Source organism: Vicugna pacos, unplaced genomic scaffold, assembly GCF_048564905.1.
Source record: "Vicugna pacos unplaced genomic scaffold, VicPac4 scaffold_19, whole genome shotgun sequence".
In the NCBI taxonomy this organism is placed as follows: domain Eukaryota; kingdom Metazoa; phylum Chordata; class Mammalia; order Artiodactyla; family Camelidae; genus Vicugna; species Vicugna pacos.
The window spans coordinates 23,728,495-23,872,131 of NW_027328740.1; positions in this window are offsets into that span (position 1 = coordinate 23,728,495).

Below are 143,637 nucleotides of genomic sequence, written 5' to 3' on the forward strand. Positions count from 1 at the left end.
TTTGGTTGCCTGATACGGAGTGCTGGAGAAAGGGTGGGTTGGGCTCTAAATCCAAGTTTTAGCGAGTGCTTCTCCATGGGATTTGGAGGTTATTATCCAAAACCCCACAACATGGGAATACCTGTGCTCCTTGAAAAAAGCATGGAATCTCTATCCCCACCACAAGAACACACATGAAGAAGTTTTCTGCTATTCCTGTGTGGGGGATAGCAATTTCAGGTGATAGAAGCGGCTGGGTTCTAATAGAATCCCTTAGCTTGTAATCCCTGAGTGTTTCCCTAGGACTGACTCTGAGAGAAACCTGGGGGTTGGGCTTTGAGGCCAAATAGTAGCGAGTGTCCCCGATGGACTGAGGAAGTATTTAGATGAATTCTCCATAAAGGGAAACACCTGAGCACCCATTCATCTGCGTGGAGTGGGGCTTCAAATCTCCCCACCACACAAGGTTGGGTTCCAGTATCCTGAGGGTTGGGTAGTTCCTCCAACTGACATCAGCGTCTTGGTTTTAATAGAATCCCTTTGCTTGTCTTCACTGATGGTTTGCCTAGGCCAGTGTGTGGTTGAAAGTGGGATTTGGGATTTAAAACTAAGTATTAGCGTGTGCCTCTCCATCGGTAGTGGAGATGTTTAAATTACAACCCACAACTTGGGAATTACTGTGACCCCTGAAAAATGCGTGTGGTTTTTCCCCACGTCCAGCACACACAGGAAGAAGTGTTCTGGGGTTCTGAGTGTGGGGAGGTTCCTCCAACAGACAGCAGCACCTGGGTTTTAATAAAATCCCTTTGCTTGACTTCCCTAATTGTTTTCCTAGGCCTAGCAGTAAGCGGTGGTGGGGGATGGGCTCTAAAGCCAAGTATTAGCGAGTGCATCTCTGTGGGTAGTGGAGGGTTTTAAACAACTTCCCCAACCTTGGAACACCTGTCCCCCATAAAGATGCGTGGAATCTGATTCCCCACCTCCAGAACACACACGGAGACGTGCTCAGGTATCCTGAGTGTGGGGAGACTCCTCCAACTGACAGCAGCGCCTGGGATCTAATATAATCCCTATGTTTCCCATGCTTCAGTGTTTTCCTAGGCCGGGCTCTGAGCCTAGGTGGGGGTTGGGCTCTAAAGCCAAGTATTAGCGTGTGCCTCTCTATGTTCAGTGGAGGTGTTTAAACTACATCCATACCTGGGAACTCCTGTGTCCTCATGAAGATGCGTGGACACTCTTTCACCACCTCCAGCACACACACGATAGTGTGTTCAGGTATCCTGAGATTTTGGATGATCTTCCAAATGACAGCAGTGCCTGGGTTCCAATAAAACCCCTTAGCTTGTATTTCCTGTGTGTTTCCCTACGCCGGACTGCGAGGGAAAGTTGGGGGTTGGGATTGGAGGCCAAGTAGCATCGAGTGTCTCCAATGGACTGAGGAAATATTTTGAGGAATTCTCCCTAACGTGGAACACCTGTGCCCCCATTCTTCTGCGTGGGGTGGGTCTCCACACATCCCCCACACTAAAGGCTGGATTCTGGATCCTGAGTGTGGGGAAGATTCTCCAGCTGACAACACCGACTGGGTTCTAATACAATCCCTAAGTTTGCCTTCCCTTATTACTTGTCTATGCCAGAGTGCGGGGGAATGTGGGGTTCAGCCTCGACAAACAAGTACAATCGAGTGCCTCTCCACGGGATGTGGAGGTCTTTAAACTGCAATCCAACCTGTGAATACCTGTGCCCCTTGCAAGATGTGTAGATTTGTTTCCCCAACTCCAGCACACACACGAAAAACTATTCGACTATCCTAAATTTGGGGAGGCTCCTCAAACTGATGGCAGCAACTGGGATCTTATACTATCTCTTGGATTGATATCCCTGATTGTTTCCTTTGGCCGCGATGTGAGTTAAGGTGGTGTTGGACACTAAACCAAAGTAATAGCGAGTGCCTCTCTATGAGCAGTGGAAGTGTTTACCTACATCCCCAACCTGGGAACACCTGTGATCCAATAAATAAACGTGGACTTTGTTTCCCCACCTCCAGGACACACATGAAGAAATTTTCAGGTATCCTGAGTGTGGGGAGGCTCCTCCAACTGACAGCAGCACCTGAGATCTAATAGAATCACTTGGCTTGACTTCCCTGAGTGTTTCCATAGGCCGGGCTGTGAGCGAAAGTGTGGTTGGACACTAAACCAAAGTAATAACGAGTGCCTATCTATGAGCAGTGGAAGTGTTTAACTACATCCCCAACCTGGGAACACCTGTGCCCCCAGAAAGATGCGTGGACTCTGCTTCCCTCCTCCAGCACACAGAGGGCATTGGGTTCAGTTGTCTTGAGTGTGGGGAGGTTCTTCCCGCTAACAGCAGCGCCAGGGTTCTAATACAATACCTTAACTTGTCTTCCATGATTGATTGAAAAGGCCGGTGTGCGGGGGAAAGTTGGGATTTGGCTCTAAACCAAGTATTAGCGAGAGCCTATCCATGGGATGTGGGTGTTTGACCTACAACCCACAACCATGGAATGACTGTGCCCCCTGAAAAATGCGTGTGCTATGTTTCCCCACGTCCAGCACACACAGGAAGAAGTGTTCTGGGGTTCTGAGTGTGGGGAGGTTCCTCCAACAGACAGCAGTACCTGGGTTTTAATAGAATCCCTTAGCTTGACTTCTCTAAGTGTTTTCCTAGGCCTAGCAGTAAGCGATGGTGGGGGATGGGCTCTAAAGCCAAGTATTAGCGAGTGCATCTCTGTGGGTAGTGGAGGGTTTTAAACTACTTCCCCAACCTTGGAACACCTGTGCCCCATAAAGATGCGTGGAATCTGTTTCCCCACCTCCAGCACACACACGGAGACGTGCTCAGGTATCCTGATTGTGGGGAGGCTCCTCCAAATGACAGCAGCGCCTGGGTGCTAATAGAATCCCTTAGCTTGTCTTCCCTGATGGCATGCCTAGGCTGGAGAGTGGGGGAAAGTGGGGGTTGGGCTCTAAACCAAGTATTAGCGAGAGCCTATCCATGGGATGTGGGTTTTTAACCTACAACCCACAACCATGGAATAAATGTGCCCCCTGAAAGATGCTTTGACTGTTTCCCTACATCCAGCACACAAGCGAAGTAGTGTTCTGGTATTCTGAGTGTGGGGAGGTTCCTCAAACTGACAGCAGCACCTGGGTTCTATTAGTATCCCTTAGCTTCTGTTCCCTGAGTGTTCCTTTAGGCCAGGCCATGAGGGAAAGCTGGGAGTTGGGCTTGGAGGCCACGTAGCAGTGAGTGCCACCTGATCCACTGAGGAAGTACTTAGAGGACTTCTCCCTAACGGAACATCTTTTCCTCCATTCATCTGGGTGCAGTGGGGCTGCACAACTCTCCCACACCTAAGAATGTGTTCTGGAATTCTGAGTGCAGGGAAGTTCCTCCAACTGACAGCAGCGCCTGGGTTCTAATTGAATCCCTTTGCTTGTCTTCCCTGATGGAAAGACTAGGCGGGAGTGGGAGGGACCGTGTGGTTTGGGCTCCGAAACCAAGTATTTGCGATGACCTCTCTATGGTTTGTGGAGGTGTTTAAACTACATCCCTAACCTGGGAACAGCTGTGCCCCCATAAAGATCCGTGGAGTCTGTTTCCACACCTCCAGCACACACACGAACACTTGCACAGTTATCCTGAGAGTGGGCAGCCTCCTCCAACTGAGAGCAGGGCCTTGGTTCTTATAAAATCGCTTAACTTGTCTACCCTGTTTGGTTGCCTGATACGGAGTGCTGGGGAAAGGGTGGGTTGGTCTCTAAATCCAAGTATTAGCGAGTGCTTCTCCATGGGATTTGGAGGTTATTAACCAAAACCCCACAACATGGGAATACCTGTGCTCCTTGTAAAAAGCGTGGACTCTGTATCCGCACCAACAGAACACACATGAAGAAGTTTTCTGCTATCCTGAGTGTGGGCTGGCAATTTCAGGTGACAGAAGCGGCTGGGTTCTAATAGAATCCCTTAGCTTGTAATCCCTGAGTGTTTCCCTAGGACTGACTCTGAGAGAAACCTGGGGGTTGGGCTTTGAGGCCAAATAGTAGCGAGTGTCCCCGATGGACTGAGGAAGTATTTAGATGAATTCTCCATAAAGGGAAACACCTGAGCACCCATTCATCTGCGTGGAGTGGGGCTTCAAATCTCCCCACCACACAAGGTTGGGTTCCAGTATCCTGAGGGTGGGGTAGTTCCTCCAACTGACATCAGCGTCTTGGTTTTAATAGAATCCCTTTGCTTGTCTTCACTGATGGTTTGTCTAGGCCAGTGTGTGGTTGAAAGTGGGATTTGGGATTTAAAACTAAGTATTAGCGTGTGCCTCTCCATCGGTAGTGGAGATGTTTAAATTACAACCCACAACTTGGGAATTACTGTGACCCCTGAAAAATGCGTGTGGTTTTTCCCCACGTCCAGCACACACAGGAAGAAGTGTTCTGGGGTTCTGAGTGTGGGGAGGTTCCTCCAACAGACAGCAGCACCTGGGTTTTAATAAAATCCCTTTGCTTGACTTCCCTAATTGTTTTCCTAGGCCTAGCAGTAAGCGGTGGTGGGGGATGGGCTCTAAAGCCAAGTATTAGCGAGTGCATCTCTGTGGGTAGTGGAGGGTTTTAAACAACTTCCCCAACCTTGGAACACCTGTGCCCCATAAAGATGCGTGGAATATTTTTCCCCACCTCCAGCACACACACGGAGACGTGCTCAGGTATCCTGAGTGTGGGGAGACTCCTCCAACTGACAGCAGCGCCTGGGATCTAATATAATCCCTATGTTTCCCATGCTTCAGTGTTTTCCTAGGCCGGGCTCTGAGCCTAGGTGGGGGTTGGGCTCTAAAGCCAAGTATTAGCGTGTGCCTCTCTATGTTCAGTGGAGGTGTTTAAACTACATCCATACCTGGGAACTCCTGTGTCCTCATGACGATGCGTGGACACTCTTTCACCACCTCCAGCACACACACGAAAGTGTGTTCAGGTATCCTGAGATTTTGGATGATCTTCCAAATGACAGCATTGCCTGGGTTCCAATAAAACCCCTTAGCTTGTATTTCCTGTGTGTTTCCCTACGCCGGACTGCGAGGGAAAGTTGGGGGTTGGGATTGGAGGCCAAGTAGCATCGAGTGTCTCCAATGGACTGAGGAAATATTTTGAGGAATTCTCCCTAACGTGGAACACCTGTGCCCCCATTCTTCTGCGTGGGGTGGGTCTCCACACATCCCCCACACTAAAGGCTGGATTCTGGATCCTGAGTGTGGGGAAGATTCTCCAGCTGACAACACCGACTGGGTTCTAATACAATCCCTAAGTTTGCCTTCCCTTATTACTTGTCTATGCCAGAGTGCGGGGGAATGTGGGGTTCAGCCACGACAAACAAGTACAATCGAGTGCCTCTCCACGGGATGTGGAGGTCTTTAAACTGCATTCCAACCTGTGAATACCTGTGCCCCTTGCAAGATTTGTAGATCTGTTTCCCCAACTCCAGCACACACACAAAAACTATTCGACTATCCTAAATTTGGGGAGGCTCCTCAAACTGATGGCAGCAACTGGGATCTAATAGAATCTCTTGGATTCATATCCCTGATTGTTTCCTTTGGCCGCGATGTGAGTTAAGGTGGTGTTGGACACTAAACCAAAGTAATAGCGAGTGCCTCTCTATGAGCAGTGGAAGTGTTTACCTACATCCCCAACCTGGGAACACCTGTGATCCAATAAATAAACGTGGACTTTGTTTCCCCACCTCCAGGACACACATGAAGAAATTTTCTGGTATCCTGAGTGTGGGGAGGCTCCTCCAACTGACAGCAGCACCTGAGATCTAATAGAATCACTTGGCTTGACTTCCCTGAGTGTTTCCATAGGCCGGGCTGTGAGCGAAAGTGTGGTTGGACACTAAACCAAAGTAATAACGAGTGCCTATCTATGAGCAGTGGAAGTGTTTAACTACATCCCCAACCTGGGAACACCTGTGCCCCCAGAAAGATGCGTGGACTCTGCTTCCCTCCTCCAGCACACACACGGCATTGGGTTCAGTTGTCTTGAGTGTGGGGAGGTTCTTCCCGCTAACAGCAGCGCCTGGGTTCTAATACAATACCTTAACTTGTCTTCCATGATTGATTGAAAAGGCCGGTGTGCGGGGGAAAGTTGGGATTTGGCTCTAAACCAAGTATTAGCGAGAGCCTATCCATGGGATGTGGGTGTTTGACCTACAACCCACAACCATGGAATGACTGTGCCCCCTGAAAAATGCGTGTGCTATGTTTCCCCACGTCCAGCACACACAGGAAGAAGTGTTCTGGGGTTCTGAGTGTGGGGAGGTTCCTCCAACAGACAGCAGCACCTGGGTTGTAATAGAATCCCTTAGCTTGACTTCTCTAAGTGTTTTCCTAGGCCTAGCAGTAAGCGATGGTGGGGGATGGGCTCTAAAGCCAAGTATTAGCGAGTGCATCTCTGTGGGTAGTGGAGGGTTTTAAACTACTTCCCCAACCTTGGAACACCTGTGCCCCATAAAGATGCGTGGAATCTGTTTCCCCACCTCCAGCACACACACGGAGACGTGCTCAGGTATCCTGATTGTGGGGAGGCTCCTCCAAATGACAGCAGCGCCTGGGTTCTAATAGAATCCCTTAGCTTGTCTTCCCTGATGGCATGCCTAGGCTGGAGAGTGGGGGAAAGTGGGGGTTGGGCTCTAAACCAAGTATTAGCGAGAGCCTATCCATGGGATGTGGGTTTTTAACCTACAACCCACAACCATGGAATAAATGTGCCCCCTGAAAGATGCTTTGATTGTTTCCCTACATCCAGCACACACGCGAAGAAGTGTTCTGGTATTCTGAGTGTGGGGAGGTTCCTCAAACTGACAGCAGCACCTGGGTTCTATTAGTATCCCTTAGCTTCTGTTCCCTGAGTGTTCCTTTAGGCCAGGCCATGAGGGAAAGCTGGGAGTTGGGCTTGGAGGCCACGTAGCAGTGAGTGCCACCTGATCCACTGAGGAAGTACTTAGAGGACTTCTCCCTAACGGAACACCTTTTCCTCCATTCATCTGGGTGCAGTGGGGCTGCACAACTCTCCCACACCTAAGAATGTGTTCTGGAATTCTGAGTGCAGGGAAGTTCCTCCAACTGACAGCAGCGCCTGGGTTCTAATTGAATCCCTTTGCTTGTACTCCCTCATGGAAAGGCTAGGCGGGAGTGCGGGGGAAAGTGTGGTTTGGGCTCCGAATCCAAGTATTTGCGATGACCTCTCTATGGTTTGTGGAGGTGTTTAAAATACATCCCTAACCTGGGAACACCTGTGCCCCCATAAAGATCCGTGGAGTCTGTTTCCACACCTCCAGCACACACACGAACACTTGCACAGTTATCCTGAGAGTGGGCAGCCTCCTCCAACTGAGAGCAGGGCCTTGGTTCTTATAAAATCGCTTAACTTGTCTACCCTGTTTGGTTGCCTGATACGGAGTGCTGGAGAAAGGGTGGGTTGGGCTCTAAATCCAAGTATTAGCGAGTGCTTCTCCATGGGAATCGGAGGTTATTAACCAAAAGCCCACAACATGGGAATACCTGTGCTCCTTGAAAAAAGCATGGACTCTGTATCCCCACCACCAGAACACACATGAAGAAGTTTTCTGCTATCCTGAGTGTGGGCTGGCAATTTCAGGTGACAGAAGCAGCTGGGTTCTAATAGAATCCCTTAGCTTGTAATCCCTGAGTGTTTCCCTAAGACTGACTCTGAGAGAAACCTGGGGGTTGGGCTTTGAGGCCAAATAGTAGCGAGTGTCAACGATGGACTGAGGAAGTATTTAGATGAATTCTCCATAAAGGGAAACACCTGAGCACCCATTCATCTGCGTGGAGTGGGGCTTCAAACCTCTCCACCACACAAGGTTGTGTTCCAGTGTCCTGAGGGTGGGGTAGTTCCTTCAACTGACATCAGCCTCTTGGTTTTAATAGAATCCTTTTGCTTGTCTTCCCTGATGGTTTGCCTAGGCCAGTGTGTGGTTGAAAGTGGGATTTGGGCTCTAAAACTAAGAATCAGCGTGTGCCTCTCTATGGGTAGTGGAGATGTTTAAACTACAACCCACAACTTGGGAATTACTGTGACCCCTGAAAAATGTGTGTTCTTTTTTTCCCCACCTCTAGCACACACACGAAGTTTTCTGGTATCCTGAGTGTGGGGAGGCTCCTGCAACTGACAATAGCAGCTGGGATCTAATTGGATCCATTAGATTGAGTTCCCTGAGTATTTTCCTTGGCCTGATTTTGAGCGAAGTTATGGGTTGTGCTCTAAAACCAAGTATTAGCGAGTTCCTATATTTTGGCAGTGGAGGTGGTTAAAGTATATCCCCAAGCTGGGAACACCTGTGCCCCCATAAAGATGTGTGGACTCATTTTCCCTCCTCCAGCACACACACGATATCAGGCTCAGATATTTTGAGTGTGGGGAGGTTCCTCCAACTAAGAGCAGCGCCTGTGTTCTAATACAATACATTTACTTGTCTTCAATGATGGCTTGCCAAGGGCGGTGTGTGGGGGAAATTGGGGGTTGGGCTGTAAATCCAGGTATTAGTGAGTGCTTCTCCATGGGAAGAGGAAATTATTCACCAAAATCCCACAACCTGGGAATACCTGTGCTCCTTGAAATATGCGTGGACTCTGTTTCCCCACCTCCAGCACACACATGAAGAATTGTTCTTGTATCCTGAGTGTGGGGAGGCAACTCCCACTGACAGCAGCATCTGGGATCTAATAGGATCCCTTAGGTTATCTTCCCTGAGTGATTTCCAAGGACGTGATGGGAGCGAAGGTGGGGGTTGGGCTGTAAAGCCAAGTAATAGCGAGTGCCTCTCTATGGGCAGTGGAGGTGTTTAAAGTACATTCCCTCCCTGGGAACAACTGTGCCCCCATAAAGTTGCGTGGACTATGTATCTCCAACAACAGCACACACACAAAGACTTGTTCAGGTATCCTGAGTGTGGGGAGTCTCCTCTAACTGACAGCAGCGCCTGGGTTCTAATAGAATCCCTTAGCTTGTCTTACCTGATGGCATGCCTAGGCTGGAGAGTGGGGGAAAGTGGGGGTTGGGTTTGAAGTCCAAGTAGCAACGAGTGCCCCCCAATTTACTGAGGAAGTACTTAGAGGATTTCACGCTAATGTGGAACACCTGTGCCCCCATTCAACTGTGTGGACTGGGTATCCACACCTCCCCCCCACACAAGGCTTGGATTAGGAATCCTGAGTGTGTGGAAGATCCTCCAACTGACAGCAGCGCCTGCGTTCTAATACAATAACTCAGCTTGACTTTCCTAAGTTTTTTCCTAGACCTAGCAGTGAGCAATGGTGGGGAATGGGCTCAAAAGCGAAGAATAAGCGAGTGCATCACTGTGGGCAGTGGAGGATTTGAAACTTCTTCCCCAACCTTGGAACACCTGTGCCCCCATAAAGATGCGTGGACTCTGATTCCCCATCTCCAGCACACACACGGAGACGTGCTCAGGTATCCTGATTGTGGGGAGGCTCCTCCAAATGACAGCAGCGCCTGGGTTCTAATAGAATCCCTTAGCTTGTATTCCTTGAGTGTTTCCCTATGCCGGGCTGAGAGGGAAATCTGGGAGTTTGGCTTGGAGGCCAAGTAGCAGCAACTGCCCCCCGATGGAATATGGAATTATTTAGAGGATTTCTCCCTAATGGGAAACAAGTGTGACCCCATTCATCTACTTGGATTGTGGCTCCACATCTCCCCGCCACATAAGGTTTGCTTCCGGAATTCTGAGATTTGGAAAGTTCCGCCAACTGAGAGCAGTGCCAGTGATCTAGTAGAATCCTTAAGCTTCTCTTCCCTGATGGATTGCATAAGCTATAGTGCGGTTCAAAGTGGGATTTGGGCTCTACATCCAAGTATTAGTGAGTGCCTCTCCATGGGAAGTTGAGGTGTTTAACCAACAACCCCCAACAAGGGAATACCTTTGCCCCCTGGAATATGCGTGGACAGTGTTTCTCCACCAACAGCACACACACGAAGAAGTTTTCTGGAATCCTGAGCATGGGGAGGCTACTCCAAATGACAGCAGCACCTGGGTTCTATTAGAATCCCTTAGCTTGTGTTCCCTGAGTGTTTACATAGGCCAGGCTTTGATCTAATGTGGGGTTTGGTCTCTATATCTAGGTTTTAGCGAGTGCCTCTCTATGGGCATGGAGGTTTTTAAAACTACATCCCTAACCTTTAAACACCTGCCCCCCATATAAATGCGTGGTCTCTCTTTCCCCACCTCCAGCACACCCACGAAGAATAGTTCTGGTATACTGAGTGTGGGTAGGCACCTCCAAATGACAGCAGCAACTGGGAACTTATAATATCATTTGGCTTGCTTTCCCTGAGTGTTTCCATTGGCCAGGCTGTGAGCGAAATTGGGTGTTGGGCACTAAAGACTAGTAATAGCGAGTGCCTCTCTATGGGCAGTGGAGGTGTTTAAAATACATCCCCAAACTTGGAACAACTGTGCCCCCCATAAAATGCGTCAAATCTGTTTCCCCAACTCCAGCACACACACGAAGACGGGTTGAGGTTTCCTGAGTGTGGGGAGACACCTACAACTGACAGCAGGGCCTGGGTTCTAATGCAATCCATTAACTTGTCTTCACTGATGGCTAGCCTAGGCGGGAGTGTGGGGGAATGTGAGGGTTGGGCTCAAAAACCAAGTATTATTGAGTGCCTCTCCACGGGATTTGAAGTGGTTTAACCTACAACCAAATATTTGGGAATACCTGTGCCCCCTGAAAGTTGCAAGGACTCTGTTTCCCCACCTTCAGCACACACACGATGTGGTGTTCTGGTATCCTGAGTGTGGGGAGACTCCTCCAACTGACAGCAGCACCTGGGATCTAATATAATCCCTATGTTTGACAAGCTTCAGTGTTTTCCTAGGCCGGGCTCTGAGCCTAGGTGGGGGTTGGGCTCTAAAGCCATGTATTAGCGTGTGCCTCTCTATGTTCAGTGGAGGTGTTTAAACTACATCCAAACCTGGGAACACCTGTGCCCTCATGAAGATGCGTGGACACTCTTTCACCACCTCCAGCACACACACGAAAATGTGTTCAGGTATCTTGAGAGTGGGGAAGATCTTCCAAATGACAGCAGTGCCTGGGTTCCAATAAAACCCCTTAGCTTGTATTTCCTGGGTGTTTCCCTACGCCGGACTGCGAGGGAAAGCTGGGGGTTGGGATTGGAGGCCAAGTAGCATCGAGTGCCTCCAATGGACTGAGGAAATATTTTGAGGAATTCTCCCTAACGTGGAACACCTGTGCCCCCATTCTTCTGCATGGGGTGGGTCTCCACACATCCCCCACACTAAAGGCTGGATTCCGGATTCTGAGTGTGGGGAAGATTCTCCAACTGACAACAGCGACTGGGTTCTAATACAATCCCTAAGTTTGCCTTCCCTGATGACTTGTCTATGCCAGAGTGCGGGGGAATGTGGGGTTCAGCCTCGACAAACAAGTACAATCGAGTGCCTCTCCACGGGATGTGGAGGTCTTTAAACTGCAATCCAACCTGTGAATACCTGTGCCCCTCGCAAGATGTGTAGATCTGTTTCCCCAACTCCAGTACACACACGAAGAACTCTTCGGCTATCCTAAAGGTGGGGAGGCTCCTCCAACTGACGGCAGCACCTGGGATCTAATAGAATCTCTTGGACTGACATCCCTGATTGTTTCCTTTGGCCGCGATGTGAGTTAAGGTGGGGTTGGGCCCAAAACCAAAGTAATAGCGAGTGCCTCTCTATGAGCAGTGGAAGTGTTTACCTACATCCCCAAGCTGGGAACACCTGTGATCCAATAAATAAACGTGGACTTGGTTCCCCACCTTCAGGACACACATTAAGAACTTTTCTGGTCTCCTGAGTGTGGGGTGGCTCCTCCAACTGACAGCAGCACCTGGGATCTAATAGAATCTCTTGGCTTGACTTCCCTGAGTGTTTCCATAGGCCGAGCTGTGAGCGAAGGTGTGGTTGGACACTAAACCATAGTAATAGCGAGTGCCTCTCTATGAGCAGTGGAAGTGTTTAACTACATCCCCAACCTGGGAATACCTGTGCCCCCAGAAATATGCGTGGACTCTGTTTCCCTCCTCCAGCACACACACGGCATTGGGTTCAGATGTCTTGAGTGTGGGGAGGTTCTTCCCGCTAACACCAGCGCCTGGGATCTAATACAATATATTATCTGTCTTCCATGATGGATTGAAAAGGCCGGTGTGCGGGGGAATGTTGGGATTTGGCTCTAAGCCAAGAATTAGCGAGAGCCTATCCATGGGATGTGGGTGTTTGACCTACAACCCACAACGATGGAATAACTGTGCCCCCTGTAAAATGCGTGTGCTATGTTTCCCCACGTTCAGCACACACAGGAAGAAGTTTTCAGGGGTTCTGAGTGTGGGGAGGTTCCTCCAACAGACAGCAGCACCTGGGTTTTAATAGAATCCCTTAGCTTGACTTCCCTAAGTGTTTTCCTAGGCCTAGCAGTAAGCGATGTTGGGGGATAGGCTCTAAAGCCAAGTATTAGCGAGTGCATCTCTGTGGGCAGTGGAGGGTTTTAAACTACTTCCCCAACCTTGGAACACCTGTGCCCCATAAAGATGCGTGGAATCTGTTTCCCCACCTCCAGCACACACACGGAGACGTGCTCAGGTATCCTGATTGTGGGGAGGCTCCTCCAAATGACAGCAGCGCCTGGGTTCTAATAGAATCCCTTAGCTTGTCTTCCCTCATGGCATGCCTAGGGTGGAGAGTGGGGGAATGTGGGGGTTGGGCTCTAAACCAAGTATTAGCGAGAGCCTATCCATGAGATGTGGGTTTTTAACCTACAACCCACAACCATGGAATAAATGTGCCCCATGAAAGATGCTTTAAATGTTTCCCTACATCCAACACCCACGCGAAGAATTGTTCTGGTATTCTAAGTATGGGGAGGTTCCTCAAACTGACAGCAGAACCTGGGTTCTATTAGTATCCCTTAGCTTCTCTTCCCTGAGTGTTGTTTTAGGCCAGGCCATGAGGGAAAGCTGGGGGTTGGGCTTGGAGGCCAAGTAGCAGTGAGTGCACCCTGATCCACTGAGGAAGTACTTAGAGGACTTCTCCCTAAACCGAACACATTTTCCTCCATTCATCTGGGTGCAGTGGGGCTGCACATCTCTCCCACACCTAAGAATGTGTTCTGGAATTCTGAGTGCAGGGAAGTTCCTCCAACTGACAGCATTGCCTGGGTTCTAATTGAATCCGTTTGCTTGTCTTCCCTGATGAAAAGCCTAAGCGGGAGTGCGGGGGAAATTGTGGCTTGGGCTCCGAAGCCAAGTATTTGCGATGACCACTCTATGGTTTGTGGAGGTATTTAAACTACATCTCTAAACTGGGAACACCTGTGCCCCCATAAAGTACCGTGGAGTCTGTTTCCACACCTCCAGCACACACACGAACACTTGCACAGTTATCCTGAGAGTGGGCAGCTTCCTCTCACAGAGAGCAGGGCCTTGGTTCTTATAAAATCACTTAACATGTGTGCACTGTTTGGTTGCCTGATACGGAGTGCTGGAGAAAGGGTGGGTTGGGCTCTAAATCCACGTATTAGCGAGTGCTTCTCCATGGGATTTGGAGGTTATTAACCAAAATCCCACAATATGGGAATACTTGTGCTCCTTGAAGGAAGCGTGGACAATGTATCCCCACCACCAGAACACACATGAAGAAGTTTTCAGCTAACCGGAGTGTGGGCTGGCAATTTCAGTTGACAGAAGCGGCTGGGTTCTAATAGAATCCCTCAGCTTGTAATCCCTGAGTGTTTCTCTATGACTGACTGTGAGAGAAACCTGGGGGTTGGGCTTTGAGGCCAAATAGTAGCGAGTGTCCCCGATGGACTGAGGAAGTATTTAGATGAATTCTCCATATATGGAAACACGTGAGCACCCATTCTTCTGCGTGGAGTGGGGCTTCAAATCTCCCCACCACACAAGGTTGTGTTCCAGTATCCTGAGGGTGTGGTAGTTCCTCCAACTGACATCAGCGTCTTGGTTTTAATAGAATCCGTTTGCTTGTATTCCCTGATGGTTTGCCTAGGCTAGTGTGTGGTTGAAAGTGGGATTTGGGCTCTAAAACTAAGTATTAGCGTGTGCCTCTCCATGGGTAGTGTAGATGTTTAAACTACAACCCACAACTTGGGAATTACTGTGACCCCTGAAAAATGCGTGTGCTCTTTCCCCACGACCAGCACACACAGGAAGAAGTGTTCTGGGGTTCTGAGTGTGGGGAGGTTCCTCCAACAGACAGCAGCACCTGGGATTTAATAGAATCCCTTAGCTTGACTTCCCTAAGTGTATTCCTACGCCTAGCAGTAAGCGATGGTGGGGGATGGGCTCTAAAGCCAAGTATTAGCGACTGCATGTCTGTGGGTAGTGGAGGGTTTTAAACTACTTCCCCAACCTAGGAACACCTGTGCCCCATAAAGATGCGTGGAATCTCTTTCCTCACATTCAGCACACACACGGAGATGTGCTCAGGTATCCTGATTGTGGGGAGGCTCCTGCAAATGACAGCAGCGCCTGGGTTCTAATAGAATTCCTTAGCTTGCCTTCCCTGATGGCATGCCTAGGCTGGAGAGTGGGGGAAAGTGGGGGTTGGGCTCTAAACCAAGTATAAGCGAGAGCCTATCAATGGAATGTGGGTTTTTAACCTAAAACTCACAACCATGGAATAAATGTGCCCCCTGAAAGATGCTTTGATTGTTTCCCTACATCCAGCACAAACGCGAAGAATTGTTCTTGTATTCTGAGTGTGGGGAGGTTCCTCAAACTGACAGCAGCAACTGGGTTCTATTAGTATCCCTTAGCTTCTGTTCCCTGAGTGTTCCTTTAGGCCAGGCCATGAGGGAAATCTGGGGGTTGGGCTTGGAGTCCAAGTAGCAGTGAGTGCCCCTGATCCACTGAGGAAATACTTAGAGGACTTCTCCCTAAACGGAACACCTTTTCCTCCATTCATCTGGGTGGAGTGGGGCTGCACAACTCTCCCACACCTAAGAATATGTTCTGGAATTCTGAGTGCAGGGAAGTTCCTCCAACTGAGAGCAGCGCCTGGGTTCTAATTGAATCCCTTTGCTTGACTTCCATAATGGGAATCCTAGGCGGGAGTGCAGGGGAAAGTGTGGTTTGGGCTCCGAAACCAAGTATTTGCGATGACCTCTCTATGGTTTGTGGAGGTGTTTAAACTACATCCCTATCCTGGGAACACCTGTGCCCCAATAAAGAACCGTGAAGTCTGTTTCCACACCTCCAGCACACACACGAACACTTGCACAGTTATCCTGAGAGTGGGCAGCCTCCTCCAACTGAGAGCAGGGCCTTGGTTCTTATAAAATCGCTTCACTTGTCTACACTGTTTTGTTGCCTGTTACGGAGTGCTGGAGAAAGGGTGGGTTGGGCTCTAAATCCAAGTATTAGCGAGTGCTTCTCCATGGGATTTGGAGGTTATTAACCAAAAGCCCACAACATGGGAATACCTGTGCTCCTTAAAAAAAGCATGGACTCTGTATGCCAACAACCAGAACACACATGAAGAAGTTTCATGCTATCCTGAGTGTGGGCTGGCAATTTCAGGTGACAGAAGCGGCTGGGTTCTAATAGAATTCCTTAGCTTGTAATCCCTGTGTGTTTCCCTAGGACTGACTCTGAGAGAAACCTGGGGGTTGGGCTTTGAGGCCAAATAGTAGCGAGTGTCCCCAATTTACTGAGGAAGTATTTAGATGAATTCTCCATAAAGGGAAACACCTGAGCACCCATTCATCTGCGTGGAGTGGGGCTTCAAATCTCCCCACCACACAAGGTTGGGTTCCAGTATCCTGAGGGTGGGGTAGTTCCTCCAACTGACATCAGCGTCTTGGTTTTAATAGATTCCCATGGCTTGTCTTCCCTGATGGTTTGCCTAGGCCAGTGTGTGGTTGAAAGTGGGATTTGGGATCTAAAACTAAGTATTAGCGTGTGCCTCTCCATGGGTAGTGGAGATGTTTAAACTACAACCCACAACTTGGGAATTACTGTGACCCCTGAAAAATGCGTGTGCTATGTTTCCCCATGTCCAGCAAACACAGGAAGAAGTTTTCTGGGGTTCTGAGTGTGGGGAGGTTTTTCCAACAGACAGCAGCACCTGGGTTGTAATAGAATCCCTTAGTTTGACTTCCCTAAGTGTTTTCCTAGGCCTAGCAGTAAGCGATGGTGGGGGATGGGCTCTAAAGCCAAGTATTAGCGAGTGCATCTCTGTGGGTAGTGGAGGGTTTTAAACTACTTCCCCAACCTTGGAACACCTGTGCCCCATAAAGATGCGTGGAATCTCTTTCCCCACCTCCAGCACACACACAGAGACGTGCTCAGGTATCCTGATTGTGGGGAGGCTCCTCCAAATGACAGCAGCCCCTGGGTTCTAAAAGAATCCCTTAGCTTGTCTTCCCTGATGGCATGCCTAGGCTGGAGAGTGGGGGAAAGTTGGGGTTGGGCTCTTAACCAATATAAGCGAGAGCCTATCCATGGGATGTGGGTTTTTAACCTTCAACCCACAACCATGGAATAAATGTGCCCCCTGATAGTTGCTTTGACTGTTTCCCTACATCCAGCACACACACGAAAAAGTGTTCTGGTATTCTGAGTGTGGGGAGATTCCTCAAACTGACAGCAGCACCTGGGTTCTATTAGTATCCCTTAGCTTCTGTTCCATGAGTGCTCCTTTAGGCCAGGCCATGAGGGAAAGCTGGGGGTTGGGCTTGGAGGCCAAGTAGCAGTGAGTGCCCCCTGATCCACTGAGGAAGTACTTAGAGGACTTCTCCCTAAACGGAACACCTTTTCCTCCATTCATCTGGGTGCAGTGAGTCTGCACATCTCTCCCACACCTAAGAATGTGTTCTGGAATTCTGAGTGCAGGGAAGTTCCTCCAACTGACAGCAGCGCCTGGGTCCTAATTGAATCCCTTTGTTGTCTTCCATGATGGAAAGCCTAGGCGGGAGTGCGGGGGACAGTGTGGTTTGGGCTCTGAAACCAAGTATTTGCGATGACCTCTCTATGGTTTGTGGAGGTGTTTAAACTACATCCCTAACCTGGGAACACCTGTGCCCCCATAAAGATCCGTGGAGTCTGTTTCCACAACTCCAGCACACACACGAACACTTGCACAGTTATCCTGAGTGTGGGCAACCTACTCCAACTGAGAGCAGGGCCTTGGTTCTTATACAATCGCTTAACTTGTCTACCCTGTTTGGTTGCCTGATACGGAGTGCTGGGGAAAGGGTGGGTTGGGCTCTAAATCCAAGTATTAGCGAGTGCTTCTCCATGGGATTTGGAGGTTATTAACCAAAAGCCCACAACATGGGAATACCTGTGCTCCTTGAAAAAAGCGTGGCCTCTGTATCCCCACCACCAGAACACACATGAAGAAGTTTTCTGCTATCCTGACTGTGGGCTGGCATTTTCAGGTGACAGAAGCGGCTGGGTTCTAATAGAATCCCTTAGCTTGTAATCCCTGAGTGTTTCCCTAGGACTGACTCTGAGAGAAACCTGGGGGTTGGGCTTTGAGGCCAAATAATAGCGAGTGTCCCCGATGGACTGAGGAAGTATTTAGATGAATTCTCCATAAAGGGAAACACCTGAGCACCCATTCATCTGCGTGGAGTGGGGCTTCAAATCTCCCCACCACACAAGGTTGGGTTCCAGTATCCTGAGCGTGGGGTAGTTCCTCCGACTGACATCAGCGTCCTGGTTTTAATAGAATCCCTTTGCTTGTCTTCCCTGATGGATTGCCTAGGCCAGTGTGTGGTTGAAAGTGGGATTTGGGATCTAAAACTAAGTATTAGCGTGTGCCTCTCCATGGGTAGTGGAGATGTTTAAACTACAACCCACAACTTGGGAATTACTGTGACCCCTGAAAAATGCGTGTGCTATGTATCCCCACGTCCAGCACACACAGGAAGAAGTGTTCTGGGGTTCTGAGTGTGGGGAGGTTCCTCCAACAGACAGCAGCACCTGGGTTGTAATAGAATCCCTTAGCTTGACTTCCCTAAGTGTTTTCCTAGGCCTAGCAGTAAGCGATGGTGGGGGATGGGCTCTAAAGCCAAGTATTAGCGAGTGCATCTCTGTGGGTAGTGGAGGGTTTTAAACTACTTCCCCAACCTTGGAACACCTGTGCCCCATAAAGATGCGTGGAATCTCTTTCCCCACCTCCAGCACACACACAGAGACGTGCTCAGGTATCCTGATTGTGGGGAGGCTCCTCCAAATGACAGCAGCCCCTGGGTTCTAAAAGAATCCCTTAGCTTGTCTTCCCTGATGGCATGCCTAGGCTGGAGAGTGGGGGAAAGTTGGGGTTGGGCTCTTAACCAATATAAGCGAGAGCCTATCCATGGGATGTGGGTTTTTAACCTTCAACCCACAACCATGGAATAAATGTGCCCCCTGAAAGATGCTTTGACTGTTTCCCTACATCCAGCACACACACGAAAATGTGTTCTTGTATTCTGAGTGTGGGGAAGTTCCTCAAACTGACAGCAGCACCTGGATTCTATTAGTATCCCTTAGCTTCTGTTCCCTGAGTGTTCTTTTAGGCCAGGCCATGAGGGAAAGCTGGGGGTTGGGCTTGGAGGCCACGTAGCAGTGAGTGCCCCCTAATCCATTGAGGAAGTACTTACAGGACTTCTCCCTAAAGGGATCACCTTTTCCTGCATTCATCTGGGTGCAGTGGGGCTGCACATCTCTCTCACACCTAAGAATGTGTTCTGGAATTCTGAGTGCAGGGAAGTTCCTCCAACTGACAGCAGCGCCTGGGTTCTAATTGAATCCCTTTGCTTGTCTTCCCTGATGGAAAGCCTAGGCGGGAGTGCGGGGGAAAGTGTGGTTTGGGCTCCAAAACCAAGTATTTGCGATGACCTCTCTATGGTTTGTGGAGGTGTTTAAACTACATCCCAATCCTGGGAACACCTGTGCCCCAATAAAGAACCGTGAAGTCTGTTTCCACACCTCCAGCACACACACGAACACTTGCACAGTTATCCTGAGAGTGGGCAGCCTCCTCCAACTGAGAGCAGGGCCTTGGTTCTTATAAAATCGCTTCACTTGTCTACACTGATTTGTTGCCTGTTACGGAGTGCTGGAGAAAGGGTGGGTTGGGCTCTAAATCCAAGTATTAGCGAGTGCTTCTCCATGGGATTTGGAGGTTATTAACCAAAAGCCCACAACATGGGAATACCTGTGCTCCTTGAAAAAAGCATGGACTCTGTATGCCAACAACCAGAACACACATGAAGAAGTTTCATGCTATCCTGAGTGTGGGCTGGCAATTTCAGGTGACAGAAGCGGCTGGGTTCTAATAGAATTCCTTAGCTTGTAATCCCTGTGTGTTTCCCTAGGACTGACTCTGAGTGAAACCTGGGGGTTGGGCTTTGAGGCCAAATAGTAGCGAGTGTCCCCAATTTACTGAGGAAGTATTTAGATGAATTCTCCATAAAGGGAAACACCTGAGCACCCATTCATCTGCGTGGAGTGGTGCTTCAAATCTCCCCACCACACAAGGTTGGGTTCCAGTATCCTGAGGGTGGGGTAGTTCCTCCAACTGACATCAGCGTCTTGGTTTTAATAGAATCCCATGGCTTGTCTTCCCTGATGGTTTGCCTTGGCCAGTGTGTGGTTGAAAGTGGGATTTGGGATCTAAATCTAAGTATTAGCGTGTGCCTCTCCATGGGTAGTGGAGATGTTTAAACTACAACCCACAACTTGGGAATTACTGTGACCCCTGAAAAATGCGTGTGCTATGTTTCCCCATGTCCAGCAAACACAGGAAGAAGTTTTCTGGGGTTCTGAGTGTGGGGAGGTTTTTCCAACAGACAGCAGCACCTGGGTTGTAATAGAATCCCTTAGTTTGACTTCCCTAAGTGTTTTCTTAGGCCTAGCAGTAAGCGATGGTGGGGGATGGGCTCTAAAGCCAAGTATTAGCGAGTGCATCTCTGTGGGTAGTGGAGAGTTTTAAACGACTTCCCCAAACTTGGAACACCTGTGCCCCATAAAGATGCGTTGAATCTGTTTCCCTACCTCCAGCACACACACGGAGACGTGCTCAGGTATCCTGATTGTGGGGAGGCTCCTCCAAATGACAGCAGCGCCTGGGATCTAAAAGAATCCCTTAGTTGGTCTTCCCTGATGGCATGCCTAGGCTGGAGAGTGGGGGAAAGTGGGGGTTGGGCTCTAAACCAAGTATAAGCAAGAGCCTATCCATGGGATGTGGGTTTTTAACCTACAACCCACAACCATGGAATAAATGTGCCACCTGATAGTTGTTTTCACTGTTTCCCTACATCCAGCACACACACGACAAAGTGTTCTGGTATTCTGAGTGTGGGGAGATTCCTCAAACTGACAGCAGCACCTGGGTTCTATTAGTATCCCTTAGCTTCTGTTCCCTGAGTGCTCCTTTAGGCCAGGCCATGAGGGAAAGCTGGGGGTTGGGCTTGGAGGCCAAGTAGCAGTGAGTGCCCCTGATCCACTGAGGAAGTACTAAGAGGACTTCTCCCTAAACGGAACACCTTTTCCTCCATTCATCTGGGTGCAGTGGGGCTGCACATCTCTCCCACACCTAAGAATGTGTTCTGGAATTCTGAGTGCAGGGAAGTTCCTCCATCTGACAGCAGCGCCTGGGTCCTAATTGAATCCCTTTTTTGTCTTCCATGATGGAAAGCCTAGGTGGGAGTTCGGGGGACACTGTGGTTTGGGCTCTGAAACCAAGTATTTGCGATGACCTCTCTATGGTTTGTGGAGGTGTTTAAACTACATCCCTAACCTGGGAACACCTGTGCCCCCATAAAGATCCGTGGAGTCTGTTTCCACAACTCCAGCACACACACGAACACTTGCACAGTTATCCTGAGTGTGGGCAACCTACTCCAACTGAGAGCAGGGCCTTGGTTCTTATACAATCGCTTAACTTGTCTACCCTGTTTGGTTGCCTGATACGGAGTGCTGGGGAAAGGGTGGGTTGGGCTCTAAATCCAAGTATTAGCGAGTGCTTCTCCATGGGATTTGGAGGTTATTAACCAAAAGCCCACAACATGGGAATACCTGTGCTCCTTGAAAAAAGCGTGGCCTCTGTATCCCCACCACCAGAACACACATGAAGAAGTTTTCTGCTATCCTGACTGTGGGCTGGCATTTTCAGGTGACAGAAGCGGCTGGGTTCTAATAGAATCCCTTAGCTTGTAATCCCTGAGTGTTTCCCTAGGACTGACTCTGAGAGAAACCTGGGGGTTGGGCTTTGAGGCCAAATAATAGCGAGTGTCCCCGATGGACTGAGGAAGTATTTAGATGAATTCTCCATAAAGGGAAACACCTGAGCACCCATTCATCTGCGTGGAGTGGGGCTTCAAATCTCCCCACCACACAAGGTTGGGTTCCAGTATCCTGAGGGTGGGGTAGTTCCTCCGACTGACATCAGCGTCCTGGTTTTAATAGAATCCCTTTGCTTGTCTTCCCTGATGGATTGCCTAGGCCAGTGTGTGGTTGAAAGTGTGATTTGGGATCTAAAACTAAGTATTAGCGTGTGCCTCTCCATGGGTAGTGGAGATGTTTAAACTACAACCCACAACTTGGGAATTACTGTGACCCCTGAAAAATGCGTGTGTTATGTTTCCCCACGTCCAGCACACACAGGAAGAAGTCTTCTGGGGTTCTGAGTGTGGGGAGATTCCTCCAACCGACAGCAGCACCTGGGTTGTAATAGAATCCCTTCGCTTGACTTCCCTAAGTGTTTTCCTAGGCCTAGCAGTAAGCGATGGTGGGGGATGGGCTCTAAAGCCAAGTATTAGCGAGTGCATCTCTGTGGGTAGTGGAGGGTTTTAAACTACTTCCCCAACCTTGGAACACCTGTGCCCCATAAAGATGCGTGGAATCTCTTTCCCCACCTCCAGCACACACACAGAGACGTGCTCAGGTATCCTGATTGTGGGGAGGCTCCTCCAAATGACAGCAGCCCCTGGGTTCTAAAAGAATCCCTTAGCTTGTCTTCCCTGATGGCATGCCTAGGCTGGAGAGTGGGGGAAAGTTGGGGTTGGGCTCTTAACCAATATAAGCGAGAGCCTATCCATGGGATGTGGGTTTTTAACCTTCAACCCACAACCATGGAATAAATGTGCCCCCTGAAAGATGCTTTGACTGTTTCCCTACATCCAGCACACACACGAAAATGTGTTCTTGTATTCTGAGTGTGGGGAAGTTCCTCAAACTGACAACAGCACCTGGATTCTATTAGTATCCCTTAGCTTCTGTTCCCTGAGTGTTCTTTTAGGCCAGGCCATGAGGGAAAGCTGGGGGTTGGGCTTGGAGGCCACGTAGCAGTGAGTGCCCCCTAATCCATTGAGGAAGTACTTACAGGACTTCTCCCTAAAGGGATCACCTTTTCCTGCATTCATCTGGGTGCAGTGGGGCTGCACATCTCTCTCACACCTAAGAATGTGTTCTGGAATTCTGAGTGCAGGGAAGTTCCTCCAACTGACAGCAGCGCCTGGGTTCTAATTGAATCCCTTTGCTTGTCTTCCCTGATGGAAAGCCTAGGCGGGAGTGCGGGGGAAAGTGTGGTTTGGGCTCCAAAACCAAGTATTTGCGATGACCTCTCTATGGTTTGTGGAGGTGTTTAAACTACATCCCAATCCTGGGAACACCTGTGCCCCAATAAAGAACCATGAAGTCTGTTTCCACACCTCCAGCACACACACGAACACTTGCACAGTTATCCTGAGAGTGGGCAGCCTCCTCCAACTGAGAGCAGGGCCTTGGTTCTTATAAAATCGCTTCACTTGTCTACACTGATTTGTTGCCTGTTACGGAGTGCTGGAGAAAGGGTGGGTTGGGCTCTAAATCCAAGTATTAGCGAGTGCTTCTCCATGGGATTTGGAGGTTATTAACCAAAAGCCCACAACATGGGAATACCTGTGCTCCTTGAAAAAAGCATGGACTCTGTATGCCAACAACCAGAACACACATGAAGAAGTTTCATGCTATCCTGAGTGTGGGCTGGCAATTTCAGGTGACAGAAGCGGCTGGGTTCTAATAGAATTCCTTAGCTTGTAATCCCTGTGTGTTTCCCTAGGACTGACTCTGAGTGAAACCTGGGGGTTGGGCTTTGAGGCCAAATAGTAGCGAGTGTCCCCAATTTACTGAGGAAGTATTTAGATGAATTCTCCATAAAGGGAAACACCTGAGCACCCATTCATCTGCGTGGAGTGGTGCTTCAAATCTCCCCACCACACAAGGTTGGGTTCCAGTATCCTGAGGGTGGGGTAGTTCCTCCAACTGACATCAGCGTCTTGGTTTTAATAGAATCCCATGGCTTGTCTTCCCTGATGGTTTGCCTTGGCCAGTGTGTGGTTGAAAGTGGGATTTGGGATCTAAATCTAAGTATTAGCGTGTGCCTCTCCATGGGTAGTGGAGATGTTTAAACTACAACCCACAACTTGGGAATTACTGTGACCCCTGAAAAATGCGTGTGCTATGTTTCCCCATGTCCAGCAAACACAGGAAGAAGTTTTCTGGGGTTCTGAGTGTGGGGAGGTTTTTCCAACAGACAGCAGCACCTGGGTTGTAATAGAATCCCTTAGTTTGACTTCCCTAAGTGTTTTCTTAGGCCTAGCAGTAAGCGATGGTGGGGGATGGGCTCTAAAGCCAAGTATTAGCGAGTGCATCTCTGTGGGTAGTGGAGAGTTTTAAACGACTTCCCCAAACTTGGAACACCTGTGCCCCATAAAGATGCGTTGAATCTGTTTCCCTACCTCCAGCACACACACGGAGACGTGCTCAGGTATCCTGATTGTGGGGAGGCTCCTCCAAATGACAGCAGCGCCTGGGATCTAAAAGAATCCCTTAGTTGGTCTTCCCTGATGGCATGCCTAGGCTGGAGAGTGGGGGAAAGTGGGGGTTGGGCTCTAAACCAAGTATAAGCAAGAGCCTATCCATGGGATGTGGGTTTTTAACCTACAACCCACAACCATGGAATAAATGTGCCACCTGATAGTTGTTTTCACTGTTTCCCTACATCCAGCACACACACGACAAAGTGTTCTGGTATTCTGAGTGTGGGGAGATTCCTCAAACTGACAGCAGCACCTGGGTTCTATTAGTATCCCTTAGCTTCTGTTCCCTGAGTGCTCCTTTAGGCCAGGCCATGAGGGAAAGCTGGGGGTTGGGCTTGGAGGCCAAGTAGCAGTGAGTGCCCCTGATCCACTGAGGAAGTACTAAGAGGACTTCTCCCTAAACGGAACACCTTTTCCTCCATTCATCTGGGTGCAGTGGGGCTGCACATCTCTCCCACACCTAAGAATGTGTTCTGGAATTCTGAGTGCAGGGAAGTTCCTCCATCTGACAGCAGCGCCTGGGTCCTAATTGAATCCCTTTTTTGTCTTCCATGATGGAAAGCCTAGGTGGGAGTTCGGGGGACACTGTGGTTTGGGCTCTGAAACCAAGTATTTGCGATGACCTCTCTATGGTTTGTGGAGGTGTTTAAACTACATCCCTAACCTGGGAACACCTGTGCCCCCATAAAGATCCGTGGAGTCTGTTTCCACAACTCCAGCACACACACGAACACTTGCACAGTTATCCTGAGTGTGGGCAACCTACTCCAACTGAGAGCAGGGCCTTGGTTCTTATACAATCGCTTAACTTGTCTACCCTGTTTGGTTGCCTGATACGGAGTGCTGGGGAAAGGGTGGGTTGGGCTCTAAATCCAAGTATTAGCGAGTGCTTCTCCATGGGATTTGGAGGTTATTAACCAAAAGCCCACAACATGGGAATACCTGTGCTCCTTGAAAAAAGCGTGGACTCTGTATCCCCAACACCAGAACACACATGAAGAAGTTTTCTGCTATCCTGACTGTGGGCTGGCATTTTCAGGTGACAGAAGCGGCTGGGTTCTAATAGAATCCCTTAGCTTGTAATCCCTGAGTGTTTCCCTAGGACTGACTCTGAGAGAAACCTGGGGGTTGGGCTTTGAGGCCAAATAATAGCGAGTGTCCCCGATGGACTGAGGAAGTATTTAGATGAATTCTCCATAAAGGGAAACACCTGAGCACCCATTCATCTGCGTGGAGTGGGGCTTCAAATCTCCCCACCACACAAGGTTGGGTTCCAGTATCCTGAGGGTGGGGTAGTTCCTCCGACTGACATCAGCGTCCTGGTTTTAATAGAATCCCTTTGCTTGTCTTCCCTGATGGATTGCCTAGGCCAGTGTGTGGTTGAAAGTGTGATTTGGGATCTAAAACTAAGTATTAGCGTGTGCCTCTCCATGGGTAGTGGAGATGTTTAAACTACAACCCACAACTTGGGAATTACTGTGACCCCTGAAAAATGCGTGTGTTATGTTTCCCCACGTCCAGCACACACAGGAAGAAGTCTTCTGGGGTTCTGAGTGTGGGGAGATTCCTCCAACCGACAGCAGCACCTGGGTTGTAATAGAATCCCTTCGCTTGACTTCCCTAAGTGTTTTCCTAGGCCTAGCAGTAAGCGATGGTGGGGGATGGGCTCTAAAGCCAAGTATTAGCGAGTGCATCTCTGTGGGTAGTGGAGGGTTTTAAACTACTTCCCCAACCTTGGAACACCTGTGCCCCATAAAGATGCGTGGAATCTCTTTCCCCACCTCCAGCACACACACAGAGACGTGCTCAGGTATCCTGATTGTGGGGAGGCTCCTCCAAATGACAGCAGCCCCTGGGTTCTAAAAGAATCCCTTAGCTTGTCTTCCCTGATGGCATGCCTAGGCTGGAGAGTGGGGGAAAGTTGGGGTTGGGCTCTTAACCAATATAAGCGAGAGCCTATCCATGGGATGTGGGTTTTTAACCTTCAACCCACAACCATGGAATAAATGTGCCCCCTGAAAGATGCTTTGACTGTTTCCCTACATCCAGCACACACACGAAAATGTGTTCTTGTATTCTGAGTGTGGGGAAGTTCCTCAAACTGACAACAGCACCTGGATTCTATTAGTATCCCTTAGCTTCTGTTCCCTGAGTGTTCTTTTAGGCCAGGCCATGAGGGAAAGCTGGGGGTTGGGCTTGGAGGCCACGTAGCAGTGAGTGCCCCCTAATCCATTGAGGAAGTACTTACAGGACTTCTCCCTAAAGGGATCACCTTTTCCTGCATTCATCTGGGTGCAGTGGGGCTGCACATCTCTCTCACACCTAAGAATGTGTTCTGGAATTCTGAGTGCAGGGAAGTTCCTCCAACTGACAGCAGCGCCTGGGTTCTAATTGAATCCCTTTGCTTGTCTTCCCTGATGGAAAGCCTAGGCGGGAGTGCGGGGGAAAGTGTGGTTTGGGCTCCAAAACCAAGTATTTGCGATGACCTCTCTATGGTTTGTGGAGGTGTTTAAACTACATCCCAATCCTGGGAACACCTGTGCCCCAATAAAGAACCGTGAAGTCTGTTTCCACACCTCCAGCACACACACGAACACTTGCACAGTTATCCTGAGAGTGGGCAGCCTCCTCCAACTGAGAGCAGGGCCTTGGTTCTTATAAAATCGCTTCACTTGTCTACACTGATTTGTTGCCTGTTACGGAGTGCTGGAGAAAGGGTGGGTTGGGCTCTAAATCCAAGTATTAGCGAGTGCTTCTCCATGGGATTTGGAGGTTATTAACCAAAAGCCCACAACATGGGAATACCTGTGCTCCTTGAAAAAAGCATGGACTCTGTATGCCAACAACCAGAACACACATGAAGAAGTTTCATGCTATCCTGAGTGTGGGCTGGCAATTTCAGGTGACAGAAGCGGCTGGGTTCTAATAGAATTCCTTAGCTTGTAATCCCTGTGTGTTTCCCTAGGACTGACTCTGAGTGAAACCTGGGGGTTGGGCTTTGAGGCCAAATAGTAGCGAGTGTCCCCAATTTACTGAGGAAGTATTTAGATGAATTCTCCATAAAGGGAAACACCTGAGCACCCATTCATCTGCGTGGAGTGGTGCTTCAAATCTCCCCACCACACAAGGTTGGGTTCCAGTATCCTGAGGGTGGGGTAGTTCCTCCAACTGACATCAGCGTCTTGGTTTTAATAGAATCCCATGGCTTGTCTTCCCTGATGGTTTGCCTTGGCCAGTGTGTGGTTGAAAGTGGGATTTGGGATCTAAATCTAAGTATTAGCGTGTGCCTCTCCATGGGTAGTGGAGATGTTTAAACTACAACCCACAACTTGGGAATTACTGTGACCCCTGAAAAATGCGTGTGCTATGTTTCCCCATGTCCAGCAAACACAGGAAGAAGTTTTCTGGGGTTCTGAGTGTGGGGAGGTTTTTCCAACAGACAGCAGCACCTGGGTTGTAATAGAATCCCTTAGTTTGACTTCCCTAAGTGTTTTCTTAGGCCTAGCAGTAAGCGATGGTGGGGGATGGGCTCTAAAGCCAAGTATTAGCGAGTGCATCTCTGTGGGTAGTGGAGAGTTTTAAACGACTTCCCCAAACTTGGAACACCTGTGCCCCATAAAGATGCGTTGAATCTGTTTCCCTACCTCCAGCACACACACGGAGACGTGCTCAGGTATCCTGATTGTGGGGAGGCTCCTCCAAATGACAGCAGCGCCTGGGATCTAAAAGAATCCCTTAGTTGGTCTTCCCTGATGGCATGCCTAGGCTGGAGAGTGGGGGAAAGTGGGGGTTGGGCTCTAAACCAAGTATAAGCAAGAGCCTATCCATGGGATGTGGGTTTTTAACCTACAACCCACAACCATGGAATAAATGTGCCACCTGATAGTTGTTTTCACTGTTTCCCTACATCCAGCACACACACGACAAAGTGTTCTGGTATTCTGAGTGTGGGGAGATTCCTCAAACTGACAGCAGCACCTGGGTTCTATTAGTATCCCTTAGCTTCTGTTCCCTGAGTGCTCCTTTAGGCCAGGCCATGAGGGAAAGCTGGGGGTTGGGCTTGGAGGCCAAGTAGCAGTGAGTGCCCCTGATCCACTGAGGAAGTACTAAGAGGACTTCTCCCTAAACGGAACACCTTTTCCTCCATTCATCTGGGTGCAGTGGGGCTGCACATCTCTCCCACACCTAAGAATGTGTTCTGGAATTCTGAGTGCAGGGAAGTTCCTCCATCTGACAGCAGCGCCTGGGTCCTAATTGAATCCCTTTTTTGTCTTCCATGATGGAAAGCCTAGGTGGGAGTTCGGGGGACACTGTGGTTTGGGCTCTGAAACCAAGTATTTGCGATGACCTCTCTATGGTTTGTGGAGGTGTTTAAACTACATCCCTAACCTGGGAACACCTGTGCCCCCATAAAGATCCGTGGAGTCTGTTTCCACAACTCCAGCACACACACGAACACTTGCACAGTTATCCTGAGTGTGGGCAACCTACTCCAACTGAGAGCAGGGCCTTGGTTCTTATACAATCGCTTAACTTGTCTACCCTGTTTGGTTGCCTGATACGGAGTGCTGGGGAAAGGGTGGGTTGGGCTCTAAATCCAAGTATTAGCGAGTGCTTCTCCATGGGATTTGGAGGTTATTAACCAAAAGCCCACAACATGGGAATACCTGTGCTCCTTGAAAAAAGCGTGGCCTCTGTATCCCCACCACCAGAACACACATGAAGAAGTTTTCTGCTATCCTGACTGTGGGCTGGCATTTTCAGGTGACAGAAGCGGCTGGGTTCTAATAGAATCCCTTAGCTTGTAATCCCTGAGTGTTTCCCTAGGACTGACTCTGAGAGAAACCTGGGGGTTGGGCTTTGAGGCCAAATAATAGCGAGTGTCCCCGATGGACTGAGGAAGTATTTAGATGAATTCTCCATAAAGGGAAACACCTGAGCACCCATTCATCTGCGTGGAGTGGGGCTTCAAATCTCCCCACCACACAAGGTTGGGTTCCAGTATCCTGAGGGTGGGGTAGTTCCTCCGACTGACATCAGCGTCCTGGTTTTAATAGAATCCCTTTGCTTGTCTTCCCTGATGGATTGCCTAGGCCAGTGTGTGGTTGAAAGTGTGATTTGGGATCTAAAACTAAGTATTAGCGTGTGCCTCTCCATGGGTAGTGGAGATGTTTAAACTACAACCCACAACTTGGGAATTACTGTGACCCCTGAAAAATGCGTGTGTTATGTTTCCCCACGTCCAGCACACACAGGAAGAAGTCTTCTGGGGTTCTGAGTGTGGGGAGATTCCTCCAACCGACAGCAGCACCTGGGTTGTAATAGAATCCCTTCGCTTGACTTCCCTAAGTGTTTTCCTAGGCCTAGCAGTAAGCGATGGTGGGGGATGGGCTCTAAAGCCAAGTATTAGCGAGTGCATCTCTGTGGGTAGTGGAGGGTTTTAAACTTCTTCCCCAACCTTGGAAAACCTGTGCCCCATAAAGTTGCGTGGAATCTCTTTCCCCACCTCCAGCACACACACGGAGACGTGCTCAGGTATCCTGATTGTGGGGAGGCTCCTCCAAATGACAGCAGCGACTGGGTTCTAAAAGAATCCCTTAGCTTGTCTTCCCTGATGGCATGCCTAGGCTGGAGAGTGGGGGAAAGTGGGGGTTGGGCTCTAAACCAAGTAAAAGCGAGAGCCTATCCATGGGATGTGGGTTTTTAACCTACAACCCACAACCATGGAATAAATGTGCCCCCTGAAAGATGCTTTGACTGTTTCCCTACATCCAGCACACACACGAAGATGTTTTCTTGTATTCTGAGTGTGGGGAAGTTCCTCAAACTGACAGCAGCACCTGGATTCTATTAGTATCCCTTAGCTTCTGTTCCCTGAGTGTTCTTTTAGGCCAGGCCATGAGGGAAAGCTGGGGGTTGGGCTTGGAGGCCACGTAGCAGTGAGTGCCCCCTGATCCATTGAGGAAGTACTTAGAGGACTTCTCCCTAAAGGGAACACCTTTTCCTGCATTCATCTGGGTGCAGTGGGGCTGCACGTCTCTCTCACACCTAAGAATTTGTTCTGGAATTCTGAGTGCAGGGAAGTTCCTCCAACTGACAGCAGCGCCTGGGTTCTAATTGAATCCCTTTGCTTGTCTTCCCTGATGGAAAGCCTAGGCGGGAGTGCGGGGGAAAGTGTGGTTTGGGCTCCAAAACCAATTATTTGCGATGACCTCTCTATGGTTTGTGGAGGTGTTTAAACTACATACCTAACCTGGGAACACCTGTGCCCCCATAAAGATCCGTGGAGTCTGTTTCCACACCTCCAGCACACACACGAACACTTGCACAGTTATCCTGAGAGTGGGCAGCCTCCTCCAACTGAGAGCAGGGCCTTGGTTCTTATAAAATCGCTTAACTTGTCTACCCTGTTTGGTTGCCTGATACGGAGTGCTGGGGAAAGGGTGGGTTGGGCTCTAAATCCAAGTATTAGCGAGTGCTTCTCCATGGGATTTGGAGGTTATTAACCAAATACCCACAACATGGGAATACCTGTGCTCCTTGAAAAAAGCGTGGACTCTGTATCCCCACCACCAGAACACACATGAAGGGAGTTTTCTGCTATCCTGAGTGTGGGCTGGCAATTTCAGGTGACAGAAGCGGCTGGGTTCTAATAGAATCCCTTAGCTTGTAATCCCTGAGTGTTTCCCTAGGACTGACTCTGAGAGAAACCTGGGGGTTGGGCTTTGAGGCCAAATAGTAGCGAGTGTCCCCGATGGACTGAGGAAGTATTTAGATGAATTCTCCATAAAGGGAAACACCTGAGCACCCATTCATCTGCGTGGAGTGGGGCTTCAAATCTCCCCACCACACAAGGTTGGGTTCCAGTATCCTGAGGGTGGGGTAGTTCCTCCAACTGACATCAGCGTCTTGGTTTGAATAGAATCCCTTTGCTTGTCTTCCCTGATGGTTTGCCTAGGCCAGTGTGTGGTTGAAAGTGGGATTTGGGATCTAAAACTAAGTATTAGCGTGTGCCTCTCCATGGGTAGTGGAGATGTTCAAACTACAACCCACAACTTGGGAATTACTGTGACCCCTGAAAAATGCGTGTGCTATGTATCCCCACGTCCAGCACACACAGGAAGAAGTGTTCTGGGGTTCTGAGTGTGGGGAGGTTCCTCCAACAGACAGCAGCACCTGGGTTGTAATAGAATCCCTTAGCTTGAATTCCCTAAGTGTTTTCCTAGGCCTAGCAGTAAGCGATGGTGGGGGATGGGCTCTAAAGCCAAGTATTAGCGAGTGCATCTCTGTGGGTAGTGGAGGGTTTTAAACTACTTCCCCAACCTTGGAACACCTGTGCCCCATAAAGATGCGTTGAATCTCTTTCCCCACCTCCAGCACACACACGGAGAAGTGCTCAGGTATCCTGATTGTGGGGAGGCTCCTCCAAATGACAGCAGCGCCTGGGTTCTAAAAGAATCCCTTAGCTTGTCTTCCCTGATGGCATGCCTAGGCTGGAGAGTGGGGGAAAGTGGGGGTTGGGCTTTTAACCAAGTATAAGCGAGAGCCTATCCATGGGATGTGGGTTTTTAACCTACAACCCACAACCATGGAATAAATGTGCCCCCTGAAAGATGCTTTGACTGTTTCCCTACATCCAGCACACACACGAAGATGTGTTCTTGTATTCTGAGTGTGGGGAAGTTCCTCAAACTGACAGCAGCACCTGGATTCTATTAGTATCCCTTAGCTTCTGTTCCCTGAGTGTTCTTTTAGGCCAGGCCATGAGGGAAAGCTGGGGGTTGGGCTTGGAGGCCACGTAGCAGTGAGTGCCCCCTGATCCATTGAGGAAGTACTTAGAGGACTTCTCCCTAAAGGGAACACCTTTTCCTGCATTCATCTGGGTGCAGTGGGGCTGCACATCTCTCTCACACCTAAGAATGTGTTCTGGAATTCTGAGTGCAGGGAAGTTCCTCCAACTGACAGCAGCGCCTGGGTTCTAATTGAATCCCTTTGCTTGTCTTCCCTGATGGAAAGCCTAGGCGGGAGTGCGGGGGAAAGTGTGGTTTGGGCTCCAAAACCAATTATTTGCGATGACCTCTCTATGGTTTGTGGAGGTGTTTAAACTACATACCTAACCTGGGAACACCTGTGCCCCCATAAAGATCCGTGGAGTCTGTTTCCACACCTCCAGCACACACACGAACACTTGCACAGTTATCCTGAGAGTGGGCAGCCTCCTCCAACTGAGAGCAGGGCCTTGGTTCTTATAAAATCGCTTAACTTGTCTACCCTGTTTGGTTGCCTGATACGGAGTGCTGGGGAAAGGGTGGGTTGGGCTCTAAATCCAAGTATTAGCGAGTGCTTCTCCATGGGATTTGGAGGTTATTAACCAAATAACCACAACATGGGAATACCTGTGCTCCTTGAAAAAAGCGTGGACTCTGTATCCCCACCACCAGAACACACATGAAGGGAGTTTTCTGCTATCCTGAGTGTGGGCTGGCAATTTCAGGTGACAGAAGCGGCTGGGTTCTAATAGAATCCCTTAGCTTGTAATCCCTGAGTGTTTCCCTAGGACTGACTCTGAGAGAAACCTGGGGGTTGGGCTTTGAGGCCAAATAGTAGCGAGTGTCCCCGATGGACTGAGGAAGTATTTAGATGAATTCTCCATAAAGGGAAACACCTGAGCACCCATTCATCTGCGTGGAGTGGGGCTTCAAATCTCCCCACCACACAAGGTTGGGTTCCAGTATCCTGAGGGTGGGGTAGTTCCTCCAACTGACATCAGCGTCTTGGTTTGAATAGAATCCCTTTGCTTGTCTTCCCTGATGGTTTGCCTAGGCCAGTGTGTGGTTGAAAGTGGGATTTGGGCTCTGAAGCTAAATATTAGCGTGTGACTCTCCATGGGTAGTGGAGATGTTTAAACTACAACCCACAACTTGGGAATTACTGTCACCCCTGAAAAATGCGTGTGCTATGTATCCCCACGTCCAGCACACACAGGAAGAAGTGTTCTGGGGTTCTGAGTGTGGGGAGGTTCCTCCAACAGACAGCAGCACCTGGGTTGTAATAGAATCCCTTAGCTTGAATTCCCTAAGTGTTTTCCTAGGCCTAGCAGTAAGCGATGGTGGGGGATGGGCTCTAAAGCCAAGTATTAGCGAGTGCATCTCTGTGGGTAGTGGAGGGTTTTAAACTACTTCCCCAACCTTGGAACACCTGTGCCCCATAAAGATGCGTGGAATCTCTTTCCCCACCTCCAGCACACACACGGAGACGTGCTCAGGTATCCTGATTGTGGGGAGGCTCCTCCAAATGACAGCAGCGCCTGGGTTCTAAAAGAATCCCTTAGCTTGTCTTCCCTGATGGCATGCCTAGGCTGGAGAGTGGGGGAAAGTTGGGGTTGGGCTCTAAACCAGGTATAAGCGAGAGCCTATCCATGGGATGTGGGTTTTTAACCTACAACCCACAACCATGGAATAAATGTGCCCCCTGAAAGATGCTTTGACTGTTTCCCTACATCCAGCACACACACGAAGATGTGTTCTTGTATTCTGAGTGTGGGGAAGTTCCTCAAACTGACAGCAGCACCTGGATTCTATTAGTATCCCTTAGCTTCTGTTCCCTGAGTGTTCTTTTAGGCCAGGCCATGAGGGAAAGCTGGGGGTTGGGCTTGGAGGCCACGTAGCAGTGAGTGCCCCCTGATCCATTGAGGAAGTACTTAGAGGACTTCTCCCTAAAGGGAACACCTTTTCCTGCATTCATCTGGGTGCAGTGGGGCTGCACATCTCTCTCACACCTAAGAATGTGTTCTGGAATTCTGAGTGCAGGGAAGTTCCTCCAACTGACAGCAGCGCCTGGGTTCTAATTGAATCCCTTTGCTTGTCTTCCCTGATGGAAAGCCTAGGCGGGAGTGCGGGGGAAAGTGTGGTTTGGGCTCCAAAACCAAGTATTTGCGATGACCTCTCTATGGTTTGTGGAGGTGTTTAAACTACATACCTAACCTGGGAACACCTGTGCCCCCATAAAGATCCGTGGAGTCTGTTTCCACACCTCCAGCACACACACGAACACTTGCACAGTTATCCTGAGAGTGGGCAGCCTCCTCCAACTGAGAGCAGGGCCTTGGTTCTTATAAAATCGCTTAACTTGTCTACCCTGTTTGGTTGCCTGATACGGAGTGCTGGGGAAAGGGTGGGTTGGGCTCTAAATCCAAGTATTAGCGAGTGCTTCTCCATGGGATTTGGAGGTTATTAACCAAATACCCACAACATGGGAATACCTGTGCTCCTTGAAAAAAGCGTGGACTCTGTATCCCCACCACCAGAACACACATGAAGGGAGTTTTCTGCTATCCTGAGTGTGGGCTGGCAATTTCAGGTGACAGAAGCGGCTGGGTTCTAATAGAATCCCTTAGCTTGTAATCCCTGAGTGTTTCCCTAGGACTGACTCTGAGAGAAACCTGGGGGTTGGGCTTTGAGGCCAAATAGTAGCGAGTGTCCCCGATGGACTGAGGAAGTATTTAGATGAATTCTCCATAAAGGGAAACACCTGAGCACCCATTCATCTGCGTGGAGTGGGGCTTCAAATCTCCCCACCACACAAGGTTGGGTTCCAGTATCCTGAGGGTGGGGTAGTTCCTCCAACTGACATCAGCGTCTTGGTTTGAATAGAATCCCTTTGCTTGTCTTCCCTGATGGTTTGCCTAGGCCAGTGTGTGGTTGAAAGTGGGATTTGGGATCTAAAACTAAGTATTAGCGTGTGCCTCTCCATGGGTAGTGGAGATGTTCAAACTACAACCCACAACTTGGGAATTACTGTGACCCCTGAAAAATGCGTGTGCTATGTATCCCCACGTCCAGCACACACAGGAAGAAGTGTTCTGGGGTTCTGAGTGTGGGGAGGTTCCTCCAACAGACAGCAGCACCTGGGTTGTAATAGAATCCCTTAGCTTGAATTCCCTAAGTGTTTTCCTAGGCCTAGCAGTAAGCGATGGTGGGGGATGGGCTCTAAAGCCAAGTATTAGCGAGTGCATCTCTGTGGGTAGTGGAGGGTTTTAAACTACTTCCCCAACCTTGGAACACCTGTGCCCCATAAAGATGCGTTGAATCTCTTTCCCCACCTCCAGCACACACACGGAGAAGTGCTCAGGTATCCTGATTGTGGGGAGGCTCCTCCAAATGACAGCAGCGCCTGGGTTCTAAAAGAATCCCTTAGCTTGTCTTCCCTGATGGCATGCCTAGGCTGGAGAGTGGGGGAAAGTGGGGGTTGGGCTTTTAACCAAGTATAAGCGAGAGCCTATCCATGGGATGTGGGTTTTTAACCTACAACCCACAACCATGGAATAAATGTGCCCCCTGAAAGATGCTTTGACTGTTTCCCTACATCCAGCACACACACGAAGATGTGTTCTTGTATTCTGAGTGTGGGGAAGTTCCTCAAACTGACAGCAGCACCTGGATTCTATTAGTATCCCTTAGCTTCTGTTCCCTGAGTGTTCTTTTAGGCCAGGCCATGAGGGAAAGCTGGGGGTTGGGCTTGGAGGCCACGTAGCAGTGAGTGCCCCCTGATCCATTGAGGAAGTACTTAGAGGACTTCTCCCTAAAGGGAACACCTTTTCCTGCATTCATCTGGGTGCAGTGGGGCTGCACATCTCTCTCACACCTAAGAATGTGTTCTGGAATTCTGAGTGCAGGGAAGTTCCTCCAACTGACAGCAGCGCCTGGGTTCTAATTGAATCCCTTTGCTTGTCTTCCCTGATGGAAAGCCTAGGCGGGAGTGCGGGGGAAAGTGTGGTTTGGGCTCCAAAACCAATTATTTGCGATGACCTCTCTATGGTTTGTGGAGGTGTTTAAACTACATACCTAACCTGGGAACACCTGTGCCCCCATAAAGATCCGTGGAGTCTGTTTCCACACCTCCAGCACACACACGAACACTTGCACAGTTATCCTGAGAGTGGGCAGCCTCCTCCAACTGAGAGCAGGGCCTTGGTTCTTATAAAATCGCTTAACTTGTCTACCCTGTTTGGTTGCCTGATACGGAGTGCTGGGGAAAGGGTGGGTTGGGCTCTAAATCCAAGTATTAGCGAGTGCTTCTCCATGGGATTTGGAGGTTATTAACCAAATAACCACAACATGGGAATACCTGTGCTCCTTGAAAAAAGCGTGGACTCTGTATCCCCACCACCAGAACACACATGAAGGGAGTTTTCTGCTATCCTGAGTGTGGGCTGGCAATTTCAGGTGACAGAAGCGGCTGGGTTCTAATAGAATCCCTTAGCTTGTAATCCCTGAGTGTTTCCCTAGGACTGACTCTGAGAGAAACCTGGGGGTTGGGCTTTGAGGCCAAATAGTAGCGAGTGTCCCCGATGGACTGAGGAAGTATTTAGATGAATTCTCCATAAAGGGAAACACCTGAGCACCCATTCATCTGCGTGGAGTGGGGCTTCAAATCTCCCCACCACACAAGGTTGGGTTCCAGTATCCTGAGGGTGGGGTAGTTCCTCCAACTGACATCAGCGTCTTGGTTTGAATAGAATCCCTTTGCTTGTCTTCCCTGATGGTTTGCCTAGGCCAGTGTGTGGTTGAAAGTGGGATTTGGGCTCTGAAGCTAAATATTAGCGTGTGACTCTCCATGGGTAGTGGAGATGTTTAAACTACAACCCACAACTTGGGAATTACTGTCACCCCTGAAAAATGCGTGTGCTATGTATCCCCACGTCCAGCACACACAGGAAGAAGTGTTCTGGGGTTCTGAGTGTGGGGAGGTTCCTCCAACAGACAGCAGCACCTGGGTTGTAATAGAATCCCTTAGCTTGAATTCCCTAAGTGTTTTCCTAGGCCTAGCAGTAAGCGATGGTGGGGGATGGGCTCTAAAGCCAAGTATTAGCGAGTGCATCTCTGTGGGTAGTGGAGGGTTTTAAACTACTTCCCCAACCTTGGAACACCTGTGCCCCATAAAGATGCGTGGAATCTCTTTCCCCACCTCCAGCACACACACGGAGACGTGCTCAGGTATCCTGATTGTGGGGAGGCTCCTCCAAATGACAGCAGCGCCTGGGTTCTAAAAGAATCCCTTAGCTTGTCTTCCCTGATGGCATGCCTAGGCTGGAGAGTGGGGGAAAGTTGGGGTTGGGCTCTAAACCAGGTATAAGCGAGAGCCTATCCATGGGATGTGGGTTTTTAACCTACAACCCACAACCATGGAATAAATGTGCCCCCTGAAAGATGCTTTGACTGTTTCCCTACATCCAGCACACACACGAAGATGTGTTCTTGTATTCTGAGTGTGGGGAAGTTCCTCAAACTGACAGCAGCACCTGGATTCTATTAGTATCCCTTAGCTTCTGTTCCCTGAGTGTTCTTTTAGGCCAGGCCATGAGGGAAAGCTGGGGGTTGGGCTTGGAGGCCACGTAGCAGTGAGTGCCCCCTGATCCATTGAGGAAGTACTTAGAGGACTTCTCCCTAAAGGGAACACCTTTTCCTGCATTCATCTGGGTGCAGTGGGGCTGCACATCTCTCTCACACCTAAGAATGTGTTCTGGAATTCTGAGTGCAGGGAAGTTCCTCCAACTGACAGCAGCGCCTGGGTTCTAATTGAATCCCTTTGCTTGTCTTCCCTGATGGAAAGCCTAGGCGGGAGTGCGGGGGAAAGTGTGGTTTGGGCTCCAAAACCAAGTATTTGCGATGACCTCTCTATGGTTTGTGGAGGTGTTTAAACTACATACCTAACCTGGGAACACCTGTGCCCCCATAAAGATCCGTGGAGTCTGTTTCCACACCTCCAGCACACACACGAACACTTGCACAGTTATCCTGAGAGTGGGCAGCCTCCTCCAACTGAGAGCAGGGCCTTGGTTCTTATAAAATCGCTTAACTTGTCTACCATGTTTGGTTGCCTGATACGGAGTGCTGGGGAAAGGGTGGGTTGGGCTCTAAATCCAAGTATTAGCGAGTGCTTCTCCATGGGATTTGGAGGTTATTAACCAAATACCCACAACATGGGAATACCTGTGCTCCTTGAAAAAAGCGTGGACTCTGTATCCCCACCACCAGAACACACATGAAGGGAGTTTTCTGCTATCCTGAGTGTGGGCTGGCAATTTCAGGTGACAGAAGCGGCTGGGTTCTAATAGAATCCCTTAGCTTGTAATCCCTGAGTGTTTCCCTAGGACTGACTCTGAGAGAAACCTGGGGGTTGGGCTTTGAGGCCAAATAGTAGCGAGTGTCCCCGATGGACTGAGGAAGTATTTAGATGAATTCTCCATAAAGGGAAACACCTGAGCACCCATTCATCTGCGTGGAGTGGGGCTTCAAATCTCCCCACCACACAAGGTTGGGTTCCAGTATCCTGAGGGTGGGGTAGTTCCTCCAACTGACATCAGCGTCTTGGTTTGAATAGAATCCCTTTGCTTGTCTTCCCTGATGGTTTGCCTAGGCCAGTGTGTGGTTGAAAGTGGGATTTGGGCTCTGAAGCTAAATATTAGCGTGTGCCTCTCCATGGGTAGTGGAGATGTTTAAACTACAACCCACAACTTGGGAATTACTGTCACCCCTGAAAAATGCGTGTGCTATGTATCCCCACGTCCAGCACACACAGGAAGAAGTGTTCTGGGGTTCTGAGTGTGGGGAGGTTCCTCCAACAGACAGCAGCACCTGGGTTGTAATAGAATCCCTTAGCTTGAATTCCCTAAGTGTTTTCCTAGGCCTAGCAGTAAGCGATGGTGGGGGATGGGCTCTAAAGCCAAGTATTAGCGAGTGCATCTCTGTGGGTAGTGGAGGGTTTTAAACTACTTCCCCAACCTTGGAACACCTGTGCCCCATAAAGATGCGTGGAATCTCTTTCCCCACCTCCAGCACACACACGGAGACGTGCTCAGGTATCCTGATTGTGGGGAGGCTCCTCCAAATGACAGCAGCGCCTGGGTTCTAAAAGAATCCCTTAGCTTGTCTTCCCTGATGGCATGCCTAGGCTGGAGAGTGGGGGAAAGTGGGGGTTGGGCTCTTAACCAAGTATAAGCGAGAGCCTATCCATGGGATGTGGGTTTTTAACCTACAACCCACAACCATGGAATAAATGTGCCCCCTGAAAGATGCTTTGACTGTTTCCCTACATCCAGCACACACACGAAGATGTGTTCTTGTATTCTGAGTGTGGGGAAGTTCCTCAAACTGACAGCAGCACCTGGATTCTATTAGTATCCCTTAGCTTCTGTTCCCTGAGTGTTCTTTTAGGCCAGGCCATGAGGGAAAGCTGGGGGTTGGGGTTGGAGTCCACGTAGCAGTGAGTGCACCCTGATCCATTGAGGAAATACTTAGAGGACTTCTCCCTAAAGGGAACACCTTTTCCTGCATTCATCTGGGTGCAGTGGGGCTGCACATCTCTCTCACACCTAAGAATGTGTTCTGGAATTCTGAGTGCAGGGAAGTTCCTCCAACTGACAGCAGTGCCTGGGTTCTAATTGAATCCCTTTGCTTGTCTTCCCTGATGGAAAGCCTAGGCGGGAGTGCGGGGAAAAGTGTGGTTTGGGCTCCAAAACCAATTATTTGCGATGACCTCTCTATGGTTTGTGGAGGTGTTTAAACTACATACCTAACCTGGGAACACCTGTGCCCCCATAAAGATCCGTGGAGTCTGTTTCCACACCTCCAGCACACACACGAACACTTGCACAGTTATCCTGAGAGTGGGCAGCCTCCTCCAACTGAGAGCAGGGCCTTGGTTCTTATAAAATCTCTTAACTTGTCTACCCTGTTTGGTTGCCTGATACGGAGTGCTGGGGAAAGGGTGGGTTGGGCTCTAAATCCAAGTATTAGCGAGTGCTTCTCCATGGGATTTGGAGGTTATTAACCAAATAACCACAACATGGGAATACCTGTGCTCCTTGAAAAAAGCGTGGACTCTGTATCCCCACCACCAGAACACACTTGAAGGGAGTTTTCTGCTATCCTGAGTGTGGGCTGGCAATTTCAGGTGACAGAAGCGGCTGGGTTCTAATAGAATCCCTTAGCTTGTAATCCCTGAGTGTTTCCCTAGGACTGACTCTGAGAGAAACCTGGGGGTTGGGCTTTGAGGCCAAATAGTAGCGAGTGTCCCCGATGGACTGAGGAAGTATTTAGATGAATTCTCCATAAAGGGAAACACCTGAGCACCCATTCATCTGCGTGGAGTGGGGCTTCAAATCTCCCCACCACACAAGGTTGGGTTCCAGTATCCTGAGGGTGGGGTAGTTCCTCCAACTGACATCAGCGTCTTGGTTTGAATAGAATCCCTTTGCTTGTCTTCCCTGATGGTTTGCCTAGGCCAGTGTGTGGTTGAAAGTGGGATTTGGGATCTAAAACTAAGTATTAGCGTGTGCCTCTCCATGGGTAGTGGAGATGTTTAAACTACAACCCACAACTTGGGAATTACTGTGACCCCTGAAAAATGCGTGTGCTATGTATCCCCACGTCCAGCACACAGAGGAAGAAGTGTTCTGGGGTTCTGAGAGTGGGGAGGTTCCTCCAAAAGACAGGAGCACCTGGGTTGTAATAGACTCCCTTAGCTTGACTTCCCTAAGTGTTTTCCTAGGCCTAGCAGTAAGCGATGGTGGGGGATATGCTCCAAAGCCAAGTATTAGCGAGTGCATCTCTGTGGGTAGTGAAGGGTTTTAAACTACTTCCCCAACCTTGGAACACCTGTGCCCCATAAAGATGCGTGGAATCGCTTTCCCCACCTCCAGCACACACACGGAGACGTGCTCAGGTATCCTGATTGTGGGGAGGCTCCTCCAAATGACAGCAGCGCCTGGGTTCTAAAAGAATCCCTTAGCTTGTCTTCCCTGATGGCATGCCTAGGCTGGAGAGTGGGGGAAAGTGGGGGTTGGGCTCTAAACCAGGTATAAGGGAGAGCCTATCCATGGGATGTGGGTTTTTAACCTACAACCCACAACCATGGAATAAATGTGCCCCCTGAAAGATGCTTTGACTGTTTCCCTAAATCCAGCACACACACGAAGATGTGTTCTTGTATTCTGAGTGTGGGGAAGTTCCTCAAACTGACAGCAGCACCTGGATTCTATTAGTATCCCTTAGCTTCTGTTCCCTGAGTGTTCTTTTAGGCCAGGCCATGAGGGAAAGCTGGGGGTTGGGCTTGGAGGCCACGTAGCAGTGAGTGCCCCCTGATCCATTGAGGAAGTACTTAGAGGACTTCTCCCTAAAGGGAACACCTTTTCCTGCATTCATCTGGGTGCAGTGGGGCTGCACATCTCTCTCACACCTAAGAATGTGTTCTGGAATTCTGAATGCAGGGAAGTTCCTCCAACTGACAGCAGCGCCTGGGTTCTAATTGAATCCCTTTGCTTGTCTTCCCTGATGGAAAGCCTATGCAGGAGTGCGGGGGAAAGTGTGGTTTGGGCTCCAAAACCAAGTATTTGCGATGACCTCTCTATGGTTTGTGGAGGTGTTTAAACTACATACCTAACCTGGGAACACCTGTGCCCCCATAAAGATCCGTGGAGTCTGTTTCCACACCTCCAGCACACACACGAACACTTGCACAGTTATCCTGAGAGTGGGCAGCCTCCTCCAACTGAGAGCAGGGCCTTGGTTCTTATAAAATCGCTTAACTTGTCTACCCTGTTTGGTTGCCTGATACGGAGTGCTGGGGAAAGGGTGGGTTGGGCTCTAAATCCAAGTATTAGCGAGTGCTTCTCCATGGGATTTGGAGGTTATTAACCAAATACCCACAACATGGGAATACCTGTGCTCCTTGAAAAAAGCGTGGACTCTGTATTCCCACCACCAGAACACACATGAAGGGAGTTTTCTGCTATCCTGAGTGTGGGCTGGCAATTTCAGGTGACAGAAGCGGCTGGGTTCTAATAGAATCCCTTAGCTTGTAATCCCTGAGTGTTTCCCTAGGACTGACTCTGAGAGAAACCTGGGGGTTGGGCTTTGAGGCCAAATAGTAGCGAGTGTCCCCGATGGACTGAGGAAGTATTTAGATGAATTCTCCATAAAGGGAAACACCTGAGCACCCATTCATCTGCGTGGAGTGGGGCTTCAAATCTCCCCACCACACAAGGTTGGGTTCCAGTATCCTGAGGGTGGGGTAGTTCCTCCAACTGACATCAGCGTCTTGGTTTGAATAGAATCCCTTTGCTTGTCTTCCCTGATGGTTTGCCTAGGCCAGTGTGTGGTTGAAAGTGGGATTTGGGCTCTGAAGCTAAATATTAGCGTGTGCCTCTCCATGGGTAGTGGAGATGTTTAAACTACAACCCACAACTTGGGAATTACTGTCACCCCTGAAAAATGCGTGTGCTATGTATCCCCACGTCCAGCACACACAGGAAGAAGTGTTCTTGGGTTCTGAGTGTGGGGAGGTTCCTCCAACAGACAGCAGCACCTGGGTTGTAATAGAATCCCTTAGCTTGAATTCCCTAAGTGTTTTCCTAGGCCTAGCAGTAAGCGATGGTGGGGGATGGGCTCTAAAGCCAAGTATTAGCGAGTGCATCTCTGTGGGTAGTGGAGGGTTTTAAACTACTTCCCCAACCTTGGAACACCTGTGCCCCATAAAGATGCGTGGAATCTCTTTCCCCACCTCCAGCACACACACGGAGACGTGCTCAGGTATCCTGATTGTGGGGAGGCTCCTCCAAATGACAGCAGCGCCTGGGTTCTAAAAGAATCCCTTAGCTTGTCTTCCCTGATGGCATGCCTAGGCTGGAGAGTGGGGGAAAGTGGGGGTTGGGCTCTTAACCAAGTATAAGCGAGAGCCTATCCATGGGATGTGGGTTTTTAACCTACAACCCACAACCATGGAATAAATGTGCCCCCTGAAAGATGCTTTGACCGTTTCCCTACATCCAGCACACACACGAAGATGTTTTCTTGTATTCTGAGTGTGGGGAAGTTCCTCAAACTGACAGCAGCACCTGGATTCTATTAGTATCCCTTAGCTTCTGTTCCCTGAGTGTTCTTTTAGGCCAGGCCATGAGGGAAAGCTGGGGGTTGGGGTTGGAGGCCACGTAGCAGTGAGTGCACCCTGATCCATTGAGGAAATACTTAGAGGACTTCTCCCTAAAGGGAACACCTTTTCCTGCATTCATCTGGGTGCAGTGGGGCTGCACATCTCTCCCACACCTAAGAATGTGTTCTGGAATTCTGAGTGCAGGGAAGTTCCTCCAACTGACAGCAGCGCCTGGGTTCTAATTGAATCCCTTTGCTTGTCTTCCCTGATGGAAAGCCTAGGCGGGAGTGCGGGGGAAAGTGTGGTTTGGGCTCCAAAACCAAGTATTTGCGATGACCTCTCTATGGTTTGTGGAGGTGTTTAAACTACATCCCTAACCTGGGAACACCTGTGCCCCCATAAAGATCCGTGGAGTCTGTTTCCACACCTCCAGCACACACACGAACACTTGCACAGTTATCCTGAGAGTGGGCAGCCTCCTCCAACTGAGAGCAGGGCCTTGGTTCTTATAAAATCGCTTAACTTGTCTACCCTGTTTGGTTTCCTGATACGGAGTGCTGGGGAAAGGGTGGGTTGGGCTCTAAATCCAAGTATTAGCGAGTGCTTCTCCATGGGATTTGGAGGTTATTAACCAAAAGCCCACAACATGGGAATACCTGTGCTCCTTGAAAAAAGCGTGGACTCTGTATCCCCAACACCAGAACACACATGAAGAAGTTTTCTGCTATCCTGAGTGTGGGCTGGCAATTTCAGGTGACAGAAGCGGCTGGGTTCTAATAGAATCCCTTAGCTTGTAATCCCTGAGTGTTTCCCTAGGACTGACTCTGAGAGAAACCTGGGGGTTGGGCTTTGAGGCCAAATAGTAGCGAGTGTCCCCGATGGACTGAGGAAGTATTTAGATGAATTCTCCATAAAGGGAAACACCTGAGCACCCATTCATCTGCGTGGAGTGGGGCTTCAAATCTCCCCACCACACAAGGTTGGGTTCCAGTATCCTGAGGGTGGGGTAGTTCCTCCAACTGACAGCAGCGTCTTGGTTTCAATAGAATCCCTTTGCTTGTCTTCCCTGATGGTTTGCCTAGGCCAGTGTGTGGTTGAAAGTGGGATTTGGGCTCTAAAGCTAAATATTAGCGTGTGCCTCTCCATGGGTAGTGGAGATGTTTAAACTACAACCCACAACTTGGGAATTACTGTCACCCATGAAAAATGCGTGTGCTATGTTTCCCCACGTCCATCACACACAGGAAGAAGTGTTCTGGGGTTCTGAGTGTGGGGAGGTTCCTCCAACAGACAGCAGCACCTGGGTTGTAATAGAATCCATTAGCTTGACTTCCCTAAGTGTTTTCCTAGGCCTAGCAGTAAGCGATGGTGGGGGATGGGCTCTAAAGCCAAGTATTAGCAAGTGAATCTCTGTGGGTAGTGGAGGGTTTTAAACTACTTCCCCAACCTTGGAACACCTGTGCCCCATAAAGATGCGTGGAATCTGTTTCCCCACCTCCAGCACACACACGGAGACGTGCTCAGGTATCCTGATTGTGGGGAGGCTCCTCCAAATGACAGCAGCGCCTGGGTTCTAAAAGAATCCCTTTGCTTGTCTTCCCTGATGGCATGCCTAGGCTGGAGAGTGGGGGAAAGTGGGGGTTGGACTCTAATCCAGGTTTAAGCGAGAGCCTATCCATGGGATGTGGGTTTTTAACCTACAACCCACAACCATGGAATAAATGTGCCCCCTGAAAGATGCTTTGACTGTTTCCCTACATCCAGCACACACACGAAGATGTGTTCTTGTATTCTGAGTGTGGGGAAGTTCCTCAAACTGACAGCAGCACCTGGATTCTATTAGTATCCCTTAGCTTCTGTTCCCTGAGTGTTCTTTTAGGCCAGGCCATGAGGGAAAGCTGGGGGTTGGGCTTGGAGGCCACGTAGCAGTGAGTGCCCCCTGATCCATTGAGGAAGTACTTAGAGGACTTCTCCCTAAAGGGAACACCTTTTCCTGCATTCATCTGGGTGCAGTGGGGCTGCACATCTCTCCCACACCTAAGAATGTGTTCTGGAATTCTGAGTGCAGGGAAGTTCCTCCAACTGACAGCAGCGCCTGGGTTCTAATTGAATCCCTTTGCTTGTCTTCCCTGATGGAAAGCCTAGGCGGGAGTGCGGGGGAAAGTGTGGTTTGGGCTCCAAAACCAAGTATTTGCGATGACCTCTCTATGGTTTGTGGAGGTATTTAAACTACATCCCTAACCTGGGAACACCTGTGCCCCCATAAAGATCCGTGGAGTCTGTTTCCACACCTCCAGCACACACACGAACACTTGCACAGTTATCCTGAGAGTGGGCAGCCTCCTCCAACTGAGAGCAGGGCCTTGGTTCTTATAAAATCGCTTAACTTGTCTACCCTGTTTGGTTGCCTGATACGGAGTGCTGGGGAAAGGGTGGGTTGGGCTCTAAATCCAAGTATTAGCGAGTGCTTCTCCATGGGATTTGGAGGTTATTAACCAAAAGCCCACAACATGGGAATACCTGTGCTCCTTGAAAAAATCGTGGACTCTGTATCCCCACCACCCGAACACACATGAAGAAGTTTTCTGCTATCCTGAGTGTGGGCTGGCAATTTCAGGTGACAGAAGTGGCTGGGTTCTATTAGAATCCCTTAGCTTGTAATCCCTGAGTGTTTCCCTAGGACTGACTCTGAGAGAAACCTGGGGGTTGGGCTTTGAGGCCAAATAGTAGCGAGTGTCCCCGATGGACTGAGGAAGAATTTAGATGAATTCTCCATAAAGGGAAACACCTGAGCACCCATTCATCTGCGTGGAGTGGGGCTTCAAATCTCCCCACCACACAAGGTTGGGTTCCAGTATCCTGAGGGTGGGGTAGTTCCTCCAACTGACATCAGCGTCTTGGTTTCAATAGAATCCCTTTGCTTGTCTTCCCTGATGGTTTGCCTAGGCCAGTGTGTGGTTGAAAGTGGGATTTGGGATCTAAAACTAAGTATTAGCGTGTGCCTCTCCATGGGTAGTGGAGATGTTTAAACTACAACCCACAACTTGGGAATTACTCTGACCCCTGAAAAATGCGTGTGCTATGTTTCCCCACGTCCAGCACACACAGGAAGAAGTGTTCTGGGGTTCTGAGTGTGGGGAGGTTCCTCCAACAGACAGCAGCACCTGGGTTGTAATAGAATCCCTTAGCTTGACTTCCCTAAGTGTTTTCCTAGGCCTAGCAGTAAGCGATGGTGGGGGATGGGCTCTAAAGCCAAGTATTAGCGAGTGCATCTCTGTGGGTAGTGGAGGGTTTTAAACTACTTCCCCAACCTTGGAACACCTGTGCCCCATAAAGATGCGTGGAATCTGTTTCCCCACCTCCAGCACACACACGGAGACGTGCTCAGGTATCCTGATTGTGGGGAGGCTCCTCCAAATGACAGCAGCGCCTGGGTTCTAAAAGAATCCCTTAGCTTGTCTTCCCTGATGGCATGCCTAGGCTGGAGAGTGGGGGAAAGTGGGGGTTGGGCTCTAAACCAGGTATAAGCGAGAGCCTATCCATGGGATGTGGGTTTTTAACCTACAACCCACAACCATGGAATAAATGTGCCCCCTGAAAGATGCTTTGACTGTTTCCCTACATCCAGCACACACACGAAGATGTGTTCTTGTATTCTGAGTGTGGGGAAGTTCCTCAAACTGACAGCAGCACCTGGATTCTATTAGTATCCCTTAGCTTCTGTTCCCTGAGTGTTCTTTTAGGCCAGGCCATGAGGGAAAGCTGGGGGTTGGGCTTGGAGGCCACGTAGCAGTGAGTGCCCCCTGATCCATTGAGGAAGTACTTAGAGGACTTCTCCCTAAACGGAACACCTTTTCCTGCATTCATCTGGGTGCAGTGGGGCTGCACATCTCTCCCACACCTAAGAATATGTTCTGGAATTCTGAGTGCAGGGAAACTCCTCCAACTGACAGCAGCGCCTGGGTTCTAATTGAATCCCTTTGCTTGTCTTCCCTGATGGAAAGCCTAGGCGGGAGTGCGGGGGAAAGTGTGGTTTGGGCTCCAAAACCAAGTATTTGCGATGACCTCGCTATGGTTTGTGGAGGTGTTTAAACTACATCCCTAACCTGGGAACACCTGTGCCCCCATAAAGATCCGTGGAGTCTGTTTCCACACGTCCAGCACACACACGAACACTTGCACAGTTATCCTGAGAGTGGGCAGCCTCCTCCAACTGAGAGCAGGGCCTTGGTTCTTATAAAATCGCTTAACTTGTCTACCCTGTTTGGTTGCCTGATACGGAGTGCTGGGGAAAGGGTGGGTTGGGCTCTAAATCCAAGTATTAGCGAGTGCTTCTCCATGGGATTTGGAGGTTATTAACCAAAAGCCCACAACATGGGAATACCTGTCCTCCTTGAAAAAATCGTGGACTCTGTATCCCCACCACCAGAACACACATGAAGAAGTTTTCTGCTATCCTGAGTGTGGGCTGGCAAACCTGGGGGGTGGGCTTTGAGGCCAAATAGTAGCGAGTGTCCCCGATGGACTGAGGAAGTATTTAGATGAATTCTCCATAAAGGGAAACACCTGAGCACCCATTCATCTGCGTGGAGTGGGGCTTCAAATCTCCCCACCACACAATGTTGGGTTCCAGTATCCTGAGGGTGGGGTAGTTCCTCCAACTGACATCAGCGTCTTGGTTTTAATAGAATCCCTTTGCTTGTCTTCCCTGATGGTTTGCCTAGGCCAGTGTGTGGCTGAAAGTGGGATTTGGGATCTAAAACTAAGTATTAGCGTGTGCCTCTCCATGGGTAGTGGAGATGTTTAAACTACAACCCACAACTTGGGAATTACTGTGACCTCTGAAAAATGCGTGTGCTATGTTTCCCCACGTCCAGCACACACAGGAAGAAGTGTTCTGGGGTTCTGAGTGTGGGGAGTTTCCTCCAACAGACAGCAGCACCTGGGTTGTAATAGAATCCCTTAGCTTGACTTCCCTAAGTGTATTCCTAGGCCTAGCAGTAAGCGATGGTGGGGGATGGGCTCTAAAGCCAAGTATTAGCGAGTGCATCTCTGTGGGTAGTGGAGGGTTTTAAACTACTTCCCCAACCTTGGAACACCTGTGCCCCATAAAGATGCGTGGAATCTCTTTCCCCACCTCCAGCACACACACGGAGACGTGCTCAGGTATCCTGATTGTGGGGAGGCTCCTCCAAATGACAGCACAGCCTGGGTTCTAATAGAATCCCTTAGCTTGACTTCCCTGATGGCATGCCTAGGCTGGAGAGTGGGGGAAAGTGGGGGTTGGGCTCTAAACCAAGTATAAGCCACAGCCTATCCATGGGATGTGGGTTTTTAACCTACAACCCACAACCATGGAATAAATGTGCCCCCTGAAAGATGCTTTGACTGTTTCCCTACATACAGGACACACACGAAGATGAGTTCTTGTATTCTGAGTGTGGGGAAGTTCCTCAAACTGACAGCAGCACCTGGATTCTATTAGTATCCCTTAGCTTCTGTTCCCTGAGTGTTCTTTTAGGCCAGGCCATGAGGGAAAGCTGGGGGTTGGGCTTGGAGGCCACGTAGCAGTGAGTGCCCCCTGATCCATTGAGGAAGTACTTAGAGGACTTCTCCCTAAACGGAACACCTTTTCCTGCATTCATCTGGGTGCAGTGGGGCTGCACATCTCTCCCACACCTAAGAATGTGTTCTGGAATTCTGAGTGCAGGGAAGTTCCTCCAACTGACAGCAGCGCCTGGGTTCTAATTGAATCCCTTTGCTTGTCTTCCCTGATGGAAAGCCTAGGCGGGAGTGCGGGGGAAAGTGTGGTTTGGGCTCCAAAACCAAGTATTTGCGATGACCTCTCTATGGTTTGTGGAGGTGTTTAAACTACATCCCTAACCTGGGAACACCTGTGCCCCCATAAAGATCCGTGGAGTCTGTTTCCACACCTCCAGCACACACACGAACACTTGCACAGTTATCCTGAGAGTGGGCAGCCTCCTCCAACTGAGAGCAGGGCCTTGGTTCTTATAAAATCGCTTAACTTGTCTACCATGTTTTGTTGCCTGATACGGAGTGCTGGGGAAAGGGTGGGTTGGGCTCTAAATCCAAGTATTCGTGAGTGCTTCTCCATGGGATTTATAGGTTATTAAACAAATACCCACAACATGGGAATACCTGTGCTCTTTGAAAAAAGCGTGGACTCTGTATCCCCACCACCCGAACACACATGACGGGAGTTTTCTGCTATCCTGAGTGTGGGCTGGCAATTTCAGGTGACAGAAGCGGCTGGGTTCTAATAGAATCCCTTAGCTTGTAATCCCTGAGTGTTTCCCTAGGACTGACTCTGAGAGAAACCTGGGGGTTGGGCTTTGAGGCCAAATAGTAGCGAGTGTCCCCGATGGACTGAGGAAGTATTTAGATGAATTCTCCATAAAGGGAAACACCTGAGCACCCATTCATCTGCGTGGAGTGGGGCTTCAAATCTCCCCACCACACAAGGTTGGGTTCCAGTATCCTGAGGGTGGGGAAGTTCCTCCAACTGACATCAGCGTCTTGGTTTTAATAGAATCCCTTTGCTTGTCTTCCCTGATGGTTTGCCTAGGCCAGTGTGTGGTTGAAAGTGGGATTTGGGATCTAAAACTAAGTATTAGCGTGTGCTTCTCCATGGGTAGTGGAGATGTTTAAACTACAACCCACAACTTGGGAACAACTGTGACCCCTGAAAAATGCGTGTGCTATGTTTCCCCACGTCCAGCACACACAGGAAGAAGTGTTCTGGGGTTCTGAGTGTGGGGAGGTTCCTCCAACAGACAGCAGCACCTGGGTTGTAATAGAATCCCTTAGCTTGACTTCCCTAAGTGTTTTCCTAGGCCTAGCAGTAAGCGATGGTGGGGGATGGGCTCTAAAACCAAGTATTAGCGAGTGCATCTCTGTGGGTAGTGGAGGGTTTTAAACTACTTCCCCAACCTTGGAAAACCTGTGCCCCATAAAGGTGCGTGGAATCTGTTTCCCCACCACCAGCACACACACGGAGACGTGCTCAGGTGTCCTGATGGTGGGGAGGCTCCTCCAAATGACAGCAGCGCCTGGGTTCTAAAAGAATCCCTTAGCTTGACTTCCCTGATGGCATGCCTAGGCTGGAGAGTGGGGCAAAGTGGGTGTTGGGCTCTTAACCAAGTATTAGCGAAAGCCTATCCATGGGATGTGGGTTCTTAACCTACAACCCACAACCATGGAATAAATGTGCCCCCTGAAAGATGCTTTGACTGTTTCCCTACATCCAGCACACACACGAAGATGTGTTCTTGTATTCTGAGTGTGGGGAAGTTCCTCAAACTGACAGCAGCACCTGGATTCTATTAGTATCCCTTAGCTTCTGTTCCCTGAGTGTTCTTTTAGGCCAGGCCATGAGGGAAAGCTGGGGGTTGGGCTTGGAGGCCACGTAGCAGTGAGTGCCCCCTGATCCATTGAGGAAGTACTTAGAGGACTTCTCCCTAAAGGGAACACCTTTTCCTGCATTCATCTGGGTGCAGTGGGGCTGCACATCTCTCCCACACCTAAGAATGTGTTCTGGAATTCTGAGTGCAGGGAAGTTCCTCCAACTGACAGCAGCGCCTGGGTTCTAATTGAATCCCTTTGCTTGTCTTCCCTGATGGAAAGCCTAGGCGGGAGTGCGGGGGAAAGTGTGGTTTGGGCTCCAAAACCAAGTATTTGCGATGACCTCTCTATGGTTTGTGGAGGTGTTTAAACTACATCCCTAACCTGGGAACACCTGTGCCCCCATAAAGATCCGTGGAGTCTGTTTCCACACCTCCAGCACACACACGAACACTTGCACAGTTATCCTGAGAGTGGGCAGCCTCCCTCAACTGAGAGCAGGGCCTTGGTTCTTATAAAATCGCTTAACTTGTCTACCCTGTTTGGTTGCCTGATACGGAGTGCTGGGGAAAGGGTGGGTTGGGCTCTAAATCCAAGTATTAGCGAGTGCTTCTCCATGGGATTTGGAGGTTATTAACCAAATGCCCACAACATGGGAATACCTGTGCTCCTTGAAAAAAGCGTGGACTCTGTATCCCCACCACCAGAACACACATGAAGAAGTTTTCTGCTATCCTGAGTGTGGGCTGGCAATTTCAGGTGACAGAAGCGGCTGGGTTCTAATAGAATCCCTTAGCTTGTAATCCCTGAGTGTTTCCCTAGGACTGACTCTGAGAGAAACCTGGGGGTTGGGCTTTGAGGACAAATAGTAGCGAGTGTCCCCGATGGACTGAGGAAGTATTTAGATGAATTCTCCATAAAGGGAAACACCTGAGCACCCATTCATCTGCGTGGAGTGGGGCTTCAAATCTCCCCACCACACAAGGTTGGGTTCCAGTATCCTGAGGGTGGGGTAGTTCCTCCAACTGACATCAGCGTCTTGGTTTGAATAGAATCCCTTTGCTTGTCTTCCCTGATGGTTTGCCTAGGCCAGTGTGTGGTTGAAAGTGGGATTTGGGCTCTAAAGCTAAATATTAGCGTGTGCCTCTCCATGGGTAGTGGAGATGTTTAAACTACAACCCACAACTTGGGAATTACTGTCACCCCTGAAAAATGCGTGTGCTAAGTTTCCCCACGTCCATCACACACAGGAAGAAGTGTTCTGGGGTTCTGAGTGTGGGGAGGTTCCTCCAACAGACAGCAGCACCTGGGTTGTAATAGAATCCCTTAGCTTGACTTCCCTAAGTGTTTTCCTAGGCCTAGCAGTAAGCGATGGTGGGGGATGGGCTCTAAAGCCAAGTATTAGCGAGTGCATCTCTGTGGGTAGTGGAGGGTTTTAAACTACTTCCCCAACCTTGGAACACCTGTGCCCCATAAAGATGCGTGGAATCTCTTTCCCCACCTCCAGCACATACACGGAGACGTGCTCAGGTATCCTGATTGTGGGGAGGCTCCTCCAAATGACAGCAGCGCCTGGGTTCTAAAAGAATCCCTTAGCTTGTCTTCCCTGATGGCATGCCTAGGCTGGAGAGTGGGGGAAAGTGGGGGTTGGGCTCTTAACCAAGTATAAGCGAGAGCCTATCCATGGGATGTGGGTTTTTAACCTACAACCCACAACCATGGAATAAATGTGCCCCCTGAAAGATGCTTTGACTGTTTCCCTACATCCAGCACACACACGAAGATGTGTTCTTGTATTCTGAGTGTGGGGAAGTTCCTCAAACTGACAGCAGCACCTGGATTCTATTAGTATCCCTTAGCTTCTGTTCCCTGAGTGTTCTTTTAGGCCAGGCCATGAGGGAAAGCTGGGGGTTGGGCTTGGAGGCCACGTAGCAGTGAGTGCCCCCTGATCCATTGAGGAAGTACTTAGAGGACTTCTCCCTAAACGGAACACCTTTTCCTGCATTCATCTGGGTGCAGTGGGGCTGCACATCTCTCCCACACCTAAGAATGTGTTCTGGAATTCTGAGTGCAGGGAAGTTCCTCCAACTGACAGCAGCGCCTGGGTTCTAATTGAATCCCTTTGCTTGTCTTCCCTGATGGAAAGCCTAGGCGGGAGTGCGGGGGAAAGTGTGGTTTGGGCTCCAAAACCAAGTATTTGCGATGACCTCTCTATGGTTTGTGGAGGTGTTTAAACTACATCCCTAACCTGGGAACACCTGTGCCCCCATAAAGATCCGTGGAGTCTGTTTCCACACCTCCAGCACACACACGAACACTTGCACAGTTATCCTGAGAGTGGGCAGCCTCCTCCAACTGAGAGCAGGGCCTTGGTTCTTATAAAATCGCTTAACTTGTCTACCCTGTTTGGTTGCCTGATACGGAGTGCTGGGGAAAGGGTGGGTTGGGCTCTAAATCCAAGTATTAGCGAGTGCTTCTCCAAGGGATTTGGAGGTTATTAACCAAAAGCCCACAACATGGGAATACCTGTGCTCCTTGAAAAAAGCGTGGACTCTGTATCCCCAACACCAGAACACACATGAAGAAGTTTTCTGCTATCCTGAGTGTGGGCTGGCAATTTCAGGTGACAGAAGCGGCTGGGTTCTAATAGAATCCCTTAGCTTGTAATCCCTGAGTGTTTCCCTAGGACTGACTCTGAGAGAAACCTGGGGGTTGGGCTTTGAGGCCAAATAGTAGCGAGTGTCCCCGATGGACTGAGGAAGTATTTAGATGAATTCTCCATAAAGGGAAACACCTGAGCACCCATTCATCTGCGTGGAGTGGGGCTTCAAATCTCCCCACCACACAAGGTTGGGTTCCAGTATCCTGAGGGTGGGGTAGTTCCTCCAACTGACATCAGCGTCTTGGTTTTAATAGAATCCCTTTGCTTGTCTTCCCTGATGGTTTGCCTAGGCCAGTGTGTGGCTGAAAGTGGGATTTGATATCTAAAACTAAGTATTAGCGTGTGCCTCTCCATGGGTTGTGGAGATGTTTAAACTACAACCCACAACTTGGGAATTACTGTGACCCCTGAAAAATGCGTGTGCTATGTTTCCCCACCTCCAGCACACACAGGAAGAAGTGTTCTGGGGTTCTGAGTGTGGGGAGTTTCCTCCAACAGACAGCAGCACCTGGGTTGTAATAGAATCCCTTAGCTTGACTTCCCTAAGTGTTTTCCTAGGCCTAGCAGTAAGCGATGGTGGGGGATGGGCTCTAAAGCCAAGTATTAGCGAGTGCATCTCTGTGGGTAGTGGAGGGTTTTAAACTACTTCCCCAACCTTGGAACACCTGTGCCCCATAAAGATGCGTGGAATCTCTTTCCCCACCTCCAGCACACACACGGAGACGTGCTCAGGTATCCTGATTGTGGGGAGGCTCCTCCAAATGACAGCAGCGCCTGGGTTCTAAAAGAATCCCTTAGCTTGTCTTCCCTGATGGCATGCCTAGGCTGGAGAGTGGGGGAAAGTGGGGGTTGGGCTCTTAACCAAGTATAAGCGAGAGCCTATCCATGGGATGTGGGTTTTTAACCTACAACCCACAACCATGGAATAAATGTGCCCCCTGAAAGATGCTTTGACTGTTTCCCTACATCCAGCACACACACGAAGATGTGTTCTTGTATTCTGAGTGTGGGGAAGTTCCTCAAACTGACAGCAGCACCTGGATTCTATTAGTATCCCTTAGCTTCTGTTCCCTGAGTGTTCTTTTAGGCCAGGCCATGAGGGAAAGCTGGGGGTTGGGCTTGGAGGCCACGTAGCAGTGAGTGCCCCCTGATCCATTGAGGAAGTACTTAGAGGACTTCTCCCTAAAGGGAACACCTTTTCCTGCATTCATCTGGGTGCAGTGGGGCTGCACATCTCTCCCACACCTAAGAATGTGTTCTGGAATTCTGAGTGCAGGGAAGTTCCTCCAACTGACAGCAGCGCCTGGGTTCTAATTGAATCCCTTTGCTTGTCTTCCCTGATGGAAAGCCTAGGCGGGAGTGCGGGGGAAAGTGTGGTTTGGGCTCCAAAACCAAGTATTTGCGATGACCTCTCTATGGTTTGTGGAGGTGTTTAAACTACATCCCTAACCTGGGAACACCTGTGCCCCCATAAAGATCCGTGGAGTCTGTTTCCACACCTCCAGCACACACACGAACACTTGCACAGTTATCCTGAGAGTGGGCAGCCTCCTCCAACTGAGAGCAGGGCCTTGGTTCTTATAAAATCGCTTAACTTGTCTACCCTGTTTGGTTGCCTGATACGGAGTGCTGGGGAAAGGGTGGGTTGGGCTCTAAATCCAAGTATTAGCGAGTGCTTCTCCAAGGGATTTGGAGGTTATTAACCAAAAGCCCACAACATGGGAATACCTGTGCTCCTTGAAAAAAGCTTGGACTCGGTATCCCCACCACCAGAACACACATGAAGAAGTTTTCTGCTATCCTGAGTGTGGGCTGGCAATTTCAGGTGACAGAAGCGGCTGGGTTCTAATAGAATCCCTTAGCTTGTAATCCCTGAGTGTTTCCCTAGGACTGACTCTGAGAGAAACCTGGGGGTTGGGCTTTGAGGCCAAATAGTAGCGAGTGTCCCCGATGGACTGAGGAAGTATTTAGATGAATTCTCCATAAAGGGAAACACCTGAGCACCCATTCATCTGCGTGTAGTGGGGCTTCAAATCTCCCCACCACACAAGGTTGGGTTCCAGTATCCTGAGGGTGGGGTAGTTCCTCCAACTGACATCAGCGTCTTGGTTTGAATAGAATCCCTTTGCTTGTCTTCCCTGATGGTTTGCCTAGGCCAGTGTGTGGCTGAAAGTGGGATTTGGGATCTAAAACTAAGTATTAGCGTGTGCCTCTCCATGGGTTGTGGAGATGTTTAAACTACAACCCACAACTTGGGAATTACTGTGACCCCTGAAAAATGCGTGTGCTATGTTTCCCCACCTCCAGCACACACAGGAAGAAGTGTTCTGGGGTTCTGAGTGTGGGGAGTTTCCTCCAACAGACAGCAGCACCTGGGTTGTAATAGAATCCCTTAGCTTGACTTCCCTAAGTGTTTTCCTAGGCCTAGCAGTAAGCGATGGTGGGGGATGGGCTCTAAAGCCAAGTATTAGCGAGTGCATCTCTGTGGGTAGTGGAGGGTTTTAAACTACTTCCCCAACCTTGGAACACCTGTGCCCCATAAAGATGCGTGGAATCTCTTTCCCCACCTCCAGCACACACACGGAGACGTGCTCAGGTATCCTGATTGTGGGGAGGCTCCTCCAAATGACAGCAGCGCCTGGGTTCTAAAAGAATCCCTTAGCTTGTCTTCCCTGATGGCATGCCTAGGCTGGAGAGTGGGGGAAAGTGGGGGTTGGGCTCTTAACCAAGTATAAGCGAGAGCCTATCCATGGGATGTGGGTTTTTAACCTACAACCCACAACCATGGAATAAATGTGCCCCCTGAAAGATGCTTTGACTGTTTCCCTACATCCAGCACACACACGAAGATGTGTTCTTGTATTCTGAGTGTGGGGAAGTTCCTCAAACTGACAGCAGCACCTGGATTCTATTAGTATCCCTTAGCTTCTGTTCCCTGAGTGTTCTTTTAGGCCAGGCCATGAGGGAAAGCTGGGGGTTGGGCTTGGAGGCCACGTAGCAGTGAGTGCCCCCTGATCCATTGAGGAAGTACTTAGAGGACTTCTCCCTAAACGGAACACCTTTTCCTGCATTCATCTGGGTGCAGTGGGGCTGCACATCTCTCCCACACCTAAGAATGTGTTCTGGAATTCTGAGTGCAGGGAAGTTCCTCCAACTGACAGCAGCGCCTGGGTTCTAATTGAATCCCTTTGCTTGTCTTCCCTGATGGAAAGCCTAGGCGGGAGTGCGGGGGAAAGTGTGGTTTGGGCTCCAAAACCAAGTATTTGCGATGACCTCTCTATGGTTTGTGGAGGTGTTTAAACTACATCCCTAACCTGGGAACACCTGTGCCCCCATAAAGATCCGTGGAGTCTGTTTCCACACCTCCAGCACACACACGAACACTTGCACAGTTATCCTGAGAGTGGGCAGCCTCCTCCAACTGAGAGCAGGGCCTTGGTTCTTATAAAATCGCTTAACTTGTCTACCCTGTTTGGTTGCCTGATACGGAGTGCTGGGGAAAGGGTGGGTTGGGCTCTAAATCCAAGTATTAGCGAGTGCTTCTCCAAGGGATTTGGAGGTTATTAACCAAAAGCCCACAACATGGGAATACCTGTGCTCCTTGAAAAAAGCTTGGACTCGGTATCCCCACCACCAGAACACACATGAAGAAGTTTTCTGCTATCCTGAGTGTGGGCTGGCAATTTCAGGTGACAGAAGCGGCTGGGTTCTAATAGAATCCCTTAGCTTGTAATCCCTGAGTGTTTCCCTAGGACTGACTCTGAGAGAAACCTGGGGGTTGGGCTTTGAGGCCAAATAGTAGCGAGTGTCCCCGATGGACTGAGGAAGTATTTAGATGAATTCTCCATAAAGGGAAACACCTGAGCACCCATTCATCTGCGTGGAGTGGGGCTTCAAATCTCCCCACCACACAAGGTTGGGTTCCAGTATCCTGAGGGTGGGGTAGTTCCTCCAACTGACATCAGCGTCTTGGTTTTAATAGAATCCGTTTGCTTGTCTTCCCTGATGGTTTGCCTAGGCCAGTGTGTGGTTGAAAGTGGGATTTGGGATCTAAAACTAAGTATTAGCGTGTGCCTCTCCATGGGTAGTGGAGATGTTTAAACTACAACCCACAACTTGGGAATTACTGTGACCTCTGAAAAATGCGTGTGCTATGTATCCCCACGTCCAGCACACACAGGAAGATGTGTTCTGGGGTTCTGAGTGTGGGGAGGTTCCTCCAACAGACAGCAGCACCTGGGTTGTAATAGAATCCCTTAGCTTGACTTCCCTAAGTGTTTTCCTAGGCCTAGCAGTAAGCGATGGTGGGGGATGGGCTCTAAAGCCAAGTATTAGCGAGTGCATCTCTGTGGGTAGTGGAGGGTTTTAAACTACTTCCCCAACCTTGGAACACCTGTGCCCCATAAAGATGCGTGGAATCTCTTTCCCCACCTCCAGCACATACACGGAGACGTGCTCAGGTATCCTGATTGTGGGGAGGCTCCTCCAAATGACAGCAGCGCCTGGGTTCTAAAAGAATCCCTTAGCTTGTCTTCCCTGATGGCATGCCTAGGCTGGAGAGTGGGGGAAAGTGGGGGTTGGGCTCTTAACCAAGTATAAGCGAGAGCCTATCCATGGGATGTGGGTTTTTAACCTACAACCCACAACCATGGAATAAATGTGCCCCCTGAAAGATGCTTTGACTGTTTCCCTACATCCAGCACACACACGAAGATGTGTTCTTGTATTCTGAGTGTGGGGAAGTTCCTCAAACTGACAGCAGCACCTGGATTCTATTAGTATCCCTTAGCTTCTGTTCCCTGAGTGTTCTTTTAGGCCAGGCCATGAGGGAAAGCTGGGGGTTGGGCTTGGAGGCCACGTAGCAGTGAGTGCCCCCTGATCCATTGAGGAAGTACTTAGAGGACTTCTCCCTAAAGGGAACACCTTTTCCTGCATTCATCTGGGTGCAGTGGGGCTGCACATCTCTCCCACACCTAAGAATGTGTTCTGGAATTCTGAGTGCAGGGAAGTTCCTCCAACTGACAGCAGCGCCTGGGTTCTAATTGAATCCCTTTGCTTGTCTTCCCTGATGGAAAGCCTAGGCGGGAGTGCGGGGGAAAGTGTGGTTTGGGCTCCAAAACCAAGTATTTGCGATGACCTCTCTATGGTTTGTGGAGGTGTTTAAACTACATCCCTAACCTGGGAACACCTGTGCCCCCATAAAGATCCGTGGAGTCTGTTTCCACACCTCCAGCACACACACGAACACTTGCACAGTTATCCTGAGAGTGGGCAGCCTCCTCCAACTGAGAGCAGGGCCTTGGTTCTTATAAAATCGCTTAACTTGTCTACCCTGTTTGGTTGCCTGATACGGAGTGCTGGGGAAAGGGTGGGTTGGGCTCTAAATCCAAGTATTAGCGAGTGCTTCTCCAAGGGATTTGGAGGTTATTAACCAAAAGCCCACAACATGGGAATACCTGTGCTCCTTGAAAAAAGCGTGGACTCTGTATCCCCAACACCAGAACACACATGAAGAAGTTTTCTGCTATCCTGAGTGTGGGCTGGCAATTTCAGGTGACAGAAGCGGCTGGGTTCTAATAGAATCCCTTAGCTTGTAATCCCTGAGTGTTTCCCTAGGACTGACTCTGAGAGAAACCTGGGGGTTGGGCTTTGAGGCCAAATAGTAGCGAGTGTCCCCGATGGACTGAGGAAGTATTTAGATGAATTCTCCATAAAGGGAAACACCTGAGCACCCATTAATCTGCGTGGAGTGGGGCTTCAAATCTCCCCACCACACAAGGTTGGGTTCCAGTATCCTGAGGGTGGGGTAGTTCCTCCAACTGACATCAGCGTCTTGGTTTTAATAGAATCCCTTTGCTTGTCTTCCCTGATGGTTTGCCTAGGCCAGTGTGTGGCTGAAAGTGGGATTTGGGATCTAAAACTAAGTATTAGCGTGTGCCTCTCCATGGGTAGTGGAGATGTTTAAACTACAACCCACAACTTGGGAATTACTGTGACCCCTGAAAAATGCGTGTGCTACGTTTCCCCACCTCCAGCACACACAGGAAGAAGTGTTCTGGGGTTCTGAGTGTGGGGAGTTTCCTCCAACAGACAGCAGCACCTGGGTTGTAATAGAATCCCTTAGCTTGACTTCCCTAAGTGTTTTCCTAGGCCTAGCAGTAAGCGATGGTGGGGGATGGGCTCTAAAGCCAAGTATTAGCGAGTGCATCTCTGTGGGTAGTGGAGGGTTTTAAACTACTTCCCCAACCTTGGAACACCTGTGCCCCATAAAGATGCGTGGAATCTCTTTCCCCACCTCCAGCACACACACGGAGACGTGCTCAGGTATCCTGATTGTGGGGAGGCTCCTCCAAATGACAGCAGCGCCTGGGTTCTTAAAGAATCCCTTAGCTTGTCTTCCCTGATGGCATGCCTAGGCTGGAGAGTGGGGGAAAGTGGGGGTTGGGCTCTTAACCAAGTATAAGCGAGAGCCTATCCATGGGATGTGGGTTTTTAACCTACAACCCACAACCATGGAATAAATGTGCCCCCTGAAAGATGCTTTGACTGTTTCCCTACATCCAGCACACACACGAAGATGTGTTCTTGTATTCTGAGTGTGGGGAAGTTCCTCAAACTGACAGCAGCACCTGGATTCTATTAGTATCCCTTAGCTTCTGTTCCCTGAGTGTTCTTTTAGGCCAGGCCATGAGGGAAAGCTGGGGGTTGGGCTTGGAGGCCACGTAGCAGTGAGTGCCCCCTGATCCATTGAGGAAGTACTTAGAGGACTTCTCCCTAAAGGGAACACCTTTTCCTGCATTCATCTGGGTGCAGTGGGGCTGCACATCTCTCCCACACCTAAGAATGTGTTCTGGAATTCTGAGTGCAGGGAAGTTCCTCCAACTGACAGCAGCGCCTGGGTTCTAATTGAATCCCTTTGCTTGTCTTCCCTGATGGAAAGCCTAGGCGGGAGTGCGGGGGAAAGTGTGGTTTGGGCTCCAAAACCAAGTATTTGCGATGACCTCTCTATGGTTTGTGGAGGTGTTTAAACTACATCCCTAACCTGGGAACACCTGTGCCCCCATAAAGATCCGTGGAGTCTGTTTCCACACCTCCAGCACACACACGAACACTTGCACAGTTATCCTGAGAGTGGGCAGCCTCCTCCAACTGAGAGCAGGGCCTTGGTTCTTATAAAATCGCTTAACTTGTCTACCCTGTTTGGTTGCCTGATACGGAGTGCTGGGGAAAGGGTGGGTTGGGCTCTAAATCCAAGTATTAGCGAGTGCTTCTCCAAGGGATTTGGAGGTTATTAACCAAAAGCCCACAACATGGGAATACCTGTGCTCCTTGAAAAAAGCGTGGACTCGGTATCCCCACCACCAGAACACACATGAAGAAGTTTTCTGCTATCCTGAGTGTGGGCTGGCAATTTCAGGTGACAGAAGCGGCTGGGTTCTAATAGAATCCCTTAGCTTGTAATCCCTGAGTGTTTCCCTAGGACTGACTCTGAGAGAAACCTGGGGGTTGGGCTTTGAGGCCAAATAGTAGCGAGTGTCCCCGATGGACTGAGGAAGTATTTAGATGAATTCTCCATAAAGGGAAACACCTGAGCACCCATTCATCTGCGTGGAGTGGGGCTTCAAATCTCCCCACCACACAAGGTTGGGTTCCAGTATCCTGAGGGTGGGGTAGTTCCTCCAACTGACATCAGCGTCTTGGTTTTAATAGAATCCGTTTGCTTGTCTTCCCTGATGGTTTGCCTAGGCCAGTGTGTGGTTGAAAGTGGGATTTGGGATCTAAAACTAAGTATTAGCGTGTGCCTCTCCATGGGTAGTGGAGATGTTTAAACTACAACCCACAACTTGGGAATTACTGTGACCTCTGAAAAATGCGTGTGCTATGTATCCCCACGTCCAGCACACACAGGAAGAAGTGTTCTGGGGTTCTGAGTGTGGGGAGGTTCCTCCAACAGACAGCAGCACCTGGGTTGTAATAGAATCCCTTAGCTTGACTTCCCTAAGTGTTTTCCTAGGCCTAGCAGTAAGCGATGGTGGGGGATGGGCTCTAAAGCCAAGTATTAGCGAGTGCATCTCTGTGGGTAGTGGAGGGTTTTAAACTACTTCCCCAACCTTGGAACACCTGTGCCCCATAAAGATGCGTGGAATCTCTTTCCCCACCTCCAGCACATACACGGAGACGTGCTCAGGTATCCTGATTGTGGGGAGGCTCCTCCAAATGACAGCAGCGCCTGGGTTCTAAAAGAATCCCTTAGCTTGTCTTCCCTGATGGCATGCCTAGGCTGGAGAGTGGGGGAAAGTGGGGGTTGGACTCTTAACCAAGTATAAGCGAGAGCCTATCCATGGGATGTGGGTTTTTAACCTACAACCCACAACCATGGAATAAATGTGCCCCCTGAAAGATGCTTTGACTGTTTCCCTACATCCAGCACACACACGAAGATGTGTTCTTGTATTCTGAGTGTGGGGAAGTTCCTCAAACTGACAGCAGCACCTGGATTCTATTAGTATCCCTTAGCTTCTGTTCCCTGAGTGTTCTTTTAGGCCAGGCCATGAGGGAAAGCTGGGGGTTGGGCTTGGAGGCCACGTAGCAGTGAGTGCCCCCTGATCCATTGAGGAAGTACTTAGAGGACTTCTCCCTAAAGGGAACACCTTTTCCTGCATTCATCTGGGTGCAGTGGGGCTGCACATCTCTCCCACACCTAAGAATGTGTTCTGGAATTCTGAGTGCAGGGAAGTTCCTCCAACTGACAGCAGCGCCTGGGTTCTAATTGAATCCCTTTGCTTGTCTTCCCTGATGGAAAGCCTAGGCGGGAGTGCGGGGGAAAGTGTGGTTTGGGCTCCAAAACCAAGTATTTGCGATGACCTCTCTATGGTTTGTGGAGGTGTTTAAACTACATCCCTAACCTGGGAACACCTGTGCCCCCATAAAGATCCGTGGAGTCTGTTTCCACACCTCCAGCACACACACGAACACTTGCACAGTTATCCTGAGAGTGGGCAGCCTCCTCCAACTGAGAGCAGGGCCTTGGTTCTTATAAAATCGCTTAACTTGTCTACCCTGTTTGGTTGCCTGATACGGAGTGCTGGGGAAAGGGTGGGTTGGGCTCTAAATCCAAGTATTAGCGAGTGCTTCTCCAAGGGATTTGGAGGTTATTAACCAAAAGCCCACAACATGGGAATACCTGTGCTCCTTGAAAAAAGCGTGGACTCGGTATACCCACCACCAGAACACACATGAAGAAGTTTTCTGCTATCCTGAGTGTGGGCTGGCAATTTCAGGTGACAGAAGCGGCTGGGTTCTAATAGAATCCCTTAGCTTGTAATCCCTGAGTGTTTCCCTAGGACTGACTCTGAGAGAAACCTGGGGGTTGGGCTTTGAGGCCAAATAGTAGCGAGTGTCCCCGATGGACTGAGGAAGTATTTAGATGAATTCTCCATAAAGGGAAACACCTGAGCACCCATTCATCTGCGTGGAGTGGGGCTTCAAATCTCCCCACCACACAAGGTTGGGTTCCAGTATCCTGAGGGTGGGGTAGTTCCTCCAACTGACATCAGCGTCTTGGTTTTAATAGAATCCGTTTGCTTGTCTTCCCTGATTGTTTGCCTAGGCCAGTGTGTGGTTGAAAGTGGGATTTGGGATCTAAAACTAAGTATTAGCGTGTGCCTCTCCATGGGTAGTGGAGATGTTTAAACTACAACCCACAACTTGGGAATTACTGTGACCTCTGAAAAATGCGTGTGCTATGTATCCCCACGTCCAGCACACACAGGAAGAAGTGTTCTGGGGTTCTGAGTGTGGGGAGGTTCCTCCAACAGACAGCAGCACCTGGGTTGTAATAGAATCCCATAGCTTGACTTCCCTAAGTGTTTTCCTAGGCCTAGCAGTAAGCGATGGTGGGGGATGGGCTCTAAAGCCAAGTATTAGCGAGTGCATCTCTGTGGGTAGTGGAGGGTTTTAAACTACTTCCCCAACCTTGGAACACCTGTGCCCCATAAAGATGCGTGGAATCTCTTTCCCCACCTCCAGCACATACACGGAGACGTGCTCAGGTATCCTGATTGTGGGGAGGCTCCTCCAAATGACAGCAGCGCATGGGTTCTAAAAGAATCCCTTAGCTTGTCTTCCCTGATGGCATGCCTAGGCTGGAGAGTGGGGGAAAGTGGGGGTTGGGCTCTTAACCAAGTATAAGCGAGAGCCTATCCATGGGATGTGGGTTTTTAACCTACAACCCACAACCATGGAATAAATGTGCCCCCTGAAAGATGCTTTGACTGTTTCCCTACATCCAGCACACACACGAAGATGTGTTCTTGTATTCTGAGTGTGGGGAAGTTCCTCAAACTGACAGCAGCACCTGGATTCTATTAGTATCCCTTAGCTTCTGTTCCCTGAGTGTTCTTTTAGGCCAGGCCATGAGGGAAAGCTGGGGGTTGGGCTTGGAGGCCACGTAGCAGTGAGTGCCCCCTGATCCATTGAGGAAGTACTTAGAGGACTTCTCCCTAAACGGAACACCTTTTCCTGCATTCATCTGTGTGCAGTGGGGCTGCACAACTCTCCCACACCTAAGAATGTGTTCTGGAATTCTGAGTGCAGGGAAGTTCCTCCAACTGACAGCAGCGCCTGGGTTCTAATTGAATCCCTTTGCTTGTCTTCCCTGATGGAAAGCCTAGGCGGGAGTGCGGGGGAAAGTGTGGTTTGGGCTCCAAAACCAAGTATTTGCGATGACCTCTCTATGGTTTGTGGAGGTGTTTAAACTACATCCCTAACCTGGGAACACCTGTGCCCCCATAAAGATCCGTGGAGTCTGTTTCCACACCTCCAGCACACACACGAACACTTGCACAGTTATCCTGAGAGTGGGCAGCCTCCTCCAACTGAGAGCAGGGCCTTGGTTCTTATAAAATCGCTTAACTTGTCTACCCTGTTTGGTTGCCTGATACGGAGTGCTGGGGAAAGGGTGGGTTGGGCTCTAAATCCAAGTATTAGCGAGTGCTTCTCCAAGGGATTTGGAGGTTATTAACCAAAAGCCCACAACATGGGAATACCTGTGCTCCTTGAAAAAAGCGTGGACTCTGTATCCCCAACACCAGAACACACATGAAGAAGTTTTCTGCTATCCTGAGTGTGGGCTGGCAATTTCAGGTGACAGAAGCGGCTGGGTTCTAATAGAATCCCTTAGCTTGTAATCCCTGAGTGTTTCCCTAGGACTGACTCTGAGAGAAACCTGGGGGTTGGGCTTTGAGGCCAAATAGTAGCGAGTGTCCCCGATGGACTGAGGAAGTATTTAGATGAATTCTCCATAAAGGGAAACACCTGAGCACCCATTCATCTGCGTGGAGTGGGGCTTCAAATCTCCCCACCACACAAGGTTGGGTTCCAGTATCCTGAGGGTGGGGTAGTTCCTCCAACTGACATCAGCGTCTTGGTTTTAATAGAATCCCTTTGCTTGTCTTCCCTGATGGTTTGCCTAGGCCAGTGTGTGGCTGAAAGTGGGATTTGGGATCTAAAACTAAGTATTAGCGTGTGCCTCTCCATGGGTAGTGGAGATGTTTAAACTACAACCCACAACTTGGGAATTACTGTGACCCCTGAAAAATGCGTGTGCTATGTTTCCCCACCTCCAGCACACACAGGAAGAAGTGTTCTGGGGTTCTGAGTGTGGGGAGTTTCCTCCAACAGACAGCAGCACCTGGGTTGTAATAGAATCCCTTAGCTTGACTTCCCTAAGTGTTTTCCTAGGCCTAGCAGTAAGCGATGGTGGGGGATGGGCTCTAAAGCCAAGTATTAGCGAGTGCATCTCTGTGGGTAGTGGAGGGTTTTAAACTACTTCCCCAACCTTGGAACACCTGTGCCCCATAAAGATGCGTGGAATCTCTTTCCCCACCTCCAGCACACACACGGAGACGTGCTCAGGTATCCTGATTGTGGGGAGGCTCCTCCAAATGACAGCAGCGCCTGGGTTCTAATAGAATCCCTTAGCTTGTCTTCCCTGATGGCATGCCTAGGCTGGAGAGTGGGGGAAAGTGCGGGTTGGGCTCTAAACCAAGTATAAGCGAGAGCCTATCCATGGGATGTGGGTTTTTAACCTACAACCCACAACCATGGAATAAATGTGCCCCCTGAAAGATGCTTTGACTGTTTCCCTACATCCAGCACACACACGAAGATGAGTTCTAGTATTCTGAGTGTGGGGAAGTTCCTCAAACTGACAGCAGCACCTGGATTCTATTAGTATCCCTTAGCTTCTGTTCCCTGAGTGTTCTTTTAGGCCAGGCCATGAGGGAAAGCTGGGGGTTGGGCTTGGAGGCCACGTAGCAGTGAGTGCCCCCTGATCCATTGAGGAAGTACTTAGAGGACTTCTCCCTAAACGGAACACTTTTTCCTGCATTCATCTGGGTGCAGTGGGGCTGCACATTTCTCCCACACCTAAGAATGTGTTCTGGAATTCTGAGTGCAGGGAAGTTCCTCCAACTGACAGCAGCGCCTGGGTTCTAATTGAATCCCTTTGCTTGTCTTCCCTGATGGAAAGCCTAGGCGGGAGTGCGGGGGAAAGTGTGGTTTGGGCTCCAAAACCAAGTATTTGCGATGACTTCTCTATGGTTTGTGGAGGTGTTTAAACTACATCCCTAACCTGGGAACACCTGTGCCCCCATAGAGATCCGTGGAGTCTGTTTCCACACCTCCAGCACACACACGAACACTTGCACAGTTATCCTGAGAGTGGGCAGCCTCCTCCAACTGAGAGCAGGGCCTTGGTTCTTATAAAATCGCTTAACTTGTCTACCCTGTTTGGTTGCCTGATACGGAGTGCTGGGGAAAGGGTGGGTTGGGCTCTAAATCCAAGTATTAGCGAGTGCTTCTCCAAGGGATTTGGAGGTTATTAACCAAAAGCCCACAACATGGGAATACCTGTGCTCCTTGAAAAAAGCGTGGACTCGGTATCCCCACCACCAGAACACACATGAAGAAGTTTTCTGCTATCCTGAGTGTGGGCTGGCAATTTCAGGTGACAGAAGCGGCTGGGTTCTAATAGAATCCCTTAGCTTGTAATCCCTGAGTGTTTCCCTAGGACTGACTCTGAGAGAAACCTGGGGGATGGGCTTTGAGGCCAAATAGTAGCGAGTGTCCCCGATGGACTGAGGAAGTATTTAGATGAATTCTCCATAAAGGGAAACACCTGAGCACCCATTCATCTGCGTGGAGTGGGGCTTCAAATCTCCCCACCACACAAGGTTGGGTTCCAGTATCCTGAGGGTGGGGTAGTTCCTCCAACTGACATCAGCGTCTTGGTTTTAATAGAATCCGTTTGCTTGTCTTCCCTGATGGTTTGCCTAGGCCAGTGTGTGGTTGAAAGTGGGATTTGGGATCTAAAACTAAGTATTAGCGTGTGCCTCTCCATGGGTAGTGGAGATGTTTAAACTACAACCCACAACTTGGGAATTACTGTGACCTCTGAAAAATGCGTGTGCTATGTATCCCCACGTCCAGCACACACAGGAAGAAGTGTTCTGGGGTTCTGAGTGTGGGGAGGTTCCTCCAACAGACAGCAGCACCTGGGTTGTAATAGAATCCCTTAGCTTGACTTCCCTAAGTGTTTTCCTAGGCCTAGCAGTAAGCGATGGTGGGGGATGGGCTCTAAAGCCAAGTATTAGCGAGTGCATCTCTGTGGGTAGTGGAGGGTTTTAAACTACTTCCCCAACCTTGGAACACCTGTGCCCCATAAAGATGCGTGGAATCTCTTTCCCCACCTCCAGCACACACACGGAGACGTGCTCAGGTATCCTGATTGTGGGGAGGCTCCTCCAAATGACAGCAGCGCCTGGGTTCTAAAAGAATCCCTTAGCTTGTCTTCCCTGATGGCATGCCTAGGCTGGAGAGTGGGGGAAAGTGGGGGTTGGGCTCTTAACCAAGTATAAGCGAGAGCCTATCCATGGGATGTGGGTTTTTAACCTACAACCCACAACCATGGAATAAATGTGCCCCCTGAAAGATGCTTTGACTGTTTCCCTACATCCATCACACACACGAAGATGTGTTCTTGTATTCTGAGTGTGGGGAAGTTCCTCAAACTGACAGCAGCACCTGGATTCTATTAGTATCCCTTAGCTTCTGTTCCCTGAGTGTTCTTTTAGGCCAGGCCATGAGGGAAAGCTGGGGGTTGGGCTTGGAGGCCACGTAGCAGTGAGTGCCCCCTGATCCATTGAGGAAGTACTTAGAGGACTTCTCCCTAAAGGGAACACCTTTTCCTGCATTCATCTGGGTGCAGTGGGGCTGCACATCTCTCCCACACCTAAGAATGTGTTCTGGAATTCTGAGTGCAGGGAAGTTCCTCCAACTGACAGCAGCGCCTGGGTTCTAATTGAATCCCTTTGCTTGTCTTCCCTGATGGAAAGCCTAGGCGGGAGTGCGGGGGAAAGTGTGGTTTGGGCTCCAAAACCAAGTATTTGCGATGACCTCTCTATGGTTTGTGGAGGTGTTTAAACTACATCCCTAACCTGGGAACACCTGTGCCCCCATAAAGATCCGTGGAGTCTGTTTCCACACCTCCAGCACACACACGAACACTTGCACAGTTATCCTGAGAGTGGGCAGCCTCCTCCAACTGAGAGCAGGGCCTTGGTTCTTATAAAATCGCTTAACTTGTCTACCCTGTTTGGTTGCCTGATACGGAGTGCTGGGGAAAGGGTGGGTTGGGCTCTAAATCCAAGTATTAGCGAGTGCTTCTCCAAGGGATTTGGAGGTTATTAACCAAAAGCCCACAACATGGGAATACCTGTGCTCCTTGAAAAAAGCGTGGACTCGGTATACCCACCACCAGAACACACATGAAGAAGTTTTCTGCTATCCTGAGTGTGGGCTGGCAATTTCAGGTGACAGAAGCGGCTGGGTTCTAATAGAATCCCTTAGCTTGTAATCCCTGAGTGTTTCCCTAGGACTGACTCTGAGAGAAACCTGGGGGTTGGGCTTTGAGGCCAAATAGTAGCGAGTGTCCCCGATGGACTGAGGAAGTATTTAGATGAATTCTCCATAAAGGGAAACACCTGAGCACCCATTCATCTGCGTGGAGTGGGGCTTCAAATCTCCCCACCACACAAGGTTGGGTTCCAGTATCCTGAGGGTGGGGTAGTTCCTCCAACTGACATCAGCGTCTTGGTTTTAATAGAATCCGTTTGCTTGTCTTCCCTGATGGTTTGCCTAGGCCAGTGTGTGGTTGAAAGTGGGATTTGGGATCTAAAACTAAGTATTAGCGTGTGCCTCTCCATGGGTAGTGGAGATGTTTAAACTACAACCCACAACTTGGGAATTACTGTGACCTCTGAAAAATGCGTGTGCTATGTATCCCCACGTCCAGCACACACAGGAAGAAGTGTTCTGGGGTTCTGAGTGTGGGGAGGTTCCTCCAACAGACAGCAGCACCTGGGTTGTAATAGAATCCCTTCGCTTGACTTCCCTAAGTGTTTTCCTAGGCCTAGCAGTAAGCGATGGTGGGGGATGGGCTCTAAAGCCAAGTATTAGCGAGTGCATCTCTGTGGGTAGTGGAGGGTTTTAAACTACTTCCCCAACCTTGGAACACCTGTGCCCCATAAAGATGCGTGGAATCTCTTTCCCCACCTCCAGCACACACACGGAGACGTGCTCAGGTATCCTGATTGTGGGGAGGCTCCTCCAAATGACAGCAGCGCCTGGGTTCTAAAAGAATCCCTTAGCTTGTCTTCCCTGATGGCATGCCTAGGCTGGAGAGTGGGGGAAAGTGGGGGTTGGGCTCTTAACCAAGAATAAGCGAGAGCCTATCCATGGGATGTGGGTTTTTAACATACAACCCACAACCATGGAATAAATGTGCCCCCTGAAAGATGCTTTGACTGTTTCCCTACATCCAGCACACACACGAAGATGTGTTCTTGTATTCTGAGTGTGGGGAAGTTCCTCAAACTGACAGCAGCACCTGGATTCTATTAGTATCCCTTAGCTTCTGTTCCCTGAGTGTTCTTTTAGGCCAGGCCATGAGGGAAAGCTGGGGGTTGGGCTTGGAGGCCACGTAGCAGTGAGTGCACCCTGATCCATTGAGGAAATACTTAGAGGACTTCTCCCTAAAGGGAACACCTTTTCCTGCATTCATCTGGGTGCAGTGGGGCTGCACATCTCTCCCACACCTAAGAATGTGTTCTGGAATTCTGAGTGCAGGGAAGTTCCTCCAACTGACAGCAGCGCCTGGGTTCTAATTGAATCCCTTTGCTTGTCTTCCCTGATGGAAAGCCTAGGCGGGAGTGCAGGGGAAAGTGTTGTTTGGGCTCCAAAACCAAGTATTTGCGATGACCTCTCTATGGTTTTTGGAGGTGTTTAAACTACATCCCTAACCTGGGAACACCTGTGCCCCCATAAAGATCCGTGGAGTCTGTTTCCACACCTCCAGCACACACACGAACACTTGCACAGTTATCCTGAGAGTGGGCAGCCTCCTCCAACTGAGAGCAGGGCCTTGGTTCTTATAAAATCGCTTAACTTGTCTACCCTGTTTGGTTGCCTGATACGGAGTGCTGGGGAAAGGGTGGGTTGGGCTCTAAATCCAAGTATTCGTGAGTGCTTCTCCATGGGATTAGGAGGTTATTAACCAAATACCCACAACATGGGAATACCTGTGCTCTTTGAAAAAAGCGTGGACTCTGTATCCCCACAACCCGAACACACATGACGGGAGTTTTCTGCTATCCTGAGTGTGGGCTGGCAATTTCAGGTGACAGAAGCGGCTGGGTTCTAATAGAATCCCTTAGCTTGTAATCCCTGAGTGTTTCCCTAGGACTGACTCTGAGAGAAACCTGGGGGTTGGGCTTTGAGGCCAAATAGTAGCGAGTGTCCCCGATGGACTGAGGAAGTATTTAGATGAATTCTCCATAAAGGGAAACACCTGAGCACCCATTCATCTGCGTGGAGTGGGGCTTCAAATCTCCCCACCACACAAGGTTGGGTTCCAGTATCCTGAGGGTGGGGTAGTTCCTCCAACTGACATCAGCGTCTTGGTTTTAATAGAATCCCTTTGCTTGTCTTCCCTGATGGTTTGCCTAGGCCAGTGTGTGGTTGAAAGTGGGATTTGGGCTCTAAAGCTAAATATTAGCGTGTGCCTCTCCATGGGTAGTGGAGATGTTTAAACTACAACCCACAACTTGGGAATTACTGTCTCCCCTGAAAAATGCGTGTGCTATGTTTCCCCACGTCCATCACACACAGGAAGAAGTGTTCTGGGGTTCTGAGTGTGGGGAGGTTCCTCCAACAGACAGCAGCACCTGGGTTGTAATAGAATCCCTTAGCTTGACTTCCCTAAGTGTTTTCCTAGGCCTAGCAGTAAGCGATGGTGGGGGATGGGCTCTAAAGCCAAGTATTAGCGAGTGCATCTCTGTGGGTAGTGGAGGGTTTTAAACTACTTCCCCAACCTTGGAACACCTGTGCCCCATAAAGATGCGTGGAATCTCTTTCCCCACCTCCAGCACACACACGGAGACGTGCTCAGGTATCCTGATTGTGGGGAGGCTCCTCCAAATGACAGCAGCGCCTGGGTTCTAAAAGAATCCCTTAGCTTGTCTTCCCTGATGGCATGCCTAGGCTGGAGAGTGGGGGAAAGTGGGGGTTGGGCTCTTAACCAAGTATAAGCGAGAGCCTATCCATGGGATGTGGGTTTTTAACCTACAACCCACAACCATGGAATAAATGTGCCCCCTGAAAGATGCTTTGACTGTTTCCCTACATCCAGCACACACACGAAGATGTGTTCTTGTATTCTGAGTGTGGGGAAGTTCCTCAAACTGACAGCAGCACCTGGATTCTATTAGTATCCCTTAGCTTCTGTTCCCTGAGTGTTCTTTTAGGCCAGGCCATGAGGGAAAGCTGGGGGTTGGGCTTGGAGGCCACGTAGCAGTGAGTGCCCCCTGATCCATTGAGGAAGTACTTAGAGGACGTCTCCCTAAACGGAACACCTTTTCCTGCATTCATCTGGGTGCAGTGGGGCTGCACATCTCTCCCACACCTAAGAATGTGTTCTGGAATTCTGAGTGCAGGGAAGTTCCTCCAACTGACAGCAGCGCCTGGGTTCTAATTGAATCCCTTTGCTTGTCTTCCCTGATGGAAAGCCTAGGCGGGAGTGCGGGGGAAAGTGTGGTTTGGGCTCCAAAACCAAGTATTTGCGATGACCTCTCTATGGTTTGTGGAGGTGTTTAAACTACATCCCTAACCTGGGAACACCTGTGCCCCCATAAAGATCCGTGGAGTCTGTTTCCACACCTCCAGCACACACACGAACACTTGCACAGTTATCCTGAGAGTGGGCAGCCTCCTCCAACTGAGAGCAGGGCCTTGGTTCTTATAAAATCGCTTAACTTGTCTACCCTGTTTGGTTGCCTGATACGGAGTGCTGGGGAAAGGGTGGGTTGGGCTCTAAATCCAAGTATTAGCGAGTGCTTCTCCATGGGATTTGGAGGTTATTAACCAAAAGCCCACAACATGGGAATACCTGTGCTCCTTGAAAAAAGCGTGGACTCTGTATCCCCAACACCAGAACACACATGAAGAAGTTTTCTGCTATCCTGAGTGTGGGCTGGCAATTTCAGGTGACAGAAGCGGCTGGGTTCTAATAGAATCCCTTAGCTTGTAATCCCTGAGTGTTTCCCTAGGACTGACTCTGAGAGAAACCTGGGGGTTGGGCTTTGAGGCCAAATAGTAGCGAGTGTCCCCGATGGACTGAGGAAGTATTTAGATGAATTCTCCATAAAGGGAAACACCTGAGCACCCATTCATCTGCGTGGAGTGGGGCTTCAAATCTCCCCACCACACAAGGTTGGGTTCCAGTATCCTGAGGGTGGGGTAGTTCCTCCAACTGACATCAGCGTCTTGGTTTTAATAGAATCCGTTTGCTTGTCTTCCCTGATGGTTTGCCTAGGCCAGTGTGTGGTTGAAAGTGGGATTTGGGATCTAAAACTAAGTATTAGCGTGTGCCTCTCCATGGGTAGTGGAGATGTTTAAACTACAACCCACAACTTGGGAATTACTGTGACCTCTGAAAAATGCGTGTGCTATGTATCCCCACGTCCAGCACACACAGGAAGAAGTGTTCTGGGGTTCTGAGTGTGGGGAGGTTCCTCCAACAGACAGCAGCACCTGGGTTGTAATAGAATCCCTTAGCTTGACTTCCCTAAGTGTTTTCCTAGGCCTAGCAGTAAGCGATGGTGGGGGATGGGCTCTAAAGCCAAGTATTAGCGAGTGCATCTCTGTGGGTAGTGGAGGGTTTTAAACTACTTCCCCAACCTTGGAACACCTGTGCCCCATAAAGATGCGTGGAATCTCTTTCCCCACCTCCAGCACACACACGGAGACGTGCTCAGGTATCCTGATTGTGGGGAGGCTCCTCCAAATGACAGCAGCGCCTGGGTTCTAAAAGAATCCCTTAGCTTGTCTTCCCTGATGGCATGCCTAGGCTGGAGAGTGGGGGAAAGTGGGGGTTGGGCTCTTAACCAAGTATAAGCGAGAGCCTATCCATGGGATGTGGGTTTTTAACCTACAACCCACAACCATGGAATAAATGTGCCCCCTGAAAGATGCTTTGACTGTTTCCCTACATCCAGCACACACACGAAGATGTGTTCTTGTATTCTGAGTGTGGGGAAGTTCCTCAAACTGACAGCAGCACCTGGATTCTATTAGTATCCCTTAGCTTCTGTTCCCTGAGTGTTCTTTTAGGCCAGGCCATGAGGGAAAGCTGGGGGTTGGGCTTGGAGGCCACGTAGCAGTGAGTGCCCCCTGATCCATTGAGGAAGTACTTAGAGGACTTCTCCCTAAACGGAACACCTTTTCCTGCATTCATCTGGGTGCAGTGGGGCTGCACATCTCTCCCACACCTAAGAATGTGTTCTGGAATTCTGAGTGCAGGGAAGTTCCTCCAACTGACAGCAGCGCCTGGGTTCTAATTGAATCCCTTTGCTTGTCTTCCCTGATGGAAAGCCTAGGCGGGAGTGCGGGGGAAAGTGTGGTTTGGGCTCCAAAACCAAGTATTTGCGATGACCTCTCTATGGTTTGTGGAGGTGTTTAAACTACATCCCTAACCTGGGAACACCTGTGCCCCCATAAAGATCCGTGGAGTCTGTTTCCACACCTCCAGCACACACACGAACACTTGCACAGTTATCCTGAGAGTGGGCAGCCTCCTCCAACTGAGAGCAGGGCCTTGGTTCTTATAAAATCGCTTAACTTGTCTACCCTGTTTGGTTGCCTGATACGGAGTGCTGGGGAAAGGGTGGGTTGGGCTCTAAATCCAAGTATTAGCGAGTGCTTCTCCATGGGATTTGGAGGTTATTAACCAAAAGCCCACAACATGGGAATACCTGTGCTCCTTGAAAAAAGCGTGGACTCTGTATCCCCAACACCAGAACACACATGAAGAAGTTTTCTGCTATCCTGAGTGTGGGCTGGCAATTTCAGGTGACAGAAGCGGCTGGGTTCTAATAGAATCCCTTAGCTTGTAATCCCTGAGTGTTTCCCTAGGACTGACTCTGAGAGAAACCTGGGGGTTGGGCTTTGAGGCCAAATAGTAGCGAGTGTCCCCGATGGACTGAGGAAGTATTTAGATGAATTCTCCATAAAGGGAAACACCTGAGCACCCATTCATCTGCGTGGAGTGGGGCTTCAAATCTCCCCACCACACAAGGTTGGGTTCCAGTATCCTGAGGGTGGGGTAGTTCCTCCAACTGACATCAGCGTCTTGGTTTTAATAGAATCCGTTTGCTTGTCTTCCCTGATGGTTTGCCTAGGCCAGTGTGTGGTTGAAAGTGGGATTTGGGATCTAAAACTAAGTATTAGCGTGTGCCTCTCCATGGGTAGTGGAGATGTTTAAACTACAACCCACAACTTGGGAATTACTGTGACCTCTGAAAAATGCGTGTGCTATGTATCCCCACGTCCAGCACACACAGGAAGAAGTGTTCTGGGGTTCTGAGTGTGGGGAGGTTCCTCCAACAGACAGCAGCACCTGGGTTGTAATAGAATCCCTTAGCTTGACTTCCCTAAGTGTTTTCCTAGGCCTAGCAGTAAGCGATGGTGGGGGATGGGCTCTAAAGCCAAGTATTAGCGAGTGCATCTCTGTGGGTAGTGGAGGGTTTTAAACTACTTCCCCAACCTTGGAACACCTGTGCCCCATAAAGATGCGTGGAATCTCTTTCCCCACCTCCAGCACACACACGGAGACGTGCTCAGGTATCCTGATTGTGGGGAGGCTCCTCCAAATGACAGCAGCGCCTGGGTTCTAAAAGAATCCCTTAGCTTGTCTTCCCTGATGGCATGCCTAGGCTGGAGAGTGGGGGAAAGTGGGGGTTGGGCTCTTAACCAAGTATAAGCGAGAGCCTATCCATGGGATGTGGGTTTTTAACCTACAACCCACAACCATGGAATAAATGTGCCCCCTGAAAGATGCTTTGACTGTTTCCCTACATCCAGCACACACACGAAGATGTGTTCTTGTATTCTGAGTGTGGGGAAGTTCCTCAAACTGACAGCAGCACCTGGATTCTATTAGTATCCCTTAGCTTCTGTTCCCTGAGTGTTCTTTTAGGCCAGGCCATGAGGGAAAGCTGGGGGTTGGGCTTGGAGGCCACGTAGCAGTGAGTGCCCCCTGATCCATTGAGGAAGTACTTAGAGGACTTCTCCCTAAAGGGAACACCTTTTCCTGCATTCATCTGGGTGCAGTGGGGCTGCACATCTCTCCCACACCTAAGAATGTGTTCTGGAATTCTGAGTGCAGGGAAGTTCCTCCAACTGACAGCAGCGCCTGGGTTCTAATTGAATCCCTTTGCTTGTCTTCCCTGATGGAAAGCCTAGGCGGGAGTGCGGGGGAAAGTGTGGTTTGGGCTCCAAAACCAAGTATTTGCGATGACCTCTCTATGGTTTGTGGAGGTGTTTAAACTACATCCCTAACCTGGGAACACCTGTGCCCCCATAAAGATCCGTGGAGTCTGTTTCCACACCTCCAGCACACACACGAACACTTGCACAGTTATCCTGAGAGTGGGCAGCCTCCTCCAACTGAGAGCAGGGCCTTGGTTCTTATAAAATCGCTTAACTTGTCTACCCTGTTTGGTTGCCTGATACGGAGTGCTGGGGAAAGGGTGGGTTGGGCTCTAAATCCAAGTATTAGCGAGTGCTTCTCCATGGGATTTGGAGGTTATTAACCAAAAGCCCACAACATGGGAATACCTGTGCTCCTTGAAAAAAGCGTGGACTCTGTATCCCCAACACCAGAACACACATGAAGAAGTTTTCTGCTATCCTGAGTGTGGGCTGGCAATTTCAGGTGACAGAAGCGGCTGGGTTCTAATAGAATCCCTTAGCTTGTAATCCCTGAGTGTTTCCCTAGGACTGACTCTGAGAGAAACCTGGGGGTTGGGCTTTGAGGCCAAATAGTAGCGAGTGTCCCCGATGGACTGAGGAAGTATTTAGATGAATTCTCCATAAAGGGAAACACCTGAGCACCCATTCATCTGCGTGGAGTGGGGCTTCAAATCTCCCCACCACACAAGGTTGGGTTCCAGTATCCTGAGGGTGGGGTAGTTCCTCCAACTGACATCAGCGTCTTGGTTTTAATAGAATCCGTTTGCTTGTCTTCCCTGATGGTTTGCCTAGGCCAGTGTGTGGTTGAAAGTGGGATTTGGGATCTAAAACTAAGTATTAGCGTGTGCCTCTCCATGGGTAGTGGAGATGTTTAAACTACAACCCACAACTTGGGAATTACTGTGACCTCTGAAAAATGCGTGTGCTATGTATCCCCACGTCCAGCACACACAGGAAGAAGTGTTCTGGGGTTCTGAGTGTGGGGAGGTTCCTCCAACAGACAGCAGCACCTGGGTTGTAATAGAATCCCTTAGCTTGACTTCCCTAAGTGTTTTCCTAGGCCTAGCAGTAAGCGATGGTGGGGGATGGGCTCTAAAGCCAAGTATTAGCGAGTGCATCTCTGTGGGTAGTGGAGGGTTTTAAACTACTTCCCCAACCTTGGAACACCTGTGCCCCATAAAGATGCGTGGAATCTCTTTCCCCACCTCCAGCACACACACGGAGACGTGCTCAGGTATCCTGATTGTGGGGAGGCTCCTCCAAATGACAGCAGCGCCTGGGTTCTAAAAGAATCCCTTAGCTTGTCTTCCCTGATGGCATGCCTAGGCTGGAGAGTGGGGGAAAGTGGGGGTTGGGCTCTTAACCAAGTATAAGCGAGAGCCTATCCATGGGATGTGGGTTTTTAACCTACAACCCACAACCATGGAATAAATGTGCCCCCTGAAAGATGCTTTGACTGTTTCCCTACATCCAGCACACACACGAAGATGTGTTCTTGTATTCTGAGTGTGGGGAAGTTCCTCAAACTGACAGCAGCACCTGGATTCTATTAGTATCCCTTAGCTTCTGTTCCCTGAGTGTTCTTTTAGGCCAGGCCATGAGGGAAAGCTGGGGGTTGGGCTTGGAGGCCACGTAGCAGTGAGTGCCCCCTGATCCATTGAGGAAGTACTTAGAGGACGTCTCCCTAAACGGAACACCTTTTCCTGCATTCATCTGGGTGCAGTGGGGCTGCACATCTCTCCCACACCTAAGAATGTGTTCTGGAATTCTGAGTGCAGGGAAGTTCCTCCAACTGACAGCAGCGCCTGGGTTCTAATTGAATCCCTTTGCTTGTCTTCCCTGATGGAAAGCCTAGGCGGGAGTGCGGGGGAAAGTGTGGTTTGGGCTCCAAAACCAAGTATTTGCGATGACCTCTCTATGGTTTGTGGAGGTGTTTAAACTACATCCCTAACCTGGGAACACCTGTGCCCCCATAAAGATCCGTGGAGTCTGTTTCCACACCTCCAGCACACACACGAACACTTGCACAGTTATCCTGAGAGTGGGCAGCCTCCTCCAACTGAGAGCAGGGCCTTGGTTCTTATAAAATCGCTTAACTTGTCTACCCTGTTTGGTTGCCTGATACGGAGTGCTGGGGAAAGGGTGGGTTGGGCTCTAAATCCAAGTATTCGTGAGTGCTTCTCCATGGGATTTGGAGGTTATTAACCAAAAGCCCACAACATGGGAATACCTGTGCTCCTTGAAAAAAGCGTGGACTCTGTATCCCCAACACCAGAACACACATGAAGAAGTTTTCTGCTATCCTGAGTGTGGGCTGGCAATTTCAGGTGACAGAAGCGGCTGGGTTCTAATAGAATCCCTTAGCTTGTAATCCCTGAGTGTTTCCCTAGGACTGACTCTGAGAGAAACCTGGGGGTTGGGCTTTGAGGCCAAATAGTAGCGAGTGTCCCCGATGGACTGAGGAAGTATTTAGATGAATTCTCCATAAAGGGAAACACCTGAGCACCCATTCATCTGCGTGGAGTGGGGCTTCAAATCTCCCCACCACACAAGGTTGGGTTCCAGTATCCTGAGGGTGGGGTAGTTCCTCCAACTGACATCAGCGTCTTGGTTTTAATAGAATCCGTTTGCTTGTCTTCCCTGATGGTTTGCCTAGGCCAGTGTGTGGTTGAAAGTGGGATTTGGGATCTAAAACTAAGTATTAGCGTGTGCCTCTCCATGGGTAGTGGAGATGTTTAAACTACAACCCACAACTTGGGAATTACTGTGACCTCTGAAAAATGCGTGTGCTATGTATCCCCACGTCCAGCACACACAGGAAGAAGTGTTCTGGGGTTCTGAGTGTGGGGAGGTTCCTCCAACAGACAGCAGCACCTGGGTTGTAATAGAATCCCTTAGCTTGACTTCCCTAAGTGTTTTCCTAGGCCTAGCAGTAAGCGATGGTGGGGGATGGGCTCTAAAGCCAAGTATTAGCGAGTGCATCTCTGTGGGTAGTGGAGGGTTTTAAACTACTTCCCCAACCTTGGAACACCTGTGCCCCATAAAGATGCGTGGAATCTCTTTCCCCACCTCCAGCACACACACGGAGACGTGCTCAGGTATCCTGATTGTGGGGAGGCTCCTCCAAATGACAGCAGCGCCTGGGTTCTAAAAGAATCCCTTAGCTTGTCTTCCCTGATGGCATGCCTAGGCTGGAGAGTGGGGGAAAGTGGGGGTTGGGCTCTTAACCAAGTATAAGCGAGAGCCTATCCATGGGATGTGGGTTTTTAACCTACAACCCACAACCATGGAATAAATGTGCCCCCTGAAAGATGCTTTGACTGTTTCCCTACATCCAGCACACACACGAAGATGTGTTCTTGTATTCTGAGTGTGGGGAAGTTCCTCAAACTGACAGCAGCACCTGGATTCTATTAGTATCCCTTAGCTTCTGTTCCCTGAGTGTTCTTTTAGGCCAGGCCATGAGGGAAAGCTGGGGGTTGGGCTTGGAGGCCACGTAGCAGTGAGTGCCCCCTGATCCATTGAGGAAGTACTTAGAGGACGTCTCCCTAAACGGAACACCTTTTCCTGCATTCATCTGGGTGCAGTGGGGCTGCACATCTCTCCCACACCTAAGAATGTGTTCTGGAATTCTGAGTGCAGGGAAGTTCCTCCAACTGACAGCAGCGCCTGGGTTCTAATTGAATCCCTTTGCTTGTCTTCCCTGATGGAAAGCCTAGGCGGGAGTGCGGGGGAAAGTGTGGTTTGGGCTCCAAAACCAAGTATTTGCGATGACCTCTCTATGGTTTGTGGAGGTGTTTAAACTACATCCCTAACCTGGGAACACCTGTGCCCCCATAAAGATCCGTGGAGTCTGTTTCCACACCTCCAGCACACACACGAACACTTGCACAGTTATCCTGAGAGTGGGCAGCCTCCTCCAACTGAGAGCAGGGCCTTGGTTCTTATAAAATCGCTTAACTTGTCTACCCTGTTTGGTTGCCTGATACGGAGTGCTGGGGAAAGGGTGGGTTGGGCTCTAAATCCAAGTATTCGTGAGTGCTTCTCCATGGGATTTGGAGGTTATTAACCAAATACCCACAACATGGGAATACCTGTGCTCCTTGAAAAAAGCGTGGACTCTGTATCCCCAACACCAGAACACACATGAAGAAGTTTTCTGCTATCCTGAGTGTGGGCTGGCAATTTCAGGTGACAGAAGCGGCTGGGTTCTAATAGAATCCCTTAGCTTGTAATCCCTGAGTGTTTCCCTAGGACTGACTCTGAGAGAAACCTGGGGGTTGGGCTTTGAGGCCAAATAGTAGCGAGTGTCCCCGATGGACTGAGGAAGTATTTAGATGAATTCTCCATAAAGGGAAACACCTGAGCACCCATTCATCTGCGTGGAGTGGGGCTTCAAATCTCCCCACCACACAAGGTTGGGTTCCAGTATCCTGAGGGTGGGGTAGTTCCTCCAACTGACATCAGCGTCTTGGTTTTAATAGAATCCGTTTGCTTGTCTTCCCTGATGGTTTGCCTAGGCCAGTGTGTGGTTGAAAGTGGGATTTGGGATCTAAAACTAAGTATTAGCGTGTGCCTCTCCATGGGTAGTGGAGATGTTTAAACTACAACCCACAACTTGGGAATTACTGTGACCTCTGAAAAATGCGTGTGCTATGTATCCCCACGTCCAGCACACACAGGAAGAAGTGTTCTGGGGTTCTGAGTGTGGGGAGGTTCCTCCAACAGACAGCAGCACCTGGGTTGTAATAGAATCCCTTAGCTTGACTTCCCTAAGTGTTTTCCTAGGCCTAGCAGTAAGCGATGGTGGGGGATGGGCTCTAAAGCCAAGTATTAGCGAGTGCATCTCTGTGGGTAGTGGAGGGTTTTAAACTACTTCCCCAACCTTGGAACACCTGTGCCCCATAAAGATGCGTGGAATCTCTTTCCCCACCTCCAGCACACACACGGAGACGTGCTCAGGTATCCTGATTGTGGGGAGGCTCCTCCAAATGACAGCAGCGCCTGGGTTCTAAAAGAATCCCTTAGCTTGTCTTCCCTGATGGCATGCCTAGGCTGGAGAGTGGGGGAAAGTGGGGGTTGGGCTCTTAACCAAGTATAAGCGAGAGCCTATCCATGGGATGTGGGTTTTTAACCTACAACCCACAACCATGGAATAAATGTGCCCCCTGAAAGATGCTTTGACTGTTTCCCTACATCCAGCACACACACGAAGATGTGTTCTTGTATTCTGAGTGTGGGGAAGTTCCTCAAACTGACAGCAGCACCTGGATTCTATTAGTATCCCTTAGCTTCTGTTCCCTGAGTGTTCTTTTAGGCCAGGCCATGAGGGAAAGCTGGGGGTTGGGCTTGGAGGCCACGTAGCAGTGAGTGCCCCCTGATCCATTGAGGAAGTACTTAGAGGACGTCTCCCTAAACGGAACACCTTTTCCTGCATTCATCTGGGTGCAGTGGGGCTGCACATCTCTCCCACACCTAAGAATGTGTTCTGGAATTCTGAGTGCAGGGAAGTTCCTCCAACTGACAGCAGCGCCTGGGTTCTAATTGAATCCCTTTGCTTGTCTTCCCTGATGGAAAGCCTAGGCGGGAGTGCGGGGGAAAGTGTGGTTTGGGCTCCAAAACCAAGTATTTGCGATGACCTCTCTATGGTTTGTGGAGGTGTTTAAACTACATCCCTAACCTGGGAACACCTGTGCCCCCATAAAGATCCGTGGAGTCTGTTTCCACACCTCCAGCACACACACGAACACTTGCACAGTTATCCTGAGAGTGGGCAGCCTCCTCCAACTGAGAGCAGGGCCTTGGTTCTTATAAAATCGCTTAACTTGTCTACCCTGTTTGGTTGCCTGATACGGAGTGCTGGGGAAAGGGTGGGTTGGGCTCTAAATCCAAGTATTAGCGAGTGCTTCTCCAAGGGATTTGGAGGTTATTAACCAAAAGCCCACAACATGGGAATACCTGTGCTCCTTGAAAAAAGCGTGGACTCTGTATCCCCAACACCAGAACACACATGAAGAAGTTTTCTGCTATCCTGAGTGTGGGCTGGCAATTTCAGGTGACAGAAGCGGCTGGGTTCTAATAGAATCCCTTAGCTTGTAATCCCTGAGTGTTTCCCTAGGACTGACTCTGAGAGAAACCTGGGGGTTGGGCTTTGAGGCCAAATAGTAGCGAGTGTCCCCGATGGACTGAGGAAGTATTTAGATGAATTCTCCATAAAGGGAAACACCTGAGCACCCATTCATCTGCGTGGAGTGGGGCTTCAAATCTCCCCACCACACAAGGTTGGGTTCCAGTATCCTGAGGGTGGGGTAGTTCCTCCAACTGACATCAGCGTCTTGGTTTTAATAGAATCCCTTTGCTTGTCTTCCCTGATGGTTTGCCTAGGCCAGTGTGTGGTTGAAAGTGGGATTTGGGATCTAAAACTAAGTATTAGCGTGTGCCTCTCCATGGGTAGTGGAGATGTTTAAACTACAACCCACAACTTGGGAATTACTGTGACCTCTGAAAAATGCGTGTGCTATGTATCCCCACGTCCAGCACACACAGGAAGAAGTGTTCTGGGGTTCTGAGTGTGGGGAGGTTCCTCCAACAGACAGCAGCACCTGGGTTGTAATAGAATCCCTTAGCTTGACTTCCCTAAGTGTTTTCCTAGGCCTAGCAGTAAGCGATGGTGGGGGATGGGCTCTAAAGCCAAGTATTAGCGAGTGCATCTCTGTGGGTAGTGGAGGGTTTTAAACTACTTCCCCAACCTTGGAACACCTGTGCCCCATAAAGATGCGTGGAATCTCTTTCCCCACCTCCAGCACACACACGGAGACGTGCTCAGGTATCCTGATTGTGGGGAGGCTCCTCCAAATGACAGCAGCGCCTGGGTTCTAAAAGAATCCCTTAGCTTGTCTTCCCTGATGGCATGCCTAGGCTGGAGAGTGGGGGAAAGTGGGGGTTGGGCTCTTAACCAAGTATAAGCGAGAGCCTATCCATGGGATGTGGGTTTTTAACCTACAACCCACAACCATGGAATAAATGTGCCCCCTGAAAGATGCTTTGACTGTTTCCCTACATCCAGCACACACACGAAGATGTGTTCTTGTATTCTGAGTGTGGGGAAGTTCCTCAAACTGACAGCAGCACCTGGATTCTATTAGTATCCCTTAGCTTCTGTTCCCTGAGTGTTCTTTTAGGCCAGGCCATGAGGGAAAGCTGGGGGTTGGGCTTGGAGGCCACGTAGCAGTGAGTGCCCCCTGATCCATTGAGGAAGTACTTAGAGGACTTCTCCCTAAACGGAACACCTTTTCCTGCATTCATCTGGGTGCAGTGGGGCTGCACATATCTCCCACACCTAAGAATGTGTTCTGGAATTCTGAGTGCAGGGAAGTTCCTCCAACTGACAGCAGCGCCTGGGTTCTAATTGAATCCCTTTGCTTGTCTTCCCTGATGGAAAGCCTAGGCGGGAGTGCGGGGGAAAGTGTGGTTTGGGCTCCAAAACCAAGTATTTGCGATGACCTCTCTATGGTTTGTGGAGGTGTTTAAACTACATCCCTAACCTGGGAACACCTGTGCCCCCATAAAGATCCGTGGAGTCTGTTTCCACACCTCCAGCACACACACGAACACTTGCACAGTTATCCTGAGAGTGGGCAGCCTCCTCCAACTGAGAGCAGGGCCTTGGTTCTTATAAAATCGCTTAACTTGTCTACCCTGTTTGGTTGCCTGATACGGAGTGCTGGGGAAAGGGTGGGTTGGGCTCTAAATCCAAGTATTAGCGAGTGCTTCTCCAAGGGATTTGGAGGTTATTAACCAAAAGCCCACAACATGGGAATACCTGTGCTCCTTGAAAAAAGCGTGGACTCTGTATCCCCAACACCAGAACACACATGAAGAAGTTTTCTGCTATCCTGAGTGTGGGCTGGCAATTTCAGGTGACAGAAGCGGCTGGGTTCTAATAGAATCCCTTAGCTTGTAATCCCTGAGTGTTTCCCTAGGACTGACTCTGAGAGAAACCTGGGGGTTGGGCTTTGAGGCCAAATAGTAGCGAGTGTCCCCGATGGACTGAGGAAGTATTTAGATGAATTCTCCATAAAGGGAAACACCTGAGCACCCATTCATCTGCGTGGAGTGGGGCTTCAAATCTCCCCACCACACAAGGTTGGGTTCCAGTATCCTGAGGGTGGGGTAGTTCCTCCAACTGACATCAGTGTCTTGGTTTTAATAGAATCCGTTTGCTTGTCTTCCCTGATGGTTTGCCTAGGCCAGTGTGTGGTTGAAAGTGGGATTTGGGATCTAAAACTAAGTATTAGCGTGTGCCTCTCCATGGGTAGTGGAGATGTTTAAACTACAACCCACAACTTGGGAATTACTGTGACCTCTGAAAAATGCGTGTGCTATGTATCCCCACGTCCAGCACACACAGGAAGAAGTGTTCTGGGGTTCTGAGTGTGGGGAGGTTCCTCCAACAGACAGCAGCACCTGGGTTGTAATAGAATCCCTTAGCTTGACTTCCCTAAGTGTTTTCCTAGGCCTAGCAGTAAGCGATGGTGGGGGATGGGCTCTAAAGCCAAGTATTAGCGAGTGCATCTCTGTGGGTAGTGGAGGGTTTTAAACTACTTCCCCAACCTTGGAACACCTGTGCCCCATAAAGATGCGTGGAATCTCTTTCCCCACCTCCAGCACACACACGGAGACGTGCTCAGGTATCCTGATTGTGGGGAGGCTCCTCCAAATGACAGCAGCGCCTGGGTTCTAAAAGAATCCCTTAGCTTGTCTTCCCTGATGGCATGCCTAGGCTGGAGAGTGGGGGAAAGTGGGGGTTGTGCTGTTAACCAAGTATAAGCGAGAGCATATCCATGGGATGTGGGTTTTTAACATACAACCCACAACCATGGAATAAATGTGCCCCCTGAAAGATGCTTTGACTGTTTCCCTACATCCAGCACACACACGAAGATGTGTTCTTGTATTCTGAGTGTGGGGAAGTTCCTCAAACTGACAGCAGCACCTGGATTCTATTAGTATCACTTAGCTTCTGTTCCCTGAGTGTTCTTTTAGGCCAGGCCATGAGGGAAAGCTGGGGGTTGGGCTTGGAGGCCACGTAGCAGTGAGTGCACCCTGATCCATTGAGGAAATACTTAGAGGACTTCTCCCTAAAGGGAACACCTTTTCCTGCATTCATCTGGGTGCAGTGGGGCTGCACATCTCTCCCACACCTAAGAATGTGTTCTGGAATTCTGAGTGCAGGGAAGTTCCTCCAACTGACAGCAGTGCCTGGGTTCTAATTGAATCCCTTTGCTTGTCTTCCCTGATGGAAAGCCTAGGCGGGAGTGCAGGGGAAAGTGTGGTTTGGGCTCCAAAACCAAGTATTTGCGATGACCTCTCTATGGTTTGTGGAGGTGTTTAAACTACATCCCTAACCTGGGAACACCTGTTCCCCCATAAAGATCCGTGGAGTCTGTTTCCACACCTCCAGCACACACACGAACACTTGCACAGTTATCCTGAGAGTGGGCAGCCTCCTCCAACTGAGAGCAGGGCCTTGGTTCTTATAAAATCGCTTAACTTGTCTACCCTGTTTGGTTGCCTGATACGGAGTGCTGGGGAAAGGGTGGGTTGGGCTCTAAATCCAAGTATTCGTGAGTGCTTCTCCATGGGATTTGGAGGTTATTAACCAAATACCCACAACATGGGAATACCTGTGCTCTTTGAAAAAAGCGTGGACTCTGTATCCCCACCACCCGAACACACATGACGGGAGTTTTCTGCTATCCTGAGTGTGGGCTGGCAATTTCAGGTGACAGAAGCGGCTGGGTTCTAATAGAATCCCTTAGCTTGTAATCCCTGAGTGTTTCCCTAGGACTGACTCTGAGAGAAACCTGGGGGTTGGGCTTTGAGGCCAAATAGTAGCGAGTGTCCCCGATGGACTGAGGAAGTATTTAGATGAATTCTCCATAAAGGGAAACACCTGAGCACCCATTCATCTGCGTGGAGTGGGGCTTCAAATCTCCCCACCACACAAGGTTGGGTTCCAGTATCCTGAGGGTGGGGTAGTTCCTCAAACTGACATCAGCGTCTTGGTTTTAATAGAATCCCTTTGCTTGTCTTCCCTGATGGTTTGCCTAGGCCAGTGTGTGGTTGAAAGTGGTATTTGGGCTCTAAAGCTAAATATTAGCGTGTGCCTCTCCATGGGTAGTGGAGATGTTTAAACTACAACCCACAACTTGGGAATTACTGTGACCTCTGAAAAATGCGTGTGCTATGTATCCCCACGTCCAGCACACACAGGAAGAAGTGTTCTGGGGTTCTGAGTGTGGGGAGGTTCCTCCAACAGACAGCAGCACCTGGGTTGTAATAGAATCCCTTAGCTTGACTTCCCTAAGTGTTTTCCTAGGCCTAGCAGTAAGCGATGGTGGGGGATGGGCTCTAAAGCCAAGTATTAGCGAGTGCATCTCTGTGGGTAGTGGAGGGTTTTAAACTACTTCCCCAACCTTGGAACACCTGTGCCCCATAAAGATGCGTGGAATCTCTTTCCCCACCTCCAGCACACACACGGAGACGTGCTCAGGTATCCTGATTGTGGGGAGGCTCCTCCAAATGACAGCAGCGCCTGGGTTCTAAAAGAATCCCTTAGCTTGTCTTCCCTGATGGCATGCCTAGGCTGGAGAGTGGGGGAAAGTGGGGGTTGGGCTCTTAACCAAGTATAAGCGAGAGCCTATCCATGGGATGTGGGTTTTTAACCTACAACCCACAACCATGGAATAAATGTGCCCCCTGAAAGATGCTTTGACTGTTTCCCTACATCCAGCACACACACGAAGATGTGTTCTTGTATTCTGAGTGTGGGGAAGTTCCTCAAACTGACAGCAGCACCTGGATTCTATTAGTATCCCTTAGCTTCTGTTCCCTGAGTGTTCTTTTAGGCCAGGCCATGAGGGAAAGCTGGGGGTTGGGCTTGGAGGCCACGTAGCAGTGAGTGCCCCCTGATCCATTGAGGAAGTACTTAGAGGACTTCTCCCTAAACGGAACACCTTTTCCTGCATTCATCTGGGTGCAGTGGGGCTGCACATATCTCCCACACCTAAGAATGTGTTCTGGAATTCTGAGTGCAGGGAAGTTCCTCCAACTGACAGCAGCGCCTGGGTTCTAATTGAATCCCTTTGCTTGTCTTCCCTGATGGAAAGCCTAGGCGGGAGTGCGGGGGAAAGTGTGGTTTGGGCTCCAAAACCAAGTATTTGCGATGACCTCTCTATGGTTTGTGGAGGTGTTTAAACTACATCCCTAACCTGGGAACACCTGTGCCCCCATAAAGATCCGTGGAGTCTGTTTCCACACCTCCAGCACACACACGAACACTTGCACAGTTATCCTGAGAGTGGGCAGCCTCCTCCAACTGAGAGCAGGGCCTTGGTTCTTATAAAATCGCTTAACTTGTCTACCCTGTTTGGTTGCCTGATACGGAGTGCTGGGGAAAGGGTGGGTTGGGCTCTAAATCCAAGTATTAGCGAGTGCTTCTCCAAGGGATTTGGAGGTTATTAACCAAAAGCCCACAACATGGGAATACCTGTGCTCCTTGAAAAAAGCGTGGACTCTGTATCCCCAACACCAGAACACACATGAAGAAGTTTTCTGCTATCCTGAGTGTGGGCTGGCAATTTCAGGTGACAGAAGCGGCTGGGTTCTAATAGAATCCCTTAGCTTGTAATCCCTGAGTGTTTCCCTAGGACTGACTCTGAGAGAAACCTGGGGGTTGGGCTTTGAGGCCAAATAGTAGCGAGTGTCCCCGATGGACTGAGGAAGTATTTAGATGAATTCTCCATAAAGGGAAACACCTGAGCACCCATTCATCTGCGTGGAGTGGGGCTTCAAATCTCCCCACCACACAAGGTTGGGTTCCAGTATCCTGAGGGTGGGGTAGTTCCTCCAACTGACATCAGTGTCTTGGTTTTAATAGAATCCGTTTGCTTGTCTTCCCTGATGGTTTGCCTAGGCCAGTGTGTGGTTGAAAGTGGGATTTGGGATCTAAAACTAAGTATTAGCGTGTGCCTCTCCATGGGTAGTGGAGATGTTTAAACTACAACCCACAACTTGGGAATTACTGTGACCTCTGAAAAATGCGTGTGCTATGTATCCCCACGTCCAGCACACACAGGAAGAAGTGTTCTGGGGTTCTGAGTGTGGGGAGGTTCCTCCAACAGACAGCAGCACCTGGGTTGTAATAGAATCCCTTAGCTTGACTTCCCTAAGTGTTTTCCTAGGCCTAGCAGTAAGCGATGGTGGGGGATGGGCTCTAAAGCCAAGTATTAGCGAGTGCATCTCTGTGGGTAGTGGAGGGTTTTAAACTACTTCCCCAACCTTGGAACACCTGTGCCCCATAAAGATGCGTGGAATCTCTTTCCCCACCTCCAGCACACACACGGAGACGTGCTCAGGTATCCTGATTGTGGGGAGGCTCCTCCAAATGACAGCAGCGCCTGGGTTCTAAAAGAATCCCTTAGCTTGTCTTCCCTGATGGCATGCCTAGGCTGGAGAGTGGGGGAAAGTGGGGGTTGTGCTGTTAACCAAGTATAAGCGAGAGCATATCCATGGGATGTGGGTTTTTAACATACAACCCACAACCATGGAATAAATGTGCCCCCTGAAAGATGCTTTGACTGTTTCCCTACATCCAGCACACACACGAAGATGTGTTCTTGTATTCTGAGTGTGGGGAAGTTCCTCAAACTGACAGCAGCACCTGGATTCTATTAGTATCCCTTAGCTTCTGTTCCCTGAGTGTTCTTTTAGGCCAGGCCATGAGGGAAAGCTGGGGGTTGGGCTTGGAGGCCACGTAGCAGTGAGTGCCCCCTGATCCATTGAGGAAATACTTAGAGGACTTCTCCCTAAAGGGAACACCTTTTCCTGCATTCATCTGGGTGCAGTGGGGCTGCACATCTCTCCCACACCTAAGAATGTGTTCTGGAATTCTGAGTGCAGGGAAGTTCCTCCAACTGACAGCAGTGCCTGGGTTCTAATTGAATCCCTTTGCTTGTCTTCCCTGATGGAAAGCCTAGGCGGGAGTGCAGGGGATAGTGTGGTTTGGGCTCCAAAACCAAGTATTTGCGATGACCTCTCTATGGTTTGTGGAGGTGTTTAAACTACATCCCTAACCTGGGAACACCTGTTCCCCCATAAAGATCCGTGGAGTCTGTTTCCACACCTCCAGCACACACACGAACACTTGCACAGTTATCCTGAGAGTGGGCAGCCTCCTCCAACTGAGAGCAGGGCCTTGGTTCTTATAAAATCGCTTAACTTGTCTACCCTGTTTGGTTGCCTGATACGGAGTGCTGGGGAAAGGGTGGGTTGGGCTCTAAATCCAAGTATTCGTGAGTGCTTCTCCATGGGATTTGGAGGTTATTAACCAAATACCCACAACATGGGAATACCTGTGCTCTTTGAAAAAAGCGTGGACTCTGTATCCCCACCACCCGAACACACATGACGGGAGTTTTCTGCTATCCTGAGTGTGGGCTGGCAATTTCAGGTGACAGAAGCGGCTGGGTTCTAATAGAATCCCTTAGCTTGTAATCCCTGAGTGTTTCCCTAGGACTGACTCTGAGAGAAACCTGGGGGTTGGGCTTTGAGGCCAAATAGTAGCGAGTGTCCCCGATGGACTGAGGAAGTATTTAGATGAATTCTCCATAAAGGGAAACACCTGAGCACCCATTCATCTGCGTGGAGTGGGGCTTCAAATCTCCCCACCACACAAGGTTGGGTTCCAGTATCCTGAGGGTGGGGTAGTTCCTCCAACTGACATCAGCGTCTTGGTTTTAATAGAATCCCTTTGCTTGTCTTCCCTGATGGTTTGCCTAGGCCAGTGTGTGGTTGAAAGTGGTATTTGGGCTCTAAAGCTAAATATTAGCGTGTGCCTCTCCATGGGTAGTGGAGATGTTTAAACTACAACCCACATCTTGGGAATTACTGTCACCCCTGAAAAATGCGTGTGCTATGTTTCCCCACGTCCATCACACACAGGAAGAAGTGTTCTGGGGTTCTGAGTGTGGGGAGGTTCCTCCAACAGACAGCAGCACCTGGGTTGTAATAGAATCCCTTCGCTTGACTTCCCTAAGTGTTTTCCTAGGGCTAGCAGTAAGCGATGGTGGGGGATGGGCTCTAAAGCCAAGTATTAGCGAGTGCATCTCTGTGGGTAGTGGAGGGTTTTAAACTACTTCCCCAACCTTGGAACACCTGTGCCCCATAAAGATGCGTGGAATCTGTTTCCCCACCTCCAGCACACACACGGAGACGTGCTTAGGTATCCTGATTGTGGGGAGGCTCCTCCAAATGACAGCAGCGCCTGGGTTCTAAAAGAATCCCTTAGCTTGTCTTCCCTGATGGCATGCCTAGGCTGGAGAGTGGGGGAAAGTGGGGGTTGGGCTCTAAACCAAGTATAAGCGAGAGCCTATCCATGGGATGTGGGTTTTTAACCTACAACCCACAACCATGGAATAAATGTGCCCCCTGAAAGATGCTTTGACTGTTTCCCTACATCCAGCACACACACGAAGATGTGTTCTTGTATTCTGAGTGTGGGGAAGTTCCTCAAACTGACAGCAGCACCTGGATTCTATTAGTATCCCTTAGCTTCTGTTCCCTGAGTGTTCTTTTAGGCCAGGCCATGAGGGAAAGCTGGGGGTTGGGCTTGGAGGCCACGTAGCAGTGAGTGCCCCCTGATCCATTGAGGAAGTACTTAGAGGACTTCTCCCTAAACGGAACACCTTTTCCTGCATTCATCTGGGTGCAGTGGGGCTGCACATCTCTCCCACACCTAAGAATGTGTTCTGGAATTCTGAGTGCAGGGAAGTTCCTCCAACTGACAGCAGCGCCTGGGTTCTAATTGAATCCCTTTGCTTGTCTTCCCTGATGGAAATCCTAGGCGGGAGTGCGGGGGACAGTGTGGTTTGGGCTCCAAAACCAAGTATTTGCGATGACCTCTCTATGGTTTGTGGAGGTGTTTAAACTACATCCCTAACCTGGGAACACCTGTGCCCCCATAAAGATCCGTGGAGTCTGTTTCCACACCTCCAGCACACACACGAACACTTGCACAGTTATCCTGAGAGTGGGCAGCCTCCTCCAACTGAGAGCAGGGCCTTGGTTCTTATAAAATCGCTTAACTTGTCTACCTGTTTGGTTGCCTGATACGGAGTGCTGGGGAAAGGGTGGGTTGGGCTCTAAATCCAAGTATTAGCGAGTGCTTCTCCAAGGGATTTGGAGGTTATTAACCAAAAGCCCACAACATGGGAATACCTGTGCTCCTTGAAAAAAGCGTGGACTCTGTATCCCCAACACCAGAACACACATGAAGAAGTTTTCTGCTATCCTGAGTGTGGGCTGGCAATTTCAGGTGACAGAAGCGGCTGGGTTCTAATAGAATCCCTTAGCTTGTAATCCCTGAGTGTTTCCCTAGGACTGACTCTGAGAGAAACCTGGGGGTTGGGCTTTGAGGCCAAATAGTAGCGAGTGTCCCCGATGGACTGAGGAAGTATTTAGATGAATTCTCCATAAAGGGAAACACCTGAGCACCCATTCATCTGCGTGGAGTGGGGCTTCAAATCTCCCCACCACACAAGGTTGGGTTCCAGTATCCTGAGGGTGGGGTAGTTCCTCCAACTGACATCAGCGTCTTGGTTTTAATAGAATCCGTTTGCTTGTCTTCCCTGATGGTTTGCCTAGGCCAGTGTGTGGTTGAAAGTGGGATTTGGGATCTAAAACTAAGTATTAGCGTGTGCCACTCCATGGGTAGTGGAGATGTTTAAACTACAACCCACAACTTGGGAATTACTGTGACCTCTGAAAAATGCGTGTGCTATGTATCCCCACGTCCAGCACACACAGGAAGAAGTGTTCTGGGGTTCTGAGTGTGGGGAGGTTCCTCCAACAGACAGCAGCACCTGGGTTGTAATAGAATCCCTTCGCTTGACTTCCCTAAGTGTTTTCCTAGGCCTAGCAGTAAGCGATGGTGGGGGATGGGCTCTAAAGCCAAGTATTAGCGAGTGCATCTCTGTGGGTAGTGGAGGGTTTTAAACTACTTCCCCAACCTTGGAACACCTGTGCCCCATAAAGATGCGTGGAATCTCTTTCCCCACCTCCAGCACACACACGGAGACGTGCTCAGGTATCCTGATTGTGGGGAGGCTCCTCCAAATGACAGCAGCGCCTGGGTTCTAAAAGAATCCCTTAGCTTGTCTTCCCTGATGGCATGCCTAGGCTGGAGAGTGGGGGAAAGTGGGGGTTGGGCTCTTAACCAAGTATAAGCGAGAGCCTATCCATGGGATGTGGGTTTTTAACCTACAACCCACAACCATGGAATAAATGTGCCCCCTGAAAGATGCTTTGACTGTTTCCCTACATCCAGCACACACACGAAGATGTGTTCTTGTATTCTGAGTGTGGGGAAGTTCCTCAAACTGACAGCAGCACCTGGATTCTATTAGTATCCCTTAGCTTCTGTTCCCTGAGTGTTCTTTTAGGCCAGGCCATGAGGGAAAGCTGGGGGTTGGGCTTGGAGGCCACGTAGCAGTGAGTGCCCCCTGATCCATTGAGGAAGTACTTAGAGGACTTCTCCCTAAACGGAACACCTTTTCCTGCATTCATCTGGGTGCAGTGGGGCTGCACATCTCTCCCACACCTAAGAATGTGTTCTGGAATTCTGAGTGCAGGGAAGTTCCTCCAACTGACAGCAGCGCCTGGGTTCTAATTGAATCCCTTTGCTTGTCTTCCCTGATGGAAAGCCTAGGCGGGAGTGCGGGGGAAAGTGTGGTTTGGGCTCCAAAACCAAGTATTTGCGATGACCTCTCTATGGTTTGTGGAGGTGTTTAAACTACATCCCTAACCTGGGAACACCTGTGCCCCCATAAAGATCCGTGGAGTCTGTTTCCACACCTCCAGCACACACACGAACACTTGCACAGTTATCCTGAGAGTGGGCAGCCTCCTCCAACTGAGAGCAGGGCCTTGGTTCTTATAAAATCGCTTAACTTGTCTACCCTGTTTGGTTGCCTGATACGGAGTGCTGGGGAAAGGGTGGGTTGGGCTCTAAATCCAAGTATTAGCGAGTGCTTCTCCAAGGGATTTGGAGGTTATTAACCAAAAGCCCACAACATGGGAATACCTGTGCTCCTTGAAAAAAGCGTGGACTCTGTATCCCCAACACCAGAACACACATGAAGAAGTTTTCTGCTATCCTGAGTGTGGGCTGGCAATTTCAGGTGACAGAAGCGGCTGGGTTCTAATAGAATCCCTTAGCTTGTAATCCCTGAGTGTTTCCCTAGGACTGACTCTGAGAGAAACCTGGGGGTTGGGCTTTGAGGCCAAATAGTAGCGAGTGTCCCCGATGGACTGAGGAAGTATTTAGATGAATTCTCCATAAAGGGAAACACCTGAGCACCCATTCATCTGCGTGGAGTGGGGCTTCAAATCTCCCCACCACACAAGGTTGGGTTCCAGTATCCTGAGGGTGGGGTAGTTCCTCCAACTGACATCAGCGTCTTGGTTTTAATAGAATCCGTTTGCTTGTCTTCCCTGATGGTTTGCCTAGGCCAGTGTGTGGTTGAAAGTGGGATTTGGGATCTAAAACTAAGTATTAGCGTGTGCCTCTCCATGGGTAGTGGAGATGTTTAAACTACAACCCACAACTTGGGAATTACTGTGACCTCTGAAAAATGCGTGTGCTATGTATCCCCACGTCCAGCACACACAGGAAGAAGTGTTCTGGGGTTCTGAGTGTGGGGAGGTTCCTCCAACAGACAGCAGCACCTGGGTTGTAATAGAATCCCTTCGCTTGACTTCCCTAAGTGTTTTCCTAGGCCTAGCAGTAAGCGATGGTGGGGGATGGGCTCTAAAGCCAAGTATTAGCGAGTGCATCTCTGTGGGTAGTGGAGGGTTTTAAACTACTTCCCCAACCTTGGAACACCTGTGCCCCATAAAGATGCGTGGAATCTGTTTCCCCACCTCCAGCACACACACGGAGACGTGCTCAGGTATCCTGATTGTGGGGAGGCTCCTCCAAATGACAGCAGCGCCTGGGTTCTAAAAGAATCCCTTAGCTTGTCTTCCCTGATGGCATGCCTAGGCTGGAGAGTGGGGGAAAGTGGGGGTTGGGCTCTAAACCAAGTATAAGCGAGAGCCTATCCATGGGATGTGGGTTTTTAACCTACAACCCACAACCATGGAATAAATGTGCCCCCTGAAAGATGCTTTGACTGTTTCCCTACATCCAGCACACACACGAAGATGTGTTCTTGTATTCTGAGTGTGGGGAAGTTCCTCAAACTGACAGCAGCACCTGGATTCTATTAGTATCCCTTAGCTTCTGTTCCCTGAGTGTTCTTTTAGGCCAGGCCATGAGGGAAAGCTGGGGGTTGGGCTTGGAGGCCACGTAGCAGTGAGTGCCCCCTGATCCATTGAGGAAGTACTTAGAGGACTTCTCCCTAAACGGAACACCTTTTCCTGCATTCATCTGGGTGCAGTGGGGCTGCACATCTCTCCCACACCTAAGAATGTGTTCTGGAATTCTGAGTGCAGGGAAGTTCCTCCAACTGACAGCAGCGCCTGGGTTCTAATTGAATCCCTTTGCTTGTCTTCCCTGATGGAAAGCCTAGGCGGGAGTGCGGGGGAAAGTGTGGTTTGGGCTCCAAAACCAAGTATTTGCGATGACCTCTCTATGGTTTGTGGAGGTGTTTAAACTACATCCCTAACCTGGGAACACCTGTGCCCCCATAAAGATCCGTGGAGTCTGTTTCCACACCTCCAGCACACACACGAACACTTGCACAGTTATCCTGAGAGTGGGCAGCCTCCTCCAACTGAGAGCAGGGCCTTGGTTCTTATAAAATCGCTTAACTTGTCTACCCTGTTTGGTTGCCTGATACGGAGTGCTGGGGAAAGGGTGGGTTGGGCTCTAAATCCAAGTATTAGCGAGTGCTTCTCCAAGGGATTTGGAGGTTATTAACCAAAAGCCCACAACATGGGAATACCTGTGCTCCTTGAAAAAAGCGTGGACTCTGTATCCCCAACACCAGAACACACATGAAGAAGTTTTCTGCTATCCTGAGTGTGGGCTGGCAATTTCAGGTGACAGAAGCGGCTGGGTTCTAATAGAATCCCTTAGCTTGTAATCCCTGAGTGTTTCCCTAGGACTGACTCTGAGAGAAACCTGGGGGTTGGGCTTTGAGGCCAAATAGTAGCGAGTGTCCCCGATGGACTGAGGAAGTATTTAGATGAATTCTCCATAAAGGGAAACACCTGAGCACCCATTCATCTGCGTGGAGTGGGGCTTCAAATCTCCCCACCACACAAGGTTGGGTTCCAGTATCCTGAGGGTGGGGTAGTTCCTCCAACTGACATCAGCGTCTTGGTTTTAATAGAATCCGTTTGCTTGTCTTCCCTGATGGTTTGCCTAGGCCAGTGTGTGGTTGAAAGTGGGATTTGGGATCTAAAACTAAGTATTAGCGTGTGCCTCTCCATGGGTAGTGGAGATGTTTAAACTACAACCCACAACTTGGGAATTACTGTGACCTCTGAAAAATGCGTGTGCTATGTATCCCCACGTCCAGCACACACAGGAAGAAGTGTTCTGGGGTTCTGAGTGTGGGGAGGTTCCTCCAACAGACAGCAGCACCTGGGTTGTAATAGAATCCCTTCGCTTGACTTCCCTAAGTGTTTTCCTAGGCCTAGCAGTAAGCGATGGTGGGGGATGGGCTCTAAAGCCAAGTATTAGCGAGTGCATCTCTGTGGGTAGTGGAGGGTTTTAAACTACTTCCCCAACCTTGGAACACCTGTGCCCCATAAAGATGCGTGGAATCTGTTTCCCCACCTCCAGCACACACACGGAGACGTGCTCAGGTATCCTGATTGTGGGGAGGCTCCTCCAAATGACAGCAGCGCCTGGGTTCTAAAAGAATCCCTTAGCTTGTCTTCCCTGATGGCATGCCTAGGCTGGAGAGTGGGGGAAAGTGGGGGTTGGGCTCTAAACCAAGTATAAGCGAGAGCCTATCCATGGGATGTGGGTTTTTAACCTACAACCCACAACCATGGAATAAATGTGCCCCCTGAAAGATGCTTTGACTGTTTCCCTACATCCAGCACACACACGAAGATGTGTTCTTGTATTCTGAGTGTGGGGAAGTTCCTCAAACTGACAGCAGCACCTGGATTCTATTAGTATCCCTTAGCTTCTGTTCCCTGAGTGTTCTTTTAGGCCAGGCCATGAGGGAAAGCTGGGGGTTGGGCTTGGAGGCCACGTAGCAGTGAGTGCCCCCTGATCCATTGAGGAAGTACTTAGAGGACTTCTCCCTAAACGGAACACCTTTTCCTGCATTCATCTGGGTGCAGTGGGGCTGCACATCTCTCCCACACCTAAGAATGTGTTCTGGAATTCTGAGTGCAGGGAAGTTCCTCCAACTGACAGCAGCGCCTGGGTTCTAATTGAATCCCTTTGCTTGTCTTCCCTGATGGAAAGCCTAGGCGGGAGTGCGGGGGAAAGTGTGGTTTGGGCTCCAAAACCAAGTATTTGCGATGACCTCTCTATGGTTTGTGGAGGTGTTTAAACTACATCCCTAACCTGGGAACACCTGTGCCCCCATAAAGATCCGTGGAGTCTGTTTCCACACCTCCAGCACACACACGAACACTTGCACAGTTATCCTGAGAGTGGGCAGCCTCCTCCAACTGAGAGCAGGGCCTTGGTTCTTATAAAATCGCTTAACTTGTCTACCCTGTTTGGTTGCCTGATACGGAGTGCTGGGGAAAGGGTGGGTTGGGCTCTAAATCCAAGTATTAGCGAGTGCTTCTCCAAGGGATTTGGAGGTTATTAACCAAAAGCCCACAACATGGGAATACCTGTGCTCCTTGAAAAAAGCGTGGACTCTGTATCCCCAACACCAGAACACACATGAAGAAGTTTTCTGCTATCCTGAGTGTGGGCTGGCAATTTCAGGTGACAGAAGCGGCTGGGTTCTAATAGAATCCCTTAGCTTGTAATCCCTGAGTGTTTCCCTAGGACTGACTCTGAGAGAAACCTGGGGGTTGGGCTTTGATGCCAAATAGTAGTGAGTGTCCCCGATGGACTGAGGAAGTATTTAGATGAATTCTCCATAAAGGGAAACACCTGAGCACCCATTCATCTGCGTGGAGTGGGGCTTCAAATCTCCCCACCACACAAGGTTGGGTTCCAGTATCCTGAGGGTGGGGTAGTTCCTCCAACTGACATCAGCGTCTTGGTTTTAATAGAATCCGTTTGCTTGTCTTCCCTGATGGTTTGCCAAGGCCAGTGTGTGGTTGAAAGTGGGATTTGGGATCTAAAACTAAGTATTAGCGTGTGCCTCTCCATGGGTAGTGGAGATGTTTAAACTACAACCCACAACTTGGGAATTACTGTGACCTCTGAAATATGCGTGTGCTATGTATCCCCACGTCCAGCACACACAGGAAGAAGTGTTCTGGGGTTCTGAGTGTGGGGAGGTTCCTCCAACAGACAGCAGCACCTGGGTTGTAATAGAATCCCTTAGCTTGACTTCCCTAAGTGTTTTCCTAGGCCTAGCAGTAAGCAATGGTGGGGGATGGGCTCTAAAGCCAAGTATTAGCGAGTGCATCTCTGTGGGTAGTGGAGGGTTTTAAACTACTTCCCCAACCTTGGAACACCTGTGCCCCATAAAGATGCGTGGAATCTCTTTCCCCACCTCCAGCACACACACGGAGACGTACTCAGGTATCCTGATTGTGGGGAGGCTCCTCCAAATGACAGCAGCGCCTGGGTTCTAAAAGAATCCCTTAGCTTGTCTTCCCTGATGGCATGCCTAGGCTGGAGAGTGGGGGAAAGTGGGGGTTGGGCTGTTAACCAAGTATAAGCGAGAGCCTATCCATGGGATGTGGGTTTTTAACCTACAACCCACAACCATGGAATAAATGTGCCCCCTGAAAGATGCTTTGACTGTTTCCCTACATCCAGCACACACACGAAGATGTGTTCTTGTATTCTGAGTGTGGGGAAGTTCCTCAAACTGACAGCAGCACCTGGATTCTATTAGTATCCCTTAGCTTCTGTTCCCTGAGTGTTCTTTTAGGCCAGGCCATGAGGGAAAGCTGGGGGTTGGGCTTGGAGGCCACGTAGCAGTGAGTGCCCCCTGATCCATTGAGGAAGTACTTAGAGGACTTCTCCCTAAACGGAACACCTTTTCCTGCATTCATCTGGGTGCAGTGGGGCTGCACATCTCTCCCACACCTAAGAATGTGTTCTGGAATTCTGAGTGCAGGGAAGTTCCTCCAACTGACAGCAGCGCCTGGGTTCTAATTGAATCCCTTTGCTTGTCTTCCCTGATGGAAAGCCTAGGCGGGAGTGCGGGGGAAAGTGTGGTTTGGGCTCCAAAACCAAGTATTTGCGATGACCTCTCTATGGTTTGTGGAGGTGTTTAAACTACATCCCTAACCTGGGAACACCTGTGCCCCCATAAAGATCCGTGGAGTCTGTTTCCACACCTCCAGCACACACACGAACACTTGCACAGTTATCCTGAGAGTGGGCAGCCTCCTCCAACTGAGAGCAGGGCCTTGGTTCTTATAAAATCGCTTAACTTGTCTACCCTGTTTGGTTGCCTGATACGGAGTGCTGGGGAAAGGGTGGGTTGGGCTCTAAATCCAAGTATTAGCGAGTGCTTCTCCAAGGGATTTGGAGGTTATTAACCAAAAGCCCACAACATGGGAATACCTGTGCTCCTTGAAAAAAGCGTGGACTCTGTATCCCCAACACCAGAACACACATGAAGAAGTTTTCTGCTATCCTGAGTGTGGGCTGGCAATTTCAGGTGACAGAAGCGGCTGGGTTCTAATAGAATCCCTTAGCTTGTAATCCCTGAGTGTTTCCCTAGGACTGACTCTGAGAGAAACCTGGGGGTTGGGCTTTGAGGCCAAATAGTAGCGAGTGTCCCCGATGGACTGAGGAAGTATTTAGATGAATTCTCCATAAAGGGAAACACCTGAGCACCCATTCATCTGCGTGGAGTGGGGCTTCAAATCTCCCCACCACACAAGGTTGGGTTCCAGTATCCTGAGGGTGTGGTAGTTCCTCCAACTGACATCAGCGTCTTGGTTTTAATAGAATCCCTTTGCTTGTCTTCCCTGATGGTTTGCCTAGGCCAGTGTGTGGCTGAAAGTGGGATTTGGGATCTAAAACTAAGTATTAGCGTGTGCCTCTCCATGGGTTGTGGAGATGTTTAAACTACAACCCACAACTTGGGAATTACTGTGACCCCTGAAAAATGCGTGTGCTATGTTTCCCCACCTCCAGCACACACAGGAAGAAGTGTTCTGGGGTTCTGAGTGTGGGGAGTTTCCTCCAACAGACAGCAGCACCTGGGTTGTAATAGAATCCCTTAGCTTGACTTCCCTAAGTGTTTTCCTAGGCCTAGCAGTAAGCGATGGTGGGGGATGGGCTCTAAAGCCAAGTATTAGCGAGTGCATCTCTGTGGGTAGTGGAGGGTTTTAAACTACTTCCCCAACCTTGGAACACCTGTGCCCCATAAAGATGCGTGGAATCTCTTTCCCCACCTCCAGCACACACACGGAGACGTGCTCAGGTATCCTGATTGTGGGGAGGCTCCTCCAAATGACAGCAGCGCCTGGGTTCTAAAAGAATCCCTTAGCTTGTCTTCCCTGATGGCATGCCTAGGCTGGAGAGTGGGGGAAAGTGGGGGTTGGGCTCTTAACCAAGTATAAGCGAGAGCCTATCCATGGGATGTGGGTTTTTAACCTACAACCCACAACCATGGAATAAATGTGCCCCCTGAAAGATGCTTTGACTGTTTCCCTACATCCAGCACACACACGAAGATGTGTTCTTGTATTCTGAGTGTGGGGAAGTTCCTCAAACTGACAGCAGCACCTGGATTCTATTAGTATCCCTTAGCTTCTGTTCCCTGAGTGTTCTTTTAGGCCAGGCCATGAGGGAAAGCTGGGGGTTGGGCTTGGAGGCCACGTAGCAGTGAGTGCCCCCTGATCCATTGAGGAAGTACTTAGAGGACTTCTCCCTAAAGGGAACACCTTTTCCTGCATTCATCTGGGTGCAGTGGGGCTGCACATCTCTCCCACACCTAAGAATGTGTTCTGGAATTCTGAGTGCAGGGAAGTTCCTCCAACTGACAGCAGCGCCTGGGTTCTAATTGAATCCCTTTGCTTGTCTTCCCTGATGGAAAGCCTAGGCGGGAGTGCGGGGGAAAGTGTGGTTTGGGCTCCAAAACCAAGTATTTGCGATGACCTCTCTATGGTTTGTGGAGGTGTTTAAACTACATCCCTAACCTGGGAACACCTGTGCCCCCATAAAGATCCGTGGAGTCTGTTTCCACACCTCCAGCACACACACGAACACTTGCACAGTTATCCTGAGAGTGGGCAGCCTCCTCCAACTGAGAGCAGGGCCTTGGTTCTTATAAAATCGCTTAACTTGTCTACCCTGTTTGGTTGCCTGATACGGAGTGCTGGGGAAAGGGTGGGTTGGGCTCTAAATCCAAGTATTAGCGAGTGCTTCTCCAAGGGATTTGGAGGTTATTAACCAAAAGCCCACAACATGGGAATACCTGTGCTCCTTGAAAAAAGCTTGGACTCGGTATCCCCACCACCAGAACACACATGAAGAAGTTTTCTGCTATCCTGAGTGTGGGCTGGCAATTTCAGGTGACAGAAGCGGCTGGGTTCTAATAGAATCCCTTAGCTTGTAATCCCTGAGTGTTTCCCTAGGACTGACTCTGAGAGAAACCTGGGGGTTGGGCTTTGAGGCCAAATAGTAGCGAGTGTCCCCGATGGACTGAGGAAGTATTTAGATGAATTCTCCATAAAGGGAAACACCTGAGCACCCATTCATCTGCGTGGAGTGGGGCTTCAAATCTCCCCACCACACAAGGTTGGGTTCCAGTATCCTGAGGGTGGGGTAGTTCCTCCAACTGACATCAGCGTCTTGGTTTGAATAGAATCCCTTTGCTTGTCTTCCCTGATGGATTGCCTAGGCCAGTGTGTGGCTGAAAGTGGGATTTGGGATCTAAAACTAAGTATTAGCGTGTGCCTCTCCATGGGTTGTGGAGATGTTTAAACTACAACCCACAACTTGGGAATTACTGTGACCCCTGAAAAATGCGTGTGCTATGTTTCCCCACCTCCAGCACACACAGGAAGAAGTGTTCTGGGGTTCTGAGTGTGGGGAGTTTCCTCCAACAGACAGCAGCACCTGGGTTGTAATAGAATCCCTTAGCTTGACTTCCCTAAGTGTTTTCCTAGGCCTAGCAGTAAGCGATGGTGGGGGATGGGCTCTAAAGCCAAGTATTAGCGAGTGCATCTCTGTGGGTAGTGGAGGGTTTTAAACTACTTCCCCAACCTTGGAACACCTGTGCCCCATAAAGATGCGTGGAATCTCTTTCCCCACCTCCAGCACACACACGGAGACGTGCTCAGGTATCCTGATTGTGGGGAGGCTCCTCCAAATGACAGCAGCGCCTGGGTTCTAAAAGAATCCCTTAGCTTGTCTTCCCTGATGGCATGCCTAGGCTGGAGAGTGGGGGAAAGTGGGGGTTGGGCTCTTAACCAAGTATAAGCGAGAGCCTATCCATGGGATGTGGGTTTTTAACCTACAACCCACAACCATGGAATAAATGTGCCCCCTGAAAGATGCTTTGACTGTTTCCCTACATCCAGCACACACACGAAGATGTGTTCTTGTATTCTGAGTGTGGGGAAGTTCCTCAAACTGACAGCAGCACCTGGATTCTATTAGTATCCCTTAGCTTCTGTTCCCTGAGTGTTCTTTTAGGCCAGGCCATGAGGGAAAGCTGGGGGTTGGGCTTGGAGGCCACGTAGCAGTGAGTGCCCCCTGATCCATTGAGGAAGTACTTAGAGGACTTCTCCCTAAACGGAACACCTTTTCCTGCATTCATCTGGGTGCAGTGGGGCTGCACATCTCTCCCACACCTAAGAATGTGTTCTGGAATTCTGAGTGCAGGGAAGTTCCTCCAACTGACAGCAGCGCCTGGGTTCTAATTGAATCCCTTTGCTTGTCTTCCCTGATGGAAAGCCTAGGCGGGAGTGCGGGGGAAAGTGTGGTTTGGGCTCCAAAACCAAGTATTTGCGATGACCTCTCTATGGTTTGTGGAGGTGTTTAAACTACATCCCTAACCTGGGAACACCTGTGCCCCCATAAAGATCCGTGGAGTCTGTTTCCACACCTCCAGCACACACACGAACACTTGCACAGTTATCCTGAGAGTGGGCAGCCTCCTCCAACTGAGAGCAGGGCCTTGGTTCTTATAAAATCGCTTAACTTGTCTACCCTGTTTGGTTGCCTGATACGGAGTGCTGGGGAAAGGGTGGGTTGGGCTCTAAATCCAAGTATTAGCGAGTGCTTCTCCAAGGGATTTGGAGGTTATTAACCAAAAGCCCACAACATGGGAATACCTGTGCTCCTTGAAAAAAGCTTGGACTCGGTATCCCCACCACCAGAACACACATGAAGAAGTTTTCTGCTATCCTGAGTGTGGGCTGGCAATTTCAGGTGACAGAAGCGGCTGGGTTCTAATAGAATCCCTTAGCTTGTAATCCCTGAGTGTTTCCCTAGGACTGACTCTGAGAGAAACCTGGGGGTTGGGCTTTGAGGCCAAATAGTAGCGAGTGTCCCCGATGGACTGAGGAAGTATTTAGATGAATTCTCCATAAAGGGAAACACCTGAGCACCCATTCATCTGCGTGGAGTGGGGCTTCAAATCTCCCCACCACACAAGGTTGGGTTCCAGTATCCTGAGGGTGGGGTAGTTCCTCCAACTGACATCAGCGTCTTGGTTTTAATAGAATCCGTTTGCTTGTCTTCCCTGATGGTTTGCCTAGGCCAGTGTGTGGTTGAAAGTGGGATTTGGGATCTAAAACTAAGTATTAGCGTGTGCCTCTCCATGGGTAGTGGAGATGTTTAAACTACAACCCACAACTTGGGAATTACTGTGACCTCTGAAAAATGCGTGTGCTATGTATCCCCACGTCCAGCACACACAGGAAGATGTGTTCTGGGGTTCTGAGTGTGGGGAGGTTCCTCCAACAGACAGCAGCACCTGGGTTGTAATAGAATCCCTTAGCTTGACTTCCCTAAGTGTTTTCCTAGGCCTAGCAGTAAGCGATGGTGGGGGATGGGCTCTAAAGCCAAGTATTAGCGAGTGCATCTCTGTGGGTAGTGGAGGGTTTTAAACTACTTCCCCAACCTTGGAACACCTGTGCCCCATAAAGATGCGTGGAATCTCTTTCCCCACCTCCAGCACATACACGGAGACGTGCTCAGGTATCCTGATTGTGGGGAGGCTCCTCCAAATGACAGCAGCGCCTGGGTTCTAAAAGAATCCCTTAGCTTGTCTTCCCTGATGGCATGCCTAGGCTGGAGAGTGGGGGAAAGTGGGGGTTGGGCTCTTAACCAAGTATAAGCGAGAGCCTATCCATGGGATGTGGGTTTTTAACCTACAACCCACAACCATGGAATAAATGTGCCCCCTGAAAGATGCTTTGACTGTTTCCCTACATCCAGCACACACACGAAGATGTGTTCTTGTATTCTGAGTGTGGGGAAGTTCCTCAAACTGACAGCAGCACCTGGATTCTATTAGTATCCCTTAGCTTCTGTTCCCTGAGTGTTCTTTTAGGCCAGGCCATGAGGGAAAGCTGGGGGTTGGGCTTGGAGGCCACGTAGCAGTGAGTGCCCCCTGATCCATTGAGGAAGTACTTAGAGGACTTCTCCCTAAACGGAACACCTTTTCCTGCATTCATCTGGGTGCAGTGGGGCTGCACATCTCTCCCACACCTAAGAATGTGTTCTGGAATTCTGAGTCCAGGGAAGTTCCTCCAACTGACAGCAGCGCCTGGGTTCTAATTGAATCCCTTTGCTTGTCTTCCCTGATGGAAAGCCTAGGCGGGAGTGCGGGGGAAAGTGTGGTTTGGGCTCCAAAACCAAGTATTTGCGATGACCTCTCTATGGTTTGTGGAGGTGTTTAAACTACATCCCTAACCTGGGAACACCTGTGCCCCCATAAAGATCCGTGGAGTCTGTTTCCACACCTCCAGCACACACACGAACACTTGCACAGTTATCCTGAGAGTGGGCAGCCTCCTCCAACTGAGAGCAGGGCCTTGGTTCTTATAAAATCGCTTAACTTGTCTACCCTGTTTGGTTGCCTGATACGGAGTGCTGGGGAAAGGGTGGGTTGGGCTCTAAATCCAAGTATTAGCGAGTGCTTCTCCAAGGGATTTGGAGGTTATTAACCAAAAGCCCACAACATGGGAATACCTGTGCTCCTTGAAAAAAGCGTGGACTCTGTATCCCCAACACCAGAACACACATGAAGAAGTTTTCTGCTATCCTGAGTGTGGGCTGGCAATTTCAGGTGACAGAAGCGGCTGGGTTCTAATAGAATCCCTTAGCTTGTAATCCCTGAGTGTTTCCCTAGGACTGACTCTGAGAGAAACCTGGGGGTTGGGCTTTGAGGCCAAATAGTAGCGAGTGTCCCCGATGGACTGAGGAAGTATTTAGATGAATTCTCCATAAAGGGAAACACCTGAGCACCCATTCATCTGCGTGGAGTGGGGCTTCAAATCTCCCCACCACACAAGGTTGGGTTCCAGTATCCTGAGGGTGGGGTAGTTCCTCCAACTGACATCAGCGTCTTGGTTTGAATAGAATCCCTTTGCTTGTCTTCCCTGATGGTTTGCCTAGGCCAGTGTGTGGCTGAAAGTGGGATTTGGGATCTAAAACTAAGTATTAGCGTGTGCCTCTCCATGGGTAGTGGAGATGTTTAAACTACAACCCACAACTTGGGAATTACTGTGACCCCTGAAAAATGCGTGTGCTATGTTTCCCCACCTCCAGCACACACAGGAAGAAGTGTTCTGGGGTTCTGAGTGTGGGGAGTTTCCTCCAACAGACAGCAGCACCTGGGTTGTAATAGAATCCCTTAGCTTGACTTCCCTAAGTGTTTTCCTAGGCCTAGCAGTAAGCGATGGTGGGGGATGGGCTCTAAAGCCAAGTATTAGCGAGTGCATCTCTGTGGGTAGTGGAGGGTTTTAAACTACTTCCCCAACCTTGGAACACCTGTGCCCCATAAAGATGCGTGGAATCTCTTTCCCCACCTCCAGCACACACACGGAGACGTGCTCAGGTATCCTGATTGTGGGGAGGCTCCTCCAAATGACAGCAGCGCCTGGGTTCTAAAAGAATCCCTTAGCTTGTCTTCCCTGATGGCATGCCTAGGCTGGAGAGTGGGGGAAAGTGGGGGTTGGGCTCTTAACCAAGTATAAGCGAGAGCCTATCCATGGGATGTGGGTTTTTAACCTACAACCCACAACCATGGAATAAATGTGCCCCCTGAAAGATGCTTTGACTGTTTCCCTACATCCAGCACACACACGAAGATGTGTTCTTGTATTCTGAGTGTGGGGAAGTTCCTCAAACTGACAGCAGCACCTGGATTCTATTAGTATCCCTTAGCTTCTGTTCCCTGAGTGTTCTTTTAGGCCAGGCCATGAGGGAAAGCTGGGGGTTGGGCTTGGAGGCCACGTAGCAGTGAGTGCCCCCTGATCCATTGAGGAAGTACTTAGAGGACTTCTCCCTAAAGGGAACACCTTTTCCTGCATTCATCTGGGTGCAGTGGGGCTGCACATCTCTCCCACACCTAAGAATGTGTTCTGGAATTCTGAGTGCAGGGAAGTTCCTCCAACTGACAGCAGCGCCTGGGTTCTAATTGAATCCCTTTGCTTGTCTTCCCTGATGGAAAGCCTAGGCGGGAGTGCGGGGGAAAGTGTGGTTTGGGCTCCAAAACCAAGTATTTGCGATGACCTCTCTATGGTTTGTGGAGGTGTTTAAACTACATCCCTAACCTGGGAACACCTGTGCCCCCATAAAGATCCGTGGAGTCTGTTTCCACACCTCCAGCACACACACGAACACTTGCACAGTTATCCTGAGAGTGGGCAGCCTCCTCCAACTGAGAGCAGGGCCTTGGTTCTTATAAAATCGCTTAACTTGTCTACCCTGTTTGGTTGCCTGATACGGAGTGCTGGGGAAAGGGTGGGTTGGGCTCTAAATCCAAGTATTAGCGAGTGCTTCTCCAAGGGATTTGGAGGTTATTAACCAAAAGCCCACAACATGGGAATACCTGTGCTCCTTGAAAAAAGCTTGGACTCGGTATCCCCACCACCAGAACACACATGAAGAAGTTTTCTGCTATCCTGAGTGTGGGCTGGCAATTTCAGGTGACAGAAGCGGCTGGGTTCTAATAGAATCCCTTAGCTTGTAATCCCTGAGTGTTTCCCTAGGACTGACTCTGAGAGAAACCTGGGGGTTGGGCTTTGAGGCCAAATAGTAGCGAGTGTCCCCGATGGACTGAGGAAGTATTTAGATGAATTCTCCATAAAGGGAAACACCTGAGCACCCATTCATCTGCGTGGAGTGGGGCTTCAAATCTCCCCACCACACAAGGTTGGGTTCCAGTATCCTGAGGGTGGGGTAGTTCCTCCAACTGACATCAGCGTCTTGGTTTTAATAGAATCCGTTTGCTTGTCTTCCCTGATGGTTTGCCTAGGCCAGTGTGTGGTTGAAAGTGGGATTTGGGATCTAAAACTAAGTATTAGCGTGTGCCTCTCCATGGGTAGTGGAGATGTTTAAACTACAACCCACAACTTGGGAATTACTGTGACCTCTGAAAAATGCGTGTGCTATGTATCCCCACGTCCAGCACACACAGGAAGAAGTGTTCTGGGGTTCTGAGTGTGGGGAGGTTCCTCCAACAGACAGCAGCACCTGGGTTGTAATAGAATCCCTTAGCTTGACTTCCCTAAGTGTTTTCCTAGGCCTAGCAGTAAGCGATGGTGGGGGATGGGCTCTAAAGCCAAGTATTAGCGAGTGCATCTCTGTGGGTAGTGGAGGGTTTTAAACTACTTCCCCAACCTTGGAACACCTGTGCCCCATAAAGATGCGTGGAATCTCTTTCCCCACCTCCAGCACATACACGGAGACGTGCTCAGGTATCCTGATTGTGGGGAGGCTCCTCCAAATGACAGCAGCGCCTGGGTTCTAAAAGAATCCCTTAGCTTGTCTTCCCTGATGGCATGCCTAGGCTGGAGAGTGGGGGAAAGTGGGGGTTGGACTCTTAACCAAGTATAAGCGAGAGCCTATCCATGGGATGTGGGTTTTTAACCTACAACCCACAACCATGGAATAAATGTGCCCCCTGAAAGATGCTTTGACTGTTTCCCTACATCCAGCACACACACGAAGATGTGTTCTTGTATTCTGAGTGTGGGGAAGTTCCTCAAACTGACAGCAGCACCTGGATTCTATTAGTATCCCTTAGCTTCTGTTCCCTGAGTGTTCTTTTAGGCCAGGCCATGAGGGAAAGCTGGGGGTTGGGCTTGGAGGCCACGTAGCAGTGAGTGCCCCCTGATCCATTGAGGAAGTACTTAGAGGACTTCTCCCTAAAGGGAACACCTTTTCCTGCATTCATCTGGGTGCAGTGGGGCTGCACATCTCTCCCACACCTAAGAATGTGTTCTGGAATTCTGAGTGCAGGGAAGTTCCTCCAACTGACAGCAGCGCCTGGGTTCTAATTGAATCCCTTTGCTTGTCTTCCCTGATGGAAAGCCTAGGCGGTAGTGCGGGGGAAAGTGTGGTTTGGGCTCCAAAACCAAGTATTTGCGATGACCTCTCTATGGTTTGTGGAGGTGTTTAAACTACATCCCTAACCTGGGAACACCTGTGCCCCCATAAAGATCCGTGGAGTCTGTTTCCACACCTCCAGCACACACACGAACACTTGCACAGTTATCCTGAGAGTGGGCAGCCTCCTCCAACTGAGAGCAGGGCCTTGGTTCTTATAAAATCGCTTAACTTGTCTACCCTGTTTGGTTGCCTGATACGGAGTGCTGGGGAAAGGGTGGGTTGGGCTCTAAATCCAAGTATTAGCGAGTGCTTCTCCAAGGGATTTGGAGGTTATTAACCAAAAGCCCACAACATGGGAATACCTGTGCTCCTTGAAAAAAGCGTGGACTCGGTATACCCACCACCAGAACACACATGAAGAAGTTTTCTGCTATCCTGAGTGTGGGCTGGCAATTTCAGGTGACAGAAGCGGCTGGGTTCTAATAGAATCCCTTAGCTTGTAATCCCTGAGTGTTTCCCTAGGACTGACTCTGAGAGAAACCTGGGGGTTGGGCTTTGAGGCCAAATAGTAGCGAGTGTCCCCGATGGACTGAGGAAGTATTTAGATGAATTCTCCATAAAGGGAAACACCTGAGCACCCATTCATCTGCGTGGAGTGGGGCTTCAAATCTCCCCACCACACAAGGTTGGGTTCCAGTATCCTGAGGGTGGGGTAGTTCCTCCAACTGACATCAGCGTCTTGGTTTTAATAGAATCCGTTTGCTTGTCTTCCCTGATGGTTTGCCTAGGCCAGTGTGTGGTTGAAAGTGGGATTTGGGATCTAAAACTAAGTATTAGCGTGTGCCTCTCCATGGGTAGTGGAGATGTTTAAACTACAACCCACAACTTGGGAATTACTGTGACCTCTGAAAAATGCGTGTGCTATGTATCCCCACGTCCAGCACACACAGGAAGATGTGTTCTGGGGTTCTGAGTGTGGGGAGGTTCCTCCAACAGACAGCAGCACCTGGGTTGTAATAGAATCCCTTAGCTTGACTTCCCTAAGTGTTTTCCTAGGCCTAGCAGTAAGCGATGGTGGGGGATGGGCTCTAAAGCCAAGTATTAGCGAGTGCATCTCTGTGGGTAGTGGAGGGTTTTAAACTACTTCCCCAACCTTGGAACACCTGTGCCCCATAAAGATGCGTGGAATCTCTTTCCCCACCTCCAGCACATACACGGAGACGTGCTCAGGTATCCTGATTGTGGGGAGGCTCCTCCAAATGACAGCAGCGCCTGGGTTCTAAAAGAATCCCTTAGCTTGTCTTCCCTGATGGCATGCCTAGGCTGGAGAGTGGGGGAAAGTGGGGGTTGGGCTCTTAACCAAGTATAAGCGAGAGCCTATCCATGGGATGTGGGTTTTTAACCTACAACCCACAACCATGGAATAAATGTGCCCCCTGAAAGATGCTTTGACTGTTTCCCTACATCCAGCACACACACGAAGATGTGTTCTTGTATTCTGAGTGTGGGGAAGTTCCTCAAACTGACAGCAGCACCTGGATTCTATTAGTATCCCTTAGCTTCTGTTCCCTGAGTGTTCTTTTAGGCCAGGCCATGAGGGAAAGCTGGGGGTTGGGCTTGGAGGCCACGTAGCAGTGAGTGCCCCCTGATCCATTGAGGAAGTACTTAGAGGACTTCTCCCTAAACGGAACACCTTTTCCTGCATTCATCTGGGTGCAGTGGGGCTGCACATCTCTCCCACACCTAAGAATGTGTTCTGGAATTCTGAGTGCAGGGAAGTTCCTCCAACTGACAGCAGCGCCTGGGTTCTAATTGAATCCCTTTGCTTGTCTTCCCTGATGGAAAGCCTAGGCGGGAGTGCGGGGGAAAGTGTGGTTTGGGCTCCAAAACCAAGTATTTGCGATGACCTCTCTATGGTTTGTGGAGGTGTTTAAACTACATCCCTAACCTGGGAACACCTGTGCCCCCATAAAGATCCGTGGAGTCTGTTTCCACACCTCCAGCACACACACGAACACTTGCACAGTTATCCTGAGAGTGGGCAGCCTCCTCCAACTGAGAGCAGGGCCTTGGTTCTTATAAAATCGCTTAACTTGTCTACCCTGTTTGGTTGCCTGATACGGAGTGCTGGGGAAAGGGTGGGTTGGGCTCTAAATCCAAGTATTAGCGAGTGCTTCTCCAAGGGATTTGGAGGTTATTAACCAAAAGCCCACAACATGGGAATACCTGTGCTCCTTGAAAAAAGCGTGGACTCTGTATCCCCAACACCAGAACACACATGAAGAAGTTTTCTGCTATCCTGAGTGTGGGCTGGCAATTTCAGGTGACAGAAGCGGCTGGGTTCTAATAGAATCCCTTAGCTTGTAATCCCTGAGTGTTTCCCTAGGACTGACTCTGAGAGAAACCTGGGGGTTGGGCTTTGAGGCCAAATAGTAGCGAGTGTCCCCGATGGACTGAGGAAGTATTTAGATGAATTCTCCATAAAGGGAAACACCTGAGCACCCATTCATCTGCGTGGAGTGGGGCTTCAAATCTCCCCACCACACAAGGTTGGGTTCCAGTATCCTGAGGGTGGGGTAGTTCCTCCAACTGACATCAGCGTCTTGGTTTTAATAGAATCCGTTTGCTTGTCTTCCCTGATGGTTTGCCTAGGCCAGTGTGTGGCTGAAAGTGGGATTTGGGATCTAAAACTAAGTATTAGCGTGTGCCTCTCCATGGGTAGTGGAGATGTTTAAACTACAACCCACAACTTGGGAATTACTGTGACCCCTGAAAAATGCGTGTGCTATGTTTCCCCACCTCCAGCACACACAGGAAGAAGTGTTCTGGGGTTCTGAGTGTGGGGAGTTTCCTCCAACAGACAGCAGCACCTGGGTTGTAATAGAATCCCTTAGCTTGACTTCCCTAAGTGTTTTCCTAGGCCTAGCAGTAAGCGATGGTGGGGGATGGGCTCTAAAGCCAAGTATTAGCGAGTGCATCTCTGTGGGTAGTGGAGGGTTTTAAACTACTTCCCCAACCTTGGAACACCTGTGCCCCATAAAGATGCGTGGAATCTCTTTCCCCACCTCCAGCACACACACGGAGACGTGCTCAGGTATCCTGATTGTGGGGAGGCTCCTCCAAATGACAGCAGCGCCTGGGTTCTAAAAGAATCCCTTAGCTTGTCTTCCCTGATGGCATGCCTAGGCTGGAGAGTGGGGGAAAGTGGGGGTTGGGCTCTTAACCAAGTATAAGCGAGAGCCTATCCATGGGATGTGGGTTTTTAACCTACAACCCACAACCATGGAATAAATGTGCCCCCTGAAAGATGCTTTGACTGTTTCCCTACATCCAGCACACACACGAAGATGTGTTCTTGTATTCTGAGTGTGGGGAAGTTCCTCAAACTGACAGCAGCACCTGGATTCTATTAGTATCCCTTAGCTTCTGTTCCCTGAGTGTTCTTTTAGGCCAGGCCATGAGGGAAAGCTGGGGGTTGGGCTTGGAGGCCACGTAGCAGTGAGTGCCCCCTGATCCATTGAGGAAGTACTTAGAGGACTTCTCCCTAAAGGGAACACCTTTTCCTGCATTCATCTGGGTGCAGTGGGGCTGCACATCTCTCCCACACCTAAGAATGTGTTCTGGAATTCTGAGTGCAGGGAAGTTCCTCCAACTGACAGCAGCGCCTGGGTTCTAATTGAATCCCTTTGCTTGTCTTCCCTGATGGAAAGCCTAGGCGGGAGTGCGGGGGAAAGTGTGGTTTGGGCTCCAAAACCAAGTATTTGCGATGACCTCTCTATGGTTTGTGGAGGTGTTTAAACTACATCCCTAACCTGGGAACACCTGTGCCCCCATAAAGATCCGTGGAGTCTGTTTCCACACCTCCAGCACACACACGAACACTTGCACAGTTATCCTGAGAGTGGGCAGCCTCCTCCAACTGAGAGCAGGGCCTTGGTTCTTATAAAATCGCTTAACTTGTCTACCCTGTTTGGTTGCCTGATACGGAGTGCTGGGGAAAGGGTGGGTTGGGCTCTAAATCCAAGTATTAGCGAGTGCTTCTCCAAGGGATTTGGAGGTTATTAACCAAAAGCCCACAACATGGGAATACCTGTGCTCCTTGAAAAAAGCTTGGACTCGGTATCCCCACCACCAGAACACACATGAAGAAGTTTTCTGCTATCCTGAGTGTGGGCTGGCAATTTCAGGTGACAGAAGCGGCTGGGTTCTAATAGAATCCCTTAGCTTGTAATCCCTGAGTGTTTCCCTAGGACTGACTCTGAGAGAAACCTGGGGGTTGGGCTTTGAGGCCAAATAGTAGCGAGTGTCCCCGATGGACTGAGGAAGTATTTAGATGAATTCTCCATAAAGGGAAACACCTGAGCACCCATTCATCTGCGTGGAGTGGGGCTTCAAATCTCCCCACCACACAAGGTTGGGTTCCAGTATCCTGAGGGTGGGGTAGTTCCTCCAACTGACATCAGCGTCTTGGTTTTAATAGAATCCGTTTGCTTGTCTTCCCTGATGGTTTGCCTAGGCCAGTGTGTGGTTGAAAGTGGGATTTGGGATCTAAAACTAAGTATTAGCGTGTGCCTCTCCATGGGTAGTGGAGATGTTTAAACTACAACCCACAACTTGGGAATTACTGTGACCTCTGAAAAATGCGTGTGCTATGTATCCCCACGTCCAGCACACACAGGAAGAAGTGTTCTGGGGTTCTGAGTGTGGGGAGGTTCCTCCAACAGACAGCAGCACCTGGGTTGTAATAGAATCCCTTAGCTTGACTTCCCTAAGTGTTTTCCTAGGCCTAGCAGTAAGCGATGGTGGGGGATGGGCTCTAAAGCCAAGTATTAGCGAGTGCATCTCTGTGGGTAGTGGAGGGTTTTAAACTACTTCCCCAACCTTGGAACACCTGTGCCCCATAAAGATGCGTGGAATCTCTTTCCCCACCTCCAGCACATACACGGAGACGTGCTCAGGTATCCTGATTGTGGGGAGGCTCCTCCAAATGACAGCAGCGCCTGGGTTCTAAAAGAATCCCTTAGCTTGTCTTCCCTGATGGCATGCCTAGGCTGGAGAGTGGGGGAAAGTGGGGGTTGGACTCTTAACCAAGTATAAGCGAGAGCCTATCCATGGGATGTGGGTTTTTAACCTACAACCCACAACCATGGAATAAATGTGCCCCCTGAAAGATGCTTTGACTGTTTCCCTACATCCAGCACACACACGAAGATGTGTTCTTGTATTCTGAGTGTGGGGAAGTTCCTCAAACTGACAGCAGCACCTGGATTCTATTAGTATCCCTTAGCTTCTGTTCCCTGAGTGTTCTTTTAGGCCAGGCCATGAGGGAAAGCTGGGGGTTGGGCTTGGAGGCCACGTAGCAGTGAGTGCCCCCTGATCCATTGAGGAAGTACTTAGAGGACTTCTCCCTAAAGGGAACACCTTTTCCTGCATTCATCTGGGTGCAGTGGGGCTGCACATCTCTCCCACACCTAAGAATGTGTTCTGGAATTCTGAGTGCAGGGAAGTTCCTCCAACTGACAGCAGCGCCTGGGTTCTAATTGAATCCCTTTGCTTGTCTTCCCTGATGGAAAGCCTAGGCGGGAGTGCGGGGGAAAGTGTGGTTTGGGCTCCAAAACCAAGTATTTGCGATGACCTCTCTATGGTTTGTGGAGGTGTTTAAACTACATCCCTAACCTGGGAACACCTGTGCCCCCATAAAGATCCGTGGAGTCTGTTTCCACACCTCCAGCACACACACGAACACTTGCACAGTTATCCTGAGAGTGGGCAGCCTCCTCCAACTGAGAGCAGGGCCTTGGTTCTTATAAAATCGCTTAACTTGTCTACCCTGTTTGGTTGCCTGATACGGAGTGCTGGGGAAAGGGTGGGTTGGGCTCTAAATCCAAGTATTAGCGAGTGCTTCTCCAAGGGATTTGGAGGTTATTAACCAAAAGCCCACAACATGGGAATACCTGTGCTCCTTGAAAAAAGCGTGGACTCGGTATACCCACCACCAGAACACACATGAAGAAGTTTTCTGCTATCCTGAGTGTGGGCTGGCAATTTCAGGTGACAGAAGCGGCTGGGTTCTAATAGAATCCCTTAGCTTGTAATCCCTGAGTGTTTCCCTAGGACTGACTCTGAGAGAAACCTGGGGGTTGGGCTTTGAGGCCAAATAGTAGCGAGTGTCCCCGATGGACTGAGGAAGTATTTAGATGAATTCTCCATAAAGGGAAACACCTGAGCACCCATTCATCTGCGTGGAGTGGGGCTTCAAATCTCCCCACCACACAAGGTTGGGTTCCAGTATCCTGAGGGTGGGGTAGTTCCTCCAACTGACATCAGCGTCTTGGTTTTAATAGAATCCGTTTGCTTGTCTTCCCTGATTGTTTGCCTAGGCCAGTGTGTGGTTGAAAGTGGGATTTGGGATCTAAAACTAAGTATTAGCGTGTGCCTCTCCATGGGTAGTGGAGATGTTTAAACTACAACCCACAACTTGGGAATTACTGTGACCTCTGAAAAATGCGTGTGCTATGTATCCCCACGTCCAGCACACACAGGAAGAAGTGTTCTGGGGTTCTGAGTGTGGGGAGGTTCCTCCAACAGACAGCAGCACCTGGGTTGTAATAGAATCCCTTAGCTTGACTTCCCTAAGTGTTTTCCTAGGCCTAGCAGTAAGCGATGGTGGGGGATGGGCTCTAAAGCCAAGTATTAGCGAGTGCATCTCTGTGGGTAGTGGAGGGTTTTAAACTACTTCCCCAACCTTGGAACACCTGTGCCCCATAAAGATGCGTGGAATCTCTTTCCCCACCTCCAGCACATACACGGAGACGTGCTCAGGTATCCTGATTGTGGGGAGGCTCCTCCAAATGACAGCAGCGCATGGGTTCTAAAAGAATCCCTTAGCTTGTCTTCCCTGATGGCATGCCTAGGCTGGAGAGTGGGGGAAAGTGGGGGTTGGGCTCTTAACCAAGTATAAGCGAGAGCCTATCCATGGGATGTGGGTTTTTAACCTACAACCCACAACCATGGAATAAATGTGCCCCCTGAAAGATGCTTTGACTGTTTCCCTACATCCAGCACACACACGAAGATGTGTTCTTGTATTCTGAGTGTGGGGAAGTTCCTCAAACTGACAGCAGCACCTGGATTCTATTAGTATCCCTTAGCTTCTGTTCCCTGAGTGTTCTTTTAGGCCAGGCCATGAGGGAAAGCTGGGGGTTGGGCTTGGAGGCCACGTAGCAGTGAGTGCCCCCTGATCCATTGAGGAAGTACTTAGAGGACTTCTCCCTAAACGGAACACCTTTTCCTGCATTCATCTGTGTGCAGTGGGGCTGCACAACTCTCCCACACCTAAGAATGTGTTCTGGAATTCTGAGTGCAGGGAAGTTCCTCCAACTGACAGCAGCGCCTGGGTTCTAATTGAATCCCTTTGCTTGTCTTCCCTGATGGAAAGCCTAGGCGGGAGTGCGGGGGAAAGTGTGGTTTGGGCTCCAAAACCAAGTATTTGCGATGACCTCTCTATGGTTTGTGGAGGTGTTTAAACTACATCCCTAACCTGGGAACACCTGTGCCCCCATAAAGATCCGTGGAGTCTGTTTCCACACCTCCAGCACACACACGAACACTTGCACAGTTATCCTGAGAGTGGGCAGCCTCCTCCAACTGAGAGCAGGGCCTTGGTTCTTATAAAATCGCTTAACTTGTCTACCCTGTTTGGTTGCCTGATACGGAGTGCTGGGGAAAGGGTGGGTTGGGCTCTAAATCCAAGTATTAGCGAGTGCTTCTCCAAGGGATTTGGAGGTTATTAACCAAAAGCCCACAACATGGGAATACCTGTGCTCCTTGAAAAAAGCGTGGACTCTGTATCCCCAACACCAGAACACACATGAAGAAGTTTTCTGCTATCCTGAGTGTGGGCTGGCAATTTCAGGTGACAGAAGCGGCTGGGTTCTAATAGAATCCCTTAGCTTGTAATCCCTGAGTGTTTCCCTAGGACTGACTCTGAGAGAAACCTGGGGGTTGGGCTTTGAGGCCAAATAGTAGCGAGTGTCCCCGATGGACTGAGGAAGTATTTAGATGAATTCTCCATAAAGGGAAACACCTGAGCACCCATTCATCTGCGTGGAGTGGGGCTTCAAATCTCCCCACCACACAAGGTTGGGTTCCAGTATCCTGAGGGTGGGGTAGTTCCTCCAACTGACATCAGCGTCTTGGTTTTAATAGAATCCATTTGCTTGTCTTCCCTGATGGTTTGCCTAGGCCAGTGTGTGGCTGAAAGTGGGATTTGGGATCTAAAACTAAGTATTAGCGTGTGCCTCTCCATGGGTAGTGGAGATGTTTAAACTACAACCCACAACTTGGGAATTACTGTGACCCCTGAAAAATGCGTGTGCTATGTTTCCCCACGTCCATCACACACAGGAAGAAGTGTTCTGGGGTTCTGAGTGTGGGGAGTTTCCTCCAACAGACAGCAGCACCTGGGTTGTAATAGAATCCCTTAGCTTGACTTCCCTAAGTGTTTTCCTAGGCCTAGCAGTAAGCGATGGTGGGGGATGGGCTCTAAAGCCAAGTATTAGCGAGTGCATCTCTGTGGGTAGTGGAGGGTTTTAAACTACTTCCCCAACCTTGGAACACCTGTGCCCCATAAAGATGCGTGGAATCTCTTTCCCCACCTCCAGCACACACACGGAGACGTGCTCAGGTATCCTGATTGTGGGGAGGCTCCTCCAAATGACAGCAGCGCCTGGGTTCTAATAGAATCCCTTAGCTTGTCTTCCCTGATGGCATGCCTAGGCTGGAGAGTGGGGGAAAGTGCGGGTTGGGCTCTAAACCAAGTATAAGCGAGAGCCTATCCATGGGATGTGGGTTTTTAACCTACAACCCACAACCATGGAATAAATGTGCCCCCTGAAAGATGCTTTGACTGTTTCCCTACATCCAGCACACACACGAAGATGAGTTCTAGTATTCTGAGTGTGGGGAAGTTCCTCAAACTGACAGCAGCACCTGGATTCTATTAGTATCCCTTAGCTTCTGTTCCCTGAGTGTTCTTTTAGGCCAGGCCATGAGGGAAAGCTGGGGGTTGGGCTTGGAGGCCACGTAGCAGTGAGTGCCCCCTGATCCATTGAGGAAGTACTTAGAGGACTTCTCCCTAAACGGAACACTTTTTCCTGCATTCATCTGGGTGCAGTGGGGCTGCACATTTCTCCCACACCTAAGAATGTATTCTGGAATTCTGAGTGCAGGGAAGTTCCTCCAACTGACAGCAGCGCCTGGGTTCTAATTGAATCCCTTTGCTTGTCTTCCCTGATGGAAAGCCTAGGCGGGAGTGCGGGGGAAAGTGTGGTTTGGGCTCCAAAACCAAGTATTTGCGATGACTTCTCTATGGTTTGTGGAGGTGTTTAAACTACATCCCTAACCTGGGAACACCTGTGCCCCCATAAAGATCCGTGGAGTCTGTTTCCACACCTCCAGCACACACACGAACACTTGCACAGTTATCCTGAGAGTGGGCAGCCTCCTCCAACTGAGAGCAGGGCCTTGGTTCTTATAAAATCGCTTAACTTGTCTACCCTGTTTGGTTGCCTGATACGGAGTGCTGGGGAAAGGGTGGGTTGGGCTCTAAATCCAAGTATTAGCGAGTGCTTCTCCAAGGGATTTGGAGGTTATTAACCAAAAGCCCACAACATGGGAATACCTGTGCTCCTTGAAAAAAGCGTGGACTCGGTATCCCCACCACCAGAACACACATGAAGAAGTTTTCTGCTATCCTGAGTGTGGGCTGGCAATTTCAGGTGACAGAAGCGGCTGGGTTCTAATAGAATCCCTTAGCTTGTAATCCCTGAGTGTTTCCCTAGGACTGACTCTGAGAGAAACCTGGGGGATGGGCTTTGAGGCCAAATAGTAGCGAGTGTCCCCGATGGACTGAGGAAGTATTTAGATGAATTCTCCATAAAGGGAAACACCTGAGCACCCATTCATCTGCGTGGAGTGGGGCTTCAAATCTCCCCACCACACAAGGTTGGGTTCCAGTATCCTGAGGGTGGGGTAGTTCCTCCAACTGACATCAGCGTCTTGGTTTTAATAGAATCCGTTTGCTTGTCTTCCCTGATGGTTTGCCTAGGCCAGTGTGTGGTTGAAAGTGGGATTTGGGATCTAAAACTAAGTATTAGCGTGTGCCTCTCCATGGGTAGTGGAGATGTTTAAACTACAACCCACAACTTGGGAATTACTGTGACCTCTGAAAAATGCGTGTGCTATGTATCCCCACGTCCAGCACACACAGGAAGAAGTGTTCTGGGGTTCTGAGTGTGGGGAGGTTCCTCCAACAGACAGCAGCACCTGGGTTGTAATAGAATCCCTTAGCTTGACTTCCCTAAGTGTTTTCCTAGGCCTAGCAGTAAGCGATGGTGGGGGATGGGCTCTAAAGCCAAGTATTAGCGAGTGCATCTCTGTGGGTAGTGGAGGGTTTTAAACTACTTCCCCAACCTTGGAACACCTGTGCCCCATAAAGATGCGTGGAATCTCTTTCCCCACCTCCAGCACACACACGGAGACGTGCTCAGGTATCCTGATTGTGGGGAGGCTCCTCCAAATGACAGCAGCGCCTGGGTTCTAAAAGAATCCCTTAGCTTGTCTTCCCTGATGGCATGCCTAGGCTGGAGAGTGGGGGAAAGTGGGGGTTGGGCTCTTAACCAAGTATAAGCGAGAGCCTATCCATGGGATGTGGGTTTTTAACCTACAACCCACAACCATGGAATAAATGTGCCCCCTGAAAGATGCTTTGACTGTTTCCCTACATCCATCACACACACGAAGATGTGTTCTTGTATTCTGAGTGTGGGGAAGTTCCTCAAACTGACAGCAGCACCTGGATTCTATTAGTATCCCTTAGCTTCTGTTCCCTGAGTGTTCTTTTAGGCCAGGCCATGAGGGAAAGCTGGGGGTTGGGCTTGGAGGCCACGTAGCAGTGAGTGCCCCCTGATCCATTGAGGAAGTACTTAGAGGACTTCTCCCTAAAGGGAACACCTTTTCCTGCATTCATCTGGGTGCAGTGGGGCTGCACATCTCTCCCACACCTAAGAATGTGTTCTGGAATTCTGAGTGCAGGGAAGTTCCTCCAACTGACAGCAGCGCCTGGGTTCTAATTGAATCCCTTTGCTTGTCTTCCCTGATGGAAAGCCTAGGCGGGAGTGCGGGGGAAAGTGTGGTTTGGGCTCCAAAACCAAGTATTTGCGATGACCTCTCTATGGTTTGTGGAGGTGTTTAAACTACATCCCTAACCTGGGAACACCTGTGCCCCCATAAAGATCCGTGGAGTCTGTTTCCACACCTCCAGCACACACACGAACACTTGCACAGTTATCCTGAGAGTGGGCAGCCTCCTCCAACTGAGAGCAGGGCCTTGGTTCTTATAAAATCGCTTAACTTGTCTACCCTGTTTGGTTGCCTGATACGGAGTGCTGGGGAAAGGGTGGGTTGGGCTCTAAATCCAAGTATTAGCGAGTGCTTCTCCAAGGGATTTGGAGGTTATTAACCAAAAGCCCACAACATGGGAATACCTGTGCTCCTTGAAAAAAGCGTGGACTCGGTATACCCACCACCAGAACACACATGAAGAAGTTTTCTGCTATCCTGAGTGTGGGCTGGCAATTTCAGGTGACAGAAGCGGCTGGGTTCTAATAGAATCCCTTAGCTTGTAATCCCTGAGTGTTTCCCTAGGACTGACTCTGAGAGAAACCTGGGGGTTGGGCTTTGAGGCCAAATAGTAGCGAGTGTCCCCGATGGACTGAGGAAGTATTTAGATGAATTCTCCATAAAGGGAAACACCTGAGCACCCATTCATCTGCGTGGAGTGGGGCTTCAAATCTCCCCACCACACAAGGTTGGGTTCCAGTATCCTGAGGGTGGGGTAGTTCCTCCAACTGACATCAGCGTCTTGGTTTTAATAGAATCCGTTTGCTTGTCTTCCCTGATGGTTTGCCTAGGCCAGTGTGTGGTTGAAAGTGGGATTTGGGATCTAAAACTAAGTATTAGCGTGTGCCTCTCCATGGGTAGTGGAGATGTTTAAACTACAACCCACAACTTGGGAATTACTGTGACCTCTGAAAAATGCGTGTGCTATGTATCCCCACGTCCAGCACACACAGGAAGAAGTGTTCTGGGGTTCTGAGTGTGGGGAGGTTCCTCCAACAGACAGCAGCACCTGGGTTGTAATAGAATCCCTTCGCTTGACTTCCCTAAGTGTTTTCCTAGGCCTAGCAGTAAGCGATGGTGGGGGATGGGCTCTAAAGCCAAGTATTAGCGAGTGCATCTCTGTGGGTAGTGGAGGGTTTTAAACTACTTCCCCAACCTTGGAACACCTGTGCCCCATAAAGATGCGTGGAATCTCTTTCCCCACCTCCAGCACACACACGGAGACGTGCTCAGGTATCCTGATTGTGGGGAGGCTCCTCCAAATGACAGCAGCGCCTGGGTTCTAAAAGAATCCCTTAGCTTGTCTTCCCTGATGGCATGCCTAGGCTGGAGAGTGGGGGAAAGTGGGGGTTGGGCTCTTAACCAAGAATAAGCGAGAGCCTATCCATGGGATGTGGGTTTTTAACATACAACCCACAACCATGGAATAAATGTGCCCCCTGAAAGATGCTTTGACTGTTTCCCTACATCCAGCACACACACGAAGATGTGTTCTTGTATTCTGAGTGTGGGGAAGTTCCTCAAACTGACAGCAGCACCTGGATTCTATTAGTATCCCTTAGCTTCTGTTCCCTGAGTGTTCTTTTAGGCCAGGCCATGAGGGAAAGCTGGGGGTTGGGCTTGGAGGCCACGTAGCAGTGAGTGCACCCTGATCCATTGAGGAAATACTTAGAGGACTTCTCCCTAAAGGGAACACCTTTTCCTGCATTCATCTGGGTGCAGTGGGGCTGCACATCTCTCCCACACCTAAGAATGTGTTCTGGAATTCTGAGTGCAGGGAAGTTCCTCCAACTGACAGCAGTGCCTGGGTTCTAATTGAATCCCTTTGCTTGTCTTCCCTGATGGAAAGCCTAGGCGGGAGTGCAGGGGAAAGTGTTGTTTGGGCTCCAAAACCAAGTATTTGCGATGACCTCTCTATGGTTTTTGGAGGTGTTTAAACTACATCCCTAACCTGGGAACACCTGTGCCCCCATAAAGATCCGTGGAGTCTGTTTCCACACCTCCAGCACACACACGAACACTTGCACAGTTATCCTGAGAGTGGGCAGCCTCCTCCAACTGAGAGCAGGGCCTTGGTTCTTATAAAATCGCTTAACTTGTCTACCCTGTTTGGTTGCCTGATACGGAGTGCTGGGGAAAGGGTGGGTTGGGCTCTAAATCCAAGTATTCGTGAGTGCTTCTCCATGGGATTAGGAGGTTATTAACCAAATACCCACAACATGGGAATACCTGTGCTCTTTGAAAAAAGCGTGGACTCTGTATCCCCACAACCCGAACACACATGACGGGAGTTTTCTGCTATCCTGAGTGTGGGCTGGCAATTTCAGGTGACAGAAGCGGCTGGGTTCTAATAGAATCCCTTAGCTTGTAATCCCTGAGTGTTTCCCTAGGACTGACTCTGAGAGAAACCTGGGGGTTGGGCTTTGAGGCCAAATAGTAGCGAGTGTCCCCGATGGACTGAGGAAGTATTTAGATGAATTCTCCATAAAGGGAAACACCTGAGCACCCATTCATCTGCGTGGAGTGGGGCTTCAAATCTCCCCACCACACAAGGTTGGGTTCCAGTATCCTGAGGGTGGGGTAGTTCCTCCAACTGACATCAGCGTCTTGGTTTTAATAGAATCCCTTTGCTTGTCTTCCCTGATGGTTTGCTTAGGCCAGTGTGTGGTTGAAAGTGGGATTTGGGCTCTAAAGCTAAATATTAGCGTGTGCCTCTCCATGGGTAGTGGAGATGTTTAAACTACAACCCACAACTTGGGAATTACTGTCTCCCCTGAAAAATGCGTGTGCTATGTTTCCCCACGTCCATCACACACAGGAAGAAGTGTTCTGGGGTTCTGAGTGTGGGGAGGTTCCTCCAACAGACAGCAGCACCTGGGTTGTAATAGAATCCCTTAGCTTGACTTCCCTAAGTGTTTTCCTAGGCCTAGCAGTAAGCGATGGTGGGGGATGGGCTCTAAAGCCAAGTATTAGCGAGTGCATCTCTGTGGGTAGTGGAGGGTTTTAAACTACTTCCCCAACCTTGGAACACCTGTGCCCCATAAAGATGCGTGGAATCTCTTTCCCCACCTCCAGCACACACACGGAGACGTGCTCAGGTATCCTGATTGTGGGGAGGCTCCTCCAAATGACAGCAGCGCCTGGGTTCTAAAAGAATCCCTTAGCTTGTCTTCCCTGATGGCATGCCTAGGCTGGAGAGTGGGGGAAAGTGGGGGTTGGGCTCTTAACCAAGTATAAGCGAGAGCCTATCCATGGGATGTGGGTTTTTAACCTACAACCCACAACCATGGAATAAATGTGCCCCCTGAAAGATGCTTTGACTGTTTCCCTACATCCAGCACACACACGAAGATGTGTTCTTGTATTCTGAGTGTGGGGAAGTTCCTCAAACTGACAGCAGCACCTGGATTCTATTAGTATCCCTTAGCTTCTGTTCCCTGAGTGTTCTTTTAGGCCAGGCCATGAGGGAAAGCTGGGGGTTGGGCTTGGAGGCCACGTAGCAGTGAGTGCCCCCTGATCCATTGAGGAAGTACTTAGAGGACGTCTCCCTAAACGGAACACCTTTTCCTGCATTCATCTGGGTGCAGTGGGGCTGCACATCTCTCCCACACCTAAGAATGTGTTCTGGAATTCTGAGTGCAGGGAAGTTCCTCCAACTGACAGCAGCGCCTGGGTTCTAATTGAATCCCTTTGCTTGTCTTCCCTGATGGAAAGCCTAGGCGGGAGTGCGGGGGAAAGTGTGGTTTGGGCTCCAAAACCAAGTATTTGCGATGACCTCTCTATGGTTTGTGGAGGTGTTTAAACTACATCCCTAACCTGGGAACACCTGTGCCCCCATAAAGATCCGTGGAGTCTGTTTCCACACCTCCAGCACACACACGAACACTTGCACAGTTATCCTGAGAGTGGGCAGCCTCCTCCAACTGAGAGCAGGGCCTTGGTTCTTATAAAATCGCTTAACTTGTCTACCCTGTTTGGTTGCCTGATACGGAGTGCTGGGGAAAGGGTGGGTTGGGCTCTAAATCCAAGTATTAGCGAGTGCTTCTCCATGGGATTTGGAGGTTATTAACCAAAAGCCCACAACATGGGAATACCTGTGCTCCTTGAAAAAAGCGTGGACTCTGTATCCCCAACACCAGAACACACATGAAGAAGTTTTCTGCTATCCTGAGTGTGGGCTGGCAATTTCAGGTGACAGAAGCGGCTGGGTTCTAATAGAATCCCTTAGCTTGTAATCCCTGAGTGTTTCCCTAGGACTGACTCTGAGAGAAACCTGGGGGTTGGGCTTTGAGGCCAAATAGTAGCGAGTGTCCCCGATGGACTGAGGAAGTATTTAGATGAATTCTCCATAAAGGGAAACACCTGAGCACCCATTCATCTGCGTGGAGTGGGGCTTCAAATCTCCCCACCACACAAGGTTGGGTTCCAGTATCCTGAGGGTGGGGTAGTTCCTCCAACTGACATCAGCGTCTTGGTTTTAATAGAATCCGTTTGCTTGTCTTCCCTGATGGTTTGCCTAGGCCAGTGTGTGGTTGAAAGTGGGATTTGGGATCTAAAACTAAGTATTAGCGTGTGCCTCTCCATGGGTAGTGGAGATGTTTAAACTACAACCCACAACTTGGGAATTACTGTGACCTCTGAAAAATGCGTGTGCTATGTATCCCCACGTCCAGCACACACAGGAAGAAGTGTTCTGGGGTTCTGAGTGTGGGGAGGTTCCTCCAACAGACAGCAGCACCTGGGTTGTAATAGAATCCCTTAGCTTGACTTCCCTAAGTGTTTTCCTAGGCCTAGCAGTAAGCGATGGTGGGGGATGGGCTCTAAAGCCAAGTATTAGCGAGTGCATCTCTGTGGGTAGTGGAGGGTTTTAAACTACTTCCCCAACCTTGGAACACCTGTGCCCCATAAAGATGCGTGGAATCTCTTTCCCCACCTCCAGCACACACACGGAGACGTGCTCAGGTATCCTGATTGTGGGGAGGCTCCTCCAAATGACAGCAGCGCCTGGGTTCTAAAAGAATCCCTTAGCTTGTCTTCCCTGATGGCATGCCTAGGCTGGAGAGTGGGGGAAAGTGGGGGTTGGGCTCTTAACCAAGTATAAGCGAGAGCCTATCCATGGGATGTGGGTTTTTAACCTACAACCCACAACCATGGAATAAATGTGCCCCCTGAAAGATGCTTTGACTGTTTCCCTACATCCAGCACACACACGAAGATGTGTTCTTGTATTCTGAGTGTGGGGAAGTTCCTCAAACTGACAGCAGCACCTGGATTCTATTAGTATCCCTTAGCTTCTGTTCCCTGAGTGTTCTTTTAGGCCAGGCCATGAGGGAAAGCTGGGGGTTGGGCTTGGAGGCCACGTAGCAGTGAGTGCCCCCTGATCCATTGAGGAAGTACTTAGAGGACTTCTCCCTAAACGGAACACCTTTTCCTGCATTCATCTGGGTGCAGTGGGGCTGCACATCTCTCCCACACCTAAGAATGTGTTCTGGAATTCTGAGTGCAGGGAAGTTCCTCCAACTGACAGCAGCGCCTGGGTTCTAATTGAATCCCTTTGCTTGTCTTCCCTGATGGAAAGCCTAGGCGGGAGTGCGGGGGAAAGTGTGGTTTGGGCTCCAAAACCAAGTATTTGCGATGACCTCTCTATGGTTTGTGGAGGTGTTTAAACTACATCCCTAACCTGGGAACACCTGTGCCCCCATAAAGATCCGTGGAGTCTGTTTCCACACCTCCAGCACACACACGAACACTTGCACAGTTATCCTGAGAGTGGGCAGCCTCCTCCAACTGAGAGCAGGGCCTTGGTTCTTATAAAATCGCTTAACTTGTCTACCCTGTTTGGTTGCCTGATACGGAGTGCTGGGGAAAGGGTGGGTTGGGCTCTAAATCCAAGTATTAGCGAGTGCTTCTCCATGGGATTTGGAGGTTATTAACCAAAAGCCCACAACATGGGAATACCTGTGCTCCTTGAAAAAAGCGTGGACTCTGTATCCCCAACACCAGAACACACATGAAGAAGTTTTCTGCTATCCTGAGTGTGGGCTGGCAATTTCAGGTGACAGAAGCGGCTGGGTTCTAATAGAATCCCTTAGCTTGTAATCCCTGAGTGTTTCCCTAGGACTGACTCTGAGAGAAACCTGGGGGTTGGGCTTTGAGGCCAAATAGTAGCGAGTGTCCCCGATGGACTGAGGAAGTATTTAGATGAATTCTCCATAAAGGGAAACACCTGAGCACCCATTCATCTGCGTGGAGTGGGGCTTCAAATCTCCCCACCACACAAGGTTGGGTTCCAGTATCCTGAGGGTGGGGTAGTTCCTCCAACTGACATCAGCGTCTTGGTTTTAATAGAATCCGTTTGCTTGTCTTCCCTGATGGTTTGCCTAGGCCAGTGTGTGGTTGAAAGTGGGATTTGGGATCTAAAACTAAGTATTAGCGTGTGCCTCTCCATGGGTAGTGGAGATGTTTAAACTACAACCCACAACTTGGGAATTACTGTGACCTCTGAAAAATGCGTGTGCTATGTATCCCCACGTCCAGCACACACAGGAAGAAGTGTTCTGGGGTTCTGAGTGTGGGGAGGTTCCTCCAACAGACAGCAGCACCTGGGTTGTAATAGAATCCCTTAGCTTGACTTCCCTAAGTGTTTTCCTAGGCCTAGCAGTAAGCGATGGTGGGGGATGGGCTCTAAAGCCAAGTATTAGCGAGTGCATCTCTGTGGGTAGTGGAGGGTTTTAAACTACTTCCCCAACCTTGGAACACCTGTGCCCCATAAAGATGCGTGGAATCTCTTTCCCCACCTCCAGCACACACACGGAGACGTGCTCAGGTATCCTGATTGTGGGGAGGCTCCTCCAAATGACAGCAGCGCCTGGGTTCTAAAAGAATCCCTTAGCTTGTCTTCCCTGATGGCATGCCTAGGCTGGAGAGTGGGGGAAAGTGGGGGTTGGGCTCTTAACCAAGTATAAGCGAGAGCCTATCCATGGGATGTGGGTTTTTAACCTACAACCCACAACCATGGAATAAATGTGCCCCCTGAAAGATGCTTTGACTGTTTCCCTACATCCAGCACACACACGAAGATGTGTTCTTGTATTCTGAGTGTGGGGAAGTTCCTCAAACTGACAGCAGCACCTGGATTCTATTAGTATCCCTTAGCTTCTGTTCCCTGAGTGTTCTTTTAGGCCAGGCCATGAGGGAAAGCTGGGGGTTGGGCTTGGAGGCCACGTAGCAGTGAGTGCCCCCTGATCCATTGAGGAAGTACTTAGAGGACTTCTCCCTAAACGGAACACCTTTTCCTGCATTCATCTGGGTGCAGTGGGGCTGCACATCTCTCCCACACCTAAGAATGTGTTCTGGAATTCTGAGTGCAGGGAAGTTCCTCCAACTGACAGCAGCGCCTGGGTTCTAATTGAATCCCTTTGCTTGTCTTCCCTGATGGAAAGCCTAGGCGGGAGTGCGGGGGAAAGTGTGGTTTGGGCTCCAAAACCAAGTATTTGCGATGACCTCTCTATGGTTTGTGGAGGTGTTTAAACTACATCCCTAACCTGGGAACACCTGTGCCCCCATAAAGATCCGTGGAGTCTGTTTCCACACCTCCAGCACACACACGAACACTTGCACAGTTATCCTGAGAGTGGGCAGCCTCCTCCAACTGAGAGCAGGGCCTTGGTTCTTATAAAATCGCTTAACTTGTCTACCCTGTTTGGTTGCCTGATACGGAGTGCTGGGGAAAGGGTGGGTTGGGCTCTAAATCCAAGTATTAGCGAGTGCTTCTCCATGGGATTTGGAGGTTATTAACCAAAAGCCCACAACATGGGAATACCTGTGCTCCTTGAAAAAAGCGTGGACTCTGTATCCCCAACACCAGAACACACATGAAGAAGTTTTCTGCTATCCTGAGTGTGGGCTGGCAATTTCAGGTGACAGAAGCGGCTGGGTTCTAATAGAATCCCTTAGCTTGTAATCCCTGAGTGTTTCCCTAGGACTGACTCTGAGAGAAACCTGGGGGTTGGGCTTTGAGGCCAAATAGTAGCCAGTGTCCCCGATGGACTGAGGAAGTATTTAGATGAATTCTCCATAAAGGGAAACACCTGAGCACCCATTCATCTGCGTGGAGTGGGGCTTCAAATCTCCCCACCACACAAGGTTGGGTTCCAGTATCCTGAGGGTGGGGTAGTTCCTCCAACTGACATCAGCGTCTTGGTTTTAATAGAATCCGTTTGCTTGTCTTCCCTGATGGTTTGCCTAGGCCAGTGTGTGGTTGAAAGTGGGATTTGGGCTCTAAAGCTAAATATTAGCGTGTGCCTCTCCATGGGTAGTGGAGATGTTTAAACTACAACCCACAACTTGGGAATTACTGTCTCCCCTGAAAAATGCGTGTGCTATGTTTCCCCACGTCCATCACACACAGGAAGAAGTGTTCTGGGGTTCTGAGTGTGGGGAGGTTCCTCCAACAGACAGCAGCACCTGGGTTGTAATAGAATCCCTTAGCTTGACTTCCCTAAGTGTTTTCCTAGGCCTAGCAGTAAGCGATGGTGGGGGATGGGCTCTAAAGCCAAGTATTAGCGAGTGCATCTCTGTGGGTAGTGGAGGGTTTTAAACTACTTCCCCAACCTTGGAACACCTGTGCCCCATAAAGATGCGTGGAATCTCTTTCCCCACCTCCAGCACACACACGGAGACGTGCTCAGGTATCCTGATTGTGGGGAGGCTCCTCCAAATGACAGCAGCGCCTGGGTTCTAAAAGAATCCCTTAGCTTGTCTTCCCTGATGGCATGCCTAGGCTGGAGAGTGGGGGAAAGTGGGGGTTGGGCTCTTAACCAAGTATAAGCGAGAGCCTATCCATGGGATGTGGGTTTTTAACCTACAACCCACAACCATGGAATAAATGTGCCCCCTGAAAGATGCTTTGACTGTTTCCCTACATCCAGCACACACACGAAGATGTGTTCTTGTATTCTGAGTGTGGGGAAGTTCCTCAAACTGACAGCAGCACCTGGATTCTATTAGTATCCCTTAGCTTCTGTTCCCTGAGTGTTCTTTTAGGCCAGGCCATGAGGGAAAGCTGGGGGTTGGGCTTGGAGGCCACGTAGCAGTGAGTGCCCCCTGATCCATTGAGGAAGTACTTAGAGGACTTCTCCCTAAACGGAACACCTTTTCCTGCATTCATCTGGGTGCAGTGGGGCTGCACATCTCTCCCACACCTAAGAATGTGTTCTGGAATTCTGAGTGCAGGGAAGTTCCTCCAACTGACAGCAGCGCCTGGGTTCTAATTGAATCCCTTTGCTTGTCTTCCCTGATGGAAAGCCTAGGCGGGAGTGCGGGGGAAAGTGTGGTTTGGGCTCCAAAACCAAGTATTTGCGATGACCTCTCTATGGTTTGTGGAGGTGTTTAAACTACATCCCTAACCTGGGAACACCTGTGCCCCCATAAAGATCCGTGGAGTCTGTTTCCACACCTCCAGCACACACACGAACACTTGCACAGTTATCCTGAGAGTGGGCAGCCTCCTCCAACTGAGAGCAGGGCCTTGGTTCTTATAAAATCGCTTAACTTGTCTACCCTGTTTGGTTGCCTGATACGGAGTGCTGGGGAAAGGGTGGGTTGGGCTCTAAATCCAAGTATTAGCGAGTGCTTCTCCATGGGATTTGGAGGTTATTAACCAAAAGCCCACAACATGGGAATACCTGTGCTCCTTGAAAAAAGCGTGGACTCTGTATCCCCAACACCAGAACACACATGAAGAAGTTTTCTGCTATCCTGAGTGTGGGCTGGCAATTTCAGGTGACAGAAGCGGCTGGGTTCTAATAGAATCCCTTAGCTTGTAATCCCTGAGTGTTTCCCTAGGACTGACTCTGAGAGAAACCTGGGGGTTGGGCTTTGAGGCCAAATAGTAGCGAGTGTCCCCGATGGACTGAGGAAGTATTTAGATGAATTCTCCATAAAGGGAAACACCTGAGCACCCATTCATCTGCGTGGAGTGGGGCTTCAAATCTCCCCACCACACAAGGTTGGGTTCCAGTATCCTGAGGGTGGGGTAGTTCCTCCAACTGACATCAGCGTCTTGGTTTTAATAGAATCCGTTTGCTTGTCTTCCCTGATGGTTTGCCTAGGCCAGTGTGTGGTTGAAAGTGGGATTTGGGATCTAAAACTAAGTATTAGCGTGTGCCTCTCCATGGGTAGTGGAGATGTTTAAACTACAACCCACAACTTGGGAATTACTGTGACCTCTGAAAAATGCGTGTGCTATGTATCCCCACGTCCAGCACACACAGGAAGAAGTGTTCTGGGGTTCTGAGTGTGGGGAGGTTCCTCCAACAGACAGCAGCACCTGGGTTGTAATAGAATCCCTTAGCTTGACTTCCCTAAGTGTTTTCCTAGGCCTAGCAGTAAGCGATGGTGGGGGATGGGCTCTAAAGCCAAGTATTAGCGAGTGCATCTCTGTGGGTAGTGGAGGGTTTTAAACTACTTCCCCAACCTTGGAACACCTGTGCCCCATAAAGATGCGTGGAATCTCTTTCCCCACCTCCAGCACACACACGGAGACGTGCTCAGGTATCCTGATTGTGGGGAGGCTCCTCCAAATGACAGCAGCGCCTGGGTTCTAAAAGAATCCCTTAGCTTGTCTTCCCTGATGGCATGCCTAGGCTGGAGAGTGGGGGAAAGTGGGGGTTGGGCTCTTAACCAAGTATAAGCGAGAGCCTATCCATGGGATGTGGGTTTTTAACCTACAACCCACAACCATGGAATAAATGTGCCCCCTGAAAGATGCTTTGACTGTTTCCCTACATCCAGCACACACACGAAGATGTGTTCTTGTATTCTGAGTGTGGGGAAGTTCCTCAAACTGACAGCAGCACCTGGATTCTATTAGTATCCCTTAGCTTCTGTTCCCTGAGTGTTCTTTTAGGCCAGGCCATGAGGGAAAGCTGGGGGTTGGGCTTGGAGGCCACGTAGCAGTGAGTGCCCCCTGATCCATTGAGGAAGTACTTAGAGGACTTCTCCCTAAAGGGAACACCTTTTCCTGCATTCATCTGGGTGCAGTGGGGCTGCACATCTCTCCCACACCTAAGAATGTGTTCTGGAATTCTGAGTGCAGGGAAGTTCCTCCAACTGACAGCAGCGCCTGGGTTCTAATTGAATCCCTTTGCTTGTCTTCCCTGATGGAAAGCCTAGGCGGGAGTGCGGGGGAAAGTGTGGTTTGGGCTCCAAAACCAAGTATTTGCGATGACCTCTCTATGGTTTGTGGAGGTGTTTAAACTACATCCCTAACCTGGGAACACCTGTGCCCCCATAAAGATCCGTGGAGTCTGTTTCCACACCTCCAGCACACACACGAACACTTGCACAGTTATCCTGAGAGTGGGCAGCCTCCTCCAACTGAGAGCAGGGCCTTGGTTCTTATAAAATCGCTTAACTTGTCTACCCTGTTTGGTTGCCTGATACGGAGTGCTGGGGAAAGGGTGGGTTGGGCTCTAAATCCAAGTATTAGCGAGTGCTTCTCCATGGGATTTGGAGGTTATTAACCAAAAGCCCACAACATGGGAATACCTGTGCTCCTTGAAAAAAGCGTGGACTCTGTATCCCCAACACCAGAACACACATGAAGAAGTTTTCTGCTATCCTGAGTGTGGGCTGGCAATTTCAGGTGACAGAAGCGGCTGGGTTCTAATAGAATCCCTTAGCTTGTAATCCCTGAGTGTTTCCCTAGGACTGACTCTGAGAGAAACCTGGGGGTTGGGCTTTGAGGCCAAATAGTAGCGAGTGTCCCCGATGGACTGAGGAAGTATTTAGATGAATTCTCCATAAAGGGAAACACCTGAGCACCCATTCATCTGCGTGGAGTGGGGCTTCAAATCTCCCCACCACACAAGGTTGGGTTCCAGTATCCTGAGGGTGGGGTAGTTCCTCCAACTGACATCAGCGTCTTGGTTTTAATAGAATCCGTTTGCTTGTCTTCCCTGATGGTTTGCCTAGGCCAGTGTGTGGTTGAAAGTGGGATTTGGGATCTAAAACTAAGTATTAGCGTGTGCCTCTCCATGGGTAGTGGAGATGTTTAAACTACAACCCACAACTTGGGAATTACTGTGACCTCTGAAAAATGCGTGTGCTATGTATCCCCACGTCCAGCACACACAGGAAGAAGTGTTCTGGGGTTCTGAGTGTGGGGAGGTTCCTCCAACAGACAGCAGCACCTGGGTTGTAATAGAATCCCTTAGCTTGACTTCCCTAAGTGTTTTCCTAGGCCTAGCAGTAAGCGATGGTGGGGGATGGGCTCTAAAGCCAAGTATTAGCGAGTGCATCTCTGTGGGTAGTGGAGGGTTTTAAACTACTTCCCCAACCTTGGAACACCTGTGCCCCATAAAGATGCGTGGAATCTCTTTCCCCACCTCCAGCACACACACGGAGACGTGCTCAGGTATCCTGATTGTGGGGAGGCTCCTCCAAATGACAGCAGCGCCTGGGTTCTAAAAGAATCCCTTAGCTTGTCTTCCCTGATGGCATGCCTAGGCTGGAGAGTGGGGGAAAGTGGGGGTTGGGCTCTTAACCAAGTATAAGCGAGAGCCTATCCATGGGATGTGGGTTTTTAACCTACAACCCACAACCATGGAATAAATGTGCCCCCTGAAAGATGCTTTGACTGTTTCCCTACATCCAGCACACACACGAAGATGTGTTCTTGTATTCTGAGTGTGGGGAAGTTCCTCAAACTGACAGCAGCACCTGGATTCTATTAGTATCCCTTAGCTTCTGTTCCCTGAGTGTTCTTTTAGGCCAGGCCATGAGGGAAAGCTGGGGGTTGGGCTTGGAGGCCACGTAGCAGTGAGTGCCCCCTGATCCATTGAGGAAGTACTTAGAGGACGTCTCCCTAAACGGAACACCTTTTCCTGCATTCATCTGGGTGCAGTGGGGCTGCACATCTCTCCCACACCTAAGAATGTGTTCTGGAATTCTGAGTGCAGGGAAGTTCCTCCAACTGACAGCAGCGCCTGGGTTCTAATTGAATCCCTTTGCTTGTCTTCCCTGATGGAAAGCCTAGGCGGGAGTGCGGGGGAAAGTGTGGTTTGGGCTCCAAAACCAAGTATTTGCGATGACCTCTCTATGGTTTGTGGAGGTGTTTAAACTACATCCCTAACCTGGGAACACCTGTGCCCCCATAAAGATCCGTGGAGTCTGTTTCCACACCTCCAGCACACACACGAACACTTGCACAGTTATCCTGAGAGTGGGCAGCCTCCTCCAACTGAGAGCAGGGCCTTGGTTCTTATAAAATCGCTTAACTTGTCTACCCTGTTTGGTTGCCTGATACGGAGTGCTGGGGAAAGGGTGGGTTGGGCTCTAAATCCAAGTATTCGTGAGTGCTTCTCCATGGGATTTGGAGGTTATTAACCAAAAGCCCACAACATGGGAATACCTGTGCTCCTTGAAAAAAGCGTGGACTCTGTATCCCCAACACCAGAACACACATGAAGAAGTTTTCTGCTATCCTGAGTGTGGGCTGGCAATTTCAGGTGACAGAAGCGGCTGGGTTCTAATAGAATCCCTTAGCTTGTAATCCCTGAGTGTTTCCCTAGGACTGACTCTGAGAGAAACCTGGGGGTTGGGCTTTGAGGCCAAATAGTAGCGAGTGTCCCCGATGGACTGAGGAAGTATTTAGATGAATTCTCCATAAAGGGAAACACCTGAGCACCCATTCATCTGCGTGGAGTGGGGCTTCAAATCTCCCCACCACACAAGGTTGGGTTCCAGTATCCTGAGGGTGGGGTAGTTCCTCCAACTGACATCAGCGTCTTGGTTTTAATAGAATCCGTTTGCTTGTCTTCCCTGATGGTTTGCCTAGGCCAGTGTGTGGTTGAAAGTGGGATTTGGGATCTAAAACTAAGTATTAGCGTGTGCCTCTCCATGGGTAGTGGAGATGTTTAAACTACAACCCACAACTTGGGAATTACTGTGACCTCTGAAAAATGCGTGTGCTATGTATCCCCACGTCCAGCACACACAGGAAGAAGTGTTCTGGGGTTCTGAGTGTGGGGAGGTTCCTCCAACAGACAGCAGCACCTGGGTTGTAATAGAATCCCTTAGCTTGACTTCCCTAAGTGTTTTCCTAGGCCTAGCAGTAAGCGATGGTGGGGGATGGGCTCTAAAGCCAAGTATTAGCGAGTGCATCTCTGTGGGTAGTGGAGGGTTTTAAACTACTTCCCCAACCTTGGAACACCTGTGCCCCATAAAGATGCGTGGAATCTCTTTCCCCACCTCCAGCACACACACGGAGACGTGCTCAGGTATCCTGATTGTGGGGAGGCTCCTCCAAATGACAGCAGCGCCTGGGTTCTAAAAGAATCCCTTAGCTTGTCTTCCCTGATGGCATGCCTAGGCTGGAGAGTGGGGGAAAGTGGGGGTTGGGCTCTTAACCAAGTATAAGCGAGAGCCTATCCATGGGATGTGGGTTTTTAACCTACAACCCACAACCATGGAATAAATGTGCCCCCTGAAAGATGCTTTGACTGTTTCCCTACATCCAGCACACACACGAAGATGTGTTCTTGTATTCTGAGTGTGGGGAAGTTCCTCAAACTGACAGCAGCACCTGGATTCTATTAGTATCCCTTAGCTTCTGTTCCCTGAGTGTTCTTTTAGGCCAGGCCATGAGGGAAAGCTGGGGGTTGGGCTTGGAGGCCACGTAGCAGTGAGTGCCCCCTGATCCATTGAGGAAGTACTTAGAGGACGTCTCCCTAAACGGAACACCTTTTCCTGCATTCATCTGGGTGCAGTGGGGCTGCACATCTCTCCCACACCTAAGAATGTGTTCTGGAATTCTGAGTGCAGGGAAGTTCCTCCAACTGACAGCAGCGCCTGGGTTCTAATTGAATCCCTTTGCTTGTCTTCCCTGATGGAAAGCCTAGGCGGGAGTGCGGGGGAAAGTGTGGTTTGGGCTCCAAAACCAAGTATTTGCGATGACCTCTCTATGGTTTGTGGAGGTGTTTAAACTACATCCCTAACCTGGGAACACCTGTGCCCCCATAAAGATCCGTGGAGTCTGTTTCCACACCTCCAGCACACACACGAACACTTGCACAGTTATCCTGAGAGTGGGCAGCCTCCTCCAACTGAGAGCAGGGCCTTGGTTCTTATAAAATCGCTTAACTTGTCTACCCTGTTTGGTTGCCTGATACGGAGTGCTGGGGAAAGGGTGGGTTGGGCTCTAAATCCAAGTATTCGTGAGTGCTTCTCCATGGGATTTGGAGGTTATTAACCAAATACCCACAACATGGGAATACCTGTGCTCCTTGAAAAAAGCGTGGACTCTGTATCCCCAACACCAGAACACACATGAAGAAGTTTTCTGCTATCCTGAGTGTGGGCTGGCAATTTCAGGTGACAGAAGCGGCTGGGTTCTAATAGAATCCCTTAGCTTGTAATCCCTGAGTGTTTCCCTAGGACTGACTCTGAGAGAAACCTGGGGGTTGGGCTTTGAGGCCAAATAGTAGCGAGTGTCCCCGATGGACTGAGGAAGTATTTAGATGAATTCTCCATAAAGGGAAACACCTGAGCACCCATTCATCTGCGTGGAGTGGGGCTTCAAATCTCCCCACCACACAAGGTTGGGTTCCAGTATCCTGAGGGTGGGGTAGTTCCTCCAACTGACATCAGCGTCTTGGTTTTAATAGAATCCGTTTGCTTGTCTTCCCTGATGGTTTGCCTAGGCCAGTGTGTGGTTGAAAGTGGGATTTGGGATCTAAAACTAAGTATTAGCGTGTGCCTCTCCATGGGTAGTGGAGATGTTTAAACTACAACCCACAACTTGGGAATTACTGTGACCTCTGAAAAATGCGTGTGCTATGTATCCCCACGTCCAGCACACACAGGAAGAAGTGTTCTGGGGTTCTGAGTGTGGGGAGGTTCCTCCAACAGACAGCAGCACCTGGGTTGTAATAGAATCCCTTAGCTTGACTTCCCTAAGTGTTTTCCTAGGCCTAGCAGTAAGCGATGGTGGGGGATGGGCTCTAAAGCCAAGTATTAGCGAGTGCATCTCTGTGGGTAGTGGAGGGTTTTAAACTACTTCCCCAACCTTGGAACACCTGTGCCCCATAAAGATGCGTGGAATCTCTTTCCCCACCTCCAGCACACACACGGAGACGTGCTCAGGTATCCTGATTGTGGGGAGGCTCCTCCAAATGACAGCAGCGCCTGGGTTCTAAAAGAATCCCTTAGCTTGTCTTCCCTGATGGCATGCCTAGGCTGGAGAGTGGGGGAAAGTGGGGGTTGGGCTCTTAACCAAGTATAAGCGAGAGCCTATCCATGGGATGTGGGTTTTTAACCTACAACCCACAACCATGGAATAAATGTGCCCCCTGAAAGATGCTTTGACTGTTTCCCTACATCCAGCACACACACGAAGATGTGTTCTTGTATTCTGAGTGTGGGGAAGTTCCTCAAACTGACAGCAGCACCTGGATTCTATTAGTATCCCTTAGCTTCTGTTCCCTGAGTGTTCTTTTAGGCCAGGCCATGAGGGAAAGCTGGGGGTTGGGCTTGGAGGCCACGTAGCAGTGAGTGCCCCCTGATCCATTGAGGAAGTACTTAGAGGACGTCTCCCTAAACGGAACACCTTTTCCTGCATTCATCTGGGTGCAGTGGGGCTGCACATCTCTCCCACACCTAAGAATGTGTTCTGGAATTCTGAGTGCAGGGAAGTTCCTCCAACTGACAGCAGCGCCTGGGTTCTAATTGAATCCCTTTGCTTGTCTTCCCTGATGGAAAGCCTAGGCGGGAGTGCGGGGGAAAGTGTGGTTTGGGCTCCAAAACCAAGTATTTGCGATGACCTCTCTATGGTTTGTGGAGGTGTTTAAACTACATCCCTAACCTGGGAACACCTGTGCCCCCATAAAGATCCGTGGAGTCTGTTTCCACACCTCCAGCACACACACGAACACTTGCACAGTTATCCTGAGAGTGGGCAGCCTCCTCCAACTGAGAGCAGGGCCTTGGTTCTTATAAAATCGCTTAACTTGTCTACCCTGTTTGGTTGCCTGATACGGAGTGCTGGGGAAAGGGTGGGTTGGGCTCTAAATCCAAGTATTAGCGAGTGCTTCTCCAAGGGATTTGGAGGTTATTAACCAAAAGCCCACAACATGGGAATACCTGTGCTCCTTGAAAAAAGCGTGGACTCTGTATCCCCAACACCAGAACACACATGAAGAAGTTTTCTGCTATCCTGAGTGTGGGCTGGCAATTTCAGGTGACAGAAGCGGCTGGGTTCTAATAGAATCCCTTAGCTTGTAATCCCTGAGTGTTTCCCTAGGACTGACTCTGAGAGAAACCTGGGGGTTGGGCTTTGAGGCCAAATAGTAGCGAGTGTCCCCGATGGACTGAGGAAGTATTTAGATGAATTCTCCATAAAGGGAAACACCTGAGCACCCATTCATCTGCGTGGAGTGGGGCTTCAAATCTCCCCACCACACAAGGTTGGGTTCCAGTATCCTGAGGGTGGGGTAGTTCCTCCAACTGACATCAGCGTCTTGGTTTTAATAGAATCCGTTTGCTTGTCTTCCCTGATGGTTTGCCTAGGCCAGTGTGTGGTTGAAAGTGGGATTTGGGATCTAAAACTAAGTATTAGCGTGTGCCTCTCCATGGGTAGTGGAGATGTTTAAACTACAACCCACAACTTGGGAATTACTGTGACCTCTGAAAAATGCGTGTGCTATGTATCCCCACGTCCAGCACACACAGGAAGAAGTGTTCTGGGGTTCTGAGTGTGGGGAGGTTCCTCCAACAGACAGCAGCACCTGGGTTGTAATAGAATCCCTTAGCTTGACTTCCCTAAGTGTTTTCCTAGGCCTAGCAGTAAGCGATGGTGGGGGATGGGCTCTAAAGCCAAGTATTAGCGAGTGCATCTCTGTGGGTAGTGGAGGGTTTTAAACTACTTCCCCAACCTTGGAACACCTGTGCCCCATAAAGATGCGTGGAATCTCTTTCCCCACCTCCAGCACACACACGGAGACGTGCTCAGGTATCCTGATTGTGGGGAGGCTCCTCCAAATGACAGCAGCGCCTGGGTTCTAAAAGAATCCCTTAGCTTGTCTTCCCTGATGGCATGCCTAGGCTGGAGAGTGGGGGAAAGTGGGGGTTGGGCTCTTAACCAAGTATAAGAGAGAGCCTATCCATGGGATGTGGGTTTTTAACCTACAACCCACAACCATGGAATAAATGTGCCCCCTGAAAGATGCTTTGACTGTTTCCCTACATCCAGCACACACACGAAGATGTGTTCTTGTATTCTGAGTGTGGGGAAGTTCCTCAAACTGACAGCAGCACCTGGATTCTATTAGTATCCCTTAGCTTCTGTTCCCTGAGTGTTCTTTTAGGCCAGGCCATGAGGGAAAGCTGGGGGTTGGGCTTGGAGGCCACGTAGCAGTGAGTGCCCCCTGATCCATTGAGGAAGTACTTAGAGGACGTCTCCCTAAACGGAACACCTTTTCCTGCATTCATCTGGGTGCAGTGGGGCTGCACATCTCTCCCACACCTAAGAATGTGTTCTGGAATTCTGAGTGCAGGGAAGTTCCTCCAACTGACAGCAGCGCCTGGGTTCTAATTGAATCCCTTTGCTTGTCTTCCCTGATGGAAAGCCTAGGCGGGAGTGCGGGGGAAAGTGTGGTTTGGGCTCCAAAACCAAGTATTTGCGATGACCTCTCTATGGTTTGTGGAGGTGTTTAAACTACATCCCTAACCTGGGAACACCTGTGCCCCCATAAAGATCCGTGGAGTCTGTTTCCACACCTCCAGCACACACACGAACACTTGCACAGTTATCCTGAGAGTGGGCAGCCTCCTCCAACTGAGAGCAGGGCCTTGGTTCTTATAAAATCGCTTAACTTGTCTACCCTGTTTGGTTGCCTGATACGGAGTGCTGGGGAAAGGGTGGGTTGGGCTCTAAATCCAAGTATTAGCGAGTGCTTCTCCAAGGGATTTGGAGGTTATTAACCAAAAGCCCACAACATGGGAATACCTGTGCTCCTTGAAAAAAGCGTGGACTCTGTATCCCCAACACCAGAACACACATGAAAAAGTTTTCTGCTATCCTGAGTGTGGGCTGGCAATTTCAGGTGACAGAAGCGGCTGGGTTCTAATAGAATCCCTTAGCTTGTAATCCCTGAGTGTTTCCCTAGGACTGACTCTGAGAGAAACCTGGGGGTTGGGCTTTGAGGCCAAATAGTAGCGAGTGTCCCCGATGGACTGAGGAAGTATTTAGATGAATTCTCCATAAAGGGAAACACCTGAGCACCCATTCATCTGCGTGGAGTGGGGCTTCAAATCTCCCCACCACACAAGGTTGGGTTCCAGTATCCTGAGGGTGGGGTAGTTCCTCCAACTGACATCAGTGTCTTGGTTTTAATAGAATCCGTTTGCTTGTCTTCCCTGATGGTTTGCCTAGGCCAGTGTGTGGTTGAAAGTGGGATTTGGGATCTAAAACTAAGTATTAGCGTGTGCCTCTCCATGGGTATTGGAGATGTTTAAACTACAACCCACAACTTGGGAATTACTGTGACCTCTGAAAAATGCGTGTGCTATGTATCCCCACGTCCAGCACACACAGGAAGAAGTGTTCTGGGGTTCTGAGTGTGGGGAGGTTCCTCCAACAGACAGCAGCACCTGGGTTGTAATAGAATCCCTTAGCTTGACTTCCCTAAGTGTTTTCCTAGGCCTAGCAGTAAGCGATGGTGGGGGATGGGCTCTAAAGCCAAGTATTAGCGAGTGCATCTCTGTGGGTAGTGGAGGGTTTTAAACTACTTCCCCAACCTTGGAACACCTGTGCCCCATAAAGATGCGTGGAATCTCTTTCCCCACCTCCAGCACACACACGGAGACGTGCTCAGGTATCCTGATTGTGGGGAGGCTCCTCCAAATGACAGCAGCGCCTGGGTTCTAAAAGAATCCCTTAGCTTGTCTTCCCTGATGGCATGCCTAGGCTGGAGAGTGGGGGAAAGTGGGGGTTGTGCTGTTAACCAAGTATAAGCGAGAGCATATCCATGGGATGTGGGTTTTTAACATACAACCCACAACCATGGAATAAATGTGCCCCCTGAAAGATGCTTTGACTGTTTCCCTACATCCAGCACACACACGAAGATGTGTTCTTGTATTCTGAGTGTGGGGAAGTTCCTCAAACTGACAGCAGCACCTGGATTCTATTAGTATCCCTTAGCTTCTGTTCCCTGAGTGTTCTTTTAGGCCAGGCCATGAGGGAAAGCTGGGGGTTGGGCTTGGAGGCCACGTAGCAGTGAGTGCACCCTGATCCATTGAGGAAATACTTAGAGGACTTCTCCCTAAAGGGAACACCTTTTCCTGCATTCATCTGGGTGCAGTGGGGCTGCACATCTCTCCCACACCTAAGAATGTGTTCTGGAATTCTGAGTGCAGGGAAGTTCCTCCAACTGACAGCAGTGCCTGGGTTCTAATTGAATCCCTTTGCTTGTCTTCCCTGATGGAAAGCCTAGGCGGGAGTGCAGGGGAAAGTGTGGTTTGGGCTCCAAAACCAAGTATTTGCGATGACCTCTCTATGGTTTGTGGAGGTGTTTAAACTACATCCCTAACCTGGGAACACCTGTTCCCCCATAAAGATCCGTGGAGTCTGTTTCCACACCTCCAGCACACACACGAACACTTGCACAGTTATCCTGAGAGTGGGCAGCCTCCTCCAACTGAGAGCAGGGCCTTGGTTCTTATAAAATCGCTTAACTTGTCTACCCTGTTTGGTTGCCTGATACGGAGTGCTGGGGAAAGGGTGGGTTGGGCTCTAAATCCAAGTATTCGTGAGTGCTTCTCCATGGGATTTGGAGGTTATTAACCAAATACCCACAACATGGGAATACCTGTGCTCTTTGAAAAAAGCGTGGACTCTGTATCCCCACCACCCGAACACACATGACGGGAGTTTTCTGCTATCCTGAGTGTGGGCTGGCAATTTCAGGTGACAGAAGCGGCTGGGTTCTAATAGAATCCCTTAGCTTGTAATCCCTGAGTGTTTCCCTAGGACTGACTCTGAGAGAAACCTGGGGGTTGGGCTTTGAGGCCAAATAGTAGCGAGTGTCCCCGATGGACTGAGGAAGTATTTAGATGAATTCTCCATAAAGGGAAACACCTGAGCACCCATTCATCTGCGTGGAGTGGGGCTTCAAATCTCCCCACCACACAAGGTTGGGTTCCAGTATCCTGAGGGTGGGGTAGTTCCTCCAACTGACATCAGCGTCTTGGTTTTAATAGAATCCGTTTGCTTGTCTTCCCTGATGGTTTGCCTAGGCCAGTGTGTGGTTGAAAGTGGGATTTGGGATCTAAAACTAAGTATTAGCGTGTGCCACTCCATGGGTAGTGGAGATGTTTAAACTACAACCCACAACTTGGGAATTACTGTGACCTCTGAAAAATGCGTGTGCTATGTATCCCCACGTCCAGCACACACAGGAAGAAGTGTTCTGGGGTTCTGAGTGTGGGGAGGTTCCTCCAACAGACAGCAGCACCTGGGTTGTAATAGAATCCCTTCGCTTGACTTCCCTAAGTGTTTTCCTAGGCCTAGCAGTAAGCGATGGTGGGGGATGGGCTCTAAAGCCAAGTATTAGCGAGTGCATCTCTGTGGGTAGTGGAGGGTTTTAAACTACTTCCCCAACCTTGGAACACCTGTGCCCCATAAAGATGCGTGGAATCTCTTTCCCCACCTCCAGCACACACACGGAGACGTGCTCAGGTATCCTGATTGTGGGGAGGCTCCTCCAAATGACAGCAGCGCCTGGGTTCTAAAAGAATCCCTTAGCTTGTCTTCCCTGATGGCATGCCTAGGCTGGAGAGTGGGGGAAAGTGGGGGTTGGGCTCTTAACCAAGTATAAGCGAGAGCCTATCCATGGGATGTGGGTTTTTAACCTACAACCCACAACCATGGAATAAATGTGCCCCCTGAAAGATGCTTTGACTGTTTCCCTACATCCAGCACACACACGAAGATGTGTTCTTGTATTCTGAGTGTGGGGAAGTTCCTCAAACTGACAGCAGCACCTGGATTCTATTAGTATCCCTTAGCTTCTGTTCCCTGAGTGTTCTTTTAGGCCAGGCCATGAGGGAAAGCTGGGGGTTGGGCTTGGAGGCCACGTAGCAGTGAGTGCCCCCTGATCCATTGAGGAAGTACTTAGAGGACTTCTCCCTAAACGGAACACCTTTTCCTGCATTCATCTGGGTGCAGTGGGGCTGCACATCTCTCCCACACCTAAGAATGTGTTCTGGAATTCTGAGTGCAGGGAAGTTCCTCCAACTGACAGCAGCGCCTGGGTTCTAATTGAATCCCTTTGCTTGTCTTCCCTGATGGAAAGCCTAGGCGGGAGTGCGGGGGAAAGTGTGGTTTGGGCTCCAAAACCAAGTATTTGCGATGACCTCTCTATGGTTTGTGGAGGTGTTTAAACTACATCCCTAACCTGGGAACACCTGTGCCCCCATAAAGATCCGTGGAGTCTGTTTCCACACCTCCAGCACACACACGAACACTTGCACAGTTATCCTGAGAGTGGGCAGCCTCCTCCAACTGAGAGCAGGGCCTTGGTTCTTATAAAATCGCTTAACTTGTCTACCCTGTTTGGTTGCCTGATACGGAGTGCTGGGGAAAGGGTGGGTTGGGCTCTAAATCCAAGTATTAGCGAGTGCTTCTCCAAGGGATTTGGAGGTTATTAACCAAAAGCCCACAACATGGGAATACCTGTGCTCCTTGAAAAAAGCGTGGACTCTGTATCCCCAACACCAGAACACACATGAAGAAGTTTTCTGCTATCCTGAGTGTGGGCTGGCAATTTCAGGTGACAGAAGCGGCTGGGTTCTAATAGAATCCCTTAGCTTGTAATCCCTGAGTGTTTCCCTAGGACTGACTCTGAGAGAAACCTGGGGGTTGGGCTTTGAGGCCAAATAGTAGCGAGTGTCCCCGATGGACTGAGGAAGTATTTAGATGAATTCTCCATAAAGGGAAACACCTGAGCACCCATTCATCTGCGTGGAGTGGGGCTTCAAATCTCCCCACCACACAAGGTTGGGTTCCAGTATCCTGAGGGTGGGGTAGTTCCTCCAACTGACATCAGCGTCTTGGTTTTAATAGAATCCGTTTGCTTGTCTTCCCTGATGGTTTGCCTAGGCCAGTGTGTGGTTGAAAGTGGGATTTGGGATCTAAAACTAAGTATTAGCGTGTGCCTCTCCATGGGTAGTGGAGATGTTTAAACTACAACCCACAACTTGGGAATTACTGTGACCTCTGAAAAATGCGTGTGCTATGTATCCCCACGTCCAGCACACACAGGAAGAAGTGTTCTGGGGTTCTGAGTGTGGGGAGGTTCCTCCAACAGACAGCAGCACCTGGGTTGTAATAGAATCCCTTCGCTTGACTTCCCTAAGTGTTTTCCTAGGCCTAGCAGTAAGCGATGGTGGGGGATGGGCTCTAAAGCCAAGTATTAGCGAGTGCATCTCTGTGGGTAGTGGAGGGTTTTAAACTACTTCCCCAACCTTGGAACACCTGTGCCCCATAAAGATGCGTGGAATCTGTTTCCCCACCTCCAGCACACACACGGAGACGTGCTCAGGTATCCTGATTGTGGGGAGGCTCCTCCAAATGACAGCAGCGCCTGGGTTCTAAAAGAATCCCTTAGCTTGTCTTCCCTGATGGCATGCCTAGGCTGGAGAGTGGGGGAAAGTGGGGGTTGGGCTCTAAACCAAGTATAAGCGAGAGCCTATCCATGGGATGTGGGTTTTTAACCTACAACCCACAACCATGGAATAAATGTGCCCCCTGAAAGATGCTTTGACTGTTTCCCTACATCCAGCACACACACGAAGATGTGTTCTTGTATTCTGAGTGTGGGGAAGTTCCTCAAACTGACAGCAGCACCTGGATTCTATTAGTATCCCTTAGCTTCTGTTCCCTGAGTGTTCTTTTAGGCCAGGCCATGAGGGAAAGCTGGGGGTTGGGCTTGGAGGCCACGTAGCAGTGAGTGCCCCCTGATCCATTGAGGAAGTACTTAGAGGACTTCTCCCTAAACGGAACACCTTTTCCTGCATTCATCTGGGTGCAGTGGGGCTGCACATCTCTCCCACACCTAAGAATGTGTTCTGGAATTCTGAGTGCAGGGAAGTTCCTCCAACTGACAGCAGCGCCTGGGTTCTAATTGAATCCCTTTGCTTGTCTTCCCTGATGGAAAGCCTAGGCGGGAGTGCGGGGGAAAGTGTGGTTTGGGCTCCAAAACCAAGTATTTGCGATGACCTCTCTATGGTTTGTGGAGGTGTTTAAACTACATCCCTAACCTGGGAACACCTGTGCCCCCATAAAGATCCGTGGAGTCTGTTTCCACACCTCCAGCACACACACGAACACTTGCACAGTTATCCTGAGAGTGGGCAGCCTCCTCCAACTGAGAGCAGGGCCTTGGTTCTTATAAAATCGCTTAACTTGTCTACCCTGTTTGGTTGCCTGATACGGAGTGCTGGGGAAAGGGTGGGTTGGGCTCTAAATCCAAGTATTAGCGAGTGCTTCTCCAAGGGATTTGGAGGTTATTAACCAAAAGCCCACAACATGGGAATACCTGTGCTCCTTGAAAAAAGCGTGGACTCTGTATCCCCAACACCAGAACACACATGAAGAAGTTTTCTGCTATCCTGAGTGTGGGCTGGCAATTTCAGGTGACAGAAGCGGCTGGGTTCTAATAGAATCCCTTAGCTTGTAATCCCTGAGTGTTTCCCTAGGACTGACTCTGAGAGAAACCTGGGGGTTGGGCTTTGATGCCAAATAGTAGCGAGTGTCCCCGATGGACTGAGGAAGTATTTAGATGAATTCTCCATAAAGGGAAACACCTGAGCACCCATTCATCTGCGTGGAGTGGGGCTTCAAATCTCCCCACCACACAAGGTTGGGTTCCAGTATCCTGAGGGTGGGGTAGTTCCTCCAACTGACATCAGCGTCTTGGTTTTAATAGAATCCGTTTGCTTGTCTTCCCTGATGGTTTGCCAAGGCCAGTGTGTGGTTGAAAGTGGGATTTGGGATCTAAAACTAAGTATTAGCGTGTGCCTCTCCATGGGTAGTGGAGATGTTTAAACTACAACCCACAACTTGGGAATTACTGTGACCTCTGAAATATGCGTGTGCTATGTATCCCCACGTCCAGCACACACAGGAAGAAGTGTTCTGGGGTTCTGAGTGTGGGGAGGTTCCTCCAACAGACAGCAGCACCTGGGTTGTAATAGAATCCCTTAGCTTGACTTCCCTAAGTGTTTTCCTAGGCCTAGCAGTAAGCGATGGTGGGGGATGGGCTCTAAAGCCAAGTATTAGCGAGTGCATCTCTGTGGGTAGTGGAGGGTTTTAAACTACTTCCCCAACCTTGGAACACCTGTGCCCCATAAAGATGCGTGGAATCTCTTTCCCCACCTCCAGCACACACACGGAGACGTACTCAGGTATCCTGATTGTGGGGAGGCTCCTCCAAATGACAGCAGCGCCTGGGTTCTAAAAGAATCCCTTAGCTTGTCTTCCCTGATGGCATGCCTAGGCTGGAGAGTGGGGGAAAGTGGGGGTTGGGCTGTTAACCAAGTATAAGCGAGAGCCTATCCATGGGATGTGGGTTTTTAACCTACAACCCACAACCATGGAATAAATGTGCCCCCTGAAAGATGCTTTGACTGTTTCCCTACATCCAGCACACACACGAAGATGTGTTCTTGTATTCTGAGTGTGGGGAAGTTCCTCAAACTGACAGCAGCACCTGGATTCTATTAGTATCCCTTAGCTTCTGTTCCCTGAGTGTTCTTTTAGGCCAGGCCATGAGGGAAAGCTGGGGGTTGGGCTTGGAGGCCACGTAGCAGTGAGTGCCCCCTGATCCATTGAGGAAGTACTTAGAGGACTTCTCCCTAAACGGAACACCTTTTCCTGCATTCATCTGGGTGCAGTGGGGCTGCACATCTCTCCCACACCTAAGAATGTGTTCTGGAATTCTGAGTGCAGGGAAGTTCCTCCAACTGACAGCA